The following is a 144,179-nucleotide window of genomic DNA, read 5'->3' as shown; positions in this document are numbered from 1 at the left end:
TTGCTCACACGGGAACCTGGTAAACCAGGTTCCCGTAAGGAACGGGTTAATAATGGGACTACAATACGGAATGTGATACTTTCAACAGCGCAGTCATTGAGCAACATTGTAAGTTTTCCTTACATGGATTGTGGATTGACGGTGTGAAACGACAAATTATACTGTCAGCAACATCAGGAGAATTGCATAACAATAAAATGCGAGCGAGCGGAGCGAGCGAGCTTGAAAATGTTGACATTTTACAGTCCCCAAATTACAGTCCCCAATTACAAATTACAGTCCCCAAATTGTAGCTATATCTTTCGCTTTGGAAATTAAGGGGGCGCACCGGGCGCAACTGCTGGCAATCATAAACTGGCAGCAACATTAGGAGAATGGCATAACGATTCAATGCGAGCGAGCGAAGCGAGCGAGCTCGAAATTTTTGACATTCTACAGTCCAAAAAATGCCGTTTGTGGCTTTGTTTTTCGCTTTGGAAATTAAGGGGGATGCGCACCGGGCTCAACTGCTGGCAATTACTGGCAGCAACGTTAGGAGAATGGCATAACGATTGGAATTATGCGAGCGAGCAAAGCGAGCGAGCTTGAAAATTTTGACATTTAACAGTCCCAAAACTGCCATTTGTAGCTATATTTTTTAGCTTTGGAAACTAAGAAGGAGGGGGGGGGGGGGTGATGTGGGCGGGGGTTAAAGCTATTTTCCGGGTGCGCTACCTACGTCAGGTATCACGTTAGTAACAACTAGCGGTGGAAGAGGGACGTATGGAAGATTTTCCATGGCCAAAGGCCTCTAAAAACTGCAACGGTTACCGTTGATGCGGTTGAGATAATCTGCTCACACGCAACGAAAAAAGGAATGTCTAAACATTTATGAGAGTTAGAATTACTAGTCGTAACTAATATAATTTCCCTATTTGTATTTTATTCATATATACATATTTATTTTATTTTATTTATATTCATCTATTTTTATTTATTTATTTATTTATTTTTTTTGGAGGGGGTGGGCTTTTTTTTTTTGGGGGGGGGGGGGAGGGAATGCGTTTTGCCCCCCCCCCCCCCACTTTTTGCCCCCCACTTCCGGCGCCTAGTTCACCTCATGTCTGGTTTTCAATAAATTGAATTGAATTGAATTGATTTATAGGCCTATATACTTATACCCTATAATACACTGTATTTCTAAGTGTCAAATTCGGGGTTTTTTAATCGGTGCTGTGTATCTATTCCAACAGCCACTGATTGCCGTTATCTATCATAGCTGATATGTTTACAAGTCAATCTAAGTCTCTGACATTGTTCTTTAACTGCTCCATTAAGATTCAATGTGTTGGTTGAACAACCGCTATTTTCCTAATTCAGTCAGTGTTTCCGTGCTTTAGTCTACTGGTGCCGGTATGATTAACATCATAATTATGATTATCTATGTATTACGATGTATTGTCTTTGATTAAAGAAATATGAAATAAGTTGAGTTTAAAGAGAAAGTCATCTATACGTCACAAAAGTGCATGAGGACAGAAGGATGAATTTACTGCAGTTGCCAAAAGGCTTCTGAAATGTTAATTGACGTAATAAACACAAGCATTAATCACTATTATGGCATGCACTCTTAAATAATACATTATATCTTCTGCAAATTTTATATTGAAAACTTCTTATACACCTAAAGATGTATTAACACTTTTTCTTTAAAAAAAAGTATTTCAGGGCAGCATTCCCCGTCTATTAGACGTTCATTTCATGAAGGCGATCTCTGCAGATTTCAATGAAACGTAAACTTTATACGTAAATAATCATCATCAAACATCAGATAGAATATAATGCCCATTGAACATGCCTGCACTACTGTCATGACTGTGGAATAAATTGTGATTACTGTGTCAGTGAAACTCTTTCACCATACCAAAATTAGTATTCATTACGACTGAATCACATGCAGCATCAAGGGTTTACAAAACAACAACAATTCAGAACTATATAGGCCTAGAAGTATCTCAGAGACAGTCAGACTCACCCACGATTTGTTTGCTTTCATAGACCCTGTCTCTGGCATATTACACCATAACAGCTACTTTTGACGGAGTCATCCTACGAAATCTATATTATGCACCCACAAGTTATACGGCCACGAGTTCAACATTCAATAAAGGTCCACATGAGTCATACAGCCCACATATCTTATTATCATCATAATAGTCCATGAGTTCGACACTTGTTAAATAAGGCCCCCGAGTTGCGACATTATAAACGCAAAAGGATCACGAGTTCGACTCTATAAAAAACGACCCATGGGGCTTAATGTATATATCCGTCTCGTGCATGCATGGGCATTGCATGCTTTGATAGTGTCGAACCCGTGGGCCTCTTTTGCCTATAGATAGCGCCGGACCTTTGCTTAGCTTCGAACTCATTGGCTGTGTGACTCGTGGGCTGTGTGATTCGTGGGTATCGAACTCGTGACGTGCCCCCTTTTCGACTACCCTCAATTCAACCTATATACCAGTCACATTAATGAGTTGATATACTTGCTTCTGCATCAGTCATCGCTTCCATTTCTTAAAATACAATAACAAGAGCCATGTGTTTTAGTCAAATAGGTCTGTTTACAGGTCTTTTTATTTCGCTTGTAGAATGATTGAAAGCCTTTTTTTTATCGCTGAATTAATGGGACCGACCTTGATTCCTGATTTATCAAATTTACAAGGCAATCTAGAAGATTTGTTATTTTGTTTTGTCTACAATCTTAATATTGTGCGTATTGCATAACTTTTTTTTCAGATTCATTCTAATTTATCCAATCTTTCTCCAGAGGGTACATGCTGTCAACTGAAGATTTACCGATTTAATGATAACAAAATAATAATGCAGTTCAATTTTGGTATATATGCGCACAGTGTGTACTTTATTTCCATCAGACAAATAATGCAAAATACAAAGCCAAACATTAATTGTCACAGTGGTGGGCTCCGTAATATAAAGCGTATCCAAATTTATAGCATACGTTATTCGTGCGTTGACAGGAAAATGTGAACTTAGAATGACATAACAATAATCATTATGGTCACGTGACTGTTCATGCAGACAATATCCATTGAGCCGTGATGAGATGTGTAGACCTACCATGCATGCAGTAATGTCAAAATGGTCACAATTAACGAAATATTTTACATGTATATAGAACGAGAACAGAATGCCATTTTTCAGCACAGCGAATAACGAGGGGAAAGAGAAGGAGCAGAGAATAATGTTAAGATCAAAATTAGTCGCGTTGTCTAAAGCATTGTCGCATTTGAGTAATGTGTGTTGATTATCATAATGCATTTCAGCAAAGTGGCTAGATATAATTGTCAAGGCAGTGTCCCTTTTTGTCCCGTACTATTATAGGGCTCACACCTGTAGATATAATGGAATATCCCTGATCTCATCACAAAATCGTACCAAAATAAAGACACTAAGATAATGAAGGAAAAAATAATTAGAATTATAAAGGCAGTTTGGCAAAAAGTGAACAGCTGCAGATATTGAGTATGCATTCCTCTATAAACTGCATTTTGGTTGGAAGATGAAAGCTTTTCTAATGGTATATGAAGGGACTATTTTGATTGGGTGCATGTACAGAAAATTTGTGATTTTTTGAGTAAAAAGAACTCTTAGTCTGGCTTTGCGAACACTCGGTCTTGGAGAGCGTTTGAGCTGAAGAACCCCCTTGAAAATTTGATGGATGAAAGGTTATATCAAATTTTTTCATGTTAGTGAAGATGAATAACCTCATTTCTCCCAGCTATTTTACAGAATTTTTTTGAATTTTAAATTCTAATACACGTCTCTTATGGGGAAATATCTACCCGTGTGAGCCGTATATACCATGCATGTAATGCACACAAGTCAATGGAAAGTATTCATCCCATACAATTAAGCTCTGCTGGTTTATGTTGATCTGTTCTGTTAAATCCCACCCTCCCCTCCCCCTCCCCCCTCCCCCTCTCCCCACCCTCTCTCTCTAACTGCTTAACTACACTTTGTTTCCTTATGTTCTTGTGGTCATAGATCTTAGTACAAAGTAGTTGTATTCCTGAGTAATAAAGTATAGTAATTATATCACAGAACCTTGAATGATTGTGGTATTTTAATGCATATTTCTTTGTTTTGGATATTACTGAAACAGTTCAAAATAAATAAAGTTTGGGGCTGTTTCTTTTACAGTACTTTGTAGACAATAAGGTGATGATGATACCCCCGTATGCAAGGATAACTGCATATCTTTATATTCATCTTATGTAGAACTATATCAACACTGCAAGATTTATTTTTGAAAAACCTCAATTATTTTCAAAAGTGTCCCTTTGAGAAGTTTTACAACCCTTTAATGTGCAATTTCTCGTAATTACGATGTAGGGCTAAATATCATCAAAAACACATTTATGTTTTTAAAAAATCAATAAAGAATTGTGACCTCTACTCTACTCACATGCACGACATGGGGGGGGGGGGGAGAAGTTGTTCGCCTCAACCTTGGGCGGTACGCGGTATCCGGCCATTACGGACCTTGGTCAAAACCGCTGGACTGGACCTTAGACCAATCAGATATCGAGGCCAACACGTGGGAATACGTGTAGGCCCACATCCTTCATTTTCATCACCTTGATAACTCATTGTTTTTTAGGCGTATCTATTATGAGGCTTGCAAAACTGTTTATGTGACGTCACAGTTTGTGGGGTTGTTCGTTTCATGTTGATTACTATAACATTTCCAGAATCTTCAATTTTTTCTTGCTCGTCCTCCTCACCTGCATGATCCATGAAGTGCTGGTAATTCAGTCAGCAGTCTACTAATCACTAACATTATCATTATACATGCACATTCTTAAATCTACATTATACCATATACAAATCGTGCAGTAAACGGAACCGCGATGCTCACGAAAAGACGGGTTCATATTCAAACGTTGTTGGAAAGGGTCAAAATAATCAAATTACCCACAGCAGTGTAATTGTTGTGTTTTTGTATTCCTTTTTCTGTATTATCATGCTTCTTATACATTATTGTTTTGAATTATATAGGGCAAACATGTATGGAATAGATTCACATGCAACAGAGCTCTTTCAATAGATTTCGAATGAAGACGTATAAATGTACATGCAGGCCTAGTGTGTCTGTGTGTACAGCAGCTCTTTCTGATTTTTTTTTTTTTTTTTGGGTCCTTTTGGAAAGATGCAATTACGAAATTACCTTTGATTTGGCTCTGAATCATTGGTCTTGTGTCTGTTCTTTTTGATAAGCCATTAAAAAGGAAATGTTATGGATAATAATATAATGTTGATGTGATTGCGGATCTACGTACATTATTATAGATTTCTGTGTTATCAAGGTCACAGGGTTTAACATGCTCTGCATGTATAGTGCGACCGATAGAGCATGGGAATCACGTAGAAAACATAAAGAAGATAATCTTCAAGCCGTTCTAAATTAGAATCTGAAATCAGTACAGGCGTTGCTACCCCATCACATTTAACACAAATCAAATTCGAGTGAACAGTATGTATAGAAATTGATTAGCCCCCGGGATTGATAATTTCTTTTTTATTTTGTTCCAGATTCAAAGCACGCAGTATATTCATCGAAACATTATACGTGTTACTATAGCTTTTTGATATTAAAAGTATGTTGACCTACATGGTAAATCTGTCTTTTAAGATAAGGTAGCGTGTAATTCAGTGTGCTTAAACTTGAGAAGATGAATTATTAGCGTGTGTATCGGTCCGAATCAAAGGATAAAAGACTGAGCTCCTTCTCAGTGGTCGGCCATATTAAGGAAAAAATAATAACTTGTGCTGTCCGCAGAGCAAGATGTTTCAGCTCCAACTCAGTGTTGGAAAATACACAAACGGAACAAAAATATAAACAAAAGCTTGTACAGTTCCGCCGAAATTACGTGCATATATCGACAATTACCATTATTGTTGTCATCAATGTCGCAATATTTGTCTTGTTTGTGCGTATCTGTGTGTTTTTTGCAGAGCTCTCACAGCGGAAAAGAATACCGATGATAATACATGATTCAGCATTATCCCAAGGTGCAGGTGGAATTGATCCTTGATTCAGCCTGACACCAATTGCTCTCTCAAACAATGGAAAAAAAGTCCGAAAATAAGTAAATAAACAAGCAAACAATAAATGAAGGTAACAGACGAAAAGTGGGCGGATATTCATGTGCCACTCATTGAACTTGCTATACTGTTTCTTTTTTCATGAAGTATTTGTTGCTTTGAAATTCCTTTGCACGCTTTATTTGATATCAAGTTTGATTTTAATTTGTTATTTGCCAATGTTCACCTATCTATCTTTACAGGGAAAGAAGAAAGAACGAACTAACAAACAAACAAACAGAAATTGGAGGGGGACTCCTAAGAAACACAACACATTAAATCATGGAGCACTAGGGCAATTTGTACAATTGAAAATGTAGGCCTGTCTATAATTTCATCTGTATGAAAATTACATTGCAAGCAATATTGCATTTGTACATTTCATGATTGAACGCAAACTATAGTTAATTGACCATAGGATAACAACCCTAAAGTTATTCTTTTCGAAAGTGACTATATATGCTATCATACAGATATTCTTCTTCTTCTTCTTATGATATCATTATCATTATCATTATCATTTTCTTTATTATTACAATATCATTGTTATTGTTATCATTATTATTATCATTATTATTATTATTATTATTATTATTATTATTATTATTATTATCATTATCATTATTGTTATTTTCATTATCATCATTATTATTACAAATAATATAGGCCCCTTGACCATAACTGGCGTTGCATTAAAAAAAGCAAGGGTCAAAATTACCAATGCTACATACATTCTATTTTAATTAAGAAGTGAAATTGACTTGATAGAGGGAAGTCAACAAACGTATAGTGGGTGATTTTTCACTACGGTAGAGAGAAGTTAGTGAATTTCAAAGGGTCACAGATACTTCAAACGAATTATAGTCACAATGACATAGAATATTACAGGGCCTACATCTTCATACAACGTTACTGTTCTCCAACAGTATGTACAAAATGGTTTGGGCGTGTTTTTATTGTCTTTTGTTTGTATTTTAGCAAGTGCACTCCCTCTCACACGGCCAACATTTTCTACGGTCTCGCAGTACAACATTGGATACAAACTTCGTTCTGATCTGGTTTTGTTGTTGTTGTTGTTGTTGTTGTTGTTGTTGTTGTTGTCATTAATGTGTTATGCCAAAGAATATCAATTAAAAAGAACATCGATTCCAAGTTCAAGTCCTTTCATTTTAATCATCCAATGAAAGATATTACAAGAAATACAGTAAAGATCGAAGTGTCAGTCATGTATCCTTGGATGATTAATTTGTAACTTCATCTCCTAATAACTTGTAAATGCATGAGTTTCTCTTTGACACCAATGAATATCACTGCGCTTACAATAACTCTAATGTCATAAATTTCGAATTTCAATTTGTCTTATGATAATTGCAGTTCTACAGTTCCTCATTCAAAAGAGTTTACTCTCTATGATACAAAAGCTAACTTGAAGTTCTGTGCGATGAAATTACTTTCGAAACTCACAACAAAAAGAATAAATTACGGAAAAAGCCCAGTGAATGGCGGCTATATTGTGATTCAGCATTTTTAAACTCCTTTTACCTAATTCTTCTTCCATTTTGCCAGCTTCAAGTATAGCTCCTATAGAACATTGAATTCTTGTGACTTGTATTTCTATTTGTATTCTGTATATATATATATATATATATATATGAATATATATATATATATATATATAAATGCATATATATATGTAAATATATATACATATATGTATGTATATATGTATATATATGTATATATATATATATATATATATATATATATATATATATTAACAGGATATCACAGCTCTGAAAGATTTTGTGGAGTTCTTTCTGTGGTCAAAGCGCGCGGTATGCTCTGCATGGTTACAGCGCCCTTGGGCAAGTGTTGGGTCCAAATAAAACCCTATAAAGAAAAAAGTAAAATAAAACATAACAAAACGACCATAAGTTGAACGTTGTTTCAGGGTTCTCTATTACATCAAAAGGCTAGCACGTTTTTCCCGTTTGCTCTTTGTTTTGTTTTGCTTTAATTCTATAAACCCAGCGACAAATAAAGAAACAAACATTGTTACCATGATAAAAAAATCACCATAATCAATTATCTTCTAATCTGTAATACGTACACAAATATCCTTTGCTCTGGAAAATGTTTCATAACGTTGTGAAATTCTATTAGGTGTATTAAAGTCTTAACCATAGCATATTCAACTTAGCAGAGATTATAATGTCATTACGTAATTTAGTCTTCAATATGATGTATGCATTATCAACCAAAATCTTTTTTGACCTGGTATTGATAAAAGTATGAGTGATATACTTCTTGCATCAAATTAGTTGGGTTTTTTATTGATATTTCATCGTGTTGAAATTTTGATAATCTATGTAAACTAGTTGCAGATAATGATATACTGACTTCATTGTTTGTACTAATCCATGTCTTTGCTACAAAATAATACTTACTTTTACGTGAAAACACAAAATCCATGTAACTCATTTTATGTAGTACCTGATTTTGAAGATATATTTTTTTTTTTTGCATTGTGTCAGTCTGATTTTACTCTGTTAATCAAAAAGAACTTCTTATTGTGTTCCACACTATAGTCATTCATAAATATGGTATGTTCGGCAGTTGTATGAATTAAGGAAAATATAAAACCATGAGATGATAGGCGGGTGTAAGTAAAAATAATTCTGAACACACTTCAGTAAACGAAGAGTAAAAAAGAAAAAAAAAATGGAAAGATAGTGTACCCATCTATACTGGCTACGCAGGAGGTTCATTCTTGACGACAAACTGCAAATTAATCAGCAATTGTTTTTAATTTCTTTCCTAGACGTATGTCATGCACTGAACTTACCGGGATCTCTGATCATAAGTTCAATCGTCCTTTATTCTGATGCTTAATTTGTAACGCATCACGTTACGAGAATGATGCGTATGATAGAGCAAACTTTCCTTCATACAGGAATAAATTTAGGATACTTTTCATTGAGTATAACTCCATTCAGTTTTAAACATACGGCAACTGTAATCTAAAGAAACATTCAATTCCAAACGTATACGTATCTCTTCCTCTTAAAGCACTGAGGACTGTAACTGCAATCTATACACTGCAAAAAATCGGGTGTTATGAAACTCTGAGCTGGTGTTAAATTTCTAGTGCTCATTTAAACCTCGGGTGTCACTTCAAAATGTAAAACTAATGTTCAGATGGGTAATTAGTTACTGATTTCTTGTTGATTTGGAGCTTCAATGAGACGAACTTTTTGATAAAGTACACCACATCAGTAACACCAGTTGTTGTGATCTCCTATTGAAGCTGTGCTGGTGTTATACCATTGACATTAACACCAGAAATATCAAATCAACACCAAGTAGTGTCATTGTCATGATTGTTTAATCAACACCAGCGCAGTGCCAAAATAACACCAGCTACAGTGTCAAATTACCCCCAGGAAGGGTCAGGTGAACACTTTTTAACACAATCAAAACGTACTTTCTGTACACATGTCGGTGTGGTCCTCTATTGACAACTGATCGGTGTTAGATTCAACTACCGTGGTGTTAAATCTAACACAGCTCTTTTCACAGTGCATAGTGTTCGGAACAACTGTGTTCTTTATCTGGTATCTGTTCGTATGTTGTTTGTCATTTTCAAATTCTCTGTTGTCATCTTTGTACATAGATTATCTATCTTTTTTTTTTTCTTTTTGAAGCGCCATGAGTACCGCAAGATGGACTTGTGTGCTATAAGCATATTGATAGCCACTATTAAACTCGACAGAATCATGCCCTCGATATTTTGCCTTGGCCCAATTACTTAGAAATTACTGTTTCTTTTTGTTGTTGTTTTTTTTCACATGGAACTTCTTTTCTCATCGTTGTGGTGAAACTATAGTCACTAAAGAGGGAGTTAGGTGTGTAACTATTCTTTGTTTTGTTTTGTTTTTCTTTTCTAAAACTGGGACACCAACCGCTACAACCGGGAACAGTCGGAAGCTGGAAACCACGAAAAACTGGAAATCTGTTCGTCACGTTGTAAGCCCAAGGCGTAACTGTATATAAACCGGGAGAACTTAGTGAGTAATGTAAATCAGCATCTGTTAGCTTTTCTAGCAGTACCGCTTAGGCGTGCGAAAAGAAATCTTCTTTTCTCTTTCTCCGAAGGGCCTAATACTCTTGCCAAAGTAAGTTTCTATTTTCAAAGCTTATAGTACCTGTTTCAAGTTTCAGTTGTCATATTCAGTTTAATTTCATCAGTTGTTATTGCTGGATCCTTCTTTTCGTCTTTACTGTTCCTGATTACATGTTTTGTTTGTTCGATTTCATAGCAGTTTATGTGACGGTTCATCATAAATGTATTAGGCTTAAGTAAGTGCTGTTTTTAGTGCGTGTTTTTTTTTTCTTCTTAAGCTGTCCTTTCTTCAAAGAGTTCTGCTGATTTTTTTTTTTCACTGCTTCGGGCAAGTCTTATAAACATACATGCACAAAGACCTAACTGTTTCTTACTGATTTGTGTGTGTGTGTTTGTGTTCACCAATTCAAACGTTTCTCTGCCAGTGACTCTGTAGACCTATATGCTGTACGTCGGCTTGTGCAAAATCTATCATTCTATCAAAATGTAAAACTGTAAATTGTAAATGTTTTGTACCCTGACAGTAAGAAACCTGGCAAAAACCAAGTGCGTGATGTCATGGTTTTTATAGGTCCCTGTATTGGTACAATTGGTGGAAAATGATCGCGTTTGATCGTCGTTTAAAGTCGTTTTCACTCTTCATTTCTATCTTTCTTGCTGTCACAGATGAAGTCAATGCTAGCTGTTGGGTGTGTCCTCGGCGTCATGTTTCTGCTGGCTGCTGAAGGTAGGAGCATTTTGAATTAATCCGCTCTACGAGATTCTGAAATATCTGTAAAACCTATTACACAGTCTACTCTTCACGTATAGGTTTATTTTGCTTCATGTAAACAAGCAAAGTGGCTCGTTTGTCAGTCATGAAATTATCCAGTCAGTTCATTTAGATAATAATGCGGGGCTTTTTTGTCAATATTTTTGTGAAAATATGTAAAATTGACAGTCCATAACTCTCTTATTTCAGTTCCAGCTCTCCTGAAATCTCAAGTTGCCAGTCGTCTGATTTAATTTTTCACACTATTGAAAAAAAATAATAACTCTAGCTGCGAGAGAGAATTGGTCGAAAACAACAACAGCAGCAAATACGATGATACCCCGCGTGACAGTGGCACATGATATAACGGCCGTTATGACGGTGTATGCATGTAACTGAATTTTCAAAAGGAATCGCAAAACATATCAATATTTGGGGATGTCTTTATGGCTTGCTTACACTAAGGACTATCTGTAGTAAACGAACAAAGCCACTCATTCGGAGATTTGGATAAAACGCCGCAACCAGAGAAACTCGGTAGTCATCACGGTATGGTGTGAAAGGTTTCATTTCAGAGATTTTTTCATTTGACTAACATCAACTTCACTTTATAGGCACTGATTCTTTTTCTTTTTAATAATTATCAGGGGAAGACAGAAAACAGGTCAGTCTTTTCATTTCTTACATCAGCAGTGGTTCGAAAGAATGAGACAACAGTGATGTAGTCTTATGGACTGGTGTTGCCGGATCTTTAATTTCTTCTTCTTCTTCTTGTTCTTCTTTGGTTCTTATATAGAGAGCTCCTCGTTGAGATTGGACTAATTCGTAATATAAAGTACTGATGTGCAAAATAGAATGTTAACTGTTTATAATTAGGATTTATAAGGGAATTCAAAAAGATTGTCTGTGAGGTTGTGAATAATGAGGCAGGAAATTTATTTCAATAGGGGAAATCCAGTCTTAATATTAATTAGTCTGATAAAAAAGAGTAAAATCTTACGAGTTCAACAGAAAAAAAAAATGAGAGTGGATTCGCATGAAAAATAAAGAAGCTATGACATTTTCAAGTTCTTGTTATTTCTGCAAAACGGTACTTGTACAGTGGATATGAATATGCAAGTTAGTGACTGAGCTAAGCATGTCATAACCTCATAATTTTCCATTCATGGTATACAAAAAAAAAAATGACGAAAACCCGATGTTTCTGTCATTGAAACACAAGGTTATTACTCGTTGAATAACTTCAGAATAGTGATCACAAATGAGAAATCGGAAAGTTCACAATTTTATGCATACAAACTTATTTGTATATGGCAAGTATTGAGGGGATGACGTGCTCACTTCGCCATTTGCATATTCCTATTGGCCATTCTTGAATTGTTTCCTGAAAAATTAGCGAAACTTCAAACAGCGGTCAAAATGTCATAACTTCCTTATTTTTCATCCGATTTCGATCGAAATTTTACCGTTGAACTAGTAATATTTTACTTTTTCTTATCAGACTAACTTATATTTGGACTGAATTTTCCCTTTAAATTGTTGGAGTCAATGGCTCTAGCTGATATTTGCCCAAGTCTTCCAGTTTCGCAACATGCATTATCACCTTCTATGGAAGGCCTGAAGGGGCATCGCAAAAAAACTTTTCACTCATTCTCGCACAACTCCTCTTATCTTTAAGGTCATCCATGCGGGGGTGGTAAGGGCAATGGCGGACAAGGTAGCAGTGGTGGCCGTGGACGTGACACTGGGCTCATCGAAGGGGTCGTATCACGTTTGTCTGAAAAAGTGTGTCCAGCATACAACACGTCATCTGAGGAGGCGCGAGCAAACTGCACCGACGCGTTCCTCGAGGGACTGACGACACGGAACAAGAGCAGGCGTCGGCGTCCCATCACCATGTTGAGCAGTGTCGTGTGCCGCAGAGAGAATGGAACCTCATTCAACAACTCGTGCGAAATCCTAGACCAGATCTGCTTGATGGGAAACAGCAGCGGTCTAAAGAAATGCGAGGTCGAGGGCGGGCATGGATCTGGACATGGTCACCACCACGGTAAGACTGTACACACTACAAAACATTTTTTTTCAGCTTCAATTAATGTTCACCATTTAAAAACAAAATCCCGTACCATCCCTTATATCCGTGGCTAACTTCATGTATAAAATTGCCGGATAGTCATGGGTTTTGGGTTGCATTTAAGGTTTGTGATTAAATTCACACGTTAACGTTAGAGGAGTTTAGAATCAGGTGAAGGGTTTAGGGATAAGAGTCCAGGGGCCCGTTGCGTAAAAGTTACTATTATGGTAACTTTGCCATCCAATGGTAACTTCCATGGAATTCTTGATTTTGATTGGCCGTTGAGTATTGTAATAACAATTGCCATGGTTTGACCATTGGATGGCAAAGTTACCATAATAGTAACTTTTACGCAACGGGCCCCTGAAGGCATTTTAGCAAAATAGGAAAATTCACTTCTTCATCCGTCAGTACGCATAGATATCATGTCACTCCGTTCCTTGCAATATCCCTCTCTCGTGATCTTAATAATCTCATTTAGCTTTTTAGTGTTTGGTATCGGTTATTCATTCACAGGCACGACAGGAGAGCTAACTGAAAGTAGAGTTTCCCAATCCCTATGACACAGGTAGTTAAAGACGTCATGTGTCCACGCAAAGCAACATATAATTCGTCGGTCTGAGACGGGTGTGATTCTTCCAAGTGAAGTGAATGTGACCCTGCATCATAAAACCAATAAAAAGTAACTTCATGTGGAGTTTTAGTTCAGGGCATATTCTGAAAGAGTAGACAGTAAAGAGTATACAGCTTGTATAACTCATGCAATACAAATTGACTTTTTTAACCTGTCCAAAATATGGATAGAAGGTACACATTCTGGAAAAGTATTTAATGAGAAGAATTAAGAGTCTTTGGAGTCTGGGGATAGTCTTGCCATTGCCGTGCTCTGTGCAAGGAATGGGACGAAAAGCAGGTCGTAAAACTCCATTGTGGAAGGTTTGAGCCGAAGTTAGGCATCCCTATTAAACACATTCTACCCATGACTAATACCAACTTTCAAGGCAGTAGCATCATTCTTTCAAAAGTTACTTGTGTTGAAAGTGAAGAGTGTATAAAAGTTTAAAACAATGAAAAGGGCCTCTGACAAAAATTGGGATCGAAGACACACCTAATTACACTACAGTATTTTATCAAAAGGTGTTCTACAAACACTGCTACAAACAAATTTACCGTTCGTTTTTGGATCCCAAACTTTAGAACAGTGTAGCAGAAGAATTGCCCAAGCAGAAGAATCGCCCTAGCAGAAGATTATGCAAAACTTAACAACGACTAAGTTGAACAGTACTAACCAAATAATTATGAGTCCTCACATAAAATCCGATTGTGTGACTTTCTGTTGGTTTTGTGATGCACGGTCACACATGGAAAGGCCTCAAAATGGTTGATAGAACGATACTTTGATTCTGATGGTTGGTAATAAAACTGTTGCAGAAAAATGATCTGGACAAGGAATGCAGAGACTCAAACCCTAAGCCCCTTCTGATCTGGAGATTCTCCCGCCTGAAACCCCTAGCGAACGGGAGACTCTAACTTGATGTGCGCGAAGTGCGAAGTTCTAGGGTTCTAGATTCCCTCTCCGTGCTATCTCTAAGGCTTATTTTTCAACATACGTTGACAATAAGTAAGAAATCATTTCAAGCGGGAGACACAGAGCCAGGGCGGGAGAAATTAAATCTGAAGCGGGAGAACGGGGGATTTTGCAAAAATGGGCTTTCGGCGGGAGATCTCCCGTTGAAAGCGGGAGAGTTGGAGTCTCTGGGAATGTGAAGGAGCAGAAATGGAAGCATTGGAACGGAGAGGGTGTGTCAGTGCATTTAACGTGTATCATTGAACAAGGGCATTTGGGAGTTCTGTGTCTCTTAGTAATAGTTAACCGACTTGTCTCTCCCCTAATCTAGGTCATCGTAGGAGGAGGAGCAGCAGTGGGTCGAACTCTGAAGATAGTGATGATGAGGATGAGGATGAGGATGAGGATGAGGACGAACCTACAACCGTTGTCATTAACACCATGGCTGCCGTTACTCCTTAAGCTGCGACAACAGGAGGAACCACAAATTCAATCGTCACATCGTCATCAGCCACTCTTCTCACAACTGGTCCCTAAGACTACGGTCGGCTGGCCGCCTTCTTTTGTGGGAGCACTGTGGTATTGTGGCTGTATGCGATTCAATTCAATTCAATTCAATTCAATTCAATTTATTTGTTCAGGCATTGGCTTTAAAAACAGACGGTTCGGGGTTCGAATGCTTCTCGGTGCGTTCATCACTGATCAAGATGTGTAAAATCGGTACAATGGCAATAATTATTCATGTAAACATACTGTCATATTAATGTTAAATGTTAACAGCAATGTTAATACATTGTACTGAAGAGGTTATTCATTAATATCAATATTATTATCGCTATTATCACTAGTATCGTTTTCAATCGTCATTGTAAGTTAGATTAGACTATTACTTGCTATAAACATGCTCTGGCAGAACAGGTGTAGGCCCTCTAGTGTTAAGCCATGTGATTTTAAGCCATGTTAATCTTGGGTCAAAACAATTATTGTTTAAATCGTACTATCAAAGTAAATGGGGTTACCGATATCGCGCGGTCCATGTTGGGGTGGGGGGGGGGGGGGGGGGGGTGGGGGTGGGGACAAACCGATAACCGCTATATTGTCTGAAAATGTAAGGACCCATTATATAGCCTGCTCGAAAGAACACAGTGTGACCACAGTGTGGACACAGTGTAAAATCTCTTCACACTGTTAAATTCGAGTATTTCAAGGCGTGAACACAATGTGAGTCATTAATTCACAGTGTGAAATATAACATTACTATGTGAACACTGTGAAAACCACACCACAGTTTGAAATCATCTTCACACTGTTTTCACATACAGTGTAGTCGACTATGTGAACACACTGTGAACACACTGTGGGACACTATGTTCTTTCCAGTAGGGTAGCGTGGGGAGAATGGTTGACCCGATTGGATCAATTTTCATTCGTACGCTCATCGGTAACGGTCGACTGTATAGTCGAGATTCTTCGGCTGTGTGTGAAGTTACATAGACATCAGTGGTACAGCTGTATTCATACACAATCCAAAATTCGTTTACGGAGATTCTCGAATATACGAGCCGGGCCAGCTTCCCACTTCATGGGCAGTATCCCCACATCACCGGGTCTTTATCAATGGCAACTTTCCAACCTGCATTGCGCCAATGGTAGTATCATACGGTAGTTCAGCTGTATCGGCTCTATCTTAAACGTTATTTGGTTCGTCTGTCATAATGTGACGAATGCGTCCTTTAATAGTCGTAGAGCATGATAATAACTACATCATTGTCACCTATTTCCTATAAAAAGAATGCGACAAAGTAAAAGAATTAAAAACTTGTGTATAAAACCCCATTTAGTGTACCTATACCTGTCTTACTGTTGTATTCTACATCTAACTAAAAATAAAATAAGATCGTGCACTAAAAGCTGTGCCATGTGTCTTTAATTGATGCCTTCATTCCGTCAACGTGGTGGGGTACACATAACGGGTGTAGGGCAATTACTCCTCCCCCCCCCCCCCCCAAACATTCTGTGCTCAGTTTAAAGGGATGATACAGTATTGGTGGAGATGAGAATTGGGATTTTAACTTTTTGCGAGATACCAAGAAAACACTTATGATATAGTACAGAACATACCATTTTAAGAGGAATTCAAAGTTTACATGACAGTATGATGAGAATTGGGTTTGGAATGACTGAAACATCCAAAAACAAAGTAAAACAAAGTGATCGTAGTAAAGTGTGGGTCCCACACTTTATTAGAATCGCTCTTTTTTTTTTTTTTTGGATATCTCGGCCATTTCAAAACCAATTTTCATCAAATAAACGAATTCCACATAGAATTACATGCTCTTTCATATTTCATAAGAGGTTTCTCATTATCTCACCAAAAAATGTTAGAAACCTGAAATTAGGTCTCAACCAAAACTATATGGTCCCTTTAACGTGTGTAAAGGTGTGTGTGTGTGTGTGTGTGTGTGCATTTTTTTCTGTATGTCAAAAAATGTGATTCAGAAGCACAAATGAGAATACAGTTGCTTTTGTTCATATTCGTTTTGTCGTGAAAATAATGCTGATATTGAATACAACTCAAAATAAAGAATACCATAAAGAAGTGTTTGTGTGTGCTAGCTGTCCAAAGATGAGTACAAAATCTCTGCAACCTGCACGATCAACATTATCATCATCATCCAAGTGACTACCATTACATCCCATCACCATCACACCACCATGGCATCATTACAATAATCATCAGTACCACCCTCAACATTATCACCACCAACAGCAGAAAAACAATAATCATCACCATCATCACAACCATTACCATCAACGTCACCATCATCAACGTCAACCATAATCATCATTTGCCATCACCACCATCATCACCACCACCATCACTTTCAACAATCACCACCTTTAGAGGGATAGTACAGTATTGGTAGAGGTGAGGATTGGGCTTTTAACCTTTTGCGAGATACTACGAAACCATTTTAATTATAGTGCAGAGCACACCATTCTATTTAAAGAGAAGTTTATAGTTTATTTGATGAAAATCGGTTTTGGAATGGCTGAGATATCCAAAAACAAAGTAAAATATTAAAGCAATCGTAATGAAAGCTGAATCCACCTTTTATTAGGATTACTCTGTTTTGGGTGTCTCAGCTATTTCAAAACAAATGTCATCAAATAAACGTTGAATGCCTACTGGAATCACATGATCTTTCATTTTTCAAATGAGATTTCTCATTATCTCACCCAAAACTATCTCACCCCCAAATTTTCTTCATTATTATGTAATTCATGTAATTATCATTTTGTGCATCACAACATTGTTAATTTCTAAGACCCCTCTAGAAAACAGCTGTGTTATGACAAACATAGTTGAGTAGGGCTATCCTTCCGTTCATCTTATGTATTATTTTGTTTATGCAATGATTATAATTATGAAATGTGACTTTTTAGCGGAAAATAAATTCAAATCAAATCAAATCAAACTGTTAGAAATCTGAAGTTAGGTCTCAACTAAAAACTATACGATCCCTTTAACAACACCAGCAGGATCATTATCAACATTACAATCACAATAAATCAGGGCATCTGCCAGCGGTCAAGGGCATTATAGAAATATGTTCTTTTTTCATGATCACGATAATTATTTCATACCTTACGGTCAAGGCTTTTGCCGGGAACTGGTGTCTTCTTCAGACTGCTTCGTAGATGGCGGTTTGACGCTTGACGTAAGAGAATGGAATCATTACATGCAAAAGAATATTTTGGCCCGTATTCTTACCACAGATAATCATCGCCCATAAAGATGGATTAGGGAGGCAATTCACATCAGCAAAACCGCTAACACAATGAACAAAGATTCGGACCAATATATTCTCTCGCATATTTGATTACCTACTCTCTCACGTCAAGCATCATACCGTCATCTACGTCGCAGTCTAAAGAAGCCACCAGTTGGAGGCGAGAGTACTCATTAAAGATGGCCCTTCCCTTTTGCATTCCTTCCCAAATAGCACAGAACATGGTATATTCCACAAAAATGACAAGACTATAGTAAATATATAACATTTCTGTGATATTTGAAGGTTGTTAGCCGTTAAAATTCAAATAATGCACCAAACGCTTACCATAACGTATTCTGTGTACTAGGCACAGCTGCATACATTAATCCTCCTGTGGTTGTAATATGATACTTATACTTCGAACAACAGATATGCATGTTAAAGTTGTCAGAAAAGAAGAATTCACTAGCTTCTCTTACTTTGTTATCAATGGCAAATAACAACACACCACTTACATGAACTACAGGTACAACTAAGTGCATCACACAGGTCTGTAAAACTAGACTACTATTTAGATTTGTAATTTTTGCGAAGTTCGCAAAAATTATTCAAATCTTAACGGTCAATTTAACTATACAAATAAAGACCCTCATGAGTTCAAAATTTACAGGAGGTTTCCAAATAGTGCTTTCTTCAATACCTAAGTGTTCTCACCAATTTTCAAAAATTTGCAGGCAAAAGGGATTGTACAAAATAATTTTCGTGATTGTGAAAACAGAACATGATTATTTCTATGAAATTACCAATCAGATGAACCTCATTCAACAGTCAAGGGCATTACAATAATAATAATAATAGTAATGGTAATAATAATGATAATAATAATAATAATAACAATAATAATAATAAAAGTAATAATAACAATAATAATAATGATAATAATAACAATAGTAATAATGATGATAATGATAATAATAAAAGTAATAATAGCAATATTGATAATGATAGTAACAATAGTAATAATGAAGATGATAATAATAATAATAATAATAATAATAATAATAATAAAACAGCACCAACAACCCTCTACCACACAAAATGACAAAGAGTGCATCCTAAGTAAAAGCAGTCTACTCTTTATTGAACATCCATAGGAATACACACACGCAAGACTTAAAGCACTATAGTCTGTCAAGTTTATACCACATCTCCACCAGTGTAGCTGAGGAGATAATAATTGATGCTCCCAACTTGGTCTCTGGCGGTAGGAGATCAGAAAATGAATAATTAGGTGACCCCCTCCCTCCTTCCCTTCACATCACCCCCACCCTGTCCCCATTAAAACACTTGGAGGGTGGCCATGGATATGGGCATGGTCACTGCCATGGTGTGACTATTATTATTATCCCCATTAAAACACTCCAAAACAATCACAATACAAGACATCTTTTTCCTTTCCTGCACACCAAATTATTAGAATATGGGTAACAAAATGAACATATGATTCCTTTCAGATGGAGACACTTTTAAGATCTAAATGTACAATGTGACTGTTAAAGAAGTCACTATAATTCATTATCATGATATCATTGATATGATTAATAACACCCAAAAATCCTCCCACATGCAGTATGTACAGTGTAGTAACAGCAATGTCATTCATAACACATGGAAAAAATACACACTTCCACGCCATGACATTCCAAAGAGAGATGACAAGTCTCTAAGCACAGACATGGTAATATTCCACACCATCTTAAACTTGGTTTTGAAGATAAAAGAAAAGAAAAGAAAAGAATAGAAAAGAAAAGAAAAGAAAAGAAAAGAAAAGAAAAGAAAAGAAAAGAAAAGAATGAGTAATTGCAACAAAAACAGTAGAGGACAAGAAGGTTCATGTATTTTCTACAATTTCACTCGTGTATAAAACAGACAAGTGATGTTGATACCACCATCTACGCTGCAGTCTGAAAAAGTGATGTTGGTATCACCCCTGTCAACGTGGAGGCCTGTTTATCACAAACCCAAGTACTGTTGAGACTGTGTTGTGCATCTGTTGAGTTCATCTCATGGAAGTTACTTGAAACACTGTGTGCGTAAGGGCACTATCTGTGTTGCAAGACAGCATAGTAATTATACATTCAGCAGTTCTGTCTTCTATTATTGAACAAACGGTTGACTGTAATACGATGTACATAAATACATCAAAACACTCTATAGTCCTATCATTGTCCTCTTATCAATCTTAATGCAAACCAGGGTGTCATCTAGCAAACAATACGAGAATCATACATACATATCCCCCTAAAAAGGCTTAAAACAAACAAACAAACAAACAAACAAGCATTTAATTATTAAAGAACCGAATAAAATTTATGATAGATATATTTCAATCTTTCAGCCTGCTGGTGATACTCAACTGCAAAATTGTACAGTACACAGTGGTTTTAAAAGTGTTTAGTGCCCTATACGTGTACTTGTACAGCACACACCATGCTAGTACCATAGGGATATCACAAGATAGAGCTCAAGTGTATGCAAAATCACATTCATATGCAAATCACACCAGAATGAGGAAACTCTGCGTTTTGAGTGTATTTCAATGAGGGAAATACTTCACATCCATTTTGTTCACCAGTTTATACCTACTTTGCTACAGGTGAACTCTGAAACACGCATTGGCAAATCTTCCCTCAGATTTGTGAATCTTTACTACGGTAAATCCCCCCTCTTATCTCAATCTTTTGCACATATGAATAGTGCAAGATGGGGTACAAACTCAGAGGTTGTGTAATAAAAATTTCAGTTCATAACTTAACATTAAGACTTCAGATATAGTACTGCACTTTTGTCTGGAACTTAGAAATACAATGATCTTTGGAGTGTGAAGTCAGTTTACTGGCAAGAGAGCAGTTCCCGAACACATTATAAATGAAGGCATGTCTTTCAAATAGAATCGGTTCCAGAAAATGGTCAGGATTGCCTGGCATAGCAAGTATGGATATCAACTCGTTGTTATCACACTTGCTATAACACGCTTCCCTGTATCACTGGCAGGCAATGGAAATCTATAATAATAATTACAGTGTCTCTTGTACAGTGCTAATTATAAAGTGACATTTAACCACGAGTCACATTTACTTTAAGTGGAAATTAATGCCTGTCGCTGCCATATCTGAGAAAAAAAAAAATCCCAGCAGCAATAGGCTAATTTTTCATTGTTTCCATCGTTCAATGTTGCTTATTTCTTCACTACATGATGACATATATGTAATCATGTATATATATGATTATATATATATGTGATGACATAATGTATGAAAAAATATATTTCACTTTAATTTCAGTCTTATTTCAATTTTCTACAGCCTTGGTTTAAAAAAATCCATGGTTATGGAAATGTAGGACAGAAGAAAATAATGACACAGATACAGACAAAAATCCTGAATAATTGATATCAATATTGACAGGGAATAATAGTCAAAAGGTCCCATCCATTCAACAGTTTTAGAGACTGTAGGAGTTTTAACATTATTTCTCTTTTTCACAAATGTTGCTCATGTTGCTCATCACCTTTGCTAAGTTTTACAAACTATTAAGTGTTTTTTTGGTTGTCAGCCAGACTGTCAGGCATACTGGAAAACAGTATGCCTTTATTTAAAATTATTATATCAGTATTAACTAACATACGAACAAAACTATTTCACCTATGAACACAATAATTGATTTCAGGCCAAATCTGTGTCTCCCTGTGAATTAAAAAGACTGCAGTTACCAACTACTATACAAGATGTGTCACAAACTTTGAGACATTTAATGTCTACTATGTCAGAGTTATATTGCATTATAATTAGCATGGGCAAGAATCAACAATGTACAAAAACTTTACAAAATTTGTTTTGCACTAAATGCATTACCTCGTAAAAAAACCCACACCCTGTGTTTGGATAACTGTTTCAGAATCATTCAACACAAATGCCTGATAAAAAGGTCATGCCTTTTCATTAAGCTTGGCAAGTAAATCGACCACGTGGTGGCCGCTATAAACCTCAAACATCCAATTTTTTACACACAGATCGAAAAACAGATTCTTACTTCATCAGACCCCTCGGGACAAGTTTAATCAGATGGTGTATTGATAGTTCTTTTGTTTTTTTGAAAACTAGGTTTAGAAAAGCTTTGAAAAGGCAAGAAAACTAGAGACTTCCAACTTTGTGGCAAGAAGAATCACTCTGTAAACATGAAGTTTATAAACATTTTCCAAACAAGAGTTTTGTTCAAACAAAATTATTACTAGTGAGGTTCTGCTGTCGCCCAGCCGTTGCTGGGAAGAATTGTACAAATCCCAGGAGTTTTGACGATGGCGGCAGCAGCTGTTAACAAAACATAAAATATATCAGCACCTATGTACAGAATCAAGATATCAAAAGGCCCACTTGTGAACAACCCTTGCTCGGTCTGTTACAACAATCAATGCATTTTGCTAATCATATCTGTCAAACTTTCTTTGATCTCAATGAATTTACAGCAGGAGTATGTGATAATGTCTTAACAGCATAGATATATTTGTTGTCTTCTATTTCCTTGCAGTAATTGACAAATGCATTTTTTTAAAACTCTTTATGTGCCATGGTGGAAATCTCCTGTGTGCCACGTTATTCTGAGACACGAAGGTAGTCATGCTTTGAGAAAGAATCCGGTTTTTCCAATTTGTATAACTTCTACAAATTTCTGTTAAGGTGGACACAATAGTGAGCAAAGTTAAAGAAGAATGCCAAACTTTACTTGAATATAAATTGTATGACAAATCTATTTTGAATTTTTCTTTTGAATGACCAATTGCTACACTACTGTGTAAAGGCATGACTTTTGCACACAAAACCGTAACACAAACTTAAACAATACACGCAAATCTAGTTGGGAACACCGCTTGATAGTCAATCACCACATAGAATTCAAGCCGTATGTGAGAGGAACAAAGGCACGAGAAACGCTTTCATTGTACCACGGGATTAGCGATTAATCGATCGGTGTAAGCGGCTTTGTGTGTTGAGGAGAATATGCGAAGTTGGCACGCCGTCGACTGAGTCGGACGTGCGAACGTGGCACATAAAGAGTTAAAGATATGCGCTCTCAGCATGCAAACAGAAATCTAAAGTAAGAGACTATCAGCCTTATACAAGCCTTTAATAAGACAACACTTCCCAGGCCTTCAATGCCCCAATGGCCTCCTGGTACAATTTATTAGAAAAACCTACAAAATGGACATGAATCATAGAATCATTTCCACAGAATCAGACTACACCACACCCAAATAAGCACCTGAGATGAAGAAAAGTCATAATGTGTATACAAACAATGTAAGACCCAATGTTGGATGGACAATTATAATAACGTAGTACACTGTCATCTGGTAGACCCTAATCAAAAAGCATTTCTGATGGCATGCTTTGTTGTGTGTTTCTAATATAGGGAACAAAGAAAGTAACACCTGCACATAATTTCCTGTGATAATGACCCCTTTGCAAATGCGGAAACTTTTTTTTTTTTTGCCAAAATTTGCACCACTATGTCAAAACTGTATACCATAGTTAGTATTCAAGTTTGAATGACAAGAAAATTTCTTGAATTCCATTTATAATAATAATAACAATTTAATTATCATAATAATTATCATTATTATTATCATTATAAACCCTCACAAAATGGCTGGCTTTTCAAACCAGCCACAACATGCATATCATTTCTCTCCCCCCCCCCCCCCCCCCCCCCAGCTAAATATGATACAGTTCGTCCCATAGGATTTAGAGTAGGAAGTATGCTGGGATAACAATCAAGCAGTCACAAAACAGATGTTTTATTGATGTCACTCTGCCCAATATCCTCTAACCCTCACAAAATGGCTGGCTTTTCAAACCAGCCACAACATGCATATCATTTCTCTCCCCCCCCCCCCCCCCCCCCCCCCCAGCTAAATATGATACAGTTCGTCCCATAGGATTTAGAGTAGGAAGTATGCTGGGATAACAATCAAGCAGTCACAAAACAGATGTTTTATTGATGTCACTCTGCCCAATATCCTCTATAAACCTGACACTATTTTGACCTATGTCATCTTCAATATTCCAATATTCTTAAAGGACAGAGAATTCAACTTCATCAAAGCTTGATCTATCTTCTCATTTTTTTTTTTTTCAACTGACAGTAAGAGTTGAAAGTTACCAAAAAGGTCGCAAATAGGATTCAACTCCAAGTTCATACAGGCTGTACAAAGAGGATTCCTGTTCAAGCAAATTTCCATCCCCTATTCAACCCTTTCCCCTCCCTTCCCATCTCCACACTTTAAAGGGAACCCAAACCCAAACAGCAATGTGGATTGAGTGAGAGCTGCAACATTAGTAGAACACATCAGTGAAAGTTTGAGGAAGATCAGACAATTGATGCAAAAGTTATGAATCTTTAAAGTTTTGGTGTTGGAACCGCTGGATGAGGAGACTGCTAGAGGTAATGACGTATGTGTGGACAACAGTATAAAGAAAATATAAAGAAAATTCCACAAAGATTCACTTTTCCAGCATAATGAAAGAGCACTTGACTAACTGCTTTCAGAAAGCAGGGGGAATAATTGCTACCCCTATATGTCAGTATCAAGTTGATGGGAATGTGTAATTTTCTATGAAAAACTGAATTTGTGTGGAATTCCCTTTTTATTTTCTTTATATTGTTGTCCACTCATATGTCATAACCTTGTCTTTCTGTCTTTTCCTCCAAACCCCCAAAGTCCCATGATATGGTCATTTTGTTACTACTGTAAAAGTGGATATTTTCACGAGACTAATTATTCGCGCTCGGCCGGGCAAGAAGAGTTTAGCATGTTTTTGATTCCACGGAATCGAGACATCAACTACTGGAACATACGGGCAACAGAAATATTTTGTTGCTTGTTTCTTTTCGCGCTAGTTTCTGGTTGCACGAAATGCGCAAAAGTTTCCACTTGAGGAATAAGTTATGCCTCCACATGAAACCCCACCCATCCAGCATGGTCATTTTGTTACTACCCCTTGAAAGATAAACAATGCCTAAAGGCGTTTTTAGTGGTAGAGGCATATAAAAATCATGTATAACAATCAGGAAGTCCAGTGGAGTAGTACTCCAAATATTGAAAAACAAATGAATATAAAGATGTTCTCTTTTTCAAATATGAAGGCAGAAGAATGAGGGAAAATATGAAAGACATACTCCACACTATAAGAAGACGGTAAATTTTAAGAGCTATTAGATTGTTGTTGCATCATAATATTCACAGTGCATGTGACTGATTACAACTATTAAGCCTGACAAAGCCACTGAATATTGATTTAACATTGATTTTGAGCATTTCTATTCCCCACATCCTTGACTTTTAAAATGAAGAAAAAAACCCAAACACTATTTCACTTCAAAAAAAAAAAAAATAAATAAAATGAGAATAATTAATGCTGCATATAAAATGTGGAAATAATGTACCCACACACTACAAGATGCAGGCAAAATCCATCATATCACAAACCTTTTGAATGCAATTTGTTGATTCTAAGCACCACCATCCTGGGCCTTGCCAAAGTAGAAATGCTTCAGAATTTCACAAGTCTTCCATATGTGACCGTGCACCTCAAAACGAACATAAAGTCGCACACACTGATTTTGTGTGAGGACTGAAAATAAGTGAAATGGGTTAACCTAGCCGGACTTGACTTTTTCATATTTTCTGAAAGAGCGGGTCTTCTTTTACATTATGCTAAAATTTGGTATTATAAAACGGGCAGGAAAGTGTGTTTTTTAGCAGTTTATCTCGAACATTTTTGGTAGAATAGTGTGATTAGGTGTGTCTTTACAATCCCTTTTTCATTTCTGAAAAACCCTGTCCACATTCTTCATTTTCAACTCTATTAACTTTTGAAAGGATAGTGCTACTGCTTTGAAAGTTGGCATTAATTATGGACAGAAAGTGTTAATGAGGCACGCTTAATTTCAGTTTAATTTGATAATTCTTTCATTGTTGTTACTGTAGTGGTTTACTTCATGTTTTTTTGTCCCATTCATCGCACAGCCAGCACGGTTTGGTAAAGATTAAGCGCTTGAATAGACACTGTACTTCAGAGCCTCTTTTCTCAGTTCACACTTTTCCTGAGTTTGTGCTTTCTTTCCAATATTTAGATAGGTTAGGAGAGTCCATTTGATTTGAGTTATACATCATTTTAAAGCTTAAAGTCTGCTCTTTTAGAACATGGTCTTAACTAAAAATTCATGTCTGGCGACTTTTTGTTTGTTTTGAGGTGCAGGGTCACATATAATCATTTAGATGGCAGTTAATAAAGCGATCACAGACTGATTTTCTAACAAATGCCAAATTTCATGACAACTTTACCACCTCCTCATGATCTGCGTTCTACAGAAATCCCTGATATAGTCACTGCTCTCAAACAACATCGGGGCATAGCATAATCCCATTGGCCATACTAGACAAATGATGGTCAAGGTATGCACTGGAATGTCCTAACCACCTCATGGTCTTGTGTGGTCAAAATCTTAAAAGCTAATGGTCAATGGGTTATGATTCTTCTGAGTGATTTGTACACTTCCTATTACAGCTCAATTGGGAAGAAGTAAATGATAGAAGACGCAATGATTGAATAGAATAATTTTTTTTTTTTTTTTTCATATTTTCTGAGCACTACACAGAAAGCACTACAGCAGGCAGCCTGCACTAGAGTGTGTGTAACACAGGCATTGCATGTATGGGTCATTGTACAGAAACCTCACACAAACCAGAATTGAGCAAGCACGGATAAGTATTCTACGTTGTACTGCCACATTGGGCACCAATGCCAATTTGACAAATCACGGCAGAAGTTAAAACCTCCAACACATCTTAATTAGCTGCTGAAAATCTATATCATATTAGATGACAGTCTGGTGAAAGAGCTACAAAAAGTTTGTACAATATGTGCTCGGCATTTATACAGAAACACATATTCATTCTTCACATAGAGAATATAATGTATATATATATCTTTTTTCTTTAATATACGTCGGCACGTCTTTTGATCATACTATTCTAGTGCTTTGAAAAATCCACCTATTCTGCAGTAGCATGTCTGTCACGTCAGTCATTTCAACACAAATCATTTTTTGACAGTTTTCCATTCTACAATGTACAGTGCTCACTATTCATCAGCACAACTAAAAAGGGAAGGTATCCCCTCCCAACCCTCTCCAAAAAAAACAACAACAACATATATATATAATATGTCAGACAAGCTTGAAGGAAATATATACAATTCAGCAGCCAAAGTCATAAATATCTGATGTATTGTTATACTTTCTGTTTCTGCATGTTCAACATTTACCTACTTTTAGCGATGTGTACAGAATACAAAAATTAATTTTTGCAAGCATGGTGCTTCTAACATCACTGCACTGTCCTTTTGATTTTGTCCCTAATTTGTTTATGCCAAAATAATATCCTCCAATTTCATAGCCATATTAATCATCCTTTATCACATGATCATGTTCGTCCAACTACTGACGAGCACTTAATTAATCTATATAACATTATTGAATATCTACCTGGGAAAGGGGGAGGGTGTTATTTGATAAACACTGATGCACTCAGAGAAACAATCAAAATATCTTGATAGTGTTGAAAAGGACTAATTCTATTTTTTTTTCTCTTCTAAATGACACAGCCTACAAGTATGAATGGTATGATCAGTATTAGTAATATCATTGCTACATCATTACCACTGGCTTACATTCTCAATGATGAGATCAGCTGTACATGTTAAGAATTCCATCAATCAACCACTTGTGCTTACACAGAGCAAGGTCTGTGTTGTGCAGACCCAGTGGAGAATGACTCAGTAGCCGGTGTAGGTGTTGACGGCTGCAATGATCACCACAAAATAGACGATGATGATGATGATGGCGATGACTTCAAGGATGATGCCGATGACCAGGCCGGCAACCGACCAGCTCTTGGCTGAGCGGGAGGCCTCGAGGGCCCCATTCATGTCTCCGGCTGTATAGCGGCTGCGCACCTGTTTGAGACGGTCCAGAATAAAAGGGTTTGGGATACCTTTGGGCACACTCATACCTACAGTAAACTATGAGTTGCTGATATCCTGTTGTTTTGTATGCTTCCTTTTCAGTTTACCGTTGTCACATTCAATGCGATCATTACTATTTTCATTTTTCCTCTTTTTCTTTTTTTATTATTATTTATTCGGCAATCCAATATACAATACAATACAATCTGACATAAAATACAAACAGAAAATCGTAAATACATGATATAAAAATTGTGGTGGTTCCAGGTGCATGCTGCTGGTTGCCAGAGGAGGAAAAGGCAAACTTAATCACCGAGGCTCGAGACCTTCCTCCCCTCCTTTTCTCTTACTTTTTGTTATGTTTAACAGCAAGGAAGGCGGGGCATTACACACCTGGTCCATCACCAAAAGGGAGTATTGCTCATAACGGACAGAAACTCCTAGTGACTGATGGAGAACAACTGTGATCGTGCATCACGAAACCAACAAAAAGTTGCATGCACTGATTTTGTGTGAGGACTGAAAATAGGTGAAATGGGTTAACCTAGACAATCTTAAGCTTTTCATATTTTTTGAAAGAGCAAGTCTTCTTCTACAATATACTAGAGTCTGGGATCAAAAACAAACAGGAATTGTGTTTTTTAGTAGTTTTTCTACGAACACTTTTTGGTAGAATAGAATGATTAAGTGTGTCTTTGAGAGTCCCCTTTTTATTTCTTAAAAACCCTGTCCATACTCTTCTCTTTCAACTCTAATAACTTTGGAAAGGACAATGCTACTGCTTTGAAAGTTGGCATATTAATCATCTATAGAATCTGCTGATCAAGCATGCTCAATTTCAGCTTCATTTGACAATTCCTTGATTGTTGTTGCTCCAGTGGTTAACATCCTGGTTTTTGTTCCATTCATCGCACAGCTAGCGTGGCTTGGAATTAGATAAAGTGCTTGAAGAGACCCTGCACTTCAAAGCCTCTTTTCTCAGTTCACACTTTCCAGAGTGTGCGCTTTCTTTCCAATATTAGGATAAGTTTAGAAGAGTCCATTTAAATTGAGTTATACATTTTTTAAAAGCTTTAATACAGCCTGCTCTTTCAGAATCTGTTCTTAACTAAAAATCCATGTCTGGCGACTTTTTGTTGGTTTTGTGATGCAGGGTCACAACTGATGATCCCCTGGCGATACATGACTTTACCATCATCTTGTCTTTAAATATAACTTAACTAGTTCGCTCTCTCACTCTCAGTGCTTTATGTGACTGCTACAAGCCCAGCTAACCGGGAATTATAGTAGTGTGAACATTTTATCTAACTTTGCACCATGAATATGAATGGAGACAGCTGGGAATTCATTATTTATAACTGTTTTCTTTCTCCAAGAATCTTCATCAATAGACACATGGAGTCAATGGTCAGGAATATCAAAATCACAAATGAGTTAAAATCTTGTACAACATGAAAAAATTGTGTCAATGTTTCCCCTGTAATACAACACGATGCCTTCTCCTATTGCTAGAAAATGCTAGTACTGTGCAATCATTTTTTTATCTATTCTTTTTATAATGTACACTCTGGCATACGGCTAAAGATTTTCCTTCTTCAAACTCACATCCATGGACTTGATGATGGCGACGATACCCAGTGGCAGACAGCAGCAGATAGTGACAAAGATGGCAAAGGCGAGGTAGTCGTTTGGCTGCGCCTGCGCCTGTCGCACGATGACCGTTGTCTGAGGGGTGGGCTGCATAGAGGGCAAGAATGATAATAATTTTATAACAAGATACACTGTAACTGTAAAAAAAAAAGTTTAAACATGTATAAAACTATAAACAGCAATAATACCTTACCAATCTTATTACCGTTAAACCTGTTGAAGACGGGCTGATTCTGCAAGAACACTCGTTTCCCACAGACATTTGCCCGAGTATACTTGGGACTCGTCCTCAACATGTTTAAAAGGGAAAAAATGTTATTTACTCTGATTGATTATAAACAATTAAAAAACAATTGATATTTCATGTATTAGTTGTAGTTAATTACCCAACTCCTGTGTAAAAAGAAAGCATCGTGTGTTGGGGGGTAGCCATTTTGGAAGAATGCACACATACATACATGTAGCACAGATGACAGACAGCGTCGGGTCAGGTTCAAGTGGGTGTTTCAAGTTGCATAGACACTCCTCTCTAGACCTGGTGAATGAGACTTTACAATGAACTGACTGACTTGTACTCAGAGAACAATGAGACACATAACATGTAGGTAATCTTTTGAAAACAGTTGAGCCAATCTATAAAGTTACAATTTACAGTAGAATTCATTTTCAGGATGAGGCATGGCACACATGGGAGGAAAACAACATAAAGTTTTATATCAATGAACATCTTGCATAATCTCTATTTGGATTCTGAAGGCATGTCTAGAGCTACACATTGTAAAAGTTTTACCCCTTCAATTGGATCTGTGCCCCCTCAAAAAGTGCCTTTGACCCAAATTTGATGAAATGGGGGGGGGGGGGGAGGAAAATAAACACTGTTAGCATTACAGCAAAGTTTAAGCTCATTTTCACAATGTACAGACTCCTTTGATGACCAAAGATTTTATTCAAGGCTTACTCAGCAAAGCTTTCTGCTGAAATGTGTGCCAACTGGATTGAAACTCCCTGGCAACCACTGTGAAAAGATGATCTAACTATCAAAACAAAACTTGGCAAACTCACCAACAATGATCTATGCAACAGTGTACTAGTACCAGTACTGTTTCTGTATTGTTTACACACATACTTTTATACCCACTTATATCTTTTGTGTCATGGCTGGAACACAAAGAACCAAACTTGAGTCAAAATGGATACAAAGTCCACAACAGCCACTTCAAATACTCCTTTTTACAAGTACACCTTGCAATTTTACTCATTCAAACTGGGAACTGAGGTAAAGTAGGACTATGGGCAAGTTCTTACAAAACATCCATAAACCCAAACTACCAATGCTGGCTAACAATGCACAAATGTTTCATTGGTTTAGATTGCTTTTGTGATGCAACATAAAAACATCATGGGTACAGTGTATGGCAAACTGCATTTTATAATTAAAACATTATTAAGCACATCAGATTTGCCTTCCCTCCCAGAAGACTATAAAAGTTGTCTTTGCATGGAACTCTTCAAAATTGTATGGTATGCAAATAGAAGCATATTAAAAAAACAAACACTGATTTCATTTGTGGAATTTTGCAAGTTATATTCTTGAAGTAAAACAACATATGAGAACATTTTTTTTTTTCTTTTTAAATATAGCAACATACCAGAATTTTTCCTTCTTTTTTTTTCTTTTTTTTTTAGTGTACACATGGTACAGGTATGTACATTGTACTGTTGTATGTCATCTCAATGGAATATTGCCGACTTTGCTTCTCGAAAGAGCTAAGAAATCCTGTAACCACTGCATCATTCATTCTTAAAGTATTGCTGTGGTTTTTCATCGCCACAAGAACCACAAGCACACAAGCACAACTGCCTTTAAACGTACAGTGCTGAGGTGAGCTAAATTATGACAGGGAAGTATCTTGAATTTACCTTGAAAGCCACATCTCTCTATCATTAAGGTGTTGAAAGTGCATAATTACTGTAAAAGTGTGGTGTGGCAGGGTCAAAGGGAGTCCCATGGGACCATTCAAAATTCCAGTTGGGATATTGTTCTTTTAATGAGGGGTGTTGAGTTGTCAATGGCAATCTGTGGTACATACTTTCAATATCATAGTTTGCTTTCATGTCTGACAACTACCTGGCAATAGAAGTTCTTCCTGATGTCAAGGCAGCTTGTTGTTTTGGTTCTACCCTGTGCCATGGTCTCATGTTCAATCACAGCAATTATATTATACATACATGTAACACTCAATGGCCATTTTTACAATCAGTGGTGTAAAACACAGTGTTGGCACTAATTGGTGTATAACTTTCCTATACACTGACGAATGTGCATTATTTTTTCCCATAAACTTACCCCCCACAGTGTCTACCTTGGGTACCTTAACGAACTTCCCTCTCTTTTTCTTTCAGATGTGGCGTGCACTTACATGCTTGAAATCCAACACTTTTGGTGTACTCACTCTGACATAGTTTTTTTGTCAGAGCTAGCATATTAAATTGGTTATTCCTTTCCATTATTTTTGTTGTTGTTGTGATAGACAGGCATCCAACATTAAGAACTGTTATGTTTACCAGGTTCTACTTTGTCTTCTTTAAAGTCTGAAATTGTTCAAACTTTATGTTTCGGAGGTGACATTTTCCGTTAACAATTAAACCCTCTTTTGAGTTGGCTCTTGTTCACAATTCTAAAATTCAACTTTGTTAATTTCCATCGAAACAGAATAGTAATCAATCTGACTTTACATTGACCCCAAGATTATCTAATTCAAATAGCTTATAATTTTTTGGTGAGCGTTTAAAAATGTATGTTAACTTTTCCGTTAACTTTTTTGTCACCTCCGAAACAACAGATTTATGTATTTGATTTTTTTATTCTTGACATCAGTTATACATTAAATTTATAAAAATGTAATATATCCCCTAACATTATCTCTGATGGAAGGTAGTAAAATTATAGCCTGTTGTTTTCATTTCGGAGCAATTTACAATTTTCCGTTAACACTTGTCACCTCCGAAACAATTGTCACCTCCGAAACAACACGCATATTATATTTGATAATCTCTTGAAGACAAAGCACTTTTGTTTGATTCTGTCCAATTGACAGGAATCTCTTTTGGATGAAAATAGTAATATGACAACAGGAAGTGAGAATTTTCGAGAGATGAATAAAAGATCTAATAAAAACTAAAAATTGCTGTTTCGGAGGTGACAAAACACTGTTAACAAGATTTTTTTCTCATTTCTATTGAAGAGAAACCATATCATGTACACCAATGGTTTCATTTATTTTAGTAACATAAGTCTCAAAGTGGAGAAATCAACTAACACACTCTCACTCTTTTTTTTATCACTAGACAGCACGTTTTAAGGCAAATTCATTTTTTTTTTCACTATTTTAAGGAAGGGAATGCACAAAATACACTCATCCGTTGTATATACAATGCTGTAATCAAGATCAATTCTCCTGCTTTAGTTAAGTAAACATATGGATGCTTTTACCTGAGAAGCTTGATTTCCAACAAGCAATTTAGTTGTGAAGATTAACAAATCACAGCTTTCCATGCAGGTTGCTTTCTCTTGTGTTTCGGAGGTGACATTGTTTGTTAACACCATATTGTTACATGATAGTGAAAGGCAAGACTTCAGTTCCTTTCCACTTTTTATTAACATCTTCTAATACATTCAATATCTACAAAATCATCACAACAGAAGTGAATTTTGTATACCTAGTTCACCAGAATTCCCTTGATACAAAAGTAATACATGTGGCAGTTCATGCATGCCTTAGTTCACAATTGTATGTATTAAAAAAAAAATCATCAAACAATCAAACTCCACATAGAGGCCACATGCCTATGGGCATGTTCATGCATGCCTTAGTCCACAATCTTATGTATGAAAAAAAAAATCATCAAACAATCAAACTCCACATAGAGGCCACATGCCTATGGGCATGTTCATGCATGCCTTAGTCCACAATCTTATGTATGAAAAAAAAAATCATCAAACAATCAAACTCCACATAGAGGCCACATGCCTATGGACATGTGCATGTGCACCTAATGGTTCATGTAACATGTCCAGGGTCTACATCTTGTGAGCTGGCAACTTCAATTCCTTCTCAATTTATTAACAGAGAGAGAAAACAGTGTTATGAATAGTCATGGGGAAGAGTAGACAAAAACTGCAAGTGAAGCTTTTCAGTAACACAGCTGCAACGCCTAGTGGTCCATCGAGGTCAACCATATGGAGGCAGAAACTGAAGACTAAAAATCCTACAAAATATCATGACCTGCAAAAGAAAGACAGAGAAAGGAAGAAGGTTCAATATAACATTGACAGACAAGATAATACCAGAGCTGGGAAGTTCAAGAGGAAGGAACGTCGTGACAAGAAAACTCAGCAACGGAGAGTACTTAGAGCAAGATGTCGTGCAAGAGCTGAAGCAAACCAAGAGGAAGTGAAGGTGGCGAAGGAGAAAATGTCCAGAAATGAGTACATGCGATTGTACATGAAGACAAGAAGGGAAAAACAAACAAGACAAATGAAACAGCACCTGAAAAGGAAAGACAGAGAACGGAAAACATGCCAAACAGAGCCAGGTGGAGAGCAGCTTGATCAAATACCTGATGGCAGAAGATCATCCAGTGATCTTGGGTACACAAACAGAGCTGCAAAACAGAAAAACTTACAAAGACTACATTCACAGTTGCCTAAGAGCCCTTCAAAGTATGTGGATTTGGTTAGTTCACTCGTTGACTCTTCCACCCCAAGGAAAAGGAAGCTGCTGGCGAAGCATGGTGTTGTGCCAAAAAAGGAAAGAAAACGGAACAGTCTGATGGAGAGTTTCGGAGAAGAAACACGGGAACTAGCTAGGAGTTGCAGGAAAGATGGGAGTGCTGCAACTCGCGTGGTGAGGCAAAGCTTGACTCAGTGTGTGGCTAACATCGTCAAGAAGAAGTATCGCCACAATATCAGCTGGAATTATGCATCACGACACTTTGGGCTTCACTGGAGACAAAAAAAGAAATCATCCACTGAAGGACCTGCGAAACCATCAATGTCGGCCAGAAAACGACGAAAGGATGCCACCCCACATCATGTTGAAGTCAAAGTGAAAGAGTTTTATTGCTCTCAAGCAGTATCCCAGACACGGCCTGACAAGAAGTTTGGCAAAAAGGGCAAACCCACCTACATAATGATGATGACCTTCCAGCAGGCCTACACAAAATGGAGAGTAGAGAACCCAGCAACCAAGCTCAGTTTCAATAAGTTCTACCATCTGAAGCCTAAAAATGTGAAAGCCATTTCCTCCATGAAGCACATTGGGTGTTTGTGTGTGTACTGTGTTAATGTAACTGAGAAGCTACGCACGATTAACAACAGAATCCATGCTTTGCTCTCAAATCCTGACCTTGCAGAAGGCACACGTCAAATCCTCAAGGATTCCATACTCAATGATGAAAATGAGTACATCAGTATGCTACTCTGTGAGAAGTCTTCTGCACAGAGATTCCATGATGCCCAGTGCATTCGAGGTGAATGTGAATCATGTGGCAATTTGGAGAGAACCATTCAGGAATTCTACTCAGCTTTTCTTGAGGCATCTGGAAATGAAAATGACATGAAATGGATGAAATGGGAGCTCAAAAAAGTGAAGATCACGAAGAAAGAAAGGGGAAGCAAAGATGTACAGGAGAAAGAAGTTACCAGACGAGTGTACGCTGAAAAGCAAGGTACAGCAACTGACTTGGTCAAAGACCTAATCAGAGGAACAGTGTCATCGACTTCTGGTGTGAGCTACATCAGCCATCTGTTTGCTTCATCATGGCAATCATATCAGGTTGATAAGATACTCAAAGAAGCTGTCAAAAAGGAAGTCATTCCTGGTCTTGTTGTTCTGATCCAGGACTTTGGGAGAAATTTCTCTAGTCATTACCAGAATGAGATCAAGTCAGCCCACTGGGTCAAGAAAGAAATCACCATTCATCCAATTGTGTCATACTATGTTGACCCCAGCACAAAGCTCTTCACACGAGATGCGTTGATATTCCTCACGGATGACCTGACACATGACCACCACGCGGTAGCGAAATTCCTGGATGTAGCAACAAACCACCTCAAAGATGTTAGGGGCTTGAACATGAACATGCAAATCCAGGTAAATGATGGCTGTGCCAGCCAATACAAGAAAGCAGCTGCTTTCGTTGATATCAGCTATGGGAAGGATGATTATGGTTGTGTCGTCGAACGTGCCTACTACGGGTCGGAGCATGGCAAAAGCGAAGCAGACGGGGAAACCAGTGTGGTCAAAGGACAGTGTGAAAGGGCCATTTTGAGTGGGCAAGCCGTGATAGATACAGCACAAGCAATGTATCAATTCTGTGAAAAACATCTTTCCATAGACAAGGATGACAAAGGATCACACATCACTAGAAGAGCTTTCTTCTTGGTTCCCAAAGCAGAAATAGACCACCAGAGACCAGAAAGGTGCAAAGTAAAGACAGTACCTAAGACAAGAAAGATACACAGTGTTCAGGCAGTCAGTCCATTACACATAAAGAAGAGGACTTTTTCCTGCTTCTGCATCCATTGCCTGAGAGGCCAGTCCCATGAGTGCACCAACCTGGCTTATGCAGGGCCGTGGGAACATGTCCAGCTGAAACCTGAAACGGAGAATAGGTAAGACAAAATTTTGTTTATTCCTTGAATATTGTGTAATCCTTATAACCTATTAAGTTCCCTTTTGATTAATTCACTAAATCTATTCATTAAGTGGCATCATATGAAAATATCTAGCAAGGTTTTTATACAGTACATCCTAAATAGAAAACACTGTTTTTGTATTTAAATCTGCATGAATTAACAATGTTTACTTGGCCTAATATGAAACCCATATTCACAATTTGTAATACACTGTAAAAACAATTAAACAAATGAAATAAGACAGTGCACAAATGTAAATTTTGATTTATTCAAACATCTCATTTCAGGAGAGCAAAACCTTCACAAGGCAAGCCCCAAAGGAAGAAGATGAAAGTGACAGTTCCCCAACAGGAATCAGCAGTGGATAATGCTGTAGAAGTCACAGATGGTGTGTCAACTAAAAGGTACCTATTTTGTCATACCTAACTATGAGAGCCTATAAGTTTACATTTCTACATAAAAGCAATACTGCAAAGTATTCCAGCTACATCCAAATTGAAGAAGTCTTGCAGTTCAAGCTTGAACTTTTTAATGTATCAAATATGTGCTTATTTCCAGAAAAACACCAGATGCTCAAGATATGCCTCAACAGAAGGTCCCAAAGGAGATGGGACAGCAGCAGGAATCTCCCACCCTATCAGCACAGGAAGGCCCAGAAAATGTGTCACCACAGAGGTACACGTGTATTCTTTCTGTTGAAATTATGAAACTCACTACTTTAAAGCTGTTCATATTCTTTACAATGTTTGGTTTTGAGACAAATTTGTACTTATTCAGACAGTGAAAGCTGTTAAAATAATGTCAAATAATTTCATACATATTCAATTTGCAGGAAAGCTGTTGCCTGTGGAGATTATGTTGCTCTACCACTGTTCCACAAGAACAAAACAGACCATGACTTGACAGTATATGTTGCTTGGGTAAGTACATGAACGTATTTGAGCTGTTGATATTTCAACACATATTTCCTTCATTTAAAGTCCTTTAAACAAAAACGTTGAAATGGATCTCTGTGAAGCAAAGCATTGAAATAAGTATTGAGCAATCTTGTACTTCTTGTCTTGGTATTATTTGTCTTGATTTGTAAAATGCATGGCTTCACTTTGACCTGTTTTTTCATAAATTCATAACAGGTAGCAAAGAAGACTGAGAGTGAGGTACAGGTGCGGTTCATGCAGAGAACTGGTAGCTCTGGACATACATTCATCTGGCCCCCTGGCTCAAAGGGAGAACAGCTGTACACACACCCAGTTGAAGATATTCTGCACATCCTGCAGGCACCTTCGCTTCAAGTGAAAGGACGTTCACTGCAATACATCTTCTCCACAGCAGATATGGAGTCTGTTATACTAGCTGCTCATGGCAAAGTCACTGTAAAATGAACAATACAACTAAAGGAAAAGATGTCTATTAGTGTGGCATGAACATCTAATTGAAAAGTTAATGTTATAAAGTGCAACAGTTCGACAAGAAGCAGTTTTGCACAAGAATTATACGATATGAGGTTTCATTGTTGATCCATGTACATAAGTTCTGGATGATGTTATCATACAACTTGCTTTGTGTTCTAAACTCAGTGTAATCATCAGAAGGTAACAACTGGATAATCATTTCTGACAAAATCATAGTAATCTTAACATCTCTACAAATAATGACACTAAGAGTTGAAATTGAGAGTGTCTTTATCTACCAGTATAATCAGCGTTATCAAATGACATGTCAAATCAAAAGAGGCTCATGTACAATAGATGTATTGTTCTGGTTTGTTGTATTTTTTTTTTTGTGTGTGTATTTCTTTGATACCCAAATATCATGGAATATGCAATGCCCAACATTTTTATTTCCTGCTCCATTGTTGATCCCTTTGAAAGGTTGAGACCAGTTTTGTGTGGGACCTTTTGTAAAAATTCATTGGATAGTTTCTGTATTTGAAAGTAGAAATACTGTCTTTAGTCAATTACACTTGCTGTTTGTAAGTATCTGTGAATGAAGAATATGACTCACTGGAAAGAAACGATTCAGAAGGAATTAACATTCAAGTGGAAGCTTAATTTCAAATGCGTTCAGTGGTGACAACTCTTAATGTTAAAGATTGAAATGAGTAATTCATCAACTGGGCATTAGCATTCACTTGGAATTTGAATCTTACATGAGTTTGATATTGACATGCGATCAAGTCAATATGACTGAACTGAGTAATCCATTAGCTGGCCATTAGCATTCGCCAAGAAATTGAACTTAAAGGAGTTTGATGTTGACAACAATTAATGTTGATGCTAGATCTTGTCAAAAGGTCAATTTTGCACAAAAGTGTTAGCAAAATTTATTCACTTGGATGCTATTGTTGATTAATGTACACATGTTTGAAACCATGTTATAGAAAAACTTAATAAACTTGTTCTTGAATTCCTAGGTTTTTTCCATGTAAAATATGGTAATCATTTGTACAAAATTTATGTTACCTCCACTTAAATGTCACCTCCAAAGAAAAATATGTTTGGTTTTTTTTTTCTAATCCTATACTTATTACTCTCAAAAGTTACTTATATTTGCATGATTTGCAGGTAATTTTCAAGCAATTCAGAAAGATATGTACAATATGTGTTAGTAATGCCAACAGTAATGAATCTGGTGTATAGAAAATTTTCCCTGATGAACCAAACACCTTTCACCAGTATTGAAACATTTTTGTGGTGGCTATCAAGAATGATGAAGAATTCATGAACATCATTTAATTAATCTATTCATAGAATTATGTTCAAACAAAAACATACACAAGTCAAATAAGAATTTTTGCTTTTGGTATTCATATATGAATATTTCAACACAGTGTTAACAATGAATGTCACCTCCGAAACAAAGTGATTCTTCCCTGGTGATGAGGAACAAAATGTTCTGAGAGCAAAGAAACACCACTAAAATGATCTTACACCCTCATCTCAATTTAAGGCAGAAAATGGAATACCACATTTCTTCAGATTATAGTATATAGCTTGTACATATGTACGTCTTTCGTCCAAAGGGAAGGCAAACTACCAATGGTAATTTAATGAAGTGTAAAAAATACTTGTTCTGTGTGGTTTATCTGCTTGAAACAGGAGTTTATTTCTTGTTCTTGAATTATAATTATTAAAAACATTGATGAAAAGAAGAAGTTTTATCTTATTGTCACTTATTCTCAACAAAAGTGAGTGTTAATATTGATGTCATCTCCGAAACATTGTCATATGTTAACTGTCACCTCCGAAACAAAGTGATTCTTCCCTGGTGTTGAGGAATAAACTGTTCTGAGAGCAAAGAAACATGACTAAAATGATCTCACACCCTCATCTCAATTTAAGGTACAAAATGGAATACCATGTTTCTTCAGATTACAACATTCAGCTTACATATGTACGTCCTTCGTCCAAAGGGATGGCAAACCACCCATGCTAATCAATGAAGTGTAAAAAAAATACTTGTTCTGTGTGGTTTATCTGCTTGACGCGGGAGTTAATATCTTGTTCTTGCATTATAGTTATTAAAAACATTGTTGAAAAGAAGAATTTTTGTCTTATTGTCACTTATTCTCAACAAAAGTGAGTGTTAATATTGATGTCACCTCCGAAACATTGTCATATGTTAACTGTCACCTCCGAAACATCCATATGTGAAAAATCAAAGTTCTAAAGGAAAGACTGGAATTTCATTTAACCTACATAGGAATGTAGCCCTTCTTAAAGAGTTGTTATAGTAAGAGTTTGGCCTGGCCTGCCCACCATTAAATAGTAAAAATTTTAAAAATAACATGTCAATTTGTATTTTTACTAAAAATTTTTACTTGCCATGCATTTTTTTTAAAATTCAGTTCGTATTCAACCCCAAAATAGTTTTGATTCACAAAGTATATATTGTTGTTAACCATATAAACTTTGCATGAAGAAGTTTGACTACAGAGTTTTGTCAGTATGGTGTAATTCATGAAAGTAAAATTTAGCTTACATTTCCTTCAGGTGCCAGGGTGTTCCTTAAATTACACCAATAATCCTTCAGCTTTAAGGTCTGAAATGTTATTTTTTCAAAAATTTGAACACTTTCAAACAGGAATCAAACAAAATAATGAAAAAATATTATGTTTGAAATTTTGACCCTCCGAGTACAAAAGTTACACCACTGATCGTAAAAAAGGCCATACAGTACCTGCTTACATGTACATGTATATCGTCGCTGGGGTGACAAGACCTTGTATCTGCAATTTTGGTGAAAATGACTTTTTTTTATTAAAGGGATGGTACAGTATTGGTGGAGATGAGGATTGGGCTTTTAACTTTTTGCGAGATACCAATAAAACACTTATTTATATACAAATATAGTATAGAGCATACCATTTAAAGAGGAATTCAAAGTTTATTTGATGAAAATCGGGTTTGGAATGATTGAAACATCCAAAAACAAAGTAAAACAAAGCGATCTTTACAAAGTGTGGGTCCCACACTTTATTAGAATCACTCTGTTTTGGATATCTCAGCCATTTCAACATCAATTTTCATCAAATACAGAATGTAAATGTTGATTCCTTGTGGAATTACATGCTCTTTCATATTTCATAAGAGGTTTCTCATTATCTCATCATAAAACGTTAGAAACCTGAATTTAGGTCTCAACCAAAACTATACAATCCCTTTAATGGTCAAATAATGGGTTAAGTGATGTCCTGTCCAAATCTCGACTGTCTTACTCCAAAAATGAAGCCACCACAGCATGTCAAAGGAAAGGCTGTCCCATTCACTATTGTAGTGCTTTGGCCGCCATGTTCTTTGGCTCTCCTGAACATTTGACAGTTTGTAGAGTATATACGGGGTCTTGTCGCCCCAGTGACGATATAATACTGCAACTGTATACAGTACACTGTACATACAGTACACACAGTACAAATGACATCCATACAATTGTAGCACTTCAGAAAAATCACTCCTTTTCAGAACTTAAACATCAAAACACATACCCCAACAACAACATTCTGTCCAGAGGCAGCATAAGCGGCCTGTCCTTCCCCATACGCTGGTGGAGGCCCCTTGGCTGGATAACCCTGCTGCTGGGGTGGGTAGCCCTGCTGCTGGGGCGGATAGGGGCTCTGCTGGAGAGGGTAGGGTGTCTGCTGGGGTGGGTAGGGGGCTTGTTGTGGTGGGTAGGGGGTCTGCTCTGTTGGCACAGGTGCATAACCCCCTGGTTGCTGGGGTGGAGGGTATGCTGCCTCAGCGGCCTTGTCTGGGTATGGAGCTGCAAGAAGGGAATTTAGACAAAACATTCAAAGTATCTCTGAATGAAATGCATATTAACAGGACATTAATTTAAAGGATAAGTTCATCTTAATACTGGAGAACATGATATACAAATATGTATTCGCTGCATGAATTTTTTGTGAATTGGAGCAGACGGCCCTTTTTGCGGCATAAAATTTTTGCAACCTGCCACTGGCAATCAATGCATATAGTGTAGACAAGAACTTTCACATGCATTTTAATTTCGCGAATCTTGGCGCTCGCGAAATTCGCGAAATTAAAATGCACGCGAACATTTCTCGTTTTACTTTTAATAGTCACAATGTGAATTGAGTGAATGCAGCAAATTATTACATCACATTTAATAGTGAGAAGTTTAAGGAAAATCAGACAATCTTTTCAAAAGTTATGCATTTTTCCCATCGTCTCCGGATAAGAAGGCTACAGCTTGTGATGTCACATGCACAGACTGGAATGATATGTATTAAAAAGAGAATTCATTTTTTTATTGGGGGTGGGGGGAGTGAACTACAAATGTATTTCCTTCACTTGTTCAATACTGATGTATAAGGCAATGTCATTTCCCCTTCCTTCTGAAAAAGACAAAGAGGTAAGCCCTTTATTATGACAAAAGTGAAAATATGTTGAATTTCCCTTTTTTTTAATGTGTCTTCTCTGCATTTGACATTACAAACTGTAGTCTTTTCATCCAGCAATGCTAGCACTGAAACTTCAAAAATTCAAAGCTTTTCAACAGATTGTCTGATTTTCCTCCAAACTTTGACTGATGTGATTTTCCTTTTTCAATCATTTTGCTATCATTCATCCTTAAAGGGGCATTCCAGACGATTTTCATAATTTCACATCATGTAGCACATAAGTCGACAACTCCATGTATAGATTTGTGGAATTTATTGTAGTTCTTGAGCAGAGAAACAATACTTTGAAAGATCTTAAACAAATTACACTGAACAAGGATGATGACATAGGAGGTTCACATATTTCAAAAATGTAGCAGTGTAATTCCATTACAATACCGCTTGCTTGCGAGTTCACCTGTGTATAATGTATGCATGCCTTTTTCTTTTGTTCTGGTTCCTTGAGCCCCAACTCATGCATTCTTATGGTGACTCTGCCATGTCATCATCCTTGTTCATTGCAATTTGTTCTAGATTTTGAAAATATTCTTATTCTTCATCCCAATTATCGCTGATTCTGAAACTCTGTCCTCAGTATTAATTTATTTTTGTAGTTGTTCAGATGTAAAAATCTGAAAATCATCCGGAGGTCTCCTTTAACTGAATGTAATGTACAGGGTGTACATTGCATCTTTTCATTTCTTCACTTCATACTACAACTGTACTTTTGTCTTTGATAGACAAAATAACCTTCAGCACAATAAGACGCATGTCAATCCTACCAGCATGTGCTTAGAGCTCCCCCCCCCCATAACTCCTCCATTTCATACAAAGCTGAAGCTGCCCTACTGTTTACTTGATCTACCTTGACCTGTATCTCTCATGATTTTTGTTTGTTTGTTTGCTACAGTGTACTTTGGCTATGCTTGAAAAAGAAAAAAAAGCATTAGCAAAAACAACAACAAAACCATCAACAACACTATTTGCTTCTTCGTTGCTTGATAAATCAGCACATGTGCATGCATGACAAAGATTTGATAATGTAATTATTCAGATCAACACTGGGTCAATTTCTAGTTTCATACATCGCTGAGACATACACACACAAATGACAATTTCCAAATAGCAGGGGGAACTGTCAGACGCCAGGTCCCCACTGTCTTCTTGTTGGCTCTGGCAGATACAGTCATACAGATAGTTAATGGTCACAATGTGCGAAATCTTGTTCCATTGCAAGAATTAAAGACCATGCACTATTTGTTTTATACAACACCGCGGACGTCAACAGACGTATAGGCTTAGTCTACACAGATTCTTGAATTTAGCAAAGAAATGGCAGACCATTTTCATGATGATGGCGAATGAGTAGCACTGTCACAGTCAGCTGTCAAATATGGTACATACATGTACGTACGTACATTACACAAAACTAATCAGGTGAAGTTGTTTACAAAAATGAGTGACGAAAGTACGCGTGGCAAATGTATGTTTATTGTGACATCAGAGCTTTGTAATGGTAAACATGCATTATCCAATTTTGCTCAAAACATAAATGCACAGCTGACAGCCACAGCGTGCTACAAGTATGGTACATTTACCTGAATATCACGTGATGGGCAATCAACCAATCAGATACTGTAGGTGCTGTATACCAGGGTACTATATGACAAACAGAATTGCAGAGGTTTCATCCCAACCAATCCTTGCAAAAGAATGCAGGAAAAGGAAAGAGAAAGAAAGGAAACTACTCAAACTATCATCGCCATGATGCAAATAATCGTCAATTTACAGTCAAACCTGCCTTAGCGGCCACCTGCTTTATAGCCGCCAATGAAAAATCCCCCGCATAAATTTGCTGTATTCTAGACCCTTTGTATAGTGGTCACCTGCCTAACGCAGCCAGCAGCCACTCATTTTGTATCCTGTGGTTAACAGGATCGGTCTACCTGCGTAGAACGGCCCAAAAATTTAGTGCCCCCATGAATGCATTCTTGGCTTTAACCCGTTGAGGACGGTTGAATTTTGCTACAACATGCATTTCCCATAGACATCTGCCCGAGTATACTCGGGACTCGTCCTCAACGGGTTAATATCGTTGCATGAATTCTACTGAGTCCTAGCTCAGTCACAATCACACAGATATGATTGATAAATGCAGCTCTTTGCAATTGTAGTGATAAGCTGACTTACCACTAACTTGACTAGTAGGCATTACAGTATAATCGATCCCCTCGAACTGGCTCATGAACCCCATTCATGCAAAACCTGTTTGAACAAGTTCCTTGAGCTTGAAATTTTATTTTTAAAATAAAAAGAATGAAAGAAAACTTAAAATGATTAAATATAAAATCCCCATATTATAGCAGCCTGTGTAAAATCATTTTCTTTTTAAAGAACAATTTATGTGGTACTTTATGCTATTATGGATACAATGCAAGAGTGGAAATTAAAAATGGCCATCAACCTGTCTATAGTAGCCATCTGCCTATAGTGGGCACATTTTCCCTTGGGTGGCTGCTATAGAAAGGTTTGACTGTACATAGCTTTGTTGTCTGTCCATCATTAAAGGACAAGTCCACCTTTATACATTTAAGGATTGAGAGAATGCAGCAATATCAGTAGAACACATCAGTGAAAGTTTGAGGAAAATTGTACAATCCGTTCAAAAGTTATGAAGTTTTGAAGTTTCAGTGCCACCATCGCAGGATGAAAAGACTACTACAGCTTGTGATGTCACAAGCGTAGAACGATAAAAGGAAAGTATAAAGAAACTTCCACATGTTTTCACTTTCCTCTCATAATAATAGAGCACTTGACTTGCCTCTTTCAGAAGGCACGGGGAATAATATACCCTTAACATGTCAGTAGCGAGTCAAGGGAATGTGCACTTTTTTCAAAAGATTAAATTTTGTGGAAATTTCTTCATATTTTCCTTAGTAATTGTTGTACGCATGTGACATCACACACTGTAGTACAGATGTAGTCTTCTCATCCAGCAATGACTGTGCAGAACCGTTCTTCAAAAATTCATAACTTTTGAACGAGTGGTCCAACTTTCCTCAAACTTTCACTGATGTGTTCTACTGATATTGCTGCATTCTCTCAATCCGTTGAAGGTGGACTTGTCCTTTGAATATCATTAAAAAAGAAGAAAAATCCATGCTGAAGTTTACAGAACCAAAATGCTAAACTGCAAAATAAGTATTTTAGTCAAAGTACAGTGACCCTTGACCTTGGACCTTAGGGCACATTGCCCAATATGTGACAATGCATCACAAAACCAACAACAACAAAAAGTCACACGAGTTGATTTTCAGCGAGGACAAATTTAAACCCTGTCAATTTTTAGTTTTCAATATTTTCTGGATGAGCAATTCTCCTTCAGTATTTCAAAAATTTGGAATCATGAAACGAAATTTGATAAATCATTCTTTCTTTTTTGGTTTTTTTCTAGAAAAATTTGATTTGGTCTGACGTACACTGTACAAATTGTAGGCATTCTTAGTATTCTGGATTTAGAGCGCTAGAAACCTTTTCACACCCATTTATCACTTTCAACTTTACATTAGTTAAAAGAATGATGCTACTGCTTTGTAAGTTAGTATCAGTCATGAATAAGTTTAATGATGGGCAAACTTTCAGTTTAGTTTGATAATTAATCCCTTCATAGCAGTGGAAAATATACAAAGTGTACATGGTGGAAGCTCGTCCGAGTGCTTAAAGAAAATCCACTGAGTGGTTTATCTCACACATCACATACACCACCCAGTGATGACATCTGGTTGGAGCACAGATGAATGAATGGACTGACTGATAGATAGGAGATGACTCAAAACATTATGCCTCCTCCACTCCAATGAAGAATGATAACTATAACCTATGCTCTGCTGTCTAGTTTGTACTTTCTTCCATCACACTTCAGTGGTGATTCTCATGAAATATCATGCAACAAAGTAAAGTACTAACTGTGGTACTGCAAGTGATAATTTAAACTTTGTGTGAAATACACATGGCGTGGGCTTTGAGTGCGAATGGCACTCAATGAATACCGCCCACGCTGTACGGCACTTCAGTGTATTTTTCATGTCACAGGACACACCTTGACTATCTTCTCCCCTATGGAGATAGCGTACACCCAGTGCTTACCTCACAGAGGCGTACAGCTGTACAGCTGTACTTTCAGGCCAGAAATACCATTAAATGTGCCTTTTCATGAATATAATGTAAGAATGTTTACTGAATGAAATAGCGTGGTATCTATTCCACGGTATTTTGCCATTCATTAGAATGGTGACAACAAATAATCATGGTACAGACTGTATTTCATACCACTATGCCCCTCATACCGTTAACTCCCATATTCCGACAAGTCCCTTGTATACTCTGGCAGGTGTCTAGATGGGAAATGTAATGCAAAATCAGCCCTCCTCAATGGATTAATGCAACAAAGTGGAAATTAATGTCCCCAAATCATAACCTATACTTTATGTACATATGATCAGTTACAACAAGATTTCAATCATATCAACAAAATCAAACTGTAAATGGAAATCAAGGACTTCTTATGACGGGAGTGCACTGTACACTGTACACACACTTTGAAGGGATCGTACAGTTTTGGTTGAGACCTAATTTCAGGTTTCTAACATTTTTTGGTGAGATAATGAGAAACCTCAATATGAAATATGAAAGAGCATGTAATGCTATGGGAAATTCAACGTTTATTTGATGAAAATTGGTTTTGAAATGGCTGAGATATCCAAAAAAGAGCGATTCTAATAAAGTGTGGGACCCACACTTTATTACGATCGCTTTGTTTTACCTTGTTTTTGGACGTTTCAGTCATTCCAAGCCCAATTTTCATCAAATAAATTTTGAATTCCTCTTAAAATGGTACGCTCTGTACTATATCATAAGTGTTTTCTTGGTATCTCGCAAAAAGTTAACCCGTTGAGGACGAGTCCTGAGTATACTCGGGCTAGCATCTATGGGAAATGCGTGTTACAGCAAAATCAAATCGTCCTCAACGGATTAAAAGCCCAATTCTCATCTCCACCAATACTGTACGTGGGCAATTCCATGGGAATGTGGACATGGCACTAAAATTTCAACTTTATCATATTGCAAAAGAATTACTCATTATGTATTACCCATATATTGAAGTTAAAGAAACTCAAAAAATTATATCAATCGGTCAAATATTTCCCGAGAAACAGCTACAAATGTTGAAGACAATTTTTCAGTCATCCGAATTGCTAAAATGCATGCTTAACTTGATATAATTCTTTTTAATAGAAAAATTCTGCTAGCACTTCGATTAATTTATTTTAAAGAAGCAAATTGGTTCTACTTCAGTCTCCCATGAGGAAATTTTTATGCCACCTTCAAAAAATTCTAATCACCACATGAAAGTTCAGCCCTTGAGCCATGTAACGCGAGTTACCGAAACAAGAAATATTTTTTCATTCTGAAGGAAGCAGTGGAGGTAATTTGTTGGGAATCATAATTTTCTAAATTCATCACACCCTGATACTGTACACAGGATGTTGACTTGAATAAACACTGTTATCACATTAAAAAATGTCAATGAAAAGTGTAACGCGAGTTACCATGTAACGCGAGTTACCGGCATGTAACGCGAGTTACCAACTATAAACACAAGTTTCCCCCAACATAAGCAAATTTTAGCACTTAATTGAGCTACATTGTGGTGAAAACAATCAAATGCAGTGCTATACACACTATGCTGGACTGAAACAAAGGGGGGCAGCCTAATAAACTGTGATTAGCATCAAGGCCACTGATCACATGCCACATTGAAGAGTCTAGCCTGGCTTTCACTGCATACTGTACATGTATCCAGCAGTGAATGAGACCATTAGATTTATCTTTTGAATTTCCTGCATCAGTATTACAGAATTTTTATTACAGAATGCAATAAAGCACAGCAAGTGTTGGTTCTAATCCTTGTTCGGTGGTCTACTGAAGATGACACCTGTCCGGAGATCAGGAGGTTGTGGGTTCGAATCCTGCTCAAGAATGTATGCCCATGATTTTTTATCATGGCTACTAATAAAACACTGATCAATTCAGTGAGCTTATTAACGTTGATGTAGGGCAATTTGTCAATCAGTTGCAATGAAAACATCTCAACGGAAGAATTTCATGAATTTGAATAATTACGCAGTACCCACTGCATGTTACAAGGATCAGAACCAGCACTTGCTGTCGGGCGAAAGCATGGTGGTCTAGTGGAGATGACACCTGTCCGGTGATCAGGAGGTCGTAAGTTTGAATACTGCTTGAGTATGTACGCCCATGACTTTTTTATCATGGCTACTACTAAAACACTGATCAATTCAGTGCTTATTTACGTCGATGTAGGGTAATAAGCCAGTTCGTATACACTGTAGCTCATGTACACATTGGTACAAATGACCTTTCTTTTTTCTCAGTTGGTTCGGCACTTCACTTGTTTTCAAAGCAGCATAATGTAAAGCTTGCATGACATAACAATTCATGGAACTTCTGTTCAAAAAAAGAATGAACTTGCATTTAGATCAGGGGATCAGAATACTCCCATCAGTTTATAATTTAGCAGGCATCCATTTCATTGTTTTGTATTGAATGCAGTAACAGCTTATTTCAGTTTATATTGCAAAATACCATTCTTGCTGTCAGGTGGATGTGCTGGCAAGCATCATTTAGATAAGGATCGCATGAATAATCATCGCATCACAGATGCTTATGTCAGTGAATTTACAAACCAAAATGCTTGATCTTTTTTTGTTCATGCACAAAGTGGAATTACGAACTGGTCTTTTTGTCAATCAGTTGCAAAGAAATGTACTAGTTTTCACTCCTCACAAAGATAGGATTTGAATTTTTGAAAGATTGTAAGCTGTTTCGTAAACTTGTATATTATAGGGTTTGATACTTTTATGTTTTGTTTTAAAAAGACTTTCAACATTTTTCATCTTTACACTCTGAAACTTACAATGTAATAATACACCTATATCATCTAGTATATATTCAAACATATTCAAGGTCTCTATGAGGAGTGAAGCTCTTATTAGTCTTAAACACACTCTTCTATTGGGTTTATTAGTAAAATATTTGTTTAACATTTATTCGTTTTACTATCTACACAAATAAGCATCTCTCAGATTATTCAACACAAGATTAAGTGCCATCAGAACAATTGTATGTCATCAATTTGTGTCACCCTGTGTTAGTGGACATAATGTAACGCGAGTTACCGTAACGCGAGTTACCGACATAAAGGCTCCCTACATTTTTCCAGGTCATTGTTACTCAACTTTGATATTGTTAATTTATGAGTCCTAACCCACTATCAATTCAAGGTAGGAAAACTTTTATCAAGATTGTCTAGTATGAGGAGACTTTCCAAAAAGAGGTCTTCATAGAATTGACCATGTCCTTTTTGTGTAACGCGAGTTACCGAAATTAAATGATTCAAGAATCCTAACATGTTTGTCCTTTATTTTTCTTTTTGGATTCATTTAGTTGGTGTATGTCTACTAAACCCATGATGAAAAAAGTAAATTGTAGATCCTACCAATTACAAAGATATTGGCACATTATCCCAAAAATGTACCCATTATTTGTAACGCGAGTTACCGTGGAATTGCCCACTATCCCTTTAAAAAAAGTATCATATTATCAACAGCTATCAAATATCAAAAGCCACTTGATTCAAGGACGTATCTGAGAGTGCTTCGCTACTGTAACAAGGAACTCTCTGAAAAAACAAAGCCAAAACAAAACAAACAAACCAACAACAACAAAAACAAAAACCCAAGACAAATCAAATACGGGAAACAGAGAAATAAAATGGAGGAAGGATGTGAATACCAGAAGAAACTGAAATCAAAAGTGTATCAAATTTTTGTGACACACATTCATGTATTATTAAAGCCAAATATAGTCTTGGATTGAATGTGGCCACGCATTACAAAACTGCTTACCGGTACTTTGGTATCATACAATTTGTAAGTTCACCTTTCACGCATTAGATTTGCAGATTATATCGGGGGTGTGGGGGGGGGGGGGGGGGGAGCAGCTTTAACCTGTTGAGGACGAGTCCCGAGTATACTCGGGAGGGTGTCTATGGGAAATGCGTGTTGTAGCAAAATCAGTCCGTCCTCAGCAGGTTAAGGGACTACAGGCATAAATTTTTTACAGGCTGTACACTGTATGTGAACACCTTTTCCCTGTCTCGGTCTGGGCTTATTGTCTCTTTGAATCCTCAAATGATTAATTGTTGTTTTTGTCAAAATCAAGGCTGACAATGGTAGGCATTCCATGGATACAGTCGATGCTGACCTAACTCTGACGATCTTGAATCGATTACAGCAAGTTTTCTATGGTATCCTTAAGAAGATAACTTTGTTTAGCCACTGCTTTCTGTCAACATTTACCCTGCCTGTATCAAGTCTTTCTGTATATCTGCATGATTATAGACCTCCAAAGCACTTGTGCCTTGAGATTTGCTTAAATGTCATGCTTTTGTGTGTGTATGTTTGTGTATGTTGTGTGCGTGCCGATATCAAATGAAATGCATTTGATATCAATAAAAAGCAAAATAAAAAAGCATACTTATACAAGTGTGTGTGTGTGTGTGAGTGTTAAATCTTTCTTTCATTTTTCAAATACATGCTTTTGTATTACTTTTTTTTCCACCGTATTTTCAAACTGTTTTTCTTTCCTCCCAATATTTCTTTATTTCCTTTTCAATGTTCTTTTCTTATCTGCTCATTGTTTCCTTGCTTCCATCTTTTCCTTCATCACTACATTAAGTTTCTTAGCTGTCCTCTCCATATTATACACTGTATGCATTTGTTTTTCATCAAGTCCTATCAAAAAGAATTTTTTTCTACTCTTTTTGTACAGTACAATTGTTTTCTTCTCTATTCTTTTGTCTTTCAATCTCAGTTTTTTTCCTCCTTTCCTCGTTTCTTTTTGAACAAATCTGCTCCTTCTTTCTTTCCTTCCTATTTTCTTTTTCTTTTCATTTCAAGGCTATTTCTATCACCTACTCTGGTTATCTTTTTTTTTTTTTTGTCTTTTCAATGCTATATCTTTGTACATTAATGAATTTCCCCCTTTTTTCTGTCCTTTCTGTGTTCCACATCTGTTCTCTCCTTTTTATCTAGCTATTCTCTCTCCTGTCTGCCTCTCTCTTTCTCTTTCATTTCTAATATACCACATTCCCTATAATTCATTATTTTCTGAGATCAATGTAAAATCACATTTTTCTTTCTTATTTCACTTACACTAGGCCTACATGTACACTGTAAACACATACGGTGTACACACAGACACACACCCGTAATCAATACCTACAGTGTACAATGTAAGTCTTGCTGGGAAAGGGAACGGAAATCACGCACACGTCTTTTTAAAGATACCATAAAAAACTCACTGTGATTGGTATGGGATCGCCACTTTCAGATTCAACGATCAACTGTATACACATTTTGGACTGCCAAAAGAACATGTTGCATTGATTTTGATGTGAAAATTAATTTTGAGGATTTTCAGTTACGACCAGCCCAGAGAGAGAGAGACGGACAGAAGATTTTCGCATATTGAGCTAAGCTACAATATTTAATAATACTATTAAATATTACGCCATAAAACTGGGATTCAGGCACTTGGTGCAAAACTGCACTAGTACCCTAGTCCTACATTTGTAGCATCAGGCTGGCCATGAAATAAAGGCAAAACAAACATAGATAGACTACAGTGTGTAGATGAACCCTCCTGCATCCTGGCTCTCGGATCTTTACCAAATTTTTTTCAATTTCAATTTCATTTTCAAATCATTTCACAAATCGACATTCACATGCAACACAAACCCTTTGAGGGGACATTGTTTTGTATATTTGTGACCGCGCATCACATAACAAACAAAAAGTCACACACACTGATTTTGTCTGAGGACTGAAAAAAGGTGAAATTGGTCAACCTACAGAAGCCGATCTTGCCTTTTTCATATTCTCTGAAAGAGCAAGTCTTCTTCTACATTGGTTATACTAAAATATGGGATCATAAAACGGGCAGGAAAGCATATTTTTTTAGCAGTTTATTTTGAACATTTTTTTTTGGTAGAATAGTGTGATTAGGTGTGTCTTTAGAGTCCCCTTTTCACTTTTTAAAAACCTTGTATGTAACACTTAAATCACTTTCAACTCTGATAACTTTTGAAAGGATGATGCCACTACTTTGAAAGTTGGCATTAATTATGGACAGAATGGCCCGTATTCTGCTAAAAACTTAGACCCGAGTTTAAACCCACGCTTGGGTCTAAAGTGGGTTTTTTGGGTTTAAACCTGGGTTTAAACCACCAGTTTAGACCCAGGTTTAAACCAAGGTTTAATTTGTATTCTACTAAGTCCAGCTGTGGTCTAAATTGGGTTTAAATTAAACCTACCCAGGAGGAGGTTTATTTCGAGTTTAAATCGAGTCTAACGATGACTGGTAAGGGTACCAGCACACAGATCAATGCCAATGGCACAAAACGAGTGGCTGCCTGGATACGTACAGCAGCTAGCTTGCCGGCCACACGCGTGTACACACGAGATACGCCTAACTACGTACTAGATCTACTTGTACACTTAGAAGAGACTCGAGATCTAAATGTTAGAAATACTACTACTACCTAGTATTACATAGATACGTTAGTCTAAACGTTACGATGAAAATAATCTGAAGACTAGACCAAGAACTCAACGTAGGACTAGAGGGTAGAGCCTGCAGATGAGGTCGATTTGGCATAGCGGTTAGATACTTCTAGTAGACTAGATCGAAAACCTAGATTGTAGGACTAACGTTAGGACTAGGAGTGGGGTCCTACTAACGTTAGAACCTATTCGAGTAGCTATTAAACGCTAGAGTACATTATTGTAACGTAAGGACTATAACGTTAGATCTATTAAAAGTTAGGTTAGTGTGGTACGGTAGGTAAAATCTAACGTTACTTCTAATATCGAGACAGGGTTGATAGTAGATCTAGATCTATTTCTAAATTTTAGAATGGTTTCCATTTTTATTAACTGACAATCTTAAGAGAAAAGCTTTTATTCAATGTCCTACCTCAAAGTCCTGGTTTGATCAATTGCCAGTCCATTCCGAATTCACGATTCAATCGACATAAAAAGCCATGTCCCATCCAGCGCACACAGCAACCGTGCCGCCGGCCGGCGCGGCGCGATGGATCTGCTGGTACTGAGCATTCAAAGCTAGCTAGCCAAGAATATAATAGCGCTACGCTATACGCTTACCATGTATCCTGTGATGTGCGTCGCACACATACACAAACTGTACAGTATATGCACAGTGCTTCACGAGTCGTCGCAAGCAAAAATACAGCATGCCCTTATTCGACATAAATACCCGTAAAAACTATTCAAAATCCAAGAAAGTCACGCTCATGTGGCTGATACACTGCCAATAATAAATTTAAGTGGATTTGTGGAGAGAAAAGTACTCAGAGAGGAAGAATTTCTTCTTCCATAGAGGGCACCATGGTGGCTTGACCCAAGACTATTTCGGGTTTAATTTAAACCCGAAATAGACTTGGGTTTAACTAAACCTCGCTAGCAGAATACAAAATTAAACCTCAGGTCTAGCTAAACCATAGGTGAGTCTAAGATGGGTTTAAACCTTGGTCTACAGTAGAATACGGGCCATAGTGTCAATAAGCCTCTTTTCTCAGTTCACACTTTTTTTGAGGGTGTGCTTTCTTTCCAATATTTAGATAGGTTAGGAGGGTCATTTGTTTTTAATTTTTATACATCATTTTACAGCTTAAAGTCTGTGCTCTTAACTAAAATTTAATGTCTAGTGACTTTCTGTTTGCTTTGTGATGCAGGGTCACATTTATAGTATACTTACAAAAGTGAAAAATGGTTTATGTACAGTACCGGTACATTATGTACATGTAATATATAATATACATTGTACAATGCATGGAATTTTGTGTGGGACCATAACGAGTCCTGAGTATACAGTGTACTCGGGCAGGTGTCTATGATGGCAATGGGAAATGCGTGTTGTAGAAAAATCAGGCTATCCTCAACGCCCTGGAACGGGTTAAAAAAAAGCAGAGTTTGTTAGAAAAAGGCCCCCAAGATCACAGCTAGCATACTTGCTACATGGAGATGAGTAAAAAATATTATACAAAAAATTACAATGTACAATCTATTGCAGAATGATGGATTGAAGGGCTGAGATGACAAAATTAGTCCATGACCATGGATATGGCCATGACTATACTGTAAAGATGTCACCATGCACTGACATCCTCACTGAAAGAACACATTTCAGTCAGCAACTTCCTGTACGTACTGTACACTGGCATTGCCATTGGCAGAGAGCTCTGTCAATGTCGTGTCATATGACGTTTATAATAATAAACCCATTTGAAGGGGGACACCGGCTAAAAATAGGCATGATGCACAGGTAGACTGACTTCTACACGCATGCCTACCATTGAATCATACTATTGTCACCTGGCCTGGAGTCTGCAGAAACGTTTCCATCCAGTTCAGTCCGGGAAACCCGCTCATGAGGACCGCCCCCGCGTACGAGGATGGTCCCTCCTCATGAGGACCTCCCCCTGCCTCATGAGGCCCCCCGGGGAACGCCTCATGAGGCCCCCCATTCACTTCTTATTCATCTCACATCTGACGTACAAATTGTCGCAACTTTGCACGGTGATTTTTTGTTACACACACATGTCCACTATCCATGATGAAAAGAAGAAAAAATCCTGTCTGTTTTTTTTCTTCAAAAATCGAGTTTTAATCAACCGATGCAGAGCGCCCATCAAAACACAGGCGCCAGCGCGTTCGCACAATGCAAGACTGCCGCACCTAGCGGCCTGATCCGACTAAATATTTTCGATGCTTTTTTCTGCGGCTCTCACCTCTCCGCGCACGAATCAGCCTCGTGAAGCTGAAGTCTGACATCTTTTTACACAAATTCGTAACGAGAAAAATTAAATCAGTACTAACCTGATCTTGTCCATATATTCCAAATTACTATTCCACACTGATAGAGTAGGTGGGTAGATGACATACTCCAGTTTGTTAGCAAAATAATCACTTTGTAGGTATGACGAGTTCACTTTCTTCGTCAATTCCGCCCACGATTCCGCCGTTTGGGCGCTTTTTCTGGAATCATCCCGCGACGCGACGTACGTCGCATCACATCACGCATCCAGCACATACCAGACTGATATGTGCTGGATGCATGATGTGATGCGATATACGTCGCGTCGCGGGATGATTCCAGAGAAAGCGCCCAAACGGTAAGCGGGCGGCGGAATCGTGGGCGGAATTGACGAAGAAAGTGAACTCGTCATACCTACAAAGTGATTATTTTGCTAACAAACTGGAGTATGTCATCTACCCACCTACTCTATCAGTGTGGAATAGTAATTTGGAATATATGGACAAGATCAGGTTAGTACTGATTTAATTTTTCTCGTTACGAATTTGTGTAAAAAGATGTCAGACTTCAGCTTCACGAGGCTGATTCGTGCGCGGAGAGGTGAGAGCCGCAGAAAAAAGCATCGAAAATATTTAGTCGGATCAGGCCGCTAGGTGCGGCAGTCTTGCATTGTGCGAACGCGCTGGCGCCCGTGTTTTGATGGGCGCTCTGCATCGGTTGATTAAAACTCGATTTTTGAAAAAAAAAACAGACAGGATTTTTTCTTCTTTTCATCATGGATAGTGGACATGTGTGTGTAACAAAAAATCACTGTGCAAAGTTGCGACAATTTGTACGTCAGATGTGAGATGAATAAGAAGTGAATGGGGGGCCTCATGAGGCGTTCCCGGGGGGCCTCATGAGGCGGGGGGAGGTCCTCATGAGGAGGGACCATCCTCGTACGCGGGGGCGGTCCTCATGAGCGGGTTTCCCGGACTGAGTTTCACTGTGCACTGTCAGCTGTGCTATGGTCATAAATGATAGAACATGTTAACCTTTGCCCTTGCCTGCGCCTGCTTGTGTTTGACGGCGGGGCAGGGGGCAAGTGACAAGTACAGGTTGTACCAATACGCAAGCCAAAGGCCAAAGCCAACATTAAAACATTGACAGCACTAAGAGCTGGTAAACTGTGATGATATGAAACCCTTCAGCAGTCAAGCTTCGCTTTCATCAACTAAACCTTAATGTGACATTCTGACTAATGACGTACGTTGGTATTTGAGGCAAGCGACAAATGCACTGTGCACTAATGTTAGTCCATTCGTCATCGAAATTGCTCTGCTGCATGATGGTCATGGAACCCTGCCCTGTCAAAACGACTCCCCAGCCTACCCGTGTACCAAGAGGCAAGACTCTCACATCCATCAAATGCAGAAGGATGAACACGTAAGACGGGGGTATTACACCAATAAGACTAACCTAACGACTACGAAGTATCAATGAGAATTATCAAGCTGGTCTTTAACACTCACCTGACATTCTGACGATATTATGAAATACCACAATTCAAGCAAAGACACGAGAGGTACACTGCCAAAATATTGAGTAGCCTGGCATTGGTCCGCTCGCAGCAGATTGCACAAAATTTTTTAACCGTGGCTTAGACTAGTACGCCTGGCACGAAAACAGTGTGTATTGTACATGAAAACGAATGAGTTGAGCGATGTTGCGGCGAATAGGGTCTCCTTTTATGCGGGTGAGAAAGTAACGCAGGGGCGTGTTCCGTAGAGTAATCAACATGAGAGATGGACCTACGCAGAATGTAGTCTAAGTTTTCTAGACTAAACTTACCATAGATCACAAAATGAGATACCTCGCCGCTACCATGGCTACAGAGTACAGTCACTTCAACATGTTGAATTCAGTTGTACTAAATTGACTGTCGCATGCACTTTTGGGTGTATTTCTTCTGATGATTTGTGTGTGTGTGTGTGTGTGTGTGTGTGTGTGAGTTTTGTTTGCTTGGGATGTTTTTGGGTACGTGCATTTATTTCGTTCTTGTTTAGATACTTCATTGTGATCAAACATTCTTCTCTTTTTAACGTGACTGCATGGGTTTGGAGTCTCAGATGCTCATGCGAATTAAAACTGACACCACGATTCCTTTATTCAATTCAATTTAATTCAAATTATTTGTTCAATTCCACCAAGAAAACAAATTACAAAAATTGTAATACCTCGGTATTGGGTGAAGACAAGAAATCAATGATTACACAAACACGACAGATAGCTAAAAAGAGTTAACATATACATACTAGTAAATGAGGTGGAAAAGATAGGAGTCCTGCTGAGAAGCAAAGCTTGTAAATTGCAGAAACTCCTATTTACAGATACAAAACAAAAAAACAAAAAAACACCAGATACACAAAACTGGAAAATTCAGCCTGAAAACTATGTACAATACATACATACAATATGCGAAAATGAAATAATTGTGTGTGTGGGGGGGGGGGGGGGGGGAGAAAGCACACTAACGGATGTTAAAAGAAAAAGAATGTATTCAAACAGAATAAGGGATTGAATAATGGGAAGAAAAAAAATAACTTGGACTTGGACACACAGTTACAGGGACAAGAGTAAAGAGGGTGAAATAAAGGCAATGACTTACAAGATATACCAGTGCTTAACTATAGAATGATGTAGCTCAGCATTAATCAATGAAAAAAAAAGTAAAACCAATAAAGCAGATTATATCAAAAAGCCTACATATATCTAATTATTCATAAAGATGTGAATTTAACACTCAGCCCTATTTAAAGATTACAATTTATGGAACTTTATCAACAGTGGAAACACCATATTGAAAACTTTCGCCCTAATTCACGCAGAAAATCCGACGTAGCAGACGCTGGAGAAAGTGAGTGCGTGTGGGGCGAGTGGCTAGTCGACACGTTAACGGGGGTGGCCTGCAGCACCGTGCGTGGAGGGACATCATGTTCACATAATTTCACGCGTAGTGTGTTGTGTGTAGGCGGCAGAAATCGGGTTAAATCTACAGTTGAGATATAATCTAGGACCTTATCATTCCTTTACAACATTATTTCAGTTGATTACCTGTGCACAACACGTGTATATAAGCACCCGATTGCAGACAGCAGGTGGCAAGCGACCGTTGCAACTACTTACATTATTACCACCTCCGAAGAAAATGCACCAGTCCGACTAGAGCCATCATCGAAAAATGAGACGGAATATGAAATATATTTGGTTGTTTTTGCTCCCAAACTTAACAGTTATGTTGCTCATAAGGCTGCTACGTATCTAGATAATGTCTCACATACAACTGTATCTTGATATTGCATTGAAAATGATATTTGGCTAGAAACAAAAGCTTGAAATCACAGGAATTCACACTGCTGACGACGGCAGACAGTGAAGGTCAACGGCTCAAATTTTCGTTGGTAGTCTCGTCACGTGATAGCTCTGTGTGGATTGTACACGTTCCCTATGACAGCAATTGTGACTGGGTAGTCTAGCTTTACTGCTTATTTGCGTCAGGACTGCTCAACCAATGAACAAGATTCTTATATCACAAAAATGGGCAGAATCTCTACTTTCTAAAACCGTGCGCCCCAAGTTCGTGCGGCTTTCCGTTCTCGAGATATCCCGTGTGGAAGAATTGCAAGACGGCAAAATATGCTCAAATTCGTCAAATTTGGACTGTTCGCCATAGACAAATCTACTCATAAGGTACTTTTCTGATCAAATTTGCGTCACGACTACAAATGTTACAATAATGATATGTACACATAAATAATCCCTAAAGTGTCTACATTCATAATCCGGGCGCCCCAAGTTTGCTTCTTAAATAGTTTAAAAGTTATGGCAGATTTTGTGGAAAAATGCGTCGATTTTTGACCCGTTTTACGTGTTGTAGTGTTCGCGCGGAAGCGCGGCTTCGCAGATGACCGAAAGTTTTCAATATGATGTATGTACTCCCTCTGACAAATTTCAGAGTGTAAAAAAAAAAATAAAAAAATTATACAGGTTCAAATTTCAATACACAGAAGCGAGGTCAAAATATTTGACACAAGTTGTATGTCACAAAAATCTTTTGTACAGTAGGACCTCAGTAAACAACAATTTGAAAAAGGTCCCAATTGCTATAAAACAGACTCACATTATGCACAAAAATGTATATTCATAACTATGCAAGTTATTTCATCTGAAGTACAGTAATGCAAAAAAAAAAACAACATCAGGATTCATTGTATCTGTCAAGAAGATAAGATTTCATCTTACGTTTAAATCCAGATAGGCTAATGGCCTGTCTAAAAGAGGATTGCAGAGAGTTCCAGTATTTTGGGCCTGCCAATGAGACAGTATTATTTCTGAGTTGGGTTCTGACTGATGTGAAATGATATAAAGCAGCCTGTCTTGTACAATAATTGTGTATTCTATCATTCTTAACACACATGGACGCTATTGCGTGGGGCACATTGCCATTATTGATCTGATACATGAGGGATGCCAAATACAATGAATAAATATCTTGTATTTTCAAAACATTCCCATAAAACAGCGTATCAGTATGAGCATGTGCATTTGCTGCTGACATAATCCTAACAGCTCTCTTTTGAAGAAGCAAAATTTTTTTCTAAGCGAGTTTTGGCTAGCACCCCAAGCTAATACACCATAGTTTAAGTAAGGCAAAATCAAAGATGAATATAGCATGGCCAAAATGCTATTTGGAAGAAAAGACTTTAGTTTGTTCATCATACCTACATTTCTAGAGAGAAGATTACAAAGGTGAGTTGTATGCATTTTCCAATTCAACTTGTCATCAATGTGGATGCCAAGAAATTTGGTTGATATAACTCTTTCAATCTGAACATTATCAAAAATTACAGGACCAGGCATTAAGGTGTCTCTATTACTAAATAACATGTATTTTGTTTTAAGCAGATTCAAGGATAACTTATTGGCATGAATCCAATTAGTTAATCCATGCAATTCCATATTTACTGTCTCCAACAGGACACGCAGGTCTTTGTTAGAGCAAAAAATACTAGTGTCATCTGCAAATAACAAGAAAGAAAAGACATTTGATGATTTTGGAAAGTCATTTACATAGAGAATAAATAACAGCGGTCCTAGAAGAGACCCTTTGGGTACTCCACAGGTGACAGACTGCATACTAGAACCAGTACCATTTAGTTGTACAAACTGTTGTCTGTTTCTAAGATAACTTTTAAACCATTCAAGTGCTGATCCTCTTATACCATAGTAATAGAGCTTATGCAACAAGATATCATGATTGACAGTGTCAAACGCTTTGGAATAGTCTAAATATATACCAATAGTATGAAGATGATTATCTAGGGCAGATGCTATTTTCTCTACTAAACACAACATAGCATGAGATGTTGTGTGCCTTTCACGAAAACCAAATTGAGAAGTAGAAAAAATATTACATGATTTAAGAAATGCAATAAGTCTAGAGTATACAAGTTTTTCAAGAATTTTAGAAAAAACTGTAAGTAAAGATATAGGTCGATAGTTACCTATTTCTGTACGATTTCCTTTTTTGAAAATAGGAACAACTTTTGCGATTTTCATTTTATCGGGCACAATACCATAAACGATGGACAAATTATAAATGTGAGTAAGGGGTCTTACTATATATTGTATAATTTCTTTTAGCAAATCATTGCTAATTCCATCATACCCAGGACTCTTTTTCCTCTTTAGGCTACTTACAATATCAAGCACATCTGCTTCTACTACAGGAATTAAAAACAATGTTTTGGGGTTTGGATTATCCAGAAAATCTTTGTATGTGTCCTGCATGTCTGGAATGGCATGTGATAAATTAACACCTACATTATTCATTAAAAGCTTCGCATATATCTTTTTTTTCTTCAATTTCTTCTTCATTCACTACAAGCTTTGGAATACCCGAAGTTTTGGGGTTTACATTCAAAACATTCCGAATAACTTTCCATGTTCCCTTTACATCATTGCATACAGAATTGAATTGAAAAAGATAGTAATCTTTCTTTGCCCTGCGCAGTAGTGATGTCAGTATATTTCTATAAACAATATATTTTTGTTTAGATTCAAAAGTCTGATTTGTTTTATACTTATAAAACAACCGATTTTTCCTATTTATTGACCTCAATAATGATTTGGTAATCCATAGCAAACGGGGTTTTGTTTTATAATTTTGATACAGATAGTTCTACATGAACTATAAATCATTTTATTTTACTAACAATGTAACTTTCTTTTGAAGATATGTACACTATGATTGTAAAGAAACTACCCAATTAGGCCTATAGATTCAGAATTTCCCCATTGGTTTGTGCAAAACTAAAAGCAAGCAAGAAAATAAACAATCACATAAAAAAAAAAACACACACAATAAACGAAGAAGTCATAAAAAGGTAGTATATAGGCTTGCCCAGTAAATGCCTTTCTTCGAATTTACTTCATTGCCATTTCTACAATTTGTGCGTGCATAGTTTAGGCCTGGGCCTATCATCGCTGTTTTGTGAAAACATGTGTATAGGTCGTTCAAAATTAATTTAATGTTTTCTAACTTTACGTCCTCTTTTGAAGAAACTTCTGTCACACCTCCCTCGGTTAATTCAATCCCACTCGAAGCTTTAACATGCAGATGTAATCTTTACCCGACATAGGCCTATTAGATGTAATTTGCATATAAAATATATCCGTCGATCATCAAGAAATCACTCGTAGCTTCATTCGTCCAGTGGCCTGTGGCCCTCAAATGAACATTGTCTTCTTCTATATTCGCTGTCGGCAGGAATAATACCGCATCTATAGTCTTTCAGAAACGAGATTAAAATTGTATACCGTAAACTTCAATTTGAAAAGGAACATGAATTTCCTTGAACATCAAAGCAAATAGCGAGTTGCACTGCAAATAGAGTGGTGCTACACTGCAAAAAGTCCGGTGTTAAATAGTGAACACCGAGCTGGTGTTAAATTTTCGGTGCTCATTTATGGTGTTAAATTAACACCTCCGGGTGTCATTTCCAAATATAAAAATGTTTTTTGAAGAGTTTCTTTATAGTAACTGCACTTCTTGTTGATTTTTAATTTAAACAAGACGATCAAGAATTTTACATTAAAATACTAGATTTTGGAAAAAATGTGAAAATAAATTTACACCACAGTAACACCAGCTGGTGTGATCTCTTATTGAAGCTGAACGGGTGTTAAGCCATTGATATTAACTCCAACAAATATCAAATCAACACCATGTGGTGTCATTGTTGAATTAACACCAGTACAGTGTCAAAATAACACCAGTGTCAAATTAACACCACGAAGTGTCAGGTGAACACTTTTCAACACCATCACAGTGCATTTTCTACACCTGTGAGTGTGGTCCTCTATTGAAGTTTGATCGGTGTTAGATTTAACACCCATGGTGTCAAATCTAACACCGATGTTTTTACAGTGTAGATATGATACCACTGATCAAATAGACACTGACAGGTTTAGAAAGTATACCTGTTGTGATGGTGTTGAAAATTGTGTGTACCTGGCACTTCGTGGTTTATAAATAACAATGTTTAACTGGTGATATATTTTTGACACTTCTTTGGTGTTAATTCAGCAATGATACATGGTGTTGATTGTTGCTGGTGTTAAAGGGATCGTATAGTTTTGGTTGAGGCCTAATTTCAGGTTTCTAAATTTTTTGGCGAGATAATGAGAAACCTCTTATGAAATATGAAAGAACATGTAATTCCATGAGGAATTCAACGTTTATTTGATGAAAATTGGTTTTGAAATGGCTGAGATCTCTAAAACAGAGCGATTCTAATAAAGCGTGGGACCCACACTTTTTTACGATCGCTTTGTTTTAAACTCTGTTTTTGGATGTTCCAGTCATGCCTAACCCGATTTTCATCAAATAAACTTTGAGTTCCTCTTACAATGGTATATGCTCTGTGTACTATTTCATAAGTGTTTTCTTGGTATCTCTCAAAAAGTTAAAAGCCCAATTTTCATATCCGCCAATACTGTATCCCTTAATGTCACTGGTAGACCTAATAACACCCGCCCAGTATCAATAGGAGACCACACCAACTGGTTACTGTGTTCATAACGTTTTCAAAAACGACAGTCTTGTTGAAGATCAAAATCAGCAAGAAGAACAGTGACTAATTATCTATCAAGAAGAAGAAGAAGAAGAAGAAGAAGAAGAAGAAGAAGAAGAAAACAATGTTTTATGATTTTGCATAGTGACACCCGAGATGTTAATGCAACACCACAAATTTTGATTTAATTTCAACACCAGATCGATGTTTCTTATTACCGGTACTGTATTTCAACACCCGGCTTTTTGCAGCATGTATGCGCTGAAAAGACGTGTCCCGAGTAGGGCAGGACCCCCTGATGGAAAGACGTGTCTACCTATGTAGCGCAATGGGCTTGACAGACCCTGGCTTTCCCGCCCTCAACTGAAACCTATGGGTCAATGGGAAATTAATGTGGTGTTCTCCATGGGAACTGTTCCTCGGACCCATTTGTTTTTATGTTTAATAAACGATAATACCAATGACATCACATCGAATATTGTCTTTATCATTCCTTATGCAGATAACTGTATTTTTGTGAATGCGGATCAACTCACCTATATAGAGATTGCAATATACCATAAAGAATCATGATAACACCATGAAAAAAAAAATCGTTATTTTAGAGGCCTGTCATTCTGAAAAAGTATTTTGTAAGGTATTACCAGTGAGAATAAGTGAAACACTTTATTAGAGCGATTATTGTAATAGGCCTATATCTACTGTTATATATACATTGTATACTTGAAAGGTAGTATTGATTGTTCTTACAAAAAGAAAATGTTCTTTATTGCCCTTCATTCTCCTTGTATCATTTTGTCCCATTTACTTATATACGTCCACACGTTGGATCCAACCGATCACAAATATTCCCTTTGTTCGTTATTTCTATAAGTTTTGATCATCCGAAATTCACAAATTCCGTATACTTCGTTAATCCAATAATGAGTGTTTGTTTAATCTGAACATTTCGAAGTTAAATATTTCAACTGTATTGTGAAGATTCGTTTTTTCGAAAGTTCACTTTTGACAAAAAAGTAAATTTGGTTATTCCAAAGATTTGTTAATCCTAAATGAATTGCGTAGGCCTATTATACTTATTATTCGAGCTTTCGGAACTATATAAGAAAACGATTTGAGAGATAATCATTTTAAAGTGTAAAACATCATTTTTGTTCAACCTCATAATAGTTATGTATTGTCATTTTCTGAAACTAAATTATCTTTGTATGACTTAAGTGTTATAGCGACAATAACAAAGAGTTTCCTCGATTTTTTAAACTGTCATTTGGATCATGGACATTACATATACACTCCATTATTTAATGAAATTGTTAAATTTCGCTGAAGTAAGAGCATGTGGATGATAATTATGGGCAGTGTGATAGCTTTTCACAATAGCATGAAACAGCCACTGTAAAAACTTGAAATCGTATAATCAATGTTAAGCGTTGTAAAATACACAGAATGTGAACAATATAATTATAATAAAAACGTTTCCAGACTAACTCATCTACAGTTATGGTTTATACATATTGAGAAAAATACTGATATCTCCTTTTATAGGCTTTATTGGGAAAATTCTATGGTAGGATGTTCTGTGATACACAACAGGCCTACACATTATGCATGAAATGTGATAGCATTTTTTTGAATCACTGCTCCCATGATAGGAAAATAGGAGAAGAGATTTAGAGTAGGCCTCATTATAATGAGACAAACTACTATAATGTAAACAAATTCTTCGTTTCACAATTTTTTTTATAATATAATTTGATAACAGGGCATTTTCATAGGAAAATAAGAGAAAACACTTATATTAGAATGAAACAATATATAAAGTGTAAAATAACTGAACAGCTTTTTTTTTTTTTGTCGGTGGCAGTAAATTCGTTATTCCGAAGGTTCCTTATGCTTCGAAGGCTCGCTAATTAGAAAATGAAAGGTTCGTTATTCAGAAGGTTCTTACATCATAAAAACGAATAATTAGGTTTGTAATTCAATTCAATTCAATTTCGATTTATTTTCATATTTCTCGATGAAAAAATACATCAAATATAACAAAATTAAATGAAGTACATGATATCAAGCTGGAGACATACATGAAATATTGCAAATACATAAAACATATAGTGGTCGATCTATGAAGTTTTGAATCTGTGAATGGATGCTAAAGAAATATGAAGGAACCTACTTAAAAGCGAGCTTGTTCAGCGTAGGTCCCAGTTAAAATCGAGTTAAAGATTAAGATGGGGAGCACGGGTACAACAATGACCGAAACATAGAGAGAAAAAAAAAGTACATTTATACAGTTATACAGCAAATTCTTCTCTAATGCAGATTTGGGGTCTTAGAGAAGGAAGAAAATGCAATAGGTCATAAACACAGTGACAGAAGTTGAGGGCACAAATAGCTGGTTTTAACATAACAACAACCCTGGAGTACAGTACAGTGATCGGATAGTCCTGTACAGCACAAAACAGATTTCAGTGAGCTGAATTAATGTAATTATTCAATAAGTACTGTCTTAATTTGCATTTAAAGGATGATAGTGATAAACTATTGCTACTATTAACCCCATTCAGCCCTAACTATTTTGACCCCTCGCAGGCCCAAGGGGGGGGGGGGGGCACATTGTGCCCCCTATATAACTTTTTTATTGCTTGATGTATCATCGTCATATTTGGTACATACATAGAGTAACTCGTTTTCTACATGACCGTACATTTGAATTTTTTCAAGGTCACCCATGGAGGGCACTATTAACCAAAATATAAAGAAATACATAGGAAATATGCTAAAAACATGATTTTTCTGTATAATTTCTTTATCCCCATTATATATATCTTATTATAGACCAATCATTTTCATATTTGCCACAAATGATGAGCAAGTAAAATCTAATTATTTGTTATGGTTGAAATTTCTCAAGGTCACCACATGGGGGTGCTATTCACATCAACATAATGATACATTATGAGACCTGAGATGAAATCTCCTGACTGGTGTGAGTGATTTGTTTAAACTCGAGGACATTCCTGGATACTTTTGGTGACATCTAGCTTCTACCTTCACACCAAACATTTGGGAATATGTTTTGGCTGTCTTCGCCTGAGCTGAGCACTGTGGCCATGATCTACACCACACATTGCATGGACAGGATACCACGGCTACTCATCCTTGAACCAGTATAATGGACATTCTTTTGTTGTGAACAATAGCACCTGTCAATCACAATGGACCCCGGCAACTTGTGTGCATTCTTCTTCCTTGCACTTTTATGCAGTGTGGGGACATGCTACAACCACAGACAAGCATGTACCTCATGCACACTGCAATCAGCCAGTCCACCAAAAATCACTGGATGGACATTTCTCAAGTACAGTGAAGTACGGATATGCTACTATCCCAACTCTGACGCGTCCTTCCAGTCTCTTCTTCTACAAGCCGGCGATATCAACCCAAATCCAGGCCCGATAGAGGGAGAAGGAGCTGCAGCCAGTGGTAGTCTTACATCAGACACCTATCTACACAGAGCTGACTTGTCGTATGGAAGGACCAACATCTGCACGCACACCCCTGCATATGTACATCAGAGGCTTCCACAGTCCGTATGGCAAACGATCGTCGACTTGGGAATCGCCCGCCGGAGGAAAACAACGCGATCCAAGAGAGGAGGTGCAAAAAGGATCATCTACCCCCAGCAAATTGCAGACTCCGAAAGAGACTACAGCCAACACGACGAGACAATCGGTGACTCTTTATCTTGTTACCCTAGAACTAGGACGAATGGGTTAAAGTTTGCGCATCTGAATGTGCATAGCTTATTAGGCAAATAATTATGATCTTTTGTCAGAGAAGTTATTCGATAAGCCATTTGATGTTATTACTTTGTCAGAAACACTCTTAGATGATACTGTAACTGATGCAGAGATTTGTTTTGATGGCTTCATAGTAGAGAGGCGTGAGCGCAATCGACATGGAGGGGGCGTGGCACTGTATATTTCAAACACTCTTGTGTATCAGCGCAGATTAGACTTAGAAATTGATGGACTAGAGGCTATATGGGTTGAAATTAAACTCCCCAACTCTTCAACCGTCCTTGTCGGTGATTATTACCGCCCCCTAGTTCGGATGTACGTTATCAAATGTTGATTGAAGACTCGATATCGAGAGCGTCAAGCGTAGGAAAAGAACTGTATATCTTAAGGGATATGAACTATGACATGCTTTGTAAAACAAAATGTCAGTTTGTGTTGAAGTTATGTCGAACCCATGGATTGAAACAGGTCATTGAAGAACCCACTAGGGTCACAGAGACAACCAAGAGTTTGATTGACATCGTACTAACAAACACACCAAACAATGTTTGTGAGCATAAGGTCATATCTGAGACTATCAGTGATCATAATTTGGTGTATGTTGTACGGAAGCTCTATCGGCCCAAAATGCAGTCGAAAATGGTTACTTTTCGTTGTTTCAAACGATTTGATGCACAATCTTTTTTTGCATGATCTTGAAAATTCCCAGTTATTACGTAACTGTTCTGAAACACAGCTAGATATAGACAGTCAATGGAACCTATATGGAAACGAACGTTCTTGGCAATTTGTAACAAACATGCTCCTGTTGTCACAATGAGAATGAGAGGGAAGAGCTAAGGCCGCGTTCATGCGAATTTCGTAGCCAGAATCACAAACATGAATCATGATTCAAAACGGCGTTTCAAATCACGGTCTCAGCGGAAGAGCGTTCATGCGGGCTTTCGCAATGCTGATTCTGGCTCAGCTCATCATTTGCCATTGCGCAGCGCACTGCGCAGTTTGACCTTGTCTCTGCAACTCGAGCCAGACCTCCTTATTCCAGCTGTACAGGCCTTTACGTTTTTATTTCAGTGAATACTTTCCGATTAGCTGTGGCATTCAGGCTCTGCCCACAGATCGAGGAACAGATCGAGGAATAATCCTAATTCTTCGTCTCTCCAATTGTTTCCCTTGGTAGACACAGCGCTGCAGCTATTACTTTTATCAACTCAATCGGAGAGTAATTACATGTATTATTATGTTAAACAGTTAACGTTAGATACTAGCATAGAATCGGTGTATGGCGTTGATGTAAACAAACAAGTGCAAGTATGGTACCAAAACACACGATTCATAAGACGTACACAAGCGCGCGAACAGAACTAGAAGCTGTGCATGGAATACCCCACGAGACACGCATGCGCACAGCGCACAATGACGTCATAGAATCATGATTGAAATCACGGTTGCGTTCATGCGGTTTCTGCGATCGTGATTCTGGCAGAATCATGATTCAAAACGCCCTTTTTTCCGCGTTTCAGATCGGCGTTTTGAAACGCGTTTAAATGGAAAAGTCGCATGAACGCAACGCAACTAAACACGTTTAGCGACTAAACGTGTTTAGAAACGCAATTCTAGTTTCGCATGAACGCAGCCTAAAACACAGTGGGTGAACAATGAATATGTGTCTTTGTCACATCAGCGTGACAGATTGAAGCGTAAAGCGGAACGTAGTGGTCTGACTGCAGATTGGAAAGCTTATCGTGTACAGTATGCAGAAATCATGTCAATAACTTTCGATTTACATTGAAGAAAGATTATTATGTGTCTAACATTGTTGCAAATAGGAGGAACTCTGCTCAGTTATGGAAGATTTTAAAGGGTCTTACTGGAACCAAGAGTAGGTCATCTGTGGAAGGTCTCAGGATTAAAGGAGAACATGTGTATGATTCCATTCAAATGGTAAATGAACTGAATGAAATATTTGCTTCTTTTGGTGCTATGTCAACGTGTGATCATAATGTACAGAGGAGAGGTGATACCGGTACAGTCAAAATCCAACAATTATCGCCCTATCTCCGTAATATCGGCAGTCATGAAGATTTTTGAAAGGCTAGTCCACAACCAGCTGCACAACTTTTTTACTGAAAACAACCTTCTTGTGAAAGAACAATCTGGATTCAGAAAAAACCACTCGACTGATACAGTACTTACAGACTTCAGTGATTTTTTGTACAGGCACACGGATCGTGGTAAACTAAACTGGAGTGGTGTATTTGGACTTGAAGAAAGCCTTTGACTCAGTAGACCATGAACTTTTACTGGGAAAGCTATGTATGTACGGTGTCAGGGGAAATGTATTGAGCTGGTTCCATTCATATCTCAGTGGTCGTACACAGCGCACCTCATTAAAGGGGGCTTTGTCGGAAGTGAGTAGTGTATGTGTGGGTGTCCCCCAAGGTTCGATACTTGGGCCACTTCTGTTTTCAGTTATGTTAAATGATCTCCCCAATTCAGTAACTAAGTGTGAAGTAATGTTATATGCAGATGACACAGTTCTGTTTTACAGTGGAAATGATGCCCAGGAGATTGAAACCGTGCTGAATACTGAATTGTACAATGTAAACCGGTGGCTGAGACAAAATTGTTTGACGTTGAATGTTAAGAAAACTCAGTTCATGGTGATGGGAACATCAAGAAAACTGCTATCTGCTGATCGGCTGAAACTTGAAATCGATGGTAATGAATTGGATAGAGTGAGGGAATATAAGTACCTAGGAGTTTGGATGGATGAATCAATGAGATGGCAAAAGCAAGTTGAAGAATGTTGTAAAAAAATTGCCACACGACTAGCATTGCTGAGACGCCTGCGGAAGTACCTAACCGAAAGTAGCGCTAAAATCCTGGCAAACTCATTAATCCTACCGTATTTTGATTATTGTTCTTGTGCATGGTCAAACTGCTCACAAACCCTTAAAGATGTGCTTATCAAACAACACAAGAAAATGGCCAGAGTGGTAATGAGAGTGGATCACACAGTGCCAACCAACCAGGTGCTTGGAAGGTTACGTTGGATGACGCTTGAAGAGAGGTGGCGTTTGAACACTTGTAAAGCAGTCTTTAAGACACTTCATGGCAACATGCCCGAATATGTGCAAGAACTCATCACGCCTCTTGGTAGCAAACATTCATATCGTACGCGAAACACAAGTTATTATGGTCTCATAATTCCACAAGTTAAAACTCAAGCCGGAAAAAAATCGTTTTCACACTATGCATCATGTATTTGGAATCAGCTCCCCGCTGAAGTCCGAAACGCCACCTCTCTTCAAGCGTTCATAAGAGCATACATATCTCACTTGGGGTAGAATTCGGGTATTTTTGATATTCCTGTTTAATGTTAAGGTATTTTTTTTTCAAATAATATGAGTTTGTATATTATTATCGTCAACGATTAACTTTGCATTTTTTCATTTATATAGAATATTGATATTGTGCTTATGTTATGATGTAAAAAGGAATGTCCTTGATTTATTATTTTGTGTTTGTTGAACTGTTATATTTTGTCATTCTGTTGCAGGGCCCCCTAGGATAACAGTGTTTAAACCACTGATGGGGCTACCCTGGGTAAAGAAAACTGAAACTGAATAAATAAATAAATGTTTGGGATGGGTACATGTATAGTTATGACATTTCATATTATTGCATTATAGAGGAATTTTGAGATAGCAAATTGATAATGTTATAAACTTATGATATTAGAGGCATAACTTGGGTGAAGGAATCAAAATAACTCAAAATAGAAGGGCAATCTTTAGAAAATATCATTATTTTCAATTATCTCTATTATTGTTTTATGCCTTTGTCAAATAAAAACAAAGGAAACAATAAGAAACATTATCCAGGACCATAATTACTTCAAATTTGTCTCCTTCAACAAATTTCAGCCAAGAAACATCTATTTCATGCACTGTAATGCTGTTAAATGAAATGGGAACAGAAAAAAGATGCAAAATCTGACTGACATGGTTGTCAGTTTATGGTTGCCATGGCAACAAGCAACATCAAATATAGCTAAATTATATATCAAAATGTTCGAAATAAGATTTAAAGAAAAGTCACCAAATTTGGTTGAAATCGGATCAAGGGCGAAGGAGTGGCAAATGAAAATCTGGTAGGGGGGGGCACTATGTGCCCCCCCTCCCCCCCTTGGGCTTTATAGGGTTAAAACACTGAATAGTCATTGTTTCTTGCTGTTTTGTTTTAACTTACAGCAAGGATTATTTTTAAAAAAAAGGCGACATAGTACATGGTGGTCTTTACTTTGCAATGATTTGTGTTCAGCTATACACCCCTCCTTACACCTGCCAATGGATATCAGGCCTGTGCAGATTGTAGTAGGGAGGTGGTAATCACCTCCCTGCCCACTACAAAAAAATCATGAACTGTTTAATTCTGTGTCGCCCTCTATTGGCTAATGACAGAGAGCCGTGACTACCGAGGGATTGCTTACAGAGTCCACAAACGCAAACTTACATTGGATTTTGTACATTTGAATTGAAACAATGAAATGTAAACATGCAGCTATTTTTATCATGCCTGGCGACAAAAATTAAATGAAAACGTCAATAATTGTAGGTCTATTGATAATAATAGTATGTGCACTAAACATATTCCTGTAAGTATTTTTTTTTTGGGGGGGGGGGGTGGGGGGGGGGAGCTGAGCACTCCCATTTTTTTTGTTTCACAATAGGGTACATTATAGGAATACATAGGGTGTAACCTCTATTTATTTTTAACCCTGGAAGTGATAGGCTTTTGTAAGTTGTACCAGAGGGATATGTGAGAGTGAGCCTTTTTTTTTGCTTGTTAGCTGATGAAATCCAGAAGTGGCAGCAGAAGGCCTCTTTTTTTTTTCTTGCTTGTTATTGGTTACCCGGAAATAGCACCAGAAATAAAACTGGGGCCCCATTGTTAAAAACGTGGCGCTGGTCGTGTTGGAGATGTCCTTCATGTTTATCTCTCCTCTTTTTACACTCGTACAATACCAGCAAATGACCGTTTAAGTATAATATTGAGCATATTATTCTTTTGTGAGATTTTTGAAGCTTTTTTTTTTTTTTTTTTTTTTTTTTGCTAAAGCGGGGCTCCACACTAACTTTTATTTTTGGTGGCCCAAAGGCAAACATCCGACCTTTTTTGGTGGCCCGATCAGGCCACCAATTTCTGAAATGACGGTGGTGGCCCGACGTGCGTTTTTGGTGGCCTCGGGCCACCGGGCCACCGTTAGTGTCGAGCCCTGGCTAAAGTGTTAGGCGTGTTACACATGTTGTGTTACCTAGTGTACTGTTTCTCTCTGACAAAAAAACAAAACAAAAACAACTCTATAATGTTAATTATATCAGAGGGCCTATAAATGAAACTAAACTGAAAGGAGCTGATAAAAAAAGAAGAAAAGAAATATTGATTGAACTCTTGTAACATTACACCTTGTTAGATGATGAAATAATCAGGCCCTAATAAAGTAATTAATGTCAGTTACAGTAGGGCCTATTATGCCGAATATGAAAGAACGTGTAACGGGGCCAGATCCTTGAAACCATGCATGATACAGGTTCATGACAAAATCTTAATAATGGTATGGTGACGATCGATGGAGATTATGATGACAAAATAACAATAATGGTGTAGTGGTAGGCCTAATAATAATTCTACAGAATATTGATGAATAACAACAATTAAATAATGATATAAAAAAACAACAATGATGATATGTGATATCGTTATCAAATCATTGTCAATTTATAGAAATGATAGCTTGTTGCTAAAAGCAGTAGCAACAGTAATTATTACGTAGGCCCTATAGGCCTACCTACAGGGGCGGATCCAGGAATTCTGTAAAGGGGGGGGGGGGCAACTAATGTTTCTGGTGCCACTTCTGGGTTTCATTTCATTGTTTTCTTTTTATTTCTTTTGTTTTTAACGATAAATAAAGGGGGTGGGGCGTGCGCCTCTTACGCCCCCTCTGGATCCGACACTGTACCTATGCACAGTTATTCGTTTCTGTCCGAATTAAACACATGGCAGCTATAACAGGGAGGTTTTTCCCGGTAATAACGCCTGACCGTGGTATATCGACTAGATTTATTTCTGAATAAGAGAGGGAATCAGCGACATTACATAGAATAAATCCTTCCTGTTTCACACAGCATGTTCATCATGTGGATTGTGTCGAAATGAATCATAAGGCAATTGCTTTTATTCCAGGGAGGTGGGATCTCTTCCCACCTCCCTGGTTATTCCCTGGATGTACATTGTAGAGTATGACTAGGAATTCAGCAGGTTGTACAAAAACCTGTAAAAAAACATTTAAATCAAAGTCACCTTCACAACTGACACACCCACAAATTAGAAAATCAAAAAGTCGTTTTGATGACACGATTACCCCGATTCTCATCGTTACTGTACTAGGCGATCAGTCACCTTGATGGTAAACGACTGGAATTAGTCTAGCAAGATCGTTCGAGGTTTATGTGAATCAAGTTACTATTGTTCGCGAAGAGTAATAGTGCAGTGTAATGTACCGATGTGTACTCGTCCCCGTACGTGTAAACGTATGTCTCCAGGGCCGTGGTTTCGTGGCAGTATATCAACGAGACTGAACGTGGTAGGAAGCTGGTGTTGCATCCCTTCTGTACATAAGTGTTCATCTAGCTTCGAGGAAGGCAAATACCGATTTCAGAATGGCCAAAATTCAAGGTAAGAATCTGAAGTACTCAATTTCTGCAGGCAAGCGAAGGAACGGTGTGTCAGACCTGCTGTACTCGCTATAGAACACCTGGCCATCTTCATGACTACTCGACGCGATCTGCGCGTACTGCCACGGCTAACGGCCGCGATATGATCGACTGATCGATGGGTGCCGGGTATGAGGGGAGTGCAAGTGTAAGCCCAGCAGCAGCTGCTTGCTGAAGCTGTGGCCTCGGTCTTTCCGCCTCTGAATTAGTAGTCTTTGCGCCTCTGAATTAGTAGTCTTTGGTTCCAATCAATGCTACATTACTAGACACAGTGATGCGAGGATGATGGTGGTCATGATCATGATGATGATGCCGATTGATAGTGATGATGGTTGGTGATGATGTTGCCATTGTTGGTAATTATGGTACAAAATAGCTTAGACTTAAAACGAATGAGATGTTGTACACAATGTATAACTGACGATCACAATCGCAAACTTATGTAATTTTTTCCCCATAGTTTCAGACTTTGATTTATTATGATTTATGATTTTTTAACTAATGTTTACTAGATGATCTAAATATAACTTGCTCCTGTTACCTCATCCTGTCATTCAACATTAGATCTAGTTCTAGTTCTACATCTCTTCACGTTTTTGCCTAACCGCAGGTCGTGTGCCGCTGCCGCTCCTTCACACAGTATGGGAACGTTTTGCGTTTGGGCTGGTCGCAGTTTAACATGCTCAAGATACAGTGTACAAGATCTTCACTACTCTATATAAAACCAGTCTGTCCATCTAGCTATTCTAAACTGAACTGAACATGAGCTTGAGCTACAGTTTCTAAGTCTAAAAAAGCCAAAGGCAGAACTCTGACAAAAGTGCTAAACTTTTTTTATACATGTATTAAAAGGCTATTGGCATGTTTGTACTTAGACAGAAAGATCCGTCTGTCCGGAGGACTCTTTTATATTTTGCCATTAACGCTGTCCTCCGTAGACAGACGGAAGGTTGCAGTACCCATTGCTGTGTGGATGTTCTTAACCACTGTCTCTATGGAAAATTGGGTGAGGTACCTCACCCTTCTCGATTGCGTCTAATTCACGGCCCTAGGTCGGCAAATTTAAGCTTGTATGGTGAAATTATTTTTTAAAGAATACGTTACACTCACCAGATTAATGAATAATCCAACATTTTAGGAGAATTTTCAACGTAAAACACAGCCTGTCGCGTCGTCACATTCAAACTGCAGAAACATACACTATGAATCTATTAGCCAATCACATGCGAGGTAGTTTCTACGTGTTTGTTTGACTAAAACACGTACCTCGCATGTGATTGGCTTAGCAATTGTTACAGATTCAAAATGGCGACTTACTGCTCGCGAACGGCGATGTTGCGATATCGATAAAATTTCTGCATTATAACCGAGGTTATGTGAGTATTTCGATTGCACAATGTGAGAAATTTATCCCAAATATTGCTGCATAATGTGTCATGTCATGTCATACTTGTTTGAATGTAAAAAAGCTGTCTGAAATTTGGTTTATCGTAACGTTTGATCTGCGCGCGACTGCTCCACACAGGAGCCGCAATCATTGACTTCGGTCTGTATACGGAGGGGATCCGTGAAGCCAGACGCAGTCTCCGCGGAACATTCCCCGACGGACAGATACAGACCGATCTTTCGGTCAAGTTTGTACTGAAAAAAAAAATAACTCTCATCAAAATCTTAATTTATGTGAGGAGCTAAGTCTTGAGTCATACAATGTACATGTACTATGATAGGATAATTATTGTTTAAAGAGACTGACTTCTTCAAATCTTGGCAGGACTGACAATGTTCATGGAGCAGTGCCCTGGTTTCCGTTGGTATACAATAACGACAAAAAGTTATCTCTTTTCTCTACCATTCCTCCCTCTTTCTCTTTCTTTCTCTCTCTCATAGGAGGAACTGTTGTTGAGATGCAAGGGGATGAGATGACAAGGTAAGTACCAAGTATCCATTTGATGCTGACTGCCCCTCTCCTTTTCCCTTGGTACAGGGAACCGTAGAGGACTTAACACTACTACAAGGTACCCATTGGAAGGTTCCTCCTTGTATCAAGGTACTAAAAAATGAAGAAACATGAAAGTAGTGTACACACAAATGCATAGGATAGTTCGTACTGTATGTTTCCTGGAGTGACTGTAAAAAATATCAACATAATGTGTGGTAGTCTGCCAAAAAGTTAACCATGTGATGTATACAGAGACCAGACGCTGTGCGTCAGGCTACCAAAAAGTCTGTTGAAGTGCTTGAGGGGAGGATTTATAAGACTTGTGGGACACTGTACTGAACTGTAGTCCTACTGAGCTACAGTATCTACTCATTCCCTCACATTCTTGGAGCCCATACAGGGATCAGTGCAAAAAGAGGGAGCTAAGAAGTCCGACAGGCATCCCTGTACTAAAGACAGACACAGGCCTTGATTGCATTAATGAATTGAGAACAGCCATGCCAGATAGGCAGGTTCGGAAGTGTAAGCATGTATGTTGCCTATATGGCACCCGAGCTGGCATCCAGGTTCAAGCCAATTCAATGCATGCCCTCAAAATGTACAGTGCACTCTTGTTTAAACATACATGTAACAAACATGGTTATCCATAATGAAATTCTGGTTACAACGAAGTAAAAATTCAGGCTGCAACATTATTTGCTCTATGTCTTTCATTATTTATTTGTTCAGTTATAACAAAATTTTTATATGATGAAAGAAAACTGCCAGTCCCGAGGACTTTGTTATAACAAGAGTCCACTGTAGTAGTATGCAAAGTAGTTAGCACAGACTTTAAGGGACACTGACCTGCTTCTCACTTGAAACTAATATGGTACAACACATTGCTTTTGATATGGTTCAACTGGATAGTTTGCTCTTCCATTGCAAATGCTTAGGCCTATCACCTGCAGAAATAGCTAGAAAACCTAATGGGTTAAAAACGGAGCTCAGTGTTGCCTTTAAATACCATTATTAAACCTGTAGTGTAGTAAAAAAAAAAAAAAAAAAAAATAGAAGTACAAACTGTGTGAAGTGCTTTTAGTCTGTTTGGCTGTGTCTTGTGATAAAACTTTGTCAACTGCAACGGAAGAAGCAATTCAAAGGTTGTTGACTTTGATCTCCTTCAGTGATTATAACATGCAACTCTCAGCATAAAAGGTGACCTTCACTGCATTGAATCCAACACATGGCTATTTACTGGCATTTTAGTGTTGTCGTTTTTTCTCCCTCATACCAAACAGGCTTTGAACAATGTGTGCACCCATGTGTGCACACTGACTGGGCTGTATTGCTGAACACACGGAAACCCGCTGTAATCCCATTTTATGTTTCAAAGTACAATTCTGCATCAAGTTCAAGTTAGCTGCAGTAGCAGTGAAGTATCATTTATAAGCTTTGAAGCAAAATCAAATGGACGGTATTATAAAGATTTGTAATTCCTAAAATAAGTTAACAGACCCTTTCATTGTCTTAAAAAGAAGCGATATTTAGCATAAACCTTGCGTATGCAAATTAGATTGTGTATGAATTGTTGTTGTCATACATTAACATAGCAATGCAAGTTTCCCATTCAGGTGCAAGTTTCTTCACTTTGTCTCCCTAGAGCTACAAATTGAATTTGCTAAGATCGCAACTGCTGATCTGTGAAGTGAAGAAACTTGCACCTGAACCTTCACCCCTCTGAATTTACACTAGAAACCAGTCTTTCTTTCAAGTTTCCCCATTGATCATTAAAGGAAACAAACAAGAAAAATGCTGAGGGACACCCTGTGAACCAAGCTATTTGAAAGGTCATAATCTCTTTAACTGTAGATAGGCCTACATCGGGTGGATTTTTTTTTTTCTTCTTTTGTGTGTGTTTGTGCATAGATTGTGCAGGAACAATGCAGTATAACTATAAGGGACCTCTTGTCCAGCATCATGATGGATAATATTGTCCCAACACCATGGGTGCTGGATATAGGAATGATATATTTTCTTGTTTTCTTGCTGGTCCTATAGATGCAGTATGGTTGGCTGTACATCGAGTCTGAAATAGGGCAGAGAGGTCAGGAGGTTAGCATGTCATAGGCATCAGTATTTTGTAGAAAACAAGAAGGGTTTGATAGAACAGTTAGTATTATCGATAAGATAGAATTACTTCATTGACTGTTGTGCTTTTGAAAGATACCATTGTACTGTTTAGTATCATTCACCTTTTGTTTACATAAATTTATCTGTAAGTAGAGCATTACATAAACTGTACATTATGTCTTTACTAAAAGGGAAAACATTGTCCAACAGATACCTCAATGTCACATGATCCTGTTAATCCAATCACTGACTAGTGTGTGTTCGAAGAGCCCATCATAGTTTTAAACAATCTCTGTATTCAATACAAGAGGTGCAAAAGATCAAAGTGTACACTTTGTATACAGAGCTAGTTAGGGATATCTCCTGCAAAGAGTGAGCCATTTCATGTATTGTTACGGTAATTCCAGACAGACTGCAGTACCAGTGTCAAAAGGTTAAATGAGGAAAAGCACTTCATGTTTGATAGTTGAAGACCAATAACAATTTCATAATTATTATAATTCAATTAATAGAAAATTGATGTGCAACAACATTCTGTGCAGATGCAGAGCTCATCTAGTGAAGTTGAAACATGAATACAATGTTTGAACACATCTACTCACCTGGATCTGTCTATCTCATGATAACCTTTTGACACAAGGCCTCATGGTTCAGTCTATTGTTGGCATTATTGTGCTACATAAATGTGCCAAGTACTAGCTTGGCACAGCACAGAACTGCAGAGCAAGTGCAAATGCTGACAATGTCAGCACTATATGATATGGCTGAAGGCGTTAGTTTGCCCAATTCCCTACTGTAAAGCCAGACATTTTTTATGTATGATATTTTCGCAGCTTTTGCGAGGAGCAAAGTTAAATGCATTTCATATGTGGAAGTTTTTGTCTGCACCGTGCATTGACTGCTAGTGGCAATTCATGAAAAATTTCATGCCGTAAAAAAGATTGTCAGCTCCAATTTAGGGAAAGTGAGACTCAATATTTCTGTTTAAACATCCAGCAATTATTCCCATCAAAGTGGTACTGAAGTTAAACCCAATCGCCCAAATTCACAAAGATGGTAGAAATGAAACCATGGTTCAAACCATGAACAAAACCATAGAGCGCCAAGTGTGGCAAGGAATATTTTGTAACGAAATTGATCATTTCGTTTATAAAATGACCGTTTCGTTAACAAAATTATCATGTCATGGACAAAATGTGCATTTAGTTACAAAATGTCATTTCGTTTACAAAATAATAATTTCATCATCGAAACGACTGAATTTGTAACGAAATATTCCATGCGACACTTGGCGCTCAATGGTTTTTGTCCATATACAATGTAAACCATGGTTTCATTTGTCTCCTGTGTGAATTCGGGCCTACACTTTGTATGAGGATGGGCTGATTTTGCCACAACACGCATTTCCCTTTGTGACCCCTGCTCGAGTATACTCGGGACTGGTCCTCAAATGGTTAAAATGCTACAATCAACATTTAATTATTCATTTCCTCACTTGTCACTGGGCAGGTACGCTTTGTTCGGTGGCCCTTGCCCAAATACCAAATTCAGGTGACTTACATGTAGAGAAAGTTGTACCTTGAATACTGTATACGCTATAATTTTCGCGTCCATAAATTTTCGCGAATTGCCGATGTCACACATTTTCGCGAGTGGTTGAATTCGCGATTGGGGGACCAGAGAAATTATGCAGTGGCAAAGAAAGTGTGAATTTTCAACTTACTAGCATATAAGAATGATACTAGTTATACACTGCATGAAAAAGACTTGCCAAACTCTGCGAACTAGTAAGTTAGAATTCAACATTTTTGAAGTGGTTAAGTCCATCGCGCTAGATTTCTGACGAGTGGTCCCCTTGCGATAATGGATTTGCTCTCTACAGTATTCGTAAGTAGACGTGGACGTGCGTAAACAAGCTTAGCCAGTATGGTCTGTTCGGTAAGCCGTGACATGGTATTCTAGTACTGAAATGTTCGTATCATCAAGGCAAGGGATTCATTTTGGAAGGTAATATTTTCGCGTGTTGTTAATTTCGCGAATAGTTCCCGACTCGCGAAATTTGCGAAAATAAAACCCCCGCGAAATGTATAGTGTATACAGTAATAGGACGTTTCAAATGTCAGGACATCTTTAGGAAAGGCTAGCTTTCCCCTTTTTTCCACTGGAGACTCTTTGATTTTATTCTAGTCTTTATTTTCCCTAAAAAATGCGATGTAAAAGAGACAAACAGTTCAGTGATATTCAGAACTGTCTGATACAAATGGAACTGCTCTTTGTACAAGTCTGTCAGTTAAAGCATCAATGGATGAAAGAGATATATTTATACATTTGTACTGAGGTATGTGACATACGTGATTACACTCATGGAACGTAAAATCTTTGTGTTGAGATTCCAAGACACTGTAAAGATTATGTAATCATGCTTTGTGATGTACCTTTTAAAGCCTCATTTCAACGAGAGAGAGAGGGAAAAAAAAAGGAAGAAAGCAGAGAGCATGACAGAGAGAGAGAGAGAGAGAGAGAGAGAGAGAGGGGGCCCTTTAGAAAGTCTATGGAAGTTTCAATATTTTTAAAGGATTATTAGACTTGCAATGCCACTTTAAAGTCCTCATTTTGGTGGTTATGTGAAGTGCTGAAGTTCATTCTGTTGGATTCTGTAACAACACCTACACTATGTACATCTTTCCCTGTAAATTCCTACACAGTGCCTGTCATGAGTAATTGAAACACAAGGTGTTACATAGTAAATTTGGTCCTCATTTATTAATTCCTTTTTTACTTATAACTTTGAGTAGTTTTCTCTTTTAGCTGCTTTTGCCACAAATCAACACAGTGAATATAAAATATCTGCCCCAAGTGTCCTTTTCTGTTATAGTCTATGTAATCAACCCATGTAACCTGACTCCTACTGGTACTAGTGTCACTCTCACAATGTCACCTTGTATGGGACTGAAAGACAAAAGTCAACTCAATGAAATTCATAATATCTGGGATGCCCTTTGCCCCAAAAGTAAAAAGTGAAGGCCTAAAACAGTAACACTGAGGATACTTCCAAAATGGTCTTCTCCCTTTCTTTGATATCCTTAACCCTTTGAGGACTAGTCCTGCATTATGACTATACTTCGGCAGGTGTCTAACTGTAAATGGGAAGCAAAATCAGCTCATTCTTTGGTGGGTTGCTATGGTAAATTGCCAACAAGTTGCTTTTTAGCTGGATGCTTTGATAAAGGGATGGTATATCATTGGTTGAGATAAGAATTCAGTTAGCTTTTAAATTTTTGTGAGATATTTAGTTTCAGTTTCAGTTTATTTTTCCACAGTTCAGGTAAAAACATATCTCGAAACCACTTATCAAATGAATTGTCAAAAAGCAAAGATTCTAAGAGGAATTCAAAGTTAATTTATGACAGTCACTAATTATATTCAAGCACATACAGTGTACAGTGCTTTCCTTAATAATAGAATGGTTCAGTTTTGATTTAGAAATAAAGTAGTTTGTGAATGAGAGTGTTATGTACCAACTGAAATACCAATAGGCCTGCAAATTGCAGTGTAGAATACATTATCGTGATATTTCGCCAATGTGAAAGTAGGCAATTACCGTGGTATGGTTATCTTATGGCCAATCAATAAGCATGCAATTATTTCAATGTGAATGTACACATACAATGTGTGCACACATCTGTGTGACAAAATGGTTTCACTTGTAAAGAGCTGTGAAGTGTGACAACTTTATGTCATATACCTGCAATATACTTTAAACTGGTACTTTTAAATGTTTTGTCTTTACTTGTACTTCACATTGTCCTGAACAGTGTCTGAGTCAAGGCTACTATCAATCATACCATTTTACATTGTACTAACCTGTGCACTACACATTGTACTTCAATACAAGGTGACTTTGAAAGGTCTGTTCTTGCTTTAAATACCATGTTTATTCAGTCGGAAAGTCGTTCAATGCATCTAGATAGTCTTTGTCTATAGGTAAACAATTGCGATGGGGGGGGGGGGGTGGGTTTGTTTAATAGGTAATGCAGAAAAACCAAGTGATTTCTTCAAATACTTGGAGACAGAGAGGAGAATTCACACTTTACAGTTTAGCTTTTAAGTTTGATAAAAGGTTGCAGGACATTCAAATTACTGTACATATTGAATGTATAGTTTCAATGCAAAACAATTCTACTTTGTTGTACTTATAAATGCTGCCTTCTTGGTTTCCCCTATTATTCCTTCCATGGAAGAGTGATGCATCATACAGGGATAGCCTTTTGTGGTTTTGTTGATTAATGCCCTGAGGGATCTTAACCCCATTGCACTATGACCTCAGAAGCTTGTTCCTAGGGTCAGAGCATGCTGCTTTCTTCTGTATTATAATATACATGTACCTCCTTGGTTGTACAGCATACAGATGGGTACAAATTGTATACTGCAAAATGTTCCACATTCCGTATACACTGCTTTCTTCAATATCATCAGTACAAGTGCTGTAAAACATACCAAGTGCATAGAACAGGCAAAATTTAACTGCATCTGGAGCTTGTGTTTTTTCTGTGTCAATACATATGGATATCTGAGGGAGTACTTGCACCATTTGAGCCGTAAAGCCTTTGGATATGAAACATATACATGTTTTCATGGTCTGTCAATTTCATGGTCTGTCAAAGGCATTAAAAAAAAAAATGAAAAGATTAGCATTGCACTGCTGATTGTGACAATAAAAGATTTTTTATGTGTGCGTGTGTGTTCACATGCATACAAGGGGGAGGGGTGTGGGGACTGGTTTGCAAAGTTTACTGTTTTTATTATTTTTTATTTTTTTATTTTTTACTAGGTGTGTGTGAACATGGAGGTGGGACAAGCCATGTGTGAACAGTCCCTGGTCGGTGGTATCTTTGAGTTTATCATGGATGCTCCTAACCACAAGATTCCTTGTGATGAAGTTGTAGAGAGCTGGGTGATTAAAGGGGGCATGTGATCATCAATGAGCTTGTGGATAGAGTTGACCTTAGCCTCTTTCAAAGGCCAAAACACTGCGTGATGTCATACTAAAGAGTTGGTGAGGCGAATCCGTGCCTGGCAGTGTGATTGACTATTATGGGATCTGGTGTAGTTTTGGTTGAGATGGGGCTTCGGGGTTTCGAACTTTTTTTCTTTTTTTTTTTTGTGAGATAACATATTGAGAAACCTCCTATGAAATATGAAAGATCATGTTACAGTTCTAGGAGGAATTCAAGTTTTCTTGATGAGAATTGGGTTTGAAATGGCTGAGATATCAAAAGTGAAGAGGTTCTGGTAAAAGGTGGGACCCAACTAAAAGTTTATTAGGACCACTTTGTTTTATTTTGTTTAAAGGACAAGTTCACCTTCATAAACATAAGGATTGAGAGAATGTAGCAATATTAGTAGAACACATCATTGAAAGTTTGAGGAAAATCAGACAATCCGTTCAAAAGTTATGAATTTTTGAAGTTTTTTTGCAGTACCTGCTGGATGAGAAGACTACTGCAGTGTATGAATAACTTACATGTAGATGTCACATGCGTACAACAATATAAGGAAAATATAAAGAGAATTTCACAAAATTCCATCTTTTGAAAAAAGTACACATTCCCCTGACTCGTTACCGATAAATGTTATGGGTAATATTATTCCCCCTGCCTTTAGAAAGAGGCAAGTCAATTGCTCTTTTATTATGCGAAAAAAGTGAAAATATGTTGAATTTTCTTTTATATTTTCTTTATACTGTTGTACGCATATGACTCACAAGCTGTAGTAGTCTCCTTATCCAGCGGTTCCAACACAAAAATTTAAAAAATTCATAACTTTTGCATCGATTGTCCAATTTTCCTCAAACTTTCACTGATGTGTTCTACTAATATTGTTGCATTTTCTCAATCCTTATGTTTATGAAGGTGAACTTGTCCTTTAATATCTCAACCATTTCAAAACCAATTTCCATCAAATAAACTTTGAATTCCTCCTAGATGATTTCTCCCAGATGACATCCTACTAGAACTTATGATCATCGCATAATCTCTATACGCTCTAACAAAGATTGATTGAAAATGTTCACTCTTGAAGGAGTGAATAACAGAAAAGAGTGAATTTAGAGTGATATTGGAGTGAATTTTGAGTGAAAATTTTCATTTTCACTCAGTTCAGAGTGACCTCACGGATCACTCCAAAATCTTTGCGTGATTCCTGAGGTCACTGCAAAAAGAGTGAAAAAGAACGTTTTAACTCCAAATTCACTCCAACTTCACTCTAAATGCACTCTTTTTTGTATTCACTCTTTCAAGAGTGAATATTTTCACTACATCTTTTTTAGAGAGTATAGTCTCCTCATCCAGCAGTTCCAATACCAAACTTTAAAATTCACAACTTTTGCCTGGATTGTCCTCAAAGTTTCACTGATGTGTTCTACTATTAAATGTTGCTGTTTTCACTCAATCCACATTTCTCTTTGAGTTTTGGTTTCTTTTAATTGCTGAGGACGAGTCCCGAGTATACTTGGGCAGGTATCTAGATGACAAATGTGTGTTGTAGCAGACTCAGTCCATCCTCAACAGGTTAATGGTGAGTAGTACCAGTGATGGAGATGAAGGGAGGGAGAGAGAGATTGAAAGAGATGGAAAGGTGGAGCAGAGATGAAAAGAGAGATTGAAATATGAGGGGAGATATAGGGAGACATAGCTAGAGACTGTCATCTACACTTGTATATAGTGAGAGAGAGACTCAAGGTAGATTGATAGAGAAAGGAGAGAGAGGGAGAGAGATAGAAAGAAGATGAGGTTTAGAGAGAGGGAGAAAAAAAGGGATAGATAGATAAATGGAGAGAGGGAGGGAGAGATCTATAGATGGATAGATAGATGGAGGAAAAAGAAAGAAAGAAAGAGAGAGAGAGGGAGATCTATAGATGGATAGATAGATGTAGAGAGAAAGAAAGAAAGAGAGAGAGAGAGGGAAAGATTCCGCGAGAAGGAGGGAGGGATAGATCTTGAAATAAAGTAATGTAGTTGTTTAGGTGGTGTACAATAAAACAGGGACCTGCCGTGGGCAAGTGCCCTGTACCTTGTTGAAAGTGACTCTGTGGTCTCTGTGTGATAAATCCAGGAAATGGTTATGTAACTCATAGTGCAGATGGGTGAATCAGTGAAATGGGATCTTGAAAGAAAGATCACATTTCATGACCTCAGTCATGGGACATACATGTGGTGTATACAAACAATGACAGATTGAATAACCCAATCTGGCTTGACTTTAGTTCCCAGCACATGTACCAGGTAGTTTAAGATCTCGAGTAAATTTAAATATGGAGGTACTAGGCCTGCCTATTATAATTTATAGTGTCATTATGAACGCTAGCTGTCCTGGCACTTGGATGGAAATGGGCCAGTGTACAGCCATGGAGCTACATACCAGCGTATTCAACATTTTGGAATGTCTTCTCTATCACAACTCTATCATCTGCCTATCATAACCATAACCCTTGTTTGTTTATGATGCTTGTTATACAGTAAGTATGTGTATATGCCCCAGAGCGTAAAGAAACACATATTGTGCACACACCATTGTAAAATGTAGCTCCATGATAAAAGTACTTCCTGCATCCATTTCCTGTACATGTAGGTGAGACCATTAAACCTGTTGAGGACGGTTTGATTTTGCTACAACACGCATTTTCCTTAGATACCTGCCAGAGTTTACTCGGGACTCGTCCTCAAGGGGTTAAGCTTGCAAACATACACAAGTCAAAATTGTGAAACTTTGAAACATGGAAAACACTGTCAGATAGGCCTATTCTAAACCTTACTACCGGTATGTTTTGAGTGCCCGCTGGCACAGAGAAACCCTACAGCCTTGTACACACTGTCCAAAGCGCCTGTACAGAATGGGTTAAACCTGACTTGAGAAACTTAGTCAGGCATTACATTTTTATGATTCTAAGCTGCTCCCTGACTATATTAAAACTCGACTAAGAATAACTCAAGTAAAAAAACAACAACAACAATGACTGACAAACTAATGAAAATATTTCTAAATATGTTTATGAAGAAGTTCTTCATTAGCGTGAAGCACTTGATGGTGTGAAATATGTAAATAAAACCATTTTTTCAGTTTTTCTACAAAATATTTGGTGAATATTAGATACATTGTTTCCTTTATTACTATCTTTCTTGTGAATGGGATTATCCCCAATGACCTGGGTTATCATAGTGAAACAGCACACACACACACACACACACACACACACAAAATCCTACATTATATGTTATGACAATTGCTCTACCCTTACAGTGCAGACAAACAAAAAAGTTTATATCTGGTATGGTGAAAAAAAGAAACAAACTAATTTTACTATGTGTACATCTCGTACACCATAATCTTTTATGTACATGCAGACTACTCCATAATCACTTTTGCTGGTAGACGAGAGGTACATACAAATGTACACGTGTATATTTATCATTTTTATTTTCATGATGTTCAATGTCTTAGGTTGCTATGATCAGTTTTTCACTAGTTCATCTTTATGTTTGTTCTTTTTCAACCCTTTAGTTTTGTGACAAAGTGCACTTTAAATAATTTCTAAGGTGGAAAATCATAATTTCTGTATTTGATATCAATATTGTGATATATACATTTCTACTGAAAGATATGTGATACAAACGTGTATATACCACATAAAGATTGTGAACCTCTTTGCTAGACAGATGATATTTGAACCCATAATCATCTTCTTTGGTAATATTGTGAACTGCAAAAAGACCTTGTCCTCATTGAATTGAAACTGTTGATATGTTTTATATTGCAGAAAGATTAAATGTAATTGGTTTGAATGCAGTGTGTTACCTATCTGAAAAGAACAGAAAAAAAAAGCACCTTACAACAAAAGTTTCCAAATAATAGCAGAAACATTAATTTTGTCTACTTTAAAGATGTGATTGCGGTAGACTTCATTTTTTTTGTCTTCCTCTTTGAGTCTCATCATAATGTAATCATTATTTTTTTTAATTTTAAAGGTAATGATTACTGTTGGGAGCAGTGATTAAAAAATATTTGAGTTATCACATTTGATGCATACATGTATGTATAGGTCACTTTTATTACAAAACATCCTACCATATAAACAAAAATGCAATAAAGCCTAGAATGTACGGAGATATCACTATTTTTCTCATTAAACCATAATTGTACACTGGACAGTTAAGCTAGTCTAGAAATAATTTCATATAACTATTGTTCACACGTTGTATATTTAACAATAATTGCTAATATAATGAATAAGATTTTTACATTGGTTGTTTCTATCCCTAACTCACATTTTAGATCCATTTTGAAGCACAAAAGCTGGGTTTTTGTTTCATCTGCAAATAGTAAATAAAGCCTTTAAGATGTGATTTTGGTAGACTTCTTTTTTTTTTGTCTTTGTCTTTCAGGCTCATCACAATGTGATATTACTACAGTGTATTTTGTTGAATTTTAATATTTGCTTGTTTTCCTCCTAATTTTCTCCAGAATCATCTGGGATATTATCAAGGAGAAGTTGATCTTTCCCTTCGTTGATCTTGACCTGAAATCCTTTGATCTTGGAATTGAAAACCGTGATGCCACAAATGACCAGGGTAAGGAAACATTTCTTGATTAGCAGCATTTGAAGGGAAAGTCGCCTTACGTGGTCTTTAAGCCTTTAGTATCAGTAGTGAAATGGCATTAATTTGTTTGTTTCTTTTTTCCGTCATCATGAGTTTAATAAGACCTTGTGTGCACCAAAAATAGAATTTACTCAAAGTCCTAGGAAACTCATTATTCCTGTATGACCGCTGCTTCGTTCAATTTTTTTTTTTTTTTTTTTTTTTTTTAAGATTGTGGCAGTCCATTCCATTGTACAGTCCATTTTCCAGTTAGATTTTAAGATACAAAAACTATTAAAAACAAATGAAAGGGAAAATTTTCTGTCAACTCAAATACAAGCACAAAGATGTGTTATTTTTTAAGTCTCATATGTTCTTGTGAAAACATGATATTAGTTGTACTGGAAATGTGAGGACAATGAAATATTGAACCCGTTTCCCTCAATTTGATAAGTTGTATATTGGGGTCACTTTCAGCAGATTATTGAGTAGGGTCTGAAACTGTATACACAGCTGACAGACTGAGTGTCAAGTGGAAGTTTGGTACATCATGTCAGCACGATTTGTCATTAGTCATACCCTGTGATGGAATTCAAACAAAATGTTTCCATTGATCTGTTGTTTTAACTTCTTTTATTAATTTCGTTATACAGTCACGGTGGATTGTGCGGAGGCCATCAAGAAGTACAATGTAGGCATCAAGTGTGCAACCATTACACCAGATGAGAAGAGAGTGGAAGGTTGGTTAATCCTTGATTCTTCCTCCCATCCGCCTTTTCTTTTTTTTTCTCTCTCTCTCTTGTTCCCCTCATAAATAAATATGAGCAGCATCAGCATTGGATGCATCACACAGTCTCAGTTATTAGAATATACTTGGTGTCCAAAAAAAAGTGGAACGGTGGATTTTCAGTACTTTGCATTCTAAAAGTGCTATATTTTTTGACATTATTAGAAAGGGCATCTTCCGCAGAAGACAATGATACCAAAATCATTAAATTTGGTTCATAACTTTTATTCTACGCCCAATAAATGTAATCATTTTCAAATTTTGCTGGATTTGTGCGACGTATGAGTGAAGAATTTTGGTGCGACATGCATTCCATACGGTGTTTTGTGTAAGCCCGTTGATCCATGTCAACAAAAGATACAGCTTTCACATTGGGTGCGCACGCACACACACACACAGACACATACACACTGTTTTTTTCTGACCCACGCCCAATGTGAAAGCTGTATGTTTTGTCGACAGAATGTAATCTGTAATAACACTCACAATGTAGGAGTTTAAAGAGTGAAAAAAGATATTGAGCCTATATACAAATATGTAAAACATGATATATCGTTTGTGTGGATACTGTGTGACACAGAGAGGATTTTTTGTCCTCTTGTCATTTCCCAGAGACCAAGTATATCTCTGTGTAGTTCCAAATAAGTTTCATCCATCTCACACACAGTCAAACCTCCCTCTTATGGTCACCTGTCTATAGTGGCTGTCTGATTATATACGGATATTACAAATTCTCTTTGACAAGAAATTATTGTTTCATGTCTAAACTTCCCCCATACATGATGTGCAGGAACTATTCTTTTTTTTTCCCCTAGTAATGCGAAATATATTGTGGTGCAGAATTTTTTGGGAGATCATATGCAATATGTGTATGAACTAGCACAAAACAACATGGCATCTAGACTTTATTCAGATGTTCAAATATGTACCGAAATACTCATCTCTGTATTGTGTTCATAACCAATTGAAGTTCACTGTAAGAGGCCTTGTGCGAGGGAGTAGTCACAGAAAAAGTTTCCACTTTGACAGTAGATCTTATCTTGTTGGCATATATTGGAAGCTTGTTAACATTTTTCTGTATTTCACTTCCCTATTCTCTTTCTTGTCGTTGTTGCTCGCTTACAGAATTCAAGCTGAAAAAGATGTGGAAGTCCCCCAACGGAACCATCCGGAACATTCTGGGAGGCACCGTCTTCCGGGAGGCCATCATCTGTGAGAACATTCCTCGTCTTGTTACCACCTGGACCAAGCCCATTGTCATTGGCCGCCACGCCCATGCCGATCAGGTGTGTTGGCATCTTCGAATTCTTCTTACATGCTGCCTAGCAACGCTTGTCCTCGTAGAGAGAAAACTTCTGTGTCCCATCATGGAGAAGTTTCACATCAACAAGAAGATGTGTTTGTAATAATGTTTCTGCAGTGGGTTCTGTACATGTTTAGGAGGTATGGGTGGTGTAGACACCCCTCTTTCTGAGTGAAAACTAAGGTCCCCTTAAGGGCTAAGTCAAAAACTTCATAGGCTGTGAAGGGTCATGTTTTTGGATGACAAATGATGTCTATAATATGATTATATATGAGATGATAACTATGTGTTGATTTGTATGTAACTCTTTTATTTTCCACCTTCCCCCCTCAAATCTAACAACAATGAATCCCTGAGCAGTACAAGGCTACAGACTTTGTGGTCCCAGGAAAGGGCAAAGTTGAGATCAAGTTTACCCCAGAGGATGGGAGTGAGGGGCAGTCATTCACCGTCCATGAGTTCAAAGATGGTGGAGGAGTTACCATGGGGATGTTCAACACGGATGTCTCCATCGAGAACTTTGCCCACTGCTGCTTCCGGTATGCCCTCGACAGGGGCTACCCTCTGTACCTCAGGTATGCTGACCTTCATTTTAACTCTTTCTTTGCCACGATTTGACCCCCGTGTGTGCCACCTAATTGTGAAACAGCAACGTTGTCATGCTTTTGGGGCTTATCTGTTTTTCAAAATCTATGTAACTTTCATAGATTTTTGTTACTATGAACATGTAATGAGCTAAGTTGTAGAGCAACTGCCAAGCTTTACATTTAGATGTATTAAAATTATGTGACGATTCTGTGGTTGTTTTCCTTTCAAATGACCAGTACATTATTGTAGAGCCATGACTTTTGCACACAAAACCGTAACAAAAACTCTTACAAGCAAATCCACTTGGGACTACCGCTTGATTGTAAATCACCACGTGACATGTAAATGGAAGCTACATAGGACAGGATTGGAATCGCAAGAAATTCTTTCAATATACTGTCCGTGACATTTGGTCATTTACTGATTGGTTTGGGCGGGCTTGTACTTTGGGCAGAATATGCGAATTTGGCACGCCGTCGACTGAGTCAGGTGTGTGAACCTGGCACACAAAGAGTTAACCCTAACTAGGCCGGGCTATTTAGGTAGTCGATAGAGCCGGGGGGCTCCCAGGCCCCCCCTCCAGATCTCAGCCGTCGACCGCGCAATCGCGACGAAAATTGGCACACACATTGCTTATGATGTAATCCAAAATACCATGAAGTTAATTTTTCAAAAAATTATCATTTGTGGTAAATTATGCTAATTTATGCGTAATGATGCATGAAATCAGACTATTTGGTAAAAATCACAAAATAAAGCTCAAAACATGCACATTTTTTGTGTAAAATTCTCTTTAGTATCCTTAGCAAATGTAATTAAAAAAAATTGTGATATAACAAAGAATTCTAAAGTATTTTATTGTTTTTTGAATTTCTTATGTATTTCTTTGTTTTTTCGACTTTATGTTTTTCATTGTGACATCGCTCCGAACAAGAAAATATGTTATTCATTGATTTTAATCAATAAAACACCAAAATAATCATGCTTTTATGAAATTTGCCTGTAAGCACAGTTTGCATTGAAATTGTACACAAATTCACTTTTTTGAGCAATTTTTGGTCTGACATGCATGTACATATTTATGTGTAACTTCGGAACCGTGCGCCCGGGCGTCGCAAATTTGGTGTCAACAGATGCGGGAGACTCGAAAGAAAAAAGTCATGAAACGTCGGGGCGATAACTTTTTGCGATTGCGATACATCGCGTGGAACGTCGAGGGAGGGCCTCGGAGGCCCCCCCCCCGGCCTACATTGTAGTTAGGGTTAAAGACCCAGTAGTGTGGAGAGGGAAGGGTGACCCAGCCCAGCTCGATTATATTTGGCCCCAGAACAAATTGCGTGCAACTTTATGACTGATCTATACAATACACATGTAGAATCTCAACTGGAGTTGACAATTACCAATGAGCATGCACTACTATGCACATACAAAATATTTGCTGACGGTTACTATTCATGGTTTTTTGAAGTTACCGTGGTAGGTAGTGAATTAAATGTGACCACATGTGTCTCCCCGCAGTACCAGGTTTTTGAAACTACAACCCCGCCAAATACATGGTCGGCACACCACGTTTTTGAAAGTTGGAGGGTGAGGGCAGTTTATATTTCTGGCAGCCACTTTCGGGTTTTCATCAGCTAACGAGAAAAAAAAAAAGGGTCTTCTGCGCAACTTTCTAGTGTTACTTCTGGGGTAAAAAAATGGGAGGGGGCCAAGTGGTCACACCCTATGTATTCCCTCATCTTGTGCTAAAAAGGTGGGGGGGGGGTCGGAGCTTCTATGCTGAGCTGAACTTGTTTGTCTTATCATAGTGGTTTCCTGTAAAAATGAAACTGTTTCAGAGATAATCTGAGGTATAACAATATGGTATTACTATAGAAATTATTTAAAACAGCTGTATGGATAGGGAGAGAGACAGAGACAGAAAGGCATACATTGTACATACAGACAGACAGAAGGGCAAGAGAAAACATTTCAGTGCCAAAGATTAGATTATGTTTGAACTCTCCAACTTTCATAGGGCATCTGACATAATCTAAGAAATCAGATTCATAAACCTGGTGTTGCTAGAATTAGATAAATCAAAAGCTTCATATCCAGAGGTAATTGCGATGCATCTTTTCCATTCTGTTTCCTCTGAATTCTATCACCTCAACCTGTGCAGTACCAAGAACACGATCTTGAAGCGCTATGACGGTCGCTTCAAGGACATCTTCCAAGAAATCTACGAGAAGGAGTACCAGTCTCAGTTTGAGGCAAAGAAGCTCTGGTATGAGCATCGCCTCATTGATGACATGGTGGCCTTCGCACTCAAAAACGAGGGCGGCTTCGTCTGGGCTTGCAAGAACTATGATGGTGACGTCCAGAGTGATTCAGTAGCACAAGGTGACGTAAAGACTTTATCTAGAAATCATTTTATGCATGCTTCATTTCATTTCATTTAGTTTACTCTATTTCTACCCCCCCCCCCCCCTCAAAAAAAAAAAAAAATTGTGATTGCAGTATGATATTGATTTGAATGCACATAATGACACAAAATCAGTACAATCAAAGAAAATATTGTTTATGGAATTACAGTATGAAATATTGTGACTTTTATGACAAATACCAAATCCAAATTGTTGTTAGAATGGATATTTTAATAATCCTTACCTTTGAAAATTGAGGAAGATGATGATTTATGTTTATGACCATATTTTTCTTTGGAGGGTAGGGAAGAGTTTATTTCTCTTTACTATATCATTGCCATATACATATGAGTTTTTGAAATAGGTGCTTTTTGCTCTTTTCACGCAATAATTATGAAAGTTTTAGAATCACTTTAAGGCAATGAATTAAAAACAAAAGACATCAGGGCTCAAGGGTCCACTTTTGAGTGCTCAAACACAGCCTCTGTCTACTACTACATGTATGTGTCTGTTTTTATATCATGTATACATGTATATCTGCCTGTGTGTTTGTCTGTCTCTCCTTCTCTCTGATCTGTTTTTGACTGTCTGTTCTTTTTTACTCTCTGACTGTTTATTACCTAAGATGAAAGTATAGCAAAGAAGTGATATATGTGACTGTGCATCACAAAACGAACACAAAGTCGCAGCCCTTGATTTTGCGTGAGGACTAAAAAAAAGGTGAAACGGGTCAACCAAGTCAACCTTGAGTCTTTTTTATACTTCCTGAAAGAGCTATTCTTCGTCTACATTATTCATAATTTTGGGGTCATAAAAGGAACAGGAAAGTGTGTTTTCAACAGTTTTTCTACTACCCCCTTTTTGTAGAGTCGTGTGATTAGGTACGTCTTCAGAGGTCCCTTTTCATTTTTAAAAAATCTTTTACACATCCTTCAGTTTTAACTCTAATAACTTTTGAATAGATAGTGCTACCACCTCGAAAGTTGGCATTTATTCATTATGGACAGAATGTGTAAATTGAGCATGCTTAATTTTAGCTTAAATTGATAATCTCTTCATTGTTGTTGCTACGGTGGTTTAAATCCTGTTTTTTTGTCTCATTCATCACACAGCCAGCACGATTTCTAAAGATTAATCGCTTGAATAGACTCTTTACTTCAGATCCTCTTTTCTCAGTTCACACCTTTCCAGAGTGTGTACTTTCTTTCCAGTATTTAGATAGGTTAGGGGAGTCCGTTTGAATTGAGTTATACATCATTTTAAAGCTTCGAGTCAGCTCTTTCAGAATCTGCCCTTTAAACTAAAAGTACATGTCTGGCGACTTTTTCTTGGTTTTGTGATGCAGGGTCACATATAATGATACATATGTAGCTACGAACTTAAAGGACAATTTCACCTTCATAGACATGTGGGTTGAGTGAATGCAGCAATATCAATAGTAGAACACATCAATGAGAGTTTTAGGAAAATCGGACAATCCGTTCAAAAGTTATGAATTTTTGAAGTTTCTGCTCAGTCATGGCTGGATGAGAAGACTACTATAGCTTGTAATGTCATATGAGTACAACTATATATTAAAGAAAGTATAAAGAAAATTCAAGATATTCTCACTTTTCTCACATTATAAAAGAACATTCGACTTCTCTCTTTCAGAAGTCAGGGGGAATAATATTACCCCTAACATAAGTCAGTAACAAGTCGAAGAAATGTGCACTTTATTCAAAAAGTCAAGTTTTGTGAAATTCTCTTTTTATTTTCCTTATATCGTTGTACGCATGTAACATCATACACTGTAGTAGTCTTCTCCTCTAGCAGTGATTGCACAGATCTTTTAAAAATTCATAACTTTTGAACGGATTTTCCCTAAACTTTCACTGATGTGTTCTACTAATATTGTTGCCTTCACTCAATCCACATGTATATGAAGGTGAACTTGTCCTTTAAGATTTAAGATGAACTTTAATTCTTTGTTGAACACTCCCAGGCTATGGATCTCTAGGGATGATGACATCAGTACTGATCTGTCCAGATGGTAAGACGGTGGAGTCGGAGGCTGCCCATGGAACAGTCACCAGGCATTACAGAATGCACCAACAGGGCAAGGAGACATCTACCAACTCAGTGGGTGAGTTCAGGAGTGTGATTAAAAGCAAACTAGAAAAGCATTCGGAGAGCACATACCTCCGCAAAGCAGCTCATTTCCACCCGCACACACATGCTGAAAATTGCCCAGTTTTCCACTGATAAAGAACCCATATTACCTCAGTTATTAGCTTCCTGCATGCAGTGCCTCGAGCAGAGCATGTGCTTCTGTGCACATATGTGCAAACCTCAAGTACGCACAGCTTGAACTCTCAAGTTCATTGACTCTATTTGCCCACAGATTTAAAAAAAAATCCTTCAAAATTCATACAATTCCTGGATCACTACCAAAATATAATCATCTATTTCTTGTGTCATTATCAACTTTTCCTGCAAGTTTCATCCAAATCAGTTCACAACTCTTTGAGTTTTGCACACAGACAAACCACCGCTGATAAAAGATAACCTCCTTCCTTGGCGGAAGTGATAAACAGTCAGAGAGGAAACAAGAACAGACAGACAGTTAAGACAGATCAGGGGAGAGACATAGACCAACACACAGGCAGATACACATACAAACAGACACATACTTGCAGACAGAGGCTGTGTTTGAGCGCTCAAAAGTAGACCCTTGAGCCTTGATGTCTTTTGTGTAATTCATTGCCTATTGGAAGGTGAAGGTTTTCATATAAGACCACTGGGATCACTGAATCTCATGATGAATAGGTGTAATGAAAAGCTTTATTTCATGAGCTCCCATGTGGGGCCACATTTTCTTTTTCCTTTTCCTTTTCCTGCAAACTGCTCCCCTACAGAGGCATTTACTATTATGAGTTCCTAAACATTTTATTAGCTAAAGATATATAAAAAAGTAAGAGTTTGATCTGCTTTTATGATATCACTTGATTTGATTACCTGCGGCAAATCATTTGTAAATAAGGCGCCATTTATTTCTTTTTTCCCCCCATAACAACAAGAACCACAAGTTGAATGAGCCCAGACCCATATTTTCAACGTTACACTACCTTGGCCCTTTATACAGTAATCTTGAACCAATATTTGTTTCCTTTTAACAAACTTCACTGAGAACAGTGAGATCACTCTTGTGTGAAACAGAACAAAATGTAAAAGAAAATGCACTTTTAGGTAATAAACAATGTCTCAAAACAAGAGTTTGTTATATCAGTGCTCTTCATAACGACAGTCTACTGTGGTACAAAATACATGTATCATGCACAATGTAAGCATTACAATGAATTATACCAGTGCATGATTTTGTGATTATATGATTATATTATGTGATGCTTACGTATGCCAACTTCTCATGTTGTTTTGGATGATGTTATCCCCCCCCCCCATTTCTCATGCTTTTTGATGATATCTCCCCCCCCCCCCCCCCCCCCCCCCCCAGCTTCCATCTTTGCTTGGACCAGGGGCTTGGCCCATCGGGCCAAACTGGACAGCAACCAGGCCCTGGCCAAGTTTGCCAAGGCGCTGGAAGAAGCCTGTGTCGAGACAATAGAGGGCGGCATTATGACCAAAGACCTGGCAATATGCATCAAGGGAATGGCCAAGTAAGTCTCCTAGGAGTCTTTCCCCTTTCTTCTCTCTCATTTATTTATTTCCATGCCATATTTTTGTTTTTTTGCAAAAAAGCTCCACGTTAAAAAAGCTTGACATTTAAAACAATATAATATGCCCAGAAGAACACTAATTTACTGTGGCGTTTACCATTGTCGTAATACCAGTACGATGGACTCCCATTATAATGAAGTCATCGGGACCTGCAGTTTTTTGTCGTTATATCAAAATTTCGTCGTAACCGAACAAATAAACAATAAAAATACATAGGGTAGACAATGTTGCGGCTTGAATTTTTAACCCATTGAGGACGAGTCCCGGGTATACTCGGGCAAGTGTCTATGGGAAATGCGTGTTGTAGCAAAATGAAACCGTCCTCAACGGGTTAATTTTGTTATAACTGTGTTCATAATAAAGGGAGTGCACTGTATCTGTCTGGATGACATCCTGTATATGCTGTTATTTTCGCGAATGAGGAGGTCACAGAGATTTTTGCGAGATGCGGCTTTCGTGAATTGACACAGAGGCCTTTTTAAGCGCACTATTAAATTAGCACTTGGTGGCATTTTTGCATGTTGTTAAAGTCGCGGTTCAACTGTGTTTCGCAAAATTTGTGAAAATTAAACCCTCGCGAAAATACAGTTTATACAGTAAAAGCTTTCAATATTAAAAAGCTATGAATACATTCTCATATATCACATACGATATTTGACACTTGCTTATTTTTGTGAGAGAATTGGTCCACTCATTTCCATTTTGCTATTTCTATATCTCTGTTTCCTGTTTGCCTCACAGCGTCACAAGAGCAGACTACGTGAACACCTTTGAGTTCATCGAGAAGGTGGCAGCAGCAGTGACAGCCAAATGTCAATGACTAAAGACCGGTAGCAGACTATGACTTCAGTTGTACAATGTACCTGAAATAGCCCCTGTTTGTCTGTATATTTAGCAGTGAATTTTCATCTCCAGATCAAAGTGAACTAATTACTGACAACCGGTGTCGTAAGATTCTCTTCACTCTTTTTAAACTGTCTCAATTATGTCTGTCAAACTCTCATTCTCATTAGAAACCTTACTGCCCAACATGAGGCTCATTTCTTTAGTTGTTTTTTAAGTCCTTAATTTGACATGAAGTGGTCAGACAGGTGTTTTATGAAAGAAAGTATTAATGGTTTCGTTGATATGCCCATGCTGCAATCCCATTTGGATGACAGAGGGTTTTTTTTTTCATGCTTTTAAAAGCAACTGGGCATTTGATCACCAGATTTTCCCTTTTTTATTATGGTAAAATTAAAGTTTGTCTGTATTAGCAAAATCAGGAAGATTTAGCATGAGTGCAACTATGTGGACTTGATATTTTTATATGTTCCAAATGTAGATACCAGTAGATGTTTGTGATTAATCAGGCAAAACACTGCCCCGTATGTGTGGGAATGCAACCAGTGCTATTGACAGTAAGCTTATTTCTTTTAAGATCATTGCTTCATTATTCGACACTTTGCAGCACATGAGCACATGCTGCATTTGACAAAATGTATCTGTGTTTGTGTATTTGTTTGTGTGTGCAACCAGCAGAACGTTCCCAAATTGTAGACATCCATTTCTTCAGTGTTTAAGTATGTGTCTTGACAAACTGCTAGCAGAGGGAGATGTCATACGTACACACACATGCTTGTGTATGCACTCTCTCTCTTTCTGTTCTTGCAATTCTGTCTTTAATATCTCATTTATTGTTCTCTGTTTGTTTAAATAGGTTATTTGTGGCATGTACAATGTACATCTAAAGTATCGTAGCATCTGACTGTAATATATAAATTATGCACTGGTGAGAGACTGTTTGTGGAGATACAGGGCACTTGAGGTTATTTACAGAAGTACAACATCATGACTTTGTGAATACTTGAGAGTGAGCTGCATCTCCACTAATGTCTCAAACTTAAACTTGTGCATTATTTGTTTTATAAAATGGGTCTATGAACTATGTCAGCGGGTAAAACTTTGTACTTCAATACCACAGGGCTGCTTTCACTGGTTGGCAGTGCAGTAGACAACTGTGTAATCAAAGCGAGTGTTTGCTGGATCGTGCCACACACTTCGCTAGCCGCACATGTAACGTATACACAGAGCAATTGGTAATCTGCTGTAAGAAAACTCACCATGGAGGTATGCTTTTTCTTTCCAGGATTTTTTTTTTTTTTCACGCCATGCACATTAGTTATAAGATTAGGAATGCTCACACGAATCATTTATCAGCGCTTCTGATTGGCTGCAGTCTTAGACCCATTTTATAAATCATGTAGTTGTAACAAATAGTATGGATAGTATTCTTCCAGGAGGTTTCCTTTCGTCTTCACTATTGTGTGGTACAGTACAAATGTTCAATGATTTAAACCAAAAAAAGTCTGTGATGGCTTGCTTTCATATGCTAGAAGTGTACAAGCTTACAATGATACTCTAAGAGCACATTATTCTATGTCTTGTCGCTGTCTGTGTAGTTATCATTCAAAGTATTAATGTCAGTTTATAAGTATGTTCTGCAACCTTCTGCTGTATGGATTTTCTGAAGGCAGAAGAACACAAAATTTTCATGTTGTGAAAATCTATATAATACATAATATCTATACCTCAAAGAAGAAAGAAAGAAAGGAAATACTCTCTCTGGCTTGTGGGGGTGTTGATGAAGACAACAATTAGGTGCATTTAAAGTATGAATTGAAATTTGATGTAGAAAATTTCAAGACTCAATGATGGACTGGCTATAGATACCTATCCCTGTCAGCAGGTGCTTTGCAATTGGTGGATATAGCCTCAATAACATGGCATAAATTACACCAAATTTGTCTTCAATAGTCTCACGCCTTGCGATAACTTTGGCACAGATTGCTATAAAGAGAAACTTTTGGAGTAAACAACAGTGACAACATTCCAACTCTACATCATTACTTTGTTAATCATTGTTTTGCTGTGCACAAATGCTTATACATGATTATATAGTGTTATGTCTTCAAAGTATGAAAAGTGTGAGAAGCTTGCAGCTGTAGTAACCATGCAATGGTAAGCTTTAGTGTGTTCATAACAGTGTATTACTTCATTTGATTCCTCAAGTGATATTTGGTACCAGGAGACACATGGTACCTGTGTCTACTTGCAGAATTTTAACTGTGTAAGGGGATACCCCATATAACTCAGAGACTCCAACTCTCCCGTTTTCGACGGGAGATCTCCCGCCGAAAACCCATTTTTGCAAAATCTCCCGTTCTCCCGTTTGAGATTTAATTTCTCCCGCCCTGGCTCTGTGTCTTCTGATGGAAAGGATTTCTTACTTACTGCTATTGTATGTTGAAAAAATAAGCCTTAGATAGCACCAGAGAGCATCTACAACCCTGGGAATTTCGCGCTTCGCACACATCAACTTGGAGTCTCCTGTTTGCTAGGGGGTTTCAGGCGGGAGAATCTCCAGATCAGAAGGTGCTTTGGGTTGGAGTCTCTGATAACTAGGTCATCGCAACTGCCCATTTTACCTTGTTATGACTGGCAGCTCAAAAGCAAGCTCATTGTAATGGGATATCCTTGTACAACAAACCAAAATGTCCTGTGATCAGTATGAAGTAGTGAAGTGCAAATATGAAATTAGATTTTATATATTTTATACCATGTGATGGGCGAGCCTATTCAGATCATGTTGATGGTAACTCATGTATATTTCTTGAGAACGGTATACAGTATTTTCAAATATTTATTGTAATGCCTTGAGCACTGGCACTGAACAACTGTAAAAGTGATTGCCATAGGTGCTACTTTCAGCCAATAGCTGCACACAATAAATATGTTTTGATTATAGAAGAAACAAATGTATGTACTTTGTGTCGGTTCTGTTCGTATACTGATTCTGCTGCAGTTAAAGATATTAAACCCACAAATATTCACATAGACGCACAGACACAATATGTGTGTACATGCATACAAAACACACACTTGTTCTCCCAAACACTGAAAGTGCCCATTCCCCATGCTTACAGGTACAGTTCGACCTCGATTAACCGACCACGTCAGGACTGGCAGGCATCCGGATATGCCATTTGGCCGGATAAGAGAGATATATGTGCTCAAATACCATCGTTATTGCTCCCTTGATACCTAGCAGCTGTCCGTATTAGCGATAACACTGCTGATAACGGTGTCTCAGATACTGGCTGTGATCATAATCATATCTCTATAATCTCTGCTTCAAAAGCACAGTGTTGATTGTTTTATGTCCACAATCTGTGGATCTTAGTCTGAGAGCTGGCTGCTGGTCAATTTACCCCATCAAGCCCAAAAGGTTTGACCCCTAAGAGTTGCTGGGGCCACCCTCCTCATTAAAAAAATGCCCGTCAGCCTGGTCCCTGAGGGCGGGTTCGGCCCCCAGGGACCCCCCGAAAAGGCCCTCCAGTGGGTGTAATTTACCCCATGGAGCCCATGGACCAAACTTGGCCTATGTGAATGTCCTATGGGTGTACATAATCAAAATATAAAAACTGACAAAATATCTGGTCGGGAAAGGGGTTGCCAGACCGCTTGTTTGCAGGCATAAAACCTTGTTTTTGGTCAAGGAGTCTGCGCCAAGACTACACTGTCCCATAGGCCCTGTACTGTAGCGTCTCCCAACAGGCTGACAGACAGTGCCAGTTAGTGAATGTAGTAGTCTTGGCGCAGACTCCTTTACTCGCAACAAGGGTTATTGCCTGCAAACTACCCGTTATACCCTGGGACCCAGGGTAGTTTGCATGCATAAATTGACCACACACACACCCACCCCCCCCCACACACACGCACACACACATACACACACACACACACACACGCACTCACACACACACATACACACACAATTATGTTTACACATGACTCTATGTACAACTGTATACCATAACACTAAACATGTTACAATTAATAGGTTTCTCATTAATGCAGCCATAATACCTTTCACATAATAAATGTCAAACCTATAAGATGTTCATACCTTTTGAATGTTTTACATGGATACTATCAATACACCTTTAAGGAACACTGAAGAAATTTGAAATTTGTGTGAAGTTGTATTAGGTTTTGTTGGCCACACAGCCTACTCTTTCTGTATGATGTATTCACCTTATGAGACTCAAATAGAGCTTTTCAGAAAATGCTGAAAAACCTTTGTTGTGAGTAAACTTCAGTTTAAGACCAACCACAACAGCGCTAAAGGCCAGTTGTATAACACATTTAAGTAAACATTTTCATCAACCGTGCATTAAACATAACTCTAATAAAGTTTATGTCAACAAGTGGGATGTAGCTTGGATTACTTCTTTTTCTCCTGCTTGATATCCTCTTTTAGATACAAATAACAAGTCTCAATCCTAATATAAGATTCCTTTGAAAACCTCAAACTAATAACTTTTTGTGTTTTTGGCTGATAAAAACCACCCTTTGATGTATAAAATAGGCAAGGATTACAGCATCCATGCCAACATTTCCTTTATTTGACTCTAATAAATTCCAAATCAGAATAAACTGCATAACATAAGGAAGGAGCTTAATGGTTTTGGAAATGATATTGATCAATTTTCATACTCAGTAGTGCATGTCACCTCATAGTTTTGGACAAATATCTGCATATCTATAATACTAATGAACATGTAATTACGGTGTTCTATATACATGTATTTCTTCCTTGGAACCTCAAATAACAAGCTTCACAATAGAATGCTAACTTTCTGTAATGGAAATAAACAGGCCAAGAGCATTTACTTTGATCTTGTGTTCTCTTCATCTCTTCAGCGCTTTTTTTTTTTTTTTTTGGTCATCTTCTTATTTCTGGAGATATATTTTATTTATAATAGTTCCCAGCCCCACACAAATGGTGTCACATACTGCAAACACTGCCAATGACCGTGACCAGTACACACCAAGTTGAAACATAATAGCTCTCTTTTTATATAGCATATAGGCTGAAAGTATTAACTTGGTCTTGTGGTCTCTTTATATCAGCAGTTTTGTCAACTCCTTATTTCTGGAGATACACTGTACTTCATCTTCAGTTCCCCAGCCCCACACAAACAAAACTCAACCTACGGTGTCACACACTGCAAAGAGCGCATCATAGTATATGATTGCCGTTAACCCGGGACATATACACACAACGTGAAACATAAAATTACCAGCTAAATGAAATGTTAGCTTAATTTCTTTTCTTTAACAATAGCATGCACGTTGAGAGCGTTTACATGTTGTGTTCTCTTTTATATTAGAATTTTTGTCAACTCCTCATTGAGATACTTTGTCTACCCCCCTCCCCCCCCAAAAAAAAGATAATACTTCCAGGGTGTCACATACCATATACAGTTACAATGCAGGTCCTAGTTCATATTTATGATTTAGTTGCCATTCAAAACCATGGCAATTACACATCAAACCATGCATCACACTCTATGGAAGACTAAAGCTTACATAAATTACGTATAATGTAGGCCTATGATAAGCATTGCACATGTTTCAGTTGCAGTCTTATGATTCCTGAACTGACCAGTATTTGGCATGAATTTATTACATATAATATAAAACATAATTTCACATTTTAGTCTATCATACAGTATAATGCATGATTTGAGAAACTGAAGTCTACTCACAACAAAGGGTTTATTTCAGCATTTTCCAAATATATATATATGTATATATATATATATTTGTCTTATGGTGGATACATAATAAAGGGTAAGCAGGTTGTGTGGCCAGTAAAACAGAATACAATTTCACACAAATTTCAAAATCTCTTCAGTGTTCCTGCTTGAAGGTTCACTGATAGTATCGATGTAAAACATTCAAAAGTTATGAACATAATAATTATATAATATTGGATGGCCTTGAGATTAATACAAGGAAATATTGGACGAGCTATGCACAAATATTGGACGAGTCGAAGACGAGTCCAATATTTTGCTTAGCGAGTCCAATATTTCCTTGTATTAATCGAAAATAGGACATTCAATATCATCATTATTATCCTACAGAGGATTTTAGCGAAGAATGTTTTCACTTAGGCCTACCCTTTCTGTCTCCGACTCCGAGTGCTGTGTGGTCTCCTACTGTGTAGTGATCCTGACATGGGGTATGGTATGTTGATGTAGGCCTACACTCTTCAGTGCAAGTTCAGTCTCTGATAAAACAGTGATCTATGTATCCAAGGTAGCCGTCATGTTACTGTTAGACCGAGATCTAGCTAATTTTGACCAGAATTAGATGTATTTGTATCCGAGATCTGAGAAACAATTCACGTCACATCTACCGTAGATCGTGAAAGATCGAATTAGGCTACTACAATTAGTAGTCCTACTGTATAGTGTATACGTACACGTCGCGGTACAGTATCGATTATGCATTATCGCGCATGCAAATGCAAGCGGCGGCCGGCTACATGTATTTGTATATCGCGCGCGGGCTATCTAGCAGTATAGCGCTGAGCATGCAGAGCTGCAGATCATTCGTCGCCTTGCGCCTGCATGCACAAAAAAAGGCAACTTATTTTCATCAAACCTAAATTTAACTTCCTGTTATGAAAGTGATATTTTGAAAAATTGTGTAAAAAACAATTTCAACTGATTGATATATGAAATTTGTTTGCATGAACACAGAATTTTAGAAGAAACGATATTCTAGTTAATTCGTGATTGACCAATCACAGACGTTTTTACTTCATATTTCAGGTTATCTCGTATATATCTCAACCAATCACGGTGCAGTTTATAAAAACTTTGGGGAATCCCCCTCTTGCCGTCCAATATTTTAAATATTGGTCGCCTAGGCAAAAAATATTGGTCGAGTTCAACAAACTTTTTAAGTGGGTTGGAGGTTATGAGGTGCGTCGACAAAATAACACTTGTATTTGGGCTCTAAAAATCCTCTGTATGGATAATAATTATAGGTATGTGCAAGGTATCATGGCTGTATGGAGAAACCACTGGTCATGTTTTGTGTTACGGTATTCTTAGTATACATAGAGTCATGTGTGAATGTGTGTGTGTGTGTGTGCGTGTGTGTGTGTGTGTGCGTGTGTGTGTGGGTGTGTGTGTGGGTGTGGGTGTGTGTGTGGTCAATTTGTGCATGCAAACTACCCTGGGTCCCAGGGTATAACGGGTAGTTTGCAGGCAATAACCCTTGTTGGGCGTAAAGGAGTCTGCGCCAAGACTACTACATGCACTAACTGGCACTGTCCGTCAGCCTGTTGGGAGACGCTACAGTACAGGGCCTATGGGACAGTGTAGTCTTGGCGCAGACTCCTTGACCAAAAACAAGGTTTTATGCCTGCAAACAAGCGGTCTGGCAACCCCTTTCCCGACCAGATATTTTGTCAGTTTTTATATTTTGATTATGTACACCCATAGGACATTCATATAGGCCAAGTTTGGTCCATGGGCTCCATGGGGTAAATTACACCCGCCGGAGGGCCTTTTCGGGGGGTCCCTGGGGGCCGAACCCGCCCTCAGGGACCAGTCTGACGGGCATTTTTTTAATGAGGAGGGTGGCCCCAGCAACTCTCAGGGGTCAAACCTTATGGGCTTGATGGGGTAAATTGACCAGCAGCCAGCTCTCAGACTATCTGTATCACTCTCTGTTTGTTGTGAGTGAGATAGGGCACTGAAAATACATGAAAACATAAAAAAAAAAAAAAATGTCAGCCAGTCCATGTCCGGATAACAGAGTCCAGTTGATTGATAGCCGTATAATCGAGGTCGGACTGTGGGGCCTACCCCATGCCTACCACAGTGGAGTGAATCAGCGCCTCAGTGTAGTTAGTCTGGCTTCCAGACCCTGTCTGCTGGTACTATTTTTGCTGTACAGAATATTGTCGCCCTCAACGTCGAAAGCTGGAGCAGGTTAAGGTGGATTTGTCCTGCAGCAAAGGGCTCACACCAGTAAACATAATGGAATGACCCTGACCGCATCACAAAATCGTACCAAAGATACTAAAATAAATGAAGAAAAAAATAATCAGTAATAAATGAAGAAAAAAATAATCAATAATCAGAAATGCAGTTTGGCAAAAACTGAATAGCTACATACATTTTACATCGGGGATATTGAGTATGAATTCCTCTACAAACTGCATTTTGGTTGGAAGATGAAAGCTTTTCTCATGGAATTTGAATTCAGGGACTATACATGTATTTGATTGTTTGCATGTACAGTGCTAAGATATGTGATATATCTTTTTTAGTAAAAAGAGCTCGTAGTCTGGCTTTGTCAACCCTTGGACAGAGTTTGAGCAGAAGAACCCCCTTGCAAATTTGATGGATGAAAGGTTATATCACACTTTTTTCAGGGTTAGTGAAGATGAAACACCTCATTCTCCCAGCTATTTTACAGATTTTTTTGAATTTTGAATTTTAACACACATCTCTATGGGGAAATATTTACCTGTGTAAGCCCCAAAGACGCGACTTTCTTAGCCGCAGATGGTGCATTTTTGGAAGGTACTATTATAGGGCAAAGGGTCTGGAAACCAGACTATAGTGTAGTTCATCAGGGTACAGCTCGTTATTCCGAAAGTTCGTTATTCCGAAGGCTCTTTATTCCTAAAATTTGTTTTTCCGAAGGTTCATTGTTCCGGATTTCATTTTCGGATTAACCAATCTTCGGAATAACAAACCTTCGGAATAACGCCACAAATTTTCGGATTAACGAACCCTTTTTCATTTTTCGATTAACGAACCTCTAGGTATAGGGAATTTGCGTGTTTCGGATTAACGACCCTTCGGAATAACGACCCTTCGGAATAGCGAACCTTCGGAATAACGAACAGCACTCGTTCATCATCATCCCTGGTGAAGCACTAAAATGTAACCCTTTCTGTGCTTATGATCCAAATTTCACTCACTAACCTATGGACAGGATTTTAATGTAGGATGCAGAGGGTTAAAGATACAAAGATGAAATCCATTCCTGAATGTGATTTTGTCTAGGGCAAAACATATACGCATTACTTTGTGGAGGTTATCATACAAAATGAACTGACAGTCCTCTGTTATCTCTCTGGTGAAAAGAAAAAAAGAAACGAGAGACAGAAAGTTTGGTTTCTATTTTCTGAATCACCTGCAATCCCAATCCATATGCTATGCTAAGATAATGACTATTGCTAAGATAATGACTATTATTATGTGCAGGAGATTCAGAAAATCATTTAAATCATAATCATCAGAGAAATCAATGAAAAAATATATACAACAGGCTAAATGTGATTTATTGAAGCCAATTGTTTTGATATGTACTCTCATAATATAAACGTGCATCTCCACTAGTATGATGTACTAGGTGTTACAAAAAACATTTCCCACTTTTGATCCTTAATAGTTCGAAAACTATACATCAGGTAACACTGTCATTCATTGTATGAGTAATAGCTGCATAGTGTACAATCTAGTTGGTGGTGATTTGAATATGAGAGCATGAATCAGTTTCGTTAAATCCATGATTAATTTTAAAGTTAAGTTCCAGATTTTGGTCAAATTTGAACCCTCTGTACAAAATTGAACTTTACACAAGAACCAATGATGTGTATGTGAGTGTGTGCTTACAATGACCCTGAACAATAGACATGAATACAACGAATACCATCTTTTCTGAGGTCTGCTGACTAGGCTTCTGGACTCGTCACATGAATGCTTTATTAATTATTCATGATGGATTGCCCTGGGCACTGCTAGTCTGAACTCATGGCAAAGGGTAAAATGCATGCACATAAAAAGATAAGTACATGTTTTCATGTGCTTGCATACACTACATTTCAGGATGAATAAAGACTAGCTGTGATAGTTCAATTTCTCATGAATATGTAAAAGAGCATTCCAATCCTGGCCATTGTTCAGGACCATTGTCAGGATGTTAACCACACACTCCCATACACTCCACTTGACCCCTGTGCAAAATTAAAATTTTGTACAGAGGGTTGAAAACAGAGCAAAATCTGAAACCTAACTTGAAAATAAATCTTGAATTTAATGAAACTAATTTATGCTATCATTCTTAAATTACTTCCAACAGAATTGTACACTATTCAGCTATTGCTCATATCAATATCAGTGTATACTTAGTTTTTGAACTATTAAGGATCAAAAGTGGGGAATGTTTTTTGTAACACCTAGTATCAGTGTCAGTAAGTTATATCATATTTATATGACCTTTTCATTAGACAGTCTTGTAAGATTATTGGAACATCATGCAGGGCCTATGGTTATAATTATTAACATATATTTAATACCCGGTAACAAATTAATGCTGATACCCCATTGTGATTTATACGTTTAGGTAAGAGACACCTATGCCAATATGGGACAGGAATATTGTCAACTTTTACTAAAAAAAGGGAGAGGGAGAGAGTGAGAGAGGGAAAAAAATAAGTCTGCAGGAATTACAACACTATAATCTGTGAGTGAAAAAAAGTTGACCAATCGCTAATGAAAAAAATAGTGATATGGCAATGAAATGTCAATGTACAGTAGGCTTATTGATACAAACAAGCTCCGTGGTATTCCCTTTGACAGTGGGGGGGGGGGGGGGGGGGGGGGGGGGGCTACCTGTTGGTACCAAACAAATATATGTTGCCAGGTATAACTGTGTGGTAATGTACCAAAGGCTGGATCGTGTAGCAATGTGAATAGCCAGCTGTGGTATCTGATATGTGGTAATGCAATATCAGATGTCTAAATACCATGCACAAAAAATACAGTGTACCATTAGAGTACCCGATACCACAGGACTTGATGGATTATGTAGGCCTACCACTGCAGGCTCACGTATAGGGCCTAAGTGATAAAACCATGTAACCCGATGTCGATGTCCTGTGGTACAGGATTATTCTCTGTGGTACGTGTTGGTAGGTGCCTACAGTGTACCACCCCCCCCCCCCCCAACACAAGAATAATTAGTACTACAGGCACTGTGAGGCATTACTATGAGGGAAATTTACCCCAAATATATGCAGCAATCATCATTGAACGAAAAGGTCCCTACATCAATGAAAGTTTGAAGAAAATAATATGACAATCTGGTCAAAAGTTTTGAATTTTTGAATTTTGTTCACAAGACCGCTGGATCAGAAGACTGCTTCATATCATGACATCACACAAAGGTAGATCTACTACTACGATATGATATAAAAAAGTAAAAAACAAAACAAAACCCAAAATATCATTTCATATGAAAACGGACACATTTCCTGGACATACTGACATAATATGTCAAGGGTTTATTTCCCCCGGTTTTCTTAAAGAGATACCCAGCTAACATTTGGACGTTTTCTGAACGTTCTTGAAACGCTCCAAGTTCGTTATTTGGACGTTTTATCAAAACGTTTCTGAAGTTTTTTTGTGTGGAAGGTTTTCGACGTATTTAAAACGTTAAAATGAACATTATAAAAACGTTTTTTAAACGTCTAAAAACAATAAAAAACCTTTCCGAATTTTCAAGGACTGCAGAAAACCTTTTGGACGTTTAGACGTCAGAAAACCTTTTAAGAATATGTAAAACGTTCTGTGGACGTTCTGCGGACGTCCAGAAAACCTTTGAAAACCGTCTAGAACGTAAAAATAACCAAACATTCTAAGAACGTCTAAAAAAACTCTTACGACCCTTTCCAGAACGTTTAGAGAACCTTTCATATATCCGTCTAGAACGTCCAGAAGAGCTTTTAAGAACGTCTAATGTTTAGTTTTTATTTGGCATTAAAATATGTATGTATTAAAATATTATGTATGCATTTGTAGTAGATTATTTGCATTCTAAGCTGATTCATATGTTTGTTTTGATGATTGTAAAGCGCTTCGAAACATATTGTATTAAGCGCTAAATGAATATTTCATATTATTATTATTATTGAAAAAAAAAGTATAGTTACAATATACAGACACTATCTGGGTTTAATGTACCCTAATCCTAATCCTATATAATCCTATCCTAACCTGTTCCCAATGGCCTACCACCTATACCTAAACCCATTCCCAGTTGTGTAGGCCTATCTGCATCACAAACCTTTATATACTGGCAAAAATTTTATAATGCATGAAGACATGATTATTAAATAAAATGACACATTATACCTTAAAGGCATAATTTACCATTTGCAGATGAAATAATAACCCAGCTTTAGTGCTTCAAAATAGTTCTAAGATGTGAGTTAGGCATAGAAACAACCATTGTAAAAATTTTAATCAGCATAATCAATGTTAAGTATTGTTGAATATACAAAATGTGAACAATAGCAGAGACTCCAACTCTCCTGTTTTCGACGGGAGATCTCCCGCCGAAAACCCATTTTTTCAAAATCTCCCGTGCTCCCGCTTGAGATTTAATTTCTCTCGCCCTGGCTCAGTGTCTCCCGTTTAAAAGGATTTCTTACTTATTGCTATCGTGTGTTGAAAAAATAAGCCTTAGATAGCAAAAGAGAGCATCTAGAACCCTGGGAACTTTGAGCTTCGCACACATCAACTTGGAGTCTCCCGTTTGCTAGGGGTTTCAGGCGGGAGAATCTCCCGATCAGATGGTGCTTTGGGTTGGAGTCTCTGCAATAGCTATAATAAAATTGTTTCTAGACTAAACCGTCTTCAGTTAGGCCTATGGTTTAATGAGAAACACAGTGATATCTCCCTATGTTTTAGGTTTTATTGCAAAATTATGATAATTATGATAGGATGTTTTGTGATACAACTGACCCACACATATGCATTAATCTGATAATTCATTTTTTTTAAATCACTGCTCCCAAAGGTAAACTGTGCCTTTAATTAGGCCTATTAACATATGGAAATACCTCTTTATAACACAATTTGAAATTATGAATAATTGAACAATAACGTAGGTACAATTTTTAACAAAGAAAGTTTGAACCCAGCATAAATGCTTTAGATTTCAACGTCTTTTATCTAGGCCAATTTCCACTAGTTTTCAAATTTTAGCGTTTCTTATTTTTGATTATTCATAAATATGCATGAATATTCATAATAAAGGAACCAATGACGAAGACGTAGCAGACTTAATAAAAACGTTTCATGGACGTTTATAAATGGCAAAGACGTAGCAGACATATAAACAAAAACGTTTTTTAACTTCCATTGATGTTTTTAAAACGTTTTCCAAAAACAAAAACAAAAACTGTTCTTTGCGGTAAATTCTAAGTCCCAACTTTGACGTTATATGTACGTTTTAAAAACGTCAATTTTAAACGAAGACGTACGGAACCTCAAAAAAAAGTTTAGGAAACGTTCTGAAAACGGACTGTGTTTGTTGGGTATAGGCCTTAATGTCAAGTGCTTTTATATACTGAGTAAACAGTGAAAGTGTGTAGAAGTTTCTTGAAGCTTATATTTTTATCGTAGTTCATGTATTGTTTGTTTATTGTTTTCCTTTTCTTTTAATCTTGCTTTTTTTAGGAAGGGGGGGGGGGGCGTATTTCGTTTTCTTCTCCGAATGGTGTTTCCTGTCATCCCTATACCTGGGGTGGTATTCTTAACACCATTTTATCTCTGTTGTAACTTGTGTTGTAACTTGTGTTGTAAGTCTGTGAGTTATCGCACACCGCTAAAACAGTTGTAAATCGGTATTCTGAAAACTGTTTTAACGGTGTTGTAAGTCATGATAACCCCGCCCATCGCAATAATCATATCCAATAGGAAATATTGTTAAGTAGCATCTAAGACATTTCAACCAATAAGATTGCTCCCTTGGGCAAATGCGCCTTGCTTAACTCTGCGCGTTTTAACAAGCGCTCATTCTCTGGCGTGCGCACAAAATAGGACAATGGCATGCGCAGGTAAAGAGAGCCAGAGATAGAATAAAGTTACAACAGAAGCTTGATCATTTATGCCTTCTTTTTTTCTTTTTTTTCCCGGTTTTGACGTATAGTTGGTGCGGTAGGGGATTCGCAAAGCTATCTCAGATTGAGTCTTTTTATTTGAAATTTTGTCTAAAAAAATAAGAAGATATCTGGCGTTCATATAAGAGGAACCCAAATTTCATGGTTTATGGGGAACTAGACGCTTCTAAATTAAGTTAAGCCCTTGCAATGCCATGTTATTATTATCATTATTATCATTGTTGTTGTTGTTGTTGGCACTATCTTCACAAGATATCTCTTGGAGATCAATATCACGTCAAGTTCCACCACGGAACCTTGGACTTCTAAAACTTTTCTCAGGATTCGCGCCATCCCCAGCGATAAATATTTTTGAAACACCCAAAGGTACTGATAATGAATTCTTATTGGTGAAGATAGTGAAATCATATAAAAAAATGTTTAATATTTTGAAACACATTTTTGAAATGAATAGTGCTTAAAACAAATTGCCGAGTACCCTTTCTGTTCATGTGTTTGTGTTTTTATCTATGTGCATTATTTATGCAACGCGTATGTATTCTTGTAGTGTTACTGTTACCAAATTTTGTATTGTGGAATGAGTTTACATTTTGTCAAACTGCTATATCTTTTGCCTTTCTGTACATACATTGCTTTTATTTTTTATACATCTTTTTATTTTGAAATCGCATACCACAATATTGACTTGATGAATTATCTCACTATAAATCTAACATAAGTTTAAACGAAAGTTACAACGGAGTTAAAACACCTTCCACCCTGTTTTATCTCAGAAGCATAAATTTGCACGGGGCGTGACTTACAATAGAAGATAAAACAGTTTTCAGAATACCGTGTAATCTAATGGGTGTTCAGGTTTGCGCCCACTGTTACGCGCGTGCGCATACCCTAAGACAATAGCCATGTCTACACCTATCCAAAAACTTGTAGTTATACTAACTACGAGCGCAAAAATGCGTTCCCCTAACCACGACAAAACTTCGATGCCGTTCACACCTACATGCAGTTAGCAAAACCTCGAGGTAAAGATAACTACGATAGAAAATAAAGGGCGCCTAGTTTGCACATAGGGTTGCGCACTATTGTGGAAAAAACTGAGCGTCGTGGTTAACAAAACTCCGTTCACATCTGTCATAGTTTAAGCGCGCTGCCACAGCGCGCTTAAACTACGCGCTTAAACCACGACAACACCCTAAGAAATCTTGTGGTGTTGTCGTGGTGTCTTCGCCTTAAGGTTTTGTCGTGGTTTTCTAAACTACATGCGTCTACATCTACGCTAACTTGGAGTTTAGTGCCTCGTAGTTTACAAAACCTCGAGGTATAGAAAACCTTAAGGTAAAGAGACCTAGGTGTGAACCTCACTATAGGTATATGCGCAGGCAAAGAGTGCGCAAGATAAAACACAAGTTACAACAGAAGTTACAACAGAAGTTACAACAGAGATAAAACGGTGTTCAGAATACCGATTTGTTACAACAGAGATAAAACGGTCTCAGAATACCACCCCTGGGGTGGTATTCTGAACACCGTTTTATCTCTGTTGTAACTTGTGTTGTAACTTGTGTTGAAAGTCTGTGAGTTACAACACCGCTAAAACAGTTGTAAATCGGTATTCTGAAAACTGTTTTAACGGTGTTGTAAGTCATGATAACCACGCCCATCGCAATAATCATATCCAATAGGAAATATTGTTAGAAGTAGCATCTGAGACATTTTAACCAATAAGATTACTCCCTTGGGCAAATGCGCCTTGCTTAACTATGCGCGTTTTAACAAGCGCTCATTCTCTGGCGTGCGCACAAATAGGACAACGGCATGCGCAGGTAAAGAGAGCCTAGCCAGAGATAAAAATAATATAACAAAAAGTTACAACAGCTTGATCATTCATGCCTTCTTACCGGTTTTCACGTATGTGGTTGTTGCTGTAGGGGGATTTGAAAAGCTATGTCAGATTGAGGTGTTTTTTTTTTTATTTGGAATTTTGTTTAAAGAATAATAAAACATTCCTCATGAGAGGAATCCGAATTTCATGGTTTATTGGGAACAAGATCCTTCTAAATTAAAACAGGCACTTGCAATGCTATGTTTCCTTCTTCTTCTTTTTTGTACAGGCTTGTCCGTTAGACAGATTGGAAGTTATCACGCTTATTGTGTTTTGCTAACTATTCATTGTTTCTTAACAGCACTCATGGCATTCAGAAGATTGATTGACTTCTTGATATTTTGGAAAATATCCATTGTCCGCTTTTTGAAAATTCACGTAAAACAAGCGCTTATTAAATACGTTTTGAACCACCCAAAGGTACTGAAAATGAATTCCTGTTGGTGAAGATAGTGAAATCATGTAAAAATTGTTAAATATTTTGAAAGATTAATAATCATAAACGGTTTCCTAAATAGAGTTAAGTGACTTTTAATTTTTTATATAATTCATATAAAAATTTGAGTATAATCCAGAGGAAACTTTCTAAAAGAAGGTCTTTTGCATGGTATAGGAAGTTTTGCATATAAATTTGTGTTTTAGTGCTTATAGTTAAGATAAACTGTCGGCGGTGCCTGTAACATTTCTGTAGGCATCCATGTGTTTGTCCTTTTAACCTATGTGCATGCATGTTACGCGTGTACTTGCAAGTTTACTGTTACCAAATTTTATATATTGTAAAATGAGTTTACATTTTGTCAAACTGCTTTTGCCTTTGACATTTTGTACAAACATTGTGTTTATATTTTGTTTATTGTTGCTTATTTTGAACTCGCATACCACAATATTGAGTAAATAAACTAGGGCCTATATCACTAACTAATAGAAGTTAGAACGAAAGTTACTACAGAGTTAAAACACCTTTCACCCTGTTTTATCTCAGAAGCATAAATTTGCACGGGGCGATAAAACACAAGTTACAACAGAAGTTAAAACAGAAGTTACAACAGAGATAAAACGGTGTTCAGAATACCGATTTGTTACAACAGACTTACAACAGAGATAAAACAGTCTCAGAATACCACCCCTGCTTTGAATATTTTGTTTTTCATCTTCCTGGGGACCGTTTCATGAAACTTTTTGTCGGTGATTTACACCGACAACTGTTAAAAGCTACTGAAATCCTTGCGTCTGATTGGCTGATAGCAAATTTGTCGGTGAAAACCTCCGACGAACTCGTTGATGAAACGCCCCCCTGGCCTCTGCACATCGAGCACGGTAACGACTGGGACAGCCTGTTTCTTTGTTATGGAGCGCCAAAAGGAACCATGTCTGGTTCTGTTACAATTTATCACTTCCCCGCTAAACTGGTGATTTTGCTGCTCACTCTTGATTTTGACATCGAGTAAAATTTTGGTGATTTTGTACCAACAAAACAGAACCAGACATGTGGTGGTATTCTGAAAATCTTCCTAAACATCTTCCTAAGTTTCTTCCGAAGTCAGAATTAGGCCATCCTTATACCCGCCCACGTCCTTTCTTAAAGGGGCGTAGTCCCGGTAGTGTAGAGGGCGCTGTTGATGATACTGCCAATCACCGTTAGCACTGACACGAAGATTACCGAAGTTGAGCTGTCATCAATAGTAAAGTGCGTAAGTGTTGCCAAGTAACGTTGCCTTCGTTGTCTTCTCTGCGCCATCGCGCAGTCTGTAGTAATGCCAGGGTGCGTGCATAATGTGCTCGTTATTATGACATCACAAAAGAAGTTTGCTAAAGCTGTCATCCCCCTTAGCCGAATCATGAGCCGAACTGTGATAGGACCACTGACTACAGTGGATCGGACTTCTTCGGACTCGGGGAAGTGGGCCAAAGCGTAAGCGCTAAAGAGGAGTCGATAGCGTAGGTCTCTATAGGAAACTTGCGCCGTGCGCCCGCGTACGCATTTGACTAAAACACCGGGACCATCAGCACTGACACGAAGACATGTGGTGGTATTCTGAAAATCTGAAAACGGGAGAGTTGGAGTCTCTGTAATCTTCGTTTTTAATCTTCTTTAGTCATGTAATTAATCAAAATAGTTTGACTAATCATCAAGCAATTGTTTTTTTTTGTAATACTTTGTCGTGTATATCATGTGCAAAATTTTACAATTATTGTTATTTTTTGTTTTCTGTTGCTGCTGGTGCCCTGTTACGCATCATTGTTTTACTGTTAAAGTTCACCTTTAGATGTATTAATATGCCAAATAATTTCACATTATTGCCTATCTAAGGTTATACAAATTGATTTTCGATATACATATTTTTTCCTCTATGTGTAAATATGTTTTATACTTCAGTGTAAATATGTTTCATCATATTACTTTGTAAATAAGTTTCAAACTGGATTAAGTGTAAATATGTGTAATAGTGTAAAAGTGTTTAAAAAATCTGCATCAAAGTGTAAAGATGTTTCATGTTAATAATTATGTTGAAATTGCGTTCTCCAAATACCCTAATGGGGTGACATGAGAATAAAATTACTGTCATTACTGTCATTACTTACTGTCATTTGCACCTTTAACTCTTTATGTGCCAAGGTGTAAACCCCCTGTGTGCCACATTATTCTGAGATAGCAACGTAGTCACGCTTTGAGAAAACGTTCTGCTTTTGTTCTTTTTAAATCTATGTAAATTTTACATACTTTTGTTACCCTAGACATGTAATGAGCAAAGTTTAAGAGAAAATAAAGTTTTGCTTTGATGTAAATAGTACGACAAATCCATCAATACATTTCTTTCAAATGACAAAGCTACGATATTGACAGAATATTGTATAAAGAGGCATGACGTTTGCACACAAAACAGTTAGGCCTACAGAAATTTCTTCCTAAGTTTAGGAAAAAATTAGGAAGACACTTAAGAAGAAACTTAGGAAGATTTTCAGAATACCACTTAGGTAAAAATCCTGACTTAGGAAGAAATTTCGTCCTAGGGAGGATTTCAAAATACAGTGTGTACCACCCATGGTTGCTTTTGGCGTGCCATAGCAAAACATCGGACCGTTGCCGTCGTCACCGTGCATGCATGCTGTGTGTCTGTGGCTGTGACGTGTGCGGATGGCTGCTGAGCTCTGTTGCTGCTGGCGGATCGGTGCGAGGTGATCGAGGTCTTTTACAGCACTATACACCGTACACGTATTGTACGTAGCGTACACCCCACACAGTGTGCTCTTTGATACAGCCAAAGATCCGTAAACGTCTAGTACTGTGTAGTAGGAATCTTTGGTACGTACACGTACGGGCATGCTGTTATGGGCTGCAGGCCTACACACGGCACGGCATGTGACCCTGCACTCCTTTGAGTCGCATCGTTCTTTTGCTGAGAGAAACACGGACGTAAGTTAGACACAGGTGGCCTAGGTGGTCTAGAACAGGATAGAAGGTGTGTATCATAATATTTATCTGTCAGATAACTTTAACCCGTTGAGGACGGACTGATTTTGCTAATACTGCTATATAAACTTAACACGCATTTCCCATGCGCATTTTAGTACACCTGCCCGAGCAGGCCCTTGCCTGCGCTCACTTGGATTTCTACCAATTATACCGGTACACACTAACACAGTTTCAAGTCTAACATTAACAGTTCTAACGTAGAAACCTTCTACGTTTAATAACATGAGTTAGAGCCGAGACCAGCTAGCGTTTTATAGACAATAATAAACCCCTATTTTCTAGGCCAGGGATAGGCCTCATTCATTGTTCAATGTTAACGGTTAGACGTCTAGCTAACGGTTAACGTAAATCTCAACCCATCGAATGCAGTTACGAGAATGTAACAACAGTGGGATTTAGGAATACTGCAGCGATACTTTCAATAAAGTTTTCGCACTTTTGTCTTGTTTGATTAGGTCTGAGGATAGAAATCTAACGTTACAAAGTTACAAAGTATGAAAAGATGGTGACGCAGCATGAGTTGTTTCCTTTAAATTACAGGTTATTGCAACAATTGGATCTCAGAGAGTCAGAGGGAAGTCTTTCGAAATGGGATTTCACATTGTAATCATCATATCAATATTTTTATTAGGCCTATTAACAGAGATCTAGGCACCTATCTACGTACGTTACAGTAGCCTAAGGAACATAATTAGGAACATAAAGAGACAATGACTGTACAATCATTGAACAGGGGTTTAACATCATCCGATTGTGATTGCTTGTTGTTCCAAAACGAAGAAATCATGGGGCGATCAGTCATTTGCACATGCTGGACCTAACTTCATGTTGCCTAACATTAACAAGTTAGACCTATCCAATTTCGAATGTCAACTCCTTTAAGTTGCCCTCCAGACTCATTTGTTCGTAACTGCTTTCTGGTAGAATTGACTGTACATTATGTAAATTTTTTATCATTATTGTTTTATTCATTTTCTTGGCCATGTTTGTGTAATGATTTACGAATTTCATAATTCACTTTTCCTACTGCGCCTTGAGCACATGCCACATCACATTAGCCATGTGGGACATTATGGAATGCTTTCAGTTAATTTCTAATGAAATGAGTGATATGACGGGGTTGTGGTCATCTAGACTGATATTTTTGGTAAAGTCTTTGAATTTGAAATTATTGAATATAATTAGAAGTTCTATGTTCTTTTGTCCATGGATTTGTAGGCCTATGTGAGTTTTTAAATAGTTCATTACAAATTTCTACGGGCCCATAAGATTTCTCTGGCGTTTCATTGGTCCAACACTCAACATAACAGAACCAATAGATCCATCATGCTATTGCCAATACAATAGGTGCATTGGCTTGTCTGGGACCAACCGTGTACAGCCTCAGGTTTTATCGTTTCGTTCTCGACATCGGAAAAATGTAATAAAAATCCATAGTTTGTGAACTTTGACGTGTTCTACTATTGCTACATCCACTTAATGCACATGTAAACTTTATTTGATTTGTTCGGATTTCATTCCAAGGAGGGGTCTTACGAATTGCGAATAGACGGTAGGGCCTATAAAAGTATAATAGTAACATAATCAGTGGACAGTGACAGTGTTGTATGTTCTCCGTTCAAAACTACTACAACTTACTATACTAGTCTGAGCTGTACGCTTGCCTTCATGCCACCGATGTGTCTGATGGTACTGATTCTGTAAACACTAAAACAAAACAAAACAGAAGTTGTGAGTAATTACCCCAAACACCACCACAAAAGAAAAAAGAAAGAAAAAAAAAGTGCAGCAAATCACTAAACTGCTCGGAGCCAACCGAAGTGGCTTCATTGTAAATAAATTGCGTTTTGACAGAGATAAATGGCTGTCTTCTGTAGACATTGCTGTGTAGCATAGCATACAGTTACTTCGTGCTTTACAACCTTCTTTCAGATGTGCACTGATTTTTTGTTTGTTTGTTTGCTTGTTGCTTTTTTCACAGGTTCGTGTCAATAACATTATTTTCTAGCACTTTATCGGTCTAGACAAATCGTCAGTATGGACCATGCTAGTTTGAGACGCGAGATTTTCTTGGTGCCTTTGATCGTGATGTTCCTGTGTGTGACCAGTCAAATAAAAGGTAGGCCTATAAAGATAAAGAAGAACACAACCAACCAGTAATGAAAGAAGAAAAAAACAAAACAAAACAAAAAACAAAAACAAAACAAAACGAAGCAACAGAATTCAGATGAACCGTAATGGACACGAGATGAGAAACTAGAAATCACGACTTCGCAGCATTTTGCGTATGTGTGTGTGTGTGTGTGTGTGTTTTACCATAAAATCAAGTAATGACTAGAAGACTTACAGTGGCTAGGGGGGGGGGGCACGACATTACAATTAACCTGAATTTTGCTTCCTGATTTTTCGTGTAAATATCGATTACAGCTTGTTTGGTTTGTTGGGTTTTTTTTTTCTCTCTCGTACATGTATCCGTTTTTGTAGTTCTTCAGTGGATAGGCAGGTTTTATGGTTGTGTGTGGTATAATATTGCTCTTGGTCTTTTCCGAAGTCCGAAACTAGCACTGCTGCAACCCTGCCAGCACACGTCAGGGGTTGCCGAACGTTTTATGAGGGAGAGGGGCTTGGGTTTTTGTCTTGTTACACGCCAAAAAGGTGCGTGTGGTGGTGTTGGTGTTGGTGTTATTGGTGGTGGTGGTGTGTGTGTGTGTGTGGGGGGGGGGGGTGGTGGGGTGCCCCCACGGTTTTGCGGCCCTTGACTACAGTATATTTCACACACATATACGCGATTACACACACACACACACACACACACACACGCACACACACAAAATGATTATAAATTTTACTGATTGACCATCGAAATCAAGACTTCAGTCGGTCACTGACACCTTCAATACGAATTTCACCGATTCCAAATCATATTTCACACTTGCCACTTCAGTCATTCTTTCCCAGCATGTTCAATTTTTTCCTGTTTCTTGCTTTCTTGGGTTTTTTTTTTTTTGTGCATTTCGTTCTCTTCATCGTCTGGTGTTTTCTGTCATCTCTGCTTTTTCGTCTCCCTCCGATGCATCCTTATACCCCTTATTAGTTTCCTCATTTTCTTTTTCCTCTTCTTTACACCATCCGCGGAACTATTGTTACCTCTATTTCAAATCATTGTAATAATTATTATCATCAAGCCATCAACGAAGTCTTCATCTCGGACGCCGCTGAGGGCGCCATTTACATGTCTCATCTCGACTCGGGTGTCCTTGTCACCGACCTGCAGTACGAGAAGCTGCCGTTCGGGGATCTTCCCGGGGTCGGGGAAATCCAGTTCGACCCCATTGAGGAACAGCTGTACTGGACGCAGGACACGGACCCAACATTCATCTTTGCGCGCGGCTACCTCGACGGAAGCGACATAACTGTAATACACGATGATTATCGTGAGTAAATGCATTCAACGTGCTCTCCGGATGATTCAGACTTTAACATTTTGAATAACTATAAATTGGTTATAATACTGGATACAGAGTTTCAGAATTTGTAGTGATTGGGATGAGGAATAAAGATGTTTTTCAAATTCTATAACAAGTCGCAATGAACAAGGATGATGAAATTGTAGCCTCACATGTTCACCTTGGGCTGCGTTTACCAACTTTCCCCTGTTTAAACGGCTTTCGATAGCCCTTTCGATAGCCCTTTCGAAAGCCCTTTCCATAGCCCTTTCGAAAGCCCTTTCCAAAGCCCTGACTGCCTGAACTATTAATTTGCCGCTTGTTTTCTAAGGCTGCGTTTATCAACTTTCCCCTGTTTAAACGGCTTTCGATAGCCCTTTCGATAGCCCTTTCGAGAGCCCTTTCCATTCAAAGCCCTGACTGCCTGTACTATCAATGTGCCGTTTGTTTCCTTAAGAAGGGACGGCGAAAAGCAATTACCATTATAAAGACATAGTTTCCTTGAGTGACGAGTCATGACGCAATGCCACATTAATCAATTGTCAAAAGGCAGCTCCAGTTTAGCACATACTTCAAATATTTCTGAGTGGCGGCATGAGACTGGCTGCGTTTATCAACTTTCCCCTGTTTAAACGGCTTTCGATAGCCCTTTCCAAAGCCCTTTAGAAACGGCTTCCAAAATCGTTGCTTTTCTCAACTCTCTTCGCGTTTATCAACTCTCTTCGCGAACACGATAACTGGCCTGTCACTGCACAGCTGCATTGCGCAATTCGACCCGAGGAGAAGAGGTCATATTATAAGGCGTGCATTGTTCGTAACTGCAGTACAATATTCCAAAGCCGTTTCAAAACAGCTTTGCGTTTATCGACTTCAAAAGGCTTTTACAAACAGGTTTCTGAAAACCTGTTTAGGAAACCTGTTTGGATAGCCACAAATTTGCGGCTTTCGAAAAGGCTTTCCGAAAGGGCTTTCAAAACAGCTTTGCGTTTATCAACTCGTAAGAATCCCTTGAAAGATGTTTGGATAACCTGTTTCTGCGGAGAAAGGAGAGTTATTAAACGCACTCTTTCGTGAAGGCATTCCGAAAGGGCTTTCAAAACAGCTTTGCGTTTATCAACTCGTAGAAATTCCTTGAAAGCTGTTTGGATAACCTGTTTCTGCCGAGACTAGGAATTGATAAACGCACCCATGGATATGCATGAGTGGGAGCTCAAGGAAACAGAACAAAAAAAGAAAGCATGCATGAATTATACAAAGCTGAATTTGTGCGGTATTGTTGCACATTGCAACATTTCTTAAATATTTGAGCCTCCTATGTCATCATCCTTGTTCAGTGTAATTTGTTTTAGGGTTTTTCAGAGTATCCGATTGGTTTCTCCGATCAAGACATGACGTGAAATTATGAAAATATTCTAGATTTCCCTTTGTGCGCTTTGAATGCCAATTGGCACAGAAAATCCAACAACAACATAGTGAACAGTGCAAAGACCCTGGCACAGAAAGGGTTAAAAGTCACAGTGATTTGGTTATAGTCCAGATGCTACCATAGAATGGGCAATCACTCAGTATAAGGTAAAACAGCAATGGTGAATAAACAATGCAGCAATATGTTGACAATCAACTGGATATCAAAATCAATGCACTGCAATTTAGTCGCTCTTGTTAATGGTTTTTACTAAAAGCAAACAAGTAAGGTAGCAAATTCGATGAGGTGTGTGTGTGTGTGTGTGTGTGTGTGGTTGGGGAGGGGGGAATTTGTTGTTCTCTAGCTGCTGAAAAAGAACTAAATGAGACCAGGCCGGGGGGGGGGGGGTGGCATTTCATGAAGCGTTTTTTTTTCTTCAGATATTTGGTCTGACAAACTGTTAAAAGCTACAGAAATCCTTGCATTATTTTGATTGGCTGACAGCAAAATTCGTCCTACAAAGTTGTCGGACAAAATGATACATGAAATGCCCCCAGAACCCAGGCCTGAAACAAGACATGCTCTTTAAGCGATTGCCCGCATTGGATTGAATTGGATTGGATTTGAAGGACTGTATTATCAGCTGTTTATGTGTACACACCATGAGTTGAATCTTAAGGCTCTCATGCGCCGAGAGTATCAGTAATATGATGGATACGGCGCATTATAAGTGTTATACTTTATCATTGTTGTTATTATCATTGTGACTATGTAGCTCTTCAAAGTTGTATAGACCGCAAAAACTATAGTGTTTATATCAATATTGATTAAAAAAAATTGATTTCTATTTGCAACTCGTAAACAACTATCATAACTCAGTAATCGACTGCCTATGAAAATCGACTTCAGTTGGGTAGTGAAAAGGGAAGAAAGAAGGGGAAAAATGAAATCACAATCTATTCAGTGTCATTCGTGCGGACGGCACTTGGGAAATCTTACGAAATGTATATAATTATTATGAACGCCGTTCGCGATTGCGCACAAATAGCTCTAAATTTCAATTGAAACAGAGTTCTCTGACTACGTTATTTCTCTCTTTCTTTTCCTTTCTGTTCTCTTCTCCTCATTTTGCCCTCACATGAGGTTAAGAACTCTATTTTGACTAATTCTGATTTCTAGATATTATGTTTGATGCTAGATAGTCGTGAGAAGACATTTTCAGAATCATTCGACAAAGCGCCGCTGCGACTTGCAGAGCTTCTGTCCGTGTTCTAATAAAGTTATATCATAACTATGTTTCAACGCATTCTGTTTGAGGGTCATATATGAAAATCCCATTTGCAAACGTCACGAAACATGCATAGTAGAAAAAATAATGTCCCCCATCATCGTCTATATGAAATGCTTCCATAATACACCTAGGAGTTTTTGAGAAAGGAAATGAAAAACCGACCCCATGACACTTGAAATTGCGATCCCTTTTTCAAATTCAAATTCAAATTCAAATGAATTGTATCGAGAATGATGACTAAAATTTATTGGGCTTCCAATGTTTCATATTGTTTCCTCCTCCACCATGAAGAGTTTTCCCGTTTTATCATTTTGAGGAAAGGTGGTGTGTATTACCTACCTCTGTAATGCCAAATTACAAAGACAATCTAATTCTCAGTAAGCCTGTCGTGAGTGACCATCCTTACAAACTCACCATGATTTTATTTTTCTCACCTCTACGGCACTGGCTGTACTATAGTAATCCAAGCCAATCCTGCTCACGTTTTTGTGCCAGGGACTTCTGAGAGTGTGCTGGCTGTGGAGTTTTCTGGAACAATCAATATTCAAAGCGTACAACGGGTCCATGCACCGATTTCTATTGAAGTCACAATTTCGTAATTCTGTTTTATAATCTGTTAATTGCGGTACTACATGTATACTTTTGATTGGTATATATATTTTTATATGAGGGCCATTCTCCGAAAATGTGTGCAATTACCGTTGTACAAATGACCAAATTTCAACATCAGATATTTCATTCATTTTTGTTGATTCAGAAACTTCAATCCCCAAGGAATACAAAACAATTAATTGGTTAAATTAATTAATTTTTGAGACACATATTCTTTCTAGATACATTTCTAAACGTAGAGTCATTTTTGGCATGTTAAAACCAAATATCAGATACGTTACCAGAGGTAGCATCTTAGAAAACTGCTGATTGTCTGCTTATTTCTTGCCTAAAAATGGCAATGCTTGTGTAAAACTAAAAGCTCAAACATCTTACAAACATCATGTAAACATTTTGGACTCGGCCTTGATCTAATCTGTAATAAAAATAATCGGAAGTTATAAAGGGAAAGCGAAATAAAAAACCCAAGAACGTATACATATTTATGTTTAAAATATGTTACCCTAATTTAACCTTTTTACCTCCATTTGAATTATATCAATAATCTTATTGACTATGTATGAAACTTTATGAACAAGTATTATACTTCTCATAAGTAGCAAATGCCAGGTAACATCTCTGCAAGATTAAATACATTTCGGATCGAAAGAAGAACGGTGTGTGGTAACGTATCCGACGCATCAGACTTTCCGTGTGTACTGTACAATTTTAAAGTCAACACCACTCATGCCAATATATTCATTTTAACTTGTAAGAACATCACAATATAATTGTTTTCGCTAAAAACATCGCACTTCTAAACTTTAATAAAGAATGTTCTCGTCATGGATAGAAGACTAGATAACTCTTCACTAAAACTTTGAGATGTACGTGAAATACGAGAGAAAAGCAGGCACAAATCCACAATACTTCTTTTCTGAAATAGTTCCGAAATTTTGTTATGATACACGGAAGACGGTAAGAATGAAATTGGAAACGATTTTTGAAAATGATACACATGAATTCAATTTTCCTTTGTTCCTGTCTGTAATAAATTAGGTCTCAAGAACCAATCAACAATGGGAAGGTATCTGACCAAGTATTATGTTTATTGACACAATGAACTACCGATTTACATGAAACCCCGATTACTCAATCATGTGATTCAAAAACCTGATGCAAAACGTTAGAAATCAAATCCTATTGTTAGACATCAAAATCTATTGTATTTTTTTTTTGTAAATGCCACAATTTTAAAGGAGAGTTCGTTGTACAGTTCTGGTTTAGATGAGTATTTTGCTTTTAACTTTTTGGAAGATAATCGAAATCCACTTAATACGAATAAGAGCATACAACTCTAATAAGAATCAATTCTCTCTTTGATCTCTCAAGAGTCTGAAAAAGGGTAACGTATCTGACCGCGATTTGGCGACATAATATAAATAATCTCTTAGAGAAATATCAAAACATCATATTGTTATGTAATATTATTTTTCATTCAGGCTCTCGAGGGGTAATGGAATGAGGTAAAAAAGATTTGATTTGAATAACATGTTAACGAATAACAACTTGTTATATGAGCACTTCCTTGTCTGACGACATGGGGTATTTAGGGTTACATGAAACTTCAGATCATATTTCTAATATTATCCCGGATGTCCCAACAGCTTTATTGATATGTATTTTACAGGCCTAACCCCTCTGAATATAACTAAAAGAAAAAAAAAGATGATTTCTGACGAACAAAATATCAATTTAAACTGTATGAACATGATGGCGCCACGAAAATCACAGTTTTGCGCACTTTTTGGGAGAATGGCCCATATATACATTATTAGATAAGGGAAGGTGATCTGATTTTGGTGTGTTTTTGTTTCTTTGTTTGTGTTTTTTTTCCATTCATTAATGATCTCGGCAGCACACTTTCAAAAGCCTGTTATTCGCTGAAGTCTGAGTGTCAAAGTCAGATTTTGTGCCAAACCTTGTTTTACCGTCTGCCCGATGTTTTTGATTGTTTTGCCCTTTTTCGAGGATGCTGAAAATGGCCGCAAAAATTTGAAATTCCAATATATTTTCTTATAAAGGGTGAAAAATTTGACACAAAAAATGAGTTTTACCGCATTTCCAGGGTGCTAAATCCGAATCTGGATAATGCAACTACATGTATGAATTGCATTCTTGAGGATTTTGAAGTAGTCAAGATGGCCACCTAAAATGAAAATCCCAATTTATTTTCTTTGAAACAGTGAAAAATATGAAAAATTTTATTCTTACCCAATTTCGAGGGTGCTGGATCCGAAGCTGGATAAAAGAATTCTTGCATCCCAGTCGTTTTTGAGATATCCAAAATGGCCGCCAAAAAATTGAGATTCTAAGTATTGCCGTATATAAATTGTACAAAATTTGATGGTTTTACCCTGTTTTGAGGGTGCTGAATCCGAATCTGGTTGATGCAACTTCTGTATCAATGAGGAATTTTTCATACCCAAGAAAGCCGCCAAAAATGTATATACATGTGTACCAATTTAAATATTACCTTATAGATAGTGAATTAATCAATATAAAAAATATGGTTTTACCCTATTTTGCGGGTGCTGAATCCTCGTCTAGTTGATGCAATTCTTGTATTCCTAAAATTTTTGAAATGTCAAAGATTTATTTTTTATATTAATTTTTGGCCACAATCTGGAATATTTCAAAAACCTCAATGATGCAAGATTTGCATCAACCAGATTCGGATTCAGCACCCTCAAAATAGGTTGAAATTTATTTCCAATTAACTTACATTTTAAAATTAAACACATATATCAGAATAAGCACTTTTGGCGGCCATTAAGGATATCTTCAAAACGTCTCGGATGTAAGAGTTCTTTTATCCAAATTCGGATTTAGCACCCTCAAAATAGGGTAAAACCATCAATTTATTTCCAATCAATCTATATTCTATAAGGAATAGAAATACCAAAATTAAAATTTGTATTTTGGATCTCAAAACCCTCAATGATGGAAGAGTTGCTTAATCCAGATTGAGATTCAGCACCCTCGAAATAGTATAAAAACCATAAGAAAACATTGGGCAGACGGTAAAAAAAGGTTCAGCCTCTGGCACCCAGACTACTAAATCAAATTCATTATGGATCAACATCATACTCTGAAAAACCAACGTTCTTGTTTTCATATCAGCTGGTGATCAGATCGGATAATTTCTTTCTGACTCGTTCATATTCCATGAATTCTAATAGATCCAGCTATTCTGTCTCATTGTGAATTTTAATAGTTTGAACTATCTGAATTCACTGAATCTTTACAAACAATTTCAAAAATCCCGATTTCACGAATTCTAGATGATAATCTTTGCAGCAAATTACCGCAAGGCTTATGGGCTCATTTTTGTTCTCTCTGACAGATATCACGGCATTCACTCTCGACACGCGTAGACGGCAGGTGTATTGGGTCGAGCACAATACCACGGACTTATACCGATCTGTGCTGGATCCCAACGCCGCAAGGGTCACTTTGACGCAGATATCCTACCAGATTTTCGCTCTTGACTTGAATATAGAGTGAGTGTTTGAAACTATACTGCATACGCCATGCGTTAAGCAGGGTTTTTACAACACGTACGTGGTACGCGAATGGAATAACTTTATCCCGACGTGGATGCAACGTGCATGCTTATGTCTCCTACATTTCTGCTTCCATTATACTGTATACCACGATCGCAAATGAAACCACTCACCGGCAGAATTGTCGGGAAGTTCCGATGTGTGTGTGTGTGTGTGTGAGAGAGAGAGAGAGAGAGAGAGAGAGAGAGAGACTGAAAGATGGAACTTTACTACGTTTAATTACATACATTTTCAATATGTTAGTACGTTGCACTACTGTCACAAATCAATATTATATCAACTGAATGTAGTGAATACTTGTTTGAAATTTAAATGTGCATGATCTACATTCTCAAGCTGAAAAAAGAAAAGAAAAAACACTCTAAATGCAACTACAACTTCAGCTTGACAAAAGAAAAGTAAATCCGTAGCAGGGCATATTATTTGACATTCACAGTGAGCAGCGTATCCAGTAAATCAGAATGCGTAGACTATCATTCAAAATATACACAGTTAGGGCAATACTTAATTATGTGGTATAATAGGAAATAATTTTTCCAGTATTATAGACATTACAACTTCCTCAGTGCATTGGAACCTTGCATCTAGATCGATCTGTATCTGATGGCTATACAATAGATAGACAGTTTGTGTAAAACTAGCCTTCATGCGCCAGCACTTACCAGTACTATAGTGCAATGTGCTGGCATGTTTTCGTGCGTAGAACATACTTTATTTCTTCACAAATCAAAGTAAGTAATAAACAATCCTAGGTTACTACCTGCCCACATTGTATATATATATTTTTTATTAACTCTAATCACTCATTCGATTATGCAGAACTACCAAAATACGCTACCAATAAATTTCATTAAATCCACCCAACATAATCTTATTACAGATCGAATGTTATCCAAAAGAGGAAATATTTTCTGATTAAAACAAAACAAAACAAAACAAAACAATAAGCATATCTAAACCAACACCTCAGATTCAATAATAACAATGGCCCTAAGGGACCTCCAGAGAAAAGAAGTTAATGTTCAGCTCTGGTGTAATGGTGCATAATTAATGTATTTTCTATGAGTGAGACAACCTTTCCCAGCGCCTTAAGCACAGTATTAGACGGATTACAGTGCAGTGTACACTTTAAGTATCGTCATGCGTTCGTCATTTAAACATCTTTTTTTTTTTTTTAAAATCTCTCTATCTCTCAATGTAACTTGTATTTTTCTTTTTAACTGTTTTGCATGGGTGACAGTCGTCTGTACTGGACTAACGGGTTCGCCATCGAAGCTGTTTACACCGAATCTTGGCAGAACCTAACTACTAGCCTGACTAGTATAAGAGACGTGGGACCCAATGCTCACTTGAGGGCTATTTTCGTCAGTAACGAAAGTATGATTTGTATTCAAATGTTTATTCTTAATTCATTCTATTCTTTCTTTTGTATGTATAAGGAATCTTTCACAAAGAAATGACTCGTCGAATAGCCAAGGCTTTATAAGAAGTAAAGAATCTGCTCAGACATGTATTATCGCTAGTATGAGATACAAATAGTATTAAAGTAGTGTGAAATAGTACTAAATAGAAATTTATGCAGACTGTTGCCGTATGCTATAGAAATTTAATATTGAGATTGAGAGCCTGATTTTCTTTCAGCAAAGACGGAAAGCTCAATGTAACTCAGAATGGTCTACAAGTTGAAATATGAGCATGTTACAAGCTCCAGAATCTGAAAACATTGCACAAATTGTATGTACGCGGAGCGCACATCATGAGCATGTAGTACCCGATATTTCGCAGCTTATCTCTCTGCTTCTTACATTCAATGTTCTTTCTCACAAATTCTTGGGGATATTTTATAGCTTTTGAGCGTGCTGCGCAAGAATTTGAGCGTGTTGCAGCAACATGCTTAAACCCACCCTGGTGAATCAAAATTATTTCAATTATAATATACTAGTAGTATAATTTATACACATACACATACATAATTATACATATCGTTCTGACCCTTGAATCAAGAATAGAAGTTTCATCAGAAGGCTCTTTCACTTACGTTGATAAAGATGTGGAAAATCAAATGCGTAGTACTGAGAAGTTTCAGCTTCATCTAATGACCCTTTCCACTGGTGAGGTCCACTGATCATTATGGGAAGTATCGGGATATCTCATTGGCCTATTTACGCTGTACAGACAAGTAAAGCTGCCGAGTCGCCATCTTACCAGGCACACCGCCATCTTACCAGGTACACTCTATATGGATTTGTACGCACTTTTCAGCAGAGACTGCCACCAAGATCACGAAAAGCGTGAACTCCAATCCACACAGAGGTGCATGGACAATGTGCGAAGCACGATGGCGACGTGATGTTTTCGAAGCGATTGGCCTATAACATATCTAGATTCTTCCTATAGAAATCCGCAGTGGTCAGGTCTCAGAATCTTAATCATTTGTTGTGGTTTTTTTTTTTGAACTGTTTCTACTATTCATTGTTGGTTCATATAAGGGTAAAAATATCTCCGAGTATCCCTTTGTTGTCATGTGACATTGTATATAAGGGGTTACCCTGTAAGCCTCTAACTGATTTTGTAAACCCATTTTTGCAAATCAAACTACATGTTTCTCACATTGGCATAAAAAACAATTGTTTTACATTTTCAAATTCACCAGGTTCCATCTAAGTCAATGTAGACCTACTCGAATCTATCATTCCATTACGTCCAATTATATATTATATTCAATATAGACCACACTTTTGCCGCCCTATTTATATATTTCGGTTTATCAAAGTTATATTGAACTTAAGTTTGCAATCTGTTCTCCGTCTCAGAACATCGAAAATACGTTATGGACATTTTTTGCTTATACCCTGTATATAGCCGCAAGTGGTGATACAATGTAATAGACTTTGCAATTGGATATGTCTGCATATTTTTTTTCTCTCTCTTATCAATGCCATTGGGTACCGGGTATGATGTCATAGCCATTTATCGCTACAGAAACTGGTTCTAAACAATGGCACCTTAGTAGAATATCCTGTGAACACTATTGCTGCTATACCCGTGCTCGCACCTGGTTCCAACTATAACTTTAACAAAAGGGTGTGACATAATAATTACTTCTGATACTCTGTTGTCAACCTACCAAAATCTAAACTATTGCCTTTATGTACAGGGTGTCGATTGTACTGGTTTACCCAAAATGGCGTGGCGGCATCCACTCATCGGAAGGTAATGTATATGTGAGCCTGCATCATAAACCTCCAAAAAGTTGCCGACAGAGCTTTTTAGTCTAATGGCAGATTCTGAAAGAGCAGACTGTAAGCTTTAGATATTTACACAGTTAGTCAGTGCAACTAGACTTTCCTTATCTTTTTATTATCTACAACATAAACGAAATAAAGTACTCACTACGGAATTGTGTTATGAACTGCGAAAAGAGCCTTGAAGTTTAGGATTTTAATATTCAAATGCCTAAATTCATCAGGCTGTGGTCTGTGCAATGAACGGAACAAATATTTGGGTGCTAAACTCCAAAGCAACCGAAATGAGGGGATTATCATGTTAAAGTGAAATTTGCTCATCTAGCGCGTGCTATTCATGCCTAGGCCTGACACTAAATCTTGAAGCAGTAGCCTCAGTTTTTTCAAAGTCTTCAGGGTTGAAAGTGATTAATGTGTAAAGTGTTTTTAAGAACTGAAAAAAAAAGCGCACAAGGTATACCTAGTCACAGTATATTTTACTCCGTACACGTGTATACACCCCCTCCGCCATAAAAAAGTTGCAAACAAAAACTGGAATGACGGATCTTCTAAATTTCGAATCTTAACAAAAATTAACTTCATTTCATTTTTGAATTAACAACCTTTCGGATAAGCAACGAACTATAACTGCAGATACCAATGGCGCAGATGGATTACGTATACATGTATTCTAAAAGCCAAGTCACAGGACATGCCGCATCACCCGGGATCTGATCCGGTGTGATCCGCGGAGAGATCCGTGTGGACGCCTTGGGCATCTGTGGCGGTCCATGGACATCCGTGCAGGACCGTGGACGTCCGGGAGGCCAGCACGGCAGTTTTTGGAGGTCAAAAACATCCGGCGTCATCCGTGGACTGCCGTGTTGGCAGAGCAATCCAGGATGGTCCGTGTGGCTGCCGTGTAGTTGCTCTGAAGGCCCGTGTGGCTGTCAGGAACGATCGCGTAGGCGCCAATGAGTGTCCTTGACAGTCCAAGGACCACCGCGGATCATCAAGTCAGCTACATGGACCTACACGGCAGCTACTCGGCAACTACACAGACCATCACGTTCAAACACGGTATTACAAGCATTACACGGTCCCTACGTGACGAGAAGTAAAAGAAGATTAATGAAATCTAAAATCAGCTCGCTTTTTATGCTAGATTTTCGTCTGCCGGCGTGGTACGTGCAGCTGCCACGTTGGTCCGTGTAAACGCCCTGAAGGTCCGTGTAGATGCCCTGAAGGTTCGTGTAGACGCCGTGCTCTTCAGGCATGGATCATGTAGTTGCAGGATTGGTCCGGCATGGTCCTTAGAGGTCCGTGTAAGCGCCGCGTAGATGCTGTGTAGATGCCGTGCTGGTCCAGCCTCATCCATGTAGCTGCCGTATTGATGCGGTGTGTGTACAGTCATCATTGCCAGCGTGATCCGGGGATCGCCATGTAAATCCTTGGGAATCCGTGTTTATATGTGACTGGGGCTTAGGGATAATGAAGGACGTTTCCCCACGTGTAATCGCCGTCCCTGTTATGAAAATTCATAACCACGATTTATTGTGCATCTCTCTAAAATCTAATCGTCACTGAAGACGGGGAAGTGGCCTTTGACATTCTACGAAGACAGCTCGACATCGTCGCGCCCGCACGCGATCAACAAGGTCGAAGATGTGCTGTATTGGACCGACACGGCTCGTGGTGGTCTCGGTGCCATCGATATAGTATCTGGGGAAGAGATTGCCTTCGTCACAGAGTTACAAGCTACGAACAATGACCCGCCGTTACCTCTCTCCTCTGAACTGTATGGTTTTGAAATAAACAGTGATATACCAGGTAAGTGATTTCACTTTCCTCGAAAGAATGAGGTTAATGTTGCGTTTACACCATGTTCCCGGCGGCCACGACAGTCACGTTACAGGCCAACATAGACAAAACGGGATGGGCGTGAGACAAGCGATGGAATGGGATAGGCAAACGTGACAGGCCGTGATTGCCGTGGATGGTGGGTTAAATTTTCGAACTGTCAAAAAATTTGCTACGGCAATCCCGGTGCTAATGAGAAACCTTGTACAGCTATACTGAAATCCTTGCATCTGATTGGCCGAGAGCAAATTTGTCCGACCAATTTGTTCGACAAAAAGCTTCATGAAACGCCCCAAGGACAAATATATTGATTTATTATATCCCCATCCACACTTAGGCCCGTATTCTGCTAAAAACTTAAGGGCTTTAGACCGAATTTAAACCTACGTCTGGGTCTATAAGTGGGTTTAAACCACCAGTTTAAACCCAGGTTTGATTTGTATTCTACTAAGTCCAGCTGTGGTCTAAATCGGGTTTAAATTAAACCTACCCGGGAGGAGGTTTATTTCGAGTTTAATTCGAGTCTAACGATGACTGGTAGGTGTACCAGCACACTGAGCATGTGTTGTATGGATCAATATGGCATGAAACGAGTGGCTGGATACAGCAGCTAGGCGGCCACACGCGTGTATACTAGATACCCAATTGTAAACTAGATATAGATCTAGAAATACTTCATAACCTGTACTAATATAACATGTACTAATACTAGAAAAGCACTCCGAGAGCGCAGACCTCCGCCAAGCAGTTACTTTCCATCGATGATCTTGCTCTTCCACGTGGAGTTCAGTGATTTCCACCCACTGGAAAATTGCCCGAGATCCCCAATATAGAAGCCTTTGTTACGTCATAAACCCTCAGATGCGCGGCGCGCCTCATCACCCTAGCAGAAACTAGGGCACGCACTTTAGTACGCGCATGCAAACCTCAAATACGCCCAGCCTGAACTCCCAAGTTCATTGACCTTACCTGCCAAAATATCAAAAATCCTTCATAAATTCCCCCCAAATTCTCGGATCATTACCAAAAGTTAATCGTTTGGTACTTGTGTCATTCTCAACCTTTCCTGGAAGTTTCATCCCAATCCGTTTAATACTTTTTGAGTTATTTTGCGCACAGACAAACAAACGAACGAACGAACGAACAAACCAACGGTAACGAAAACATAACCTCCTCCCTTGGCGGAGGTAATAACATTAGTGTAGGGGGTATATAGGATTATACAACACCTCAAAATGATGTCGAATTGTGATTGGCCAAGAACATGTCACATGACATTCAATAGAAAATACCTATCAAACTAATCGGGAGTGACAGCCATACAATAGGCCCCTGGCATGGGCCTATTGCATGGCTCGAAGGTACTATAGCACGGCTTCGCGGGGGGCTACTAATGCATGGCCGCTCACAGAGTTCTGTGGCTCACACCCACCCGTAGCAAAGCGCCAGCAAACTACTGTACATTGTACGTGCTGGCCGGCTGCGCTGCGCTGCCGGTAAGTTTCACATACCAGGCGCGGCGGAGTACTGCAACGTGTACGCTACGCGCAGCTACATAGTTGCATGTATCGCGGCCTTTACACCTGCTGCTGTGTTTTTACTTTTGACTCTGATCTGCTACGTGGACCACAGTGATCCCAGAATCAAGACTTCATTTCAAGTTGAGAAACCGTAATTTGATTATTTTTCTGTGTTTTTATACAAAATCATTTTCGGAAATAGACAAAGTCTAGACCTACTACTAGATCTACCGACATCTCAGATCGGCCTAACAGTCGGGCCTAACTCGATCTAACGTAAGCGTAGAATGGGTATAGACCCTGCGGAGTTTGTGATTCCTGTGACTGTGTGGTCGAATCATGACGAGTGTTTGAAAGCAGTACACAGGGTGGTTTACAATTCTCTGCCTGATTGTTACATTTATTTTTGGGCCTTCTTGAGTTGGCGGTCACTAATTTAGTACTGTGATTGTGGACAAGGTGTTGTATAAAACGAATAATTTATGATTTTGTTCGTGCATTGGGGCACATAATACCGCACTCGGCACGAGATTCGCCACTGGTCTATTCAACGCGGCACTACGCGCCTTGTTGAATAGACCAGTGGCTTATCTCGCGCCTCGTGCGATATTCGTGCCCTATGCACTCACAACTCATAAATTATTCGTATATTATACAACACCTCAGAATGATGTCGAATTGTGATTGGCCAAGAACATGTCACATGACATTCAATAGAAAATACCTACCAAACTCATTGAGAGTGACAGCCATACAATAGGCCCCTGGCATGGGCCTATTGCACGGCTCGAAGGTACTATAGCACGGCTTTGTGGGGGGCTACTAATGCATGGCCGCTCACAGAGTTCTGTGGCTCACAGCAGCAAAGCGCCAGCAAACTACATTGTGCGTGCTGGCCGGCTGCGCTGCGATGCGCTGCCGGTAAACAGACCAGTCGCGGCGGAGTACTGCAACGTTAACGTGGACGTGTACGCGCAGCTACTTTACCTAGCTAGTTGCATGTATTGCGGCCTTTATACCTGCTGCTGTGTTTTTGTCCCCGCCGAACGAGTTCGAGCAGGGGACTATGAAACGGGCTCCGTACGTGTGTGTGTCTGTGTGTCCGTGTGTCCGTGTGTCCGTGTGTCCGTCTGTCCGTGCGTCCGTGTGTGATCAAAATGTTGAAAATGCTACTCCTTCGCCATTTCTAACCCGATTTTGATTCTGTTTGCTTTATATGATAGCACTACATGGGAGCTTTGAAACTTCTATACAGAATTTCAGTTGTGACCTTTGACCTTGACCTTTGACCTATATTGTACATTTTGCTTCAAAATGCTACTCCTTCGCCATTTCTAACCCGATTTTGATTCCGTTTGCTTTATATGATGGCACTAGGTGAGGGCTTCAAAACTTCTACACAGAATTTTGACCTTTGACTTCTTTGACCTTTGACCTTGATTTTTGACCTATATTGTACATTGCCTACAAAATGCTACTCCTTCGCCATTTCTAACCCGATTTCGATTCCGTTTGCTTTATGTGATGGCACTAGGTGAGGGCTTCAAAACTTCTACACAGAATTTTGACCTTTTACTTCTTTGACCTTTGACCTTGATTTTTGACCTATATTTTACATTTTGCTACAAAATGCCACTCCTTCGCCATTTGTTACCCGATTTCAATTCCGTTTGCTTTAAGTGATGGCACTAAGTGAGGGCTTCAAAATTTCTACACAGAATTTTGACCTTTGACTTTTTTGACCTTTGACCTTGATTTTTGACCTGTATTGTACATTTTGCTACCAAATGCTACTCCTTCGCCATTTCTAACCCGATTTCGATTCCGTTTGCTTTATGTGATAGCACTAGGTGAGGGCTTCAAAACTTCTACACAGAATTTTGACCTTTGACTTCTTTGACCTTTGACCTTGATTTTTTTAACCTATATTGTACATTGGCTACAAAATGCTACTCCTTCGCCATTTCTAACCCGATTTCGATTCCGTTTGCTTTATGTGATGGCACTAGGTGAGGGCTTCAAAACTTCTACATAGAATTTTGACCCTTGACTTCTTTCACCTTTGACCTTGATCTTTTTACCTATATTGTACATTTTGCTACTAAATGCTACTTCCGGCGGGGACATATTTTACGCACCGCGTAATTTCTACTTTTCCTTGTTAGTTTTGACTCTGATCTGCTACGTGGACCACAGTGATCCCAAAATCAAGACTTCATTTCAAGTTGAGAAACCGTAATTTGATTATTTTTCTGTGTTTTCATACAAAATCATTTTCGGAAATAGACAAAGTCTATAGACCTACTACTAGATATACCGACATCTCAGATCGGCCTAACAATCAGGCCTAACTCGATCTAACGTTAGCGTAGAATGGGTATACACCCTGCGGAGTTTGTGATTCCTGTGACTGTGTATGGTCGAATCATGACGAGTGTTTGAAAGCAGTACACAGGGTGGTTTACAATTCTCGGCCAAATTGTTACATTTATTTTTGGGCCTTCCTGAGTTGGCGGTCACTGATTTAGTACTGTGATTGTGGACAAGGTGTTGTATAAAACGAATAATTTATGATTTTGTTCGTGCATTGGGGCACGTATTATACCGCACTCGGCGCGAGATTCGCCACTGGTCTATTCAACGCGGCGCTACGCGCCTTGTTGAATAGACCAGTGGCTTATCTCGCGCCTCGTGCGATATTCGTGCCCTATGCACTCACAACTCATAAATTATTTGTATAATATAATATAGGAATCACTCTGAGGTCGAGTGGCCGGTCGGTCGGTCAGTCGGTCGGTCCGTTGCAAAATCTTGTAGATCGAACTCTTCTCATTTTTTGAGCAGTTGACCCCAAATTTGGCATGTGTTACCACTATCAAAGGTGGATGTGCAAAACACCTTTTTTTGTTAGTAACGTGTAGTGCGTTGCCATGGTAACGGCATATTTTCATAAAAACTTGTGGATCGGACTACTCTCTCATTTTTTGAGCAATTAATCCCAAATTTGGCATGTGTGACCGCTATCAAAGGAAGATGTGCTAGACACCTTTTTTCGTAAGTATTGCATAATGCGTTGCCATGGCAACAGCACATAAAAAATCGTGTAAAATGTGGATGGAACTACTCTCATTTATTGAGCAATTGACCCCAAATTTGGCATGTGTGACCACTATCAAAGGTAGATGGGCAAAACACCTTTTTTGTTTGTATCGCATAATGCGTTGCCATGGCAACGGCATATTTTCATAAAAACTGGTGGATCGAACTACCCTCTCATTTTTTGAGCAATTAATTCCAAATTTGGCATGTGTGAACGCTATCAAAGGAAGATGTGCAAGACACCTTTTTTCGTTAGTATTGCATAATGCGTTGCCATGGCAACAGCAAATTTTTAAAAATCTTGCAGAATAAGGATCAAACTACTCTCATTTTTTGAGCAATTGACCCCAAATTTGGCATGTGGGACCACTTATCAAATAAAGATGTGCATGACACCTTTTTCGTTAGTATTGCATAATGCGTTGCCATGGCAGCAGCAAATCTTTAAGAAATCTTACAAAATGTTGCTCTTTGAGCACTTGGCTTTGAATTTGGTATATATGACCACTATAGTACCTAGATGTGCAAACTTTATCTTTCGTCATTGTTGAACAATGTGTTGCCATGGTAACAGCATTTTTTCACTATTAAGAAGAATACAAAAATATTTGGGATACAGTTAACTCCCTCAGTCTTTGAGCATATGGCTTGAAATTTGGCACGTGTGATGGCTATGGTACGTAGATGTGCAAACTTAATCTTTCGTCATTGTTGAACAATGTGTTGCCGTGGTTACAGTATATTTTGAATATAAATCGTACAAAAAATTGTGGTTCAGCTAAGTCTTTCAGTTTTTGAGCATTTGGCTTCAAATTGGGCACATGTGATCACGGTACAACCTAGATGTGCAAGATTTATCTTTCGTCGTTGAAAAATGTGCTGCCATGGTAACTGCATATTTTGAATGAAAATCATGCAGTGATATGAATTCAACTAACTCCCTCAGCTTTTGAGCATTTGACTTAAACTTTGGCACATGTGACAGCTGTGATATGTATAGTTGTGCAAACTTCATTTTTTGTTATGTCAAACATTGTGTTGCCATGGTAACATTTTTCAATGGAAATCATAGAAATTGCCAATTTACTTATCTTACTCCGTCAGGTTTTGAGCACATGACTTGAGTATGGCACATGTGACTATCAGTGAGCAAAATAGACATTTGTTCAATGTTGAACAATACATTGCCATGGTTTTTATTTTTCTGTCAATAAAAAGCATACAAAGTTATTGCTGGTTGAGCTAACTCCCTCGGTGTTAGGTGGGGGTATTAATCACATTGAATGATAGTTCTAGTTTGATCGGCTCTTTATATTTATAGCGTGATATGAATCCTGGGATAAAAAAAGAATAATTTGTTGGAATGACACTTGACTTAAAGATGTAAATATGTAAACTGGAGAAATGTACTGAGTATGTCATTTGTTGGATTGTTTTGTGATGATTTTGTCAATTACCAAAACATTATTGTGTGTGTACACTATTACTAATGTACTATATAATAGTTTGAAAGCATTAAGGAGACACAAGTTTGTCTCCTTAATGTCAGGTTTCTCCTCAATGTATAGTAATAATAAACATGTACTGACTCCTTACGTGACCATATGTATGTATACAGTGATATAATCATAATATATATATATATATATATATATATATATATATACGTACATATCTCTCTCTCTCTCTATATATATATATATATAGGTATACACACGTACATACATTGTATTATAGTCCTTTCTCTGTGATTCTACCATGCAGCACAGTTCTGTTGTTCATGGCCATGCATCAACGCAGTGACATGCATCGAAGTAGAGGATGACTTCTTATGTTTGTGCAAACCAGAGTTTAAAGGGAAGCGCTGCGAGTTCGGTAAGACATTTTCCAGAGTCAGGGCCACGGTAAATGTGCTTCATAGTCAAGCCACGACTCACTCATGCAACTCAACATTCTGCAACCAGCGCTAGTGGTGATGCGATCTTACAATCAACAATCGAGCTACTCTCTCAGTTTTATAGCTATTAAAATGAAATTTAGGATATACGATCAACGTAATGTGTAGTTGTGCAGGACGCCTTTTTGTTTGGGAACAATTCTGTTGCCATGGTGACAGCAGTTTTTTTATACCACACATACACAAATATGTGGATTGACCAGCCTAACTCGCTGAGTTTTTGAGTATTTGACTTAAATTTTGGCACATGTGACCACTACAGTATGTAGATGTGCAGAACACATCTTGTGTCGATGTTGAACAATGCGTTTCCATGGTAACAGCATTTTTTCACTAAAAAGAATACAACAATATTGTAGATTCAGCTAACTCCCTCAGTCTTTGACCATATGGCTTAAAATTTGGCACATGTAACCCACCGCTATGGTACGTAGAACGTGCAAACTTAATCTGTCGTCATTGTTAACAGTGCGTTGCCACTGTAACAGCACATTCTGAATGAAAATCATACAAAAATACTGTGGATTCAGATATCTCCCTCAGTCTTTGAGCATTTGGCTTGAAATTTGGCAAATCTGACCGCTATAGTACGTAGAGTGGCAAACTTAATCTTTCGTCATTTTCGAAAAATGGGTTGCCATGGTAACATCATAATATGATGTTACCGTGGCAACCCATTTTTCGACAATGACGAAAGATTAAGTTTGCCACTCTACGTACTATAGCGGTCAGATTTGCCAAATTTCAAGCCAAATGCTCAAAGACTGAGGGAGATCCACACTATTTTCTAATGATTTTCATTCAAAATATTATTTTGAATGAAAATCATTAGAAAATAGTGTGGATTCAGTTAACTCCATCAGTCTTTAAGCATTTTTCTTGAAGTTTGGCACATGTGACCGCTATAGGACAAAGATGTGCAAACTTCATCTTTTGTCATTGTTGAAGAATGTGTTGCCATGGTAACAGCATATATTTTTGAATGATAAATAATAAAAAAATAGTTAACTCCCTGAGTGTTTGCACATTTGGCTTGAAATCTGGCACATGCGACCGCTATAGTAGAAAGATGTGCAAATTCATCTTTCGTCATTTTTGAACAATACGTTGCCATGGTAACAGTATATTTTGAATGCAAATCATAAAAATTTGGAATTCAGCTCTCTTTTTTTTAAACATTTGGCTTCAAATGTGGCACATGTATACCATTATATTTTCTAGCTGTGCAAAATTGATCTTTCGTCATTGTTGGAAAATGTGTTGCCTTATGGTAACAGCATATTTTGAATGAAAATCATGCAATAATATGAATTCACCTGCAGTAACCCTCTCAGCTTTTGAGCATTTGACTTGAAATTTGGCACATGTGACAGCTATGATGATGTACAAACTCATTTTTTCTTAATGTCAAACATTTTTTGCCGTAGTATAACAGCATTTTTAAAATGAAAATCATAGACATTGCTGATTTATTCATTTTACTCACTCAGGTTTTGAACACTTGACTTGAGATATGGCACATGTGACTATCAGTGAGCAAAAATACATTTATTCAATATTGAACAATACATTGTCATGGTAATTGTTTTGCGTTTTTTTTTTCAATAAAAAGCATACAAAGTAATCATTGCTAGTTGAGCTAACTCCCTCAGTGTAAGGTGGGGGTATTAATCACATTGAGTGATAGTTCTAGTTTATGTATGATATGGTCAGAGTCACGATATTTCATTGCCTGTTTTTCAGAGTGCTTTGTTTGAAATATGATGTATTATGAGTTTAGATGAACTATGTTTGATGTAGAATAACAAATTTGCCAATGGAGGAAAACAATTACTGAAAGAGAATAAGAAGACTTGATACAGTTTAAACTTGACTATCGATTGAGAAGCAGAAAGTAGGGAAGATAAAATGAAAACGGAACGAAAAAACTGTATCAGAATATAACACTCCCAGCCGGCAAAAACAAACAAACAAACAAACAAACAAACAAACAAACAAACGCACATAACAAAGCAAACAAACAAAAAAACTTTAATCTAATACGTGTCTTGAGAAAAACGACAAATTTGCAGGCCTACATATCGTACTTTCGGTTACAGCTCGTTATTTCCAAGGTTTGTTATTTCGAAGGCTCTTTAGTCCGAAGATTCGTTATTCCGAGGGTTCGTTGTTCCGAATTTCATTTTCGGATTTTAACGGATCTTCGGAATAACGAACCTTCGGAATAACGTCACAAATGTTCGGATTAACGAACCCTTTTTCATTTTCGGATTAAGGAACCTCTAGGTATAGGGAATTTGTGTGTTTCCGATCAACGACCCTTCGGAATAACAAACCTTCGGAATAACGAACAGCACCCGTACTTTCAATCCTCCCTTCATGTCAATGTCAAGCTCTTTCCACATGTTTTCTTCCTTCCAGAGTTCACTCTGGTCAATTGTACACTTCTTGATTAATATCTGACTTCGAAGCCTTTTCTGTAATTCTTTTTATCCCTATACTTAATACAATGTTCTCTCTCTTCCTTCCAAGTGAACTGCACGCTTGAGCCATGTGAAAATGGGGGCACTTGCTTGGACAACGCCTGCATCTGTACCGAGTTCTTCACTGGCGTTCTTTGTCACCTGGGTAACTATCCTTCAATATTTCACCACAGGTTAAATTGGTAAAAATGTTATCTATATATCCTGCTCATTTCTTGCGTCCTTCTGTACAAGTCCATTTTTTTAAATGTAAGAAATACAAAAATGTAATTGTTCATTAACATGTTACGTGTGTACGGGTACACCATAAAAAGACTAAAATGGTTCTCCAGATATTCGTATACTATATGCCTATATTTTGATTACATTCCACAGTATATGTGTGTGTGTGTGTGTGTGTGTGTGTGTGCCTAGGGGGGGGGGGGGTCTGCAGCCCCTATTGAGTGTTTGATATTTTGAATAACCTTCTCAACCGATCTCCAACTTGTAACCATGCGACACGCTTCGGAGCAGTCTGATTCTTTACCTGATGGCTGATATGGGGGAGGGGGGGGGGGGGGTATGCAGGGATTTTTTTTCTTTTTTTTTGAGGGGGAGGAGGGAGTTTATTTAGGTTGATGTGTAGAGTGCTACGGGCGCCGTTGAGTCAAGGAGGTACCTCTTTGGCTGAATGTAGCCGAGTGTTGTGCTACGTGTATAGAGGAGATAGCCTGAGGTGTTGTAGACCTGTAGATCTGGAGATGTAATGATAGATTGGGATATTTCGTACCCCGCATAGTGTGTATGGGGGTATAGGGATCACTCTGAGGTCGGATGGCCGGGCGATCGGTTGGTCATAGCAACAACAGTTTTTACACAAATTATATTAAAATAATAAATATAATGAATATATGAATAATATAAAATAATAATATAATATGTGTTTGTGGATTGAGCTGACTCCCTAAGTTTTAAATTATCTTACTTGAAATTTGACACTTGTGACCGCTATAATCAGTGAATATGCAAACTTCATCTTTCGTCAAATGTCTAAGCTTATGTATTCATGGTAACAGCAAAATCTGTTGCCATGACAACAACATTTTTAATATAAGCTTTACAAAAATGCGTGGAAGTGGTTTTGAGCTAACTCCCTCTGTTTTTAAGTATTTTATCTGAAGGTGTGCATGTCACCGCAATATATTTAGTGCATGTGCGGATTTTATCTATCGTCAATTTCGGACCATATGTTTCCATGGTAACAGCTTTTTTGCTTGAAAAATCACACCAGCATATTCACGCTTTAGCTATTAGAACTCCCTCAGCATTTTACTTGAGATTCTACACATGCAACAAATATGATAAAAGTGGGCAAAACACATTTGCGGTCAGTGTATACAATACGATGCCATTTAAACATTTTTGGGTAAAAAAAAAAAAAAGGATACGTAAATATTATGGACTTGGCTGACTCCATCAGCTTTTCGAAACTTGACATAGAATTTGACACACGTAGCCAGATAAGCGAACTTCATCTTTCTTCAATATCTATTAATGTGTGGCTATCTAAGCAATGCAATCATTTTGTAGCTCAATAGGGCACACCCACATACTAAGTGTTTAACGACCCTTAATATTTAATGCACTGCTGTAGACTCTATCAACTTCGAATGCGTAGTACCTCGTGTACGCAGTCTTTCAGAAATGAGAATTGTGATGATACTTGTATTATATCCCTCAGCAAAGAAATCTTGCTCAATGATTGTTGTATGATATAGCGTTGTGCGACGAATTATAATATTGCTATGATGTTGGTGATGTTCCCCTACCGCAACGGTATTCATGACATATTACACTAAACCCAGAATGTCGTCGAAGATCTGCGATAAGTCTACATTCATCGATAACGTGTGTAAAGTGATCGCTATCGGCATCACAAGACCACTTTGTTAATCGCGGTACACTGAAAATCTCCAGTTATGAGGATTCATTCTACGTTCTTTACATCCACGAGTCATACAGCCCACAAGCTCGACACTGAGCCAAAAAAAAAAAAAAAAAAAAAAACAAATCAAAAAAAAACAAATCAAAAAAAAAATAACTGGCTCGACATTATACTGAGTGTGCATATAAGATCAATGAACTCATCATTAGTCATCTACGGCCCATAATACCGACACTGCGTACATTATCCCTCGTGATGAAATGTTGGAGTCGTGGCCCCAATTTCAATCAAACATGGAGGGAAGAGTGCTTATTCAAAGTTACACATTTTACCAAACATGAAGGGCACCTCAAGGTCAAAGGTCACAGGCAGAGGTCAATGAACTTTAGGGCCCAATGTTAAGTTTTTAGGGCGCGTTTCGTTTATGGCTCGTAACTTTTGATGTATCTGTCTGTTTGTGACCAAACTTAGATGGTAGATGTCCCTTGGGAAGTTGAAGGTTGCCACAAAGTCAAAGGTTACAGACAGGGGTCAACAATCTTTTAGGGCCCAATGTTAAGTTTTTATGGCGCGTTTTGATTATAGCTCATAACTTTGGATCCCTTTGTCCGTTTGTGACCAAACTTGCATGGTGTGCCCT

At 37.9% G+C, this 144,179-nt stretch overlaps 2 protein-coding genes across 2 annotated transcripts; one reads left to right on the top strand and one right to left on the bottom strand.

The window, feature by feature from the left end:
* Positions 1-26,767: 26,767 nt before the first annotated feature.
* Positions 26,768-57,365, bottom strand: LOC139733565 (uncharacterized). The gene is made up of 4 exons (XM_071644378.1): positions 57,262-57,365; positions 41,858-42,132; positions 30,129-30,260; positions 26,768-28,514 (listed from the first exon to the last, which is right to left on the bottom strand). Exons 1-4 carry the CDS (start codon positions 57,266-57,268, stop codon positions 28,335-28,337), a joined length of 594 nt encoding a protein of 197 aa, XP_071500479.1. The 5' UTR covers positions 57,269-57,365; the 3' UTR covers positions 26,768-28,334.
* A 16,894-nt stretch (positions 57,366-74,259) lies between these two features.
* On the top strand, positions 74,260-98,017 carry LOC139733554 (isocitrate dehydrogenase [NADP] cytoplasmic-like). The gene is made up of 10 exons (XM_071644368.1): positions 74,260-74,405; positions 76,331-76,370; positions 88,014-88,120; positions 88,783-88,869; positions 90,042-90,202; positions 90,580-90,794; positions 92,969-93,189; positions 95,197-95,337; positions 96,706-96,868; positions 97,671-98,017. Exons 1-10 carry the CDS (start codon positions 74,390-74,392, stop codon positions 97,747-97,749), a joined length of 1,230 nt encoding a protein of 409 aa, XP_071500469.1. The 5' UTR covers positions 74,260-74,389; the 3' UTR covers positions 97,750-98,017.
* The last annotated feature ends 46,162 nt before the right edge of the window (positions 98,018-144,179 follow it).

Source organism: Diadema antillarum, unplaced genomic scaffold (assembly GCF_040938485.1).
Source record: "Diadema antillarum isolate AM-2024a unplaced genomic scaffold, OU_Dant_1.0 scf00000025, whole genome shotgun sequence".
NCBI lineage: Eukaryota > Metazoa > Echinodermata > Echinoidea > Diadematoida > Diadematidae > Diadema > Diadema antillarum.
The sequence above is the reverse complement of the archived record's forward strand: the minus strand, read 5'-3'. Positions and strand labels throughout refer to the sequence as shown.

Excerpts from the sequence above, each read along its gene's own strand:
- LOC139733565 (XM_071644378.1), bottom strand. Across the intron at positions 30,261-41,857 it reads GACAGAATGTTGTTGTTGGG|CCCACCCCTCAGACAACGGT; the intron begins GTATGTGTTTTG and ends CCCTCTATGCAG. Across the intron at positions 28,515-30,128 it reads CCATCATCAAGTCCATGGAT|GTGCGCAGCCGCTATACAGC; the intron begins GTGAGTTTGAAG and ends CGTCTCAAACAG.
- LOC139733554 (XM_071644368.1), top strand. Across the intron at positions 90,203-90,579 it reads GCCACGCCCATGCCGATCAG|TACAAGGCTACAGACTTTGT; the intron begins GTGTGTTGGCAT and ends ATCCCTGAGCAG. Across the intron at positions 90,795-92,968 it reads GGCTACCCTCTGTACCTCAG|TACCAAGAACACGATCTTGA; the intron begins GTATGCTGACCT and ends CAACCTGTGCAG.